Genomic DNA, 144,179 nt, shown 5'->3' on the forward strand with positions numbered 1-144,179 from the left:
GAAGTGAAGAGCTAGGGTCCGTGATTATGATGCCGACCATGTAAAGTTCCCAACTTAGATGGGAATATATCCTTAAAATCTCCGATGTTGGAAGATCCTGACCTAAGTGGCTAAAAAGAAAAAACACGTAACGATATGGGCGGGCCTGACGGGCCAGTTCTATTCAACATTTTGTTTTTACCAGGCCCATTGAAAGCCCTGGATTGGATGCTGGGGATCTTTTAATCTGAAAGCCTCTTGGGTGTCCCCATCGGTTGTGGGACACTTGAGATCAAAGGTCTTAAAAGAATTGAACCATGGCCCTCCGGTTGTACAGAAATGGAGTCAAGGCGCTGTTCATTTGCTGACATTGAGAGCCTCTTCTGAAGGGTGAACAAAATGCGAAGAGGAATTTCATTTTAAAAAAAATGAGGAGAGGAATTAATGGGAATCCCTAACCATAGAAAACGATTAGGTGTGGGTGATGTTCGGGTGATTTTCAGCATTCATCTGCTGGGTCTCATCATCGGTGGGCCCCGCCCCAAACGTCCTTCCATCGGATGCACCTAGCTAGAGACGGACGGTCATGTCTGGGGTTTTGTGGGGCCCATCGTGATGTTTTTTTATCCATGCTGTTGATAGATTATTTTAGGGCATGAGCCCGAAAGGGAGGATGTTTAAGTGGATCACACCAAAAGTAAGCAGTGGGGATTGAAATTGAAAACTTTTTGGGCGCACAAAAGTTTTGGATCAACCCGATATGTGTTTTCCCTTCATCCATGTCTATGTGACCTTATGAACAAGTTGGATGGCAAATAAACATCACGGTGGGGCATAGGAAGTTTTCCACTGTAACAGCTCAATCCCCACTGCTTACTGTGGTGTGGTCCACTTGAGCCTTCAATCTGCTTCCGTTTTAAGTTCATGCTTAAAATGATATGCCAAAATAGATGGACAGTATAGATAAAACATATACATCAAGGTAGGTCCCACAGAGCCCCTGACAGGACCGTCCCTATCCAGGTAGGTTCTAGTTGTGGTAGTACCCAATCCTCGTCCCTTTCCATCAAACCGCCCTAGTGTCTTATAAACGTTTTGGCGAATGGATGGCTAAACAAGCATACAAGTTGCAACATATTTTCTGAAGTCCACAAATTGTTTGATTTGGATAGTCCGATGGTGGGATGTTCTGTAGCATGGACATTCCATCATAGGCTCCATCCTGAAGATTACCCACAATGCACATCAAGCTGATTCATTACCTGGAACACATTTGTATGTTGAATTGGACCATCAACCATCCATTGGTTTCAATGATTCAGTATACTGTACACCTAATGAGCGGACCATCTTAATTCCTCTTCCAGACTCACTTCATGGCGGACCCATCAAGGGCTCAAATGTCAATACATGTAAGATGTTCGGATGTGTCGTAGATAACCATTCCCTGTTCTTTTTTTCTTGTTTCCTTTTTATAAGTATGAATTGTGTAAATATGACAAATTCAAGAATGCCCCTGAAAAAATAGTTACAAATCAAGAAAACCTTTCTGAAGTAGAGCCCTTCTCCTGTCAATAATCTGCCACCCTTTATGTAAAGATGAATTTTCATAGCTCTCTCTCCATATATATAGAGAGCAAGGAGTAACACTTCAAAGATGTACATGTTGCCTATGTGATTTAAGTCTTGCACCAGTAGAAAATACAGAGTCAAGGCAATATCAATGCAGAGGACAAAAGCATCAATAAAATACAGAAGGGCTTTGCTAATATTTTCAGTCTAAGGCAGGCTTTCTTAATTTTCAGTTATTCTCAAAAGCATTCTTGTAATTATTCCAATATAATTTGAAATTATTCAACTCTAAGTTGTACCCCAACTTGATTCTAATCCTATTTTGCATTTGCAAACCATGACATCAGCCATCCACCTAGAAATCAGTGTAGCACATTGTATATTTGGAATTTCCTCATGAGATGGCAGTTGGACTTAGGCCAGTGGGGCCCATTGGTGAGCAATCACTAATGGGTGGGTCCCATAAGTTTAGGCTTCATCCATTATGAGAAAGGGTTCAAATTCAAATTTGAATGAGAGATAGGGAGAAGATCAGATCTTATGGTCTCATCTTATCTCGCATTCTTTTCAATAAAAGGAAGAAACTCTCTCGTAAAATAAATCATTAAAAATGCTGTAGGTATACAGAGATATATAGTGTGTACCGTAATTTAGCCATTTTGGCATGTCCTTTGGACGATCTAATCCATAAATTGTAATCCGGGGCCATCTATACCATAGAATCAGAGGTGTAAATACATCCATTTGCTTTAGTAGTAGATAGGTGGGCCATTGAAGCATTAATCTTCTACTTTGTGAGGATTCCAAAACTCGTGTAGACCGTCAAATCTTAAGGGCTCAGCTTCTGCGCTTCTCAACAATGACTTTATCTATTTGGTAGTCAAATGTAAATGGGATGGAGTTTAAAATTAGAGAACCCCATGCAAGGCACCATAACTTGTGGAGTTGTGGTGGGATTTCACCATATGCACTCACTCACGCATTCACACTATAGTAGTATTTCACTACAATGGGTACTTGAACCCATGACCTCGTGTTGAAACTCTTATGAGTCTACCACTAAGAGTGGGAGAGGTGAAGTAAGGGCTATTTTGGCACCTTGTACTTAGGTCATGTAAATGAAATCAAACCTACTTATTTAGCTCTGTGTATACGAAGGTAAATGGGAATGCATATATTTAAATATAAAATTTTATTGTGTTTTGAAATTTTAACATTTTTATGAGATTATGATGTATTAGGAGTGAAATACTTTTTTAGCTCCCTTTTTTAATGCAACGAAGTTGTATGTGTGAAGTAGGATTCCTAGGCTACCAGGCTACTATACTTGTGATATGTTGATGATACCCTAAAATAATTTAAATTTCAATTGCAATGCCCAATTTATCTCAATGGCTATCTAAATAAACAATTTAAAAGCATTAGTAAGTCTCATTTGTGCTCTTTACATTTGTGGTCACCCAAAACTTAGAAATTTCTCATTTTCTATCAAAGTATATATTTTAGTGAGCTTAAACATTTTGTCAAATATCATAAATATATTGATTTTGAGATATTAAAACTGATTTAATCAATCATATTCAAGATTTGTGAAAATAAAGAACTCCGATGCATTTCAAATACAAGCTTTCAAATGGAAGGTTTGGATTCTAACGTATTATAATTACAAGATGCCAAATATAATTGAAGACTGAGAATCACCTTGATTCTAGTATATTTGAGCGGTTGAATCCAATCCATTCAAGATGCAAGCTCCCAAACGAGTGGAGGATCAGTACCAGCAAAACCGAAGAAAAGATATCGGTTTGATTTTAAAAGGTCGGGCCCAACCTTGCATGCTGCTGATATCCTGTGTTAGTGGCATGTTGACAAGAAACATGTCTAGCGTGGAAGTTGTAGTTCTGTTGCCAGTAGGTGACCAGTTGTTAAAAATAAATAAAAAATAAAAAACCTAGCCCTTTAACCAGTGACCTACAAATGGACAGACAATGGCTGATATTTCAGGAGAAAAGCTCCATTTATTAGATGGTTAGGACAGTCTAATCAGTGGCCCATCTACAGTGGGCCCACAGATGCCTGTTCGGATCATCATACACACGAATGTGATATCCACAAAATGCCATGCCCACCGGGGCAGTGGATCAGCTCCCAGCTGAAGACATTCACACCTTAGTATGGTTCTCAGCCTGACCAGTGGGCCCACGGTCTAGTTATTCAGAACGTTGTCCCGTTGGACTTGGACCCCACCACCGATGTATCATGCCCCAAAAAACTTTTAATCGTCCATGTTTTGTTCACGTCGCTCGTGTGATGACCAAACAAGTCCATTTTCACTGCAAGTCCCACCCGAAGAACGACACAGATCTTGCACACACGTACGTCGTTGGCACACGTGGGACGGTAGGGGTTCGAAAATCCTACTCTCGCGAGTAGCAATCACATTCACATCTCTCTCCCCGTTAGTTAGCCTGCGGCGTGGCGCAGGAACTAGGTCCGCCTCAATCCCCTCCTCGACTGCGCCGGAATCCATCTTTCTCGCGTTTTCTTCTTCACACGGAAACGGTGTATTTCGCTAACTTCCGCCGCTGATTTCCGATCATCCAAAGTCGACTCCATTGACCTTAACTTGCAACATGGAAGAAGCTCGGGCAGAGGCGAAACTAGAACGGTTCCTACAGTGGTTGCAGGTCAGCTATCCTCAACCACAACCGTTTTACGTTGTAGTTGTCTTCTTCATATTTGAATTTTTTTTAAAAAAAATATTCAATTCGATTATTATACAAACAGTTAAAGAAAAAGCTTCTGCATACATACCCCCACCATCCAAATATAATGGGCGGGGATTTCTTCATACGCGTTTCAAGATGGAATTTTGGAAATTCGAATTTCATAAGTGCTGTTAGATTCCCGCTACTCATACATTGGAACTCGAATGCAGGTGAATGGAGTCGAATTACGCAGTTGCGAAATCAGATACTGTGGTCCCACAAAAGGATTCGGTATATTCTCTGCTGACGATAGTGGGGAAGGTAATGGTAGTTCCAATCAATAACGGATGTTTGATCAATTCAGTTAATTTTTGCTCATTTCACCTTAATTTCGATTTTATTTTATTTTTTCCTTCAGGTATTCTTCTAGTTGTTCCTCTCGATCTGGCTATAACTCCGATGAGAGTGTTGCAAGATCCGACCTTAGGACCGAAATGTAGAGCCATGTTCGAAGAAGGTGATGTTGATGATCGGTTTTTAATGATTCTGTTCCTGACAGTGGAGCATGTTCGTAAGGACTCTTCTTGGAAGCCGTATGTGTGCATTTTGTGCTATGGATTTTTTCTTTTCGATTTTAGTGGATTCGGATAGATGATTCTAGGGACAATGAGATTTGAATTTTGTTAGATATTGTTGGGTTGTCCACTTGTAGTTACATCTTTACAAATATAGAGTTCACCATTATATGCTATGCATGATTCTCCATCCTTCTCTTCTTTTTAAAAGTGTATGTTGATGCTAGTTTTGTAGCGAAGACAATGCATTTATTTTAGAGAGGAATGCTAAGCTCAGGTGTGCATCTCCAACCACCCTACCTGTGTCAACGTGGCAAAATGTGTTCTGATGTGGACCACTCCTCGGGTGGGCCTCATGGCAAATTTTCTGTAGCTCAAAAATCAAATTGGTCCACTAATCAAGTGTCATATGCGCTGGTAACGACATACATGCAAAAAGGTTAATCAATGGTCCATTTCTTTGTACATGTTTCTGATGCTAATGGCACCAACTCCTCAAACGCTCCACTGCAAGGGTTGTGAAGCATTACATGAACTGGCTAAGAAAAGGAGAGTTGTAATTGAGTCTGGCCTGGCTGATGAGTGGAGTAGCATTATTTTCCAGCTGGGATCTCATACATGTGTGGCATGTTAACATGCATGAGACAACTGGGCAGAGCATTCATCTTGTTAAGATGTTGTAGGGTCAGCCACGTGATTTTATTTTTATGCACTTATAGCTTAGAAGATGATGCTACGTGTAGTTCTCTTATTTTTCTCACATCTGTATCAATGCTAATTACATTGTAAAAAGAAATCTTGCAGTCATTTTCATTTCATTATTTGTTTGTATGGGTGTTCCTTATTTCAAATTTGTGGTTGGTGTTTTTAGCATATTTATTCATGGACATCGTTGACGTATGCATTTATTTCATTATCTTTTTTTTTTATTCAATTTTGTTTTCTTGATGTACTTACATGAAGTATGGTAGGTACCTCGATATGCTTCCAACCACCTTTGGAAATCCACTTTGGTTCACCGATGATGAACTCTCAGAGCTGAAGGGGACGACATTGCATCGGGCAACTGAATTGCAGGTAAAACTGTCATCATCATCTATGGGAAAGCCCAACATTTCTTGGATTGCAATAACCCGCTTGTTTTGAACTTCCTGTTGTATTTTCTCCTGTCTTAATCCATGATCTCTGTAGATTGCACACCATTATTTGTTTCTCTTTGAATTATAATCTCAGTTGTCATTTTGATACACATCATTTGCATCGTTTATTCAATGTATATGATTGAAAGCAGGTTTCTGTTACAGAAGAAGAATTTACGGGCTTTGTTTGACAACAAGGTGAAGCGACTTCTGGAGGAACTTCTACCTCTTGATGGGGAATCAAAAAGGTATGCAAATTCCATCTTCTACCTTAAATTGATCATTGGGAATAAATGATGTGGTGTTACTTTGACAATGCTTAAGTTTATTCTAGCTACTGGATTACTGTTTGGATTTTCTTTTATTTTGATATTAACCTGCAGCCTATTAATTTTATGAGCTTGACTGAAAGTACAACCTCATTGTATTTCTTAAGTTGCCACAAACCTCCACAGAAAATTGCGTCATCTTTTTCCAGTTTTTATTTATACATGCATTCTCATGATGAAAACTTCTCTAAATGTGCTTCTTGTGTGATTTTCTTTCATTGTATCTTGATCTTTGCGTATTTCTACAACTTGAATTGTGTCTTTCTTTTTCTTGCTTAACAGCACTAGGACTTAAACAGATTTAATCTGGCCTGTCTTTATTTACTTGGCACTACATTGAAGTACTTGGGAACTGTCAATTTTTAGTTGGCCGCGTTTATCCTTTTAAGGTTCTTTTGGTTGGATTAAATACTACTTCGGTTTTTTTTTTTTTTAATGTTGTTGTTGTTGTTGTAGTGACTAGTGAGAAGGTCTCAAATCCAACCAGTTGGCCCACAAGTTATGGTCTATCCAGTGGATAACTTTCCTGTTAAGCGCATGTAACAACCAACCCTTCTAATAGGCTGGCCCCATAACAAGGATCACTTCATGCAAAAATCAGCGCTATCTGCTCATCAGGTGGTCCACACCATAGAAAACAATTTCTACCCATTGATAAATAGCAATATACAAGTGGCCCACCTAATGAGTGGATATGCTGATTTTTACACAAGGTGATCCTCATGGTGGAGCCAACCTATTGGGCTGTTTGGATGTCTCATGCAGTTAAAAGGTTGGAAGTTATCCACTTGTGGACTGTAACTTGTGCTCCAACTGATTGAACTTGTGACCTCTTTTATAATTTATTACATACTAAACATTGTGGTCTGGTTTGTTACTTGTCTAGGGAGGCGAGTTTCGAAGACTTCCTCTGGTATGCATCTCTTCTCAATAAAATAGTTTGATATCTTTCAACCAAACATGCTTTCTAAGCAAAACAGATATCCTACTTTAAGAGGTACTGGCAATTAGTTGCCAAAGGACAAACAGTTTGCAGATTTTGACATGAAGGATGAGAAATTCTTGCTCAAATTTGTTCTGGCGAAATTCCATGACTGTCTTTCAGTGCTGTCCATCCTGTCCATGTCTATGAATGCTAGAAGTTTTTATAAAGGTAGACATTTAGGCTGTGTTTGGATGTTCCGACTCCTGAAAAGTTGAAGGACATGATGATTTTCCCCCAAATCAAAATCCGAAATGCTTCTTGTGGGATCTGAAATGTTTTAGATATTTTTTTTTGGCGCTGGAAGTGGGATCTAATGCATTGTATTCCTGTTCTTTTTGCTGCCTCAAAGCGAAGCAGATAACTACCATCAATTTCACCAAGATATCCATTCCACTTGTGATTTTGCATGCATCCAAATCACCCTCAGTATCAAACAGTGCAATCGTTGTATTTTACTTGAGATTGAATCTAATTTCATTCTACTGTCGCTTTCGCTTCTCCAACATTCCATTTCATGGAAGCCAAATAGCTGGAAGAAGTCACTCAGTGCTTCATGACTTCAGTTTTTAGCTGCATAAACTTATTTCTTTTATCCTTTACCTGTGTCTTTTACAAATAAATTTGATTCCTTAATGTGTCAATGGTGTTATGTCAGGGCAAATTCCATATTTTGGACTCGCGCTTTGAACATTCCTTTTCCACGTACTTATGTATTTCCTCAAGTACCAAGAGTGCAAGAAAATGGTTCTTTCTCCCTTAATAAAGATTTTGGAGCCCCGTTGGCCCAAATTTCTGGTGAAATGTCAAGTCACGGAGAGGATGAAAGAGGTGAGTTCATTACTCTCGACCTGATTATTCTAGTATGGCTTCCATGGAGAAATACAACGACTTTTGAATTATTATACTTTTGTTCTATGATTGATTGTAGAAGGGTATGAAAGATCTAGAGATCAGGTTTTAGGGGACTAATCCATGGTTTCAAGATGAAAATGATTAACTTGATTTTGTTTAGGAAGCCAATTTTGCGGAGGAGAACAAGAAGTCACTGAAAATAAATTGACTTCAACACAACCAGAGACTATTTGGGTGGAGGGTCTTGTTCCTGGCATTGATTTCTGCAACCACGGTATGCCACTTGCCTCTTGTGGTTGGTCTTTTTCTTTACACAGCACTCCAGAAGACGGAATGTTGGTCAGTGAAGGAAATGATACCTAAATAAAAGGCAATATTGTAGATAACTCTGAATAACCCTACTATTTACCATCTCCTAGCTCTAGGTGAAAGTAAGGATTCTACAAACTCAACATCACAATGACTAGTTCAATAAGTGTTTTACCTTAAACTGGAGACTATCTCTTACGCAGATCTAAAGGCCGCAGCAACATGGGAAGTTGATGAAACTGGATCAACCACTGGAGTTCCCTCTTCGATGTACCTTCTATCTGGTAGTGAAGTTTCCATTTATAGATTTTTCATCTTAATAGTATGCAAGTTAAAAAATTCTAGGGTTTTTCTGGTTATACTATCCGTTGTATTTAAAAAGCATAAACGCCATTCAGAAAAATATATGTTGAAAAGGCTTTTTCTGGTGCATTAGTTTCTCCTCTGCTTGGTAAGTGTTTGACTTTCCACGATGAGTGATGCGTATGTTTTGTTTTTTAAAATCATTTTATTGGTTTTCCTGGAGTTAGGTGGACATGAGTGTATTTCCTTCACACAGTCAACCAGCTCTTGAAAATTTTCAGCTTTTGATTTCCAGTTAGCTGAAGTAGTTTTCTTTCTTTTTCATTGTGTGTTTTGTGTAGATAGTGCATGTATGAGTTCATTTTCCATGTTTCATGCATTTTTCTTATCTGAATAATTGTCGTTTTTTATACATTTGAAAGCTGACCAGAATGCCTTACAAATTGAGAAAGAGATATGCATTAGTTATGGGAATAAAGGAAATGAGGTACTTACCTGTGCCTGTTATCCATCTTTATTTTATATATATATATATATATATATACTATTTCTAGTCTACATGAATGGTTCTTGCACTGCTTACTTTTTGCAACCCTTCCTAAATAACTTAATGTATTTTCTTCAACAAACTTTCTTGTTTAAAGTTCTTGCCAGTTTGATCCATAATTTTGTCTTGGATTGGCTTTGACATGGCCTTGACATGAGCATGCTGAGTTGGCTGAAAATTAGGTGGGTTACATAATTGGCACTTCTTGCTAGTTATGTGCAAAAGTTATTAAATATAAACAAATCCAAACGCATTACCACAACATGCTCATAAGAGGTCCAAAATGTCTTTTTAGATAGGTCAAAGTCTCTAGAGTCAATGAGAGACCGATTGCTTCAGTAAATAATATTTTTAGGGTTTTCCCTCACATCTGTTAGGAGCAAGGTATTCCATAACGGTAACGGTGGCTGTAACGACCACTGTCATTACTGTTACGATACAGGTTGTAACAGCCGTTACAATCGTTAAAAAAATAAAAAATAAAAAAAATAAAAAAAAAAACATGTTTTGGCCCCATAAGCCCTCACGCTTAATAGTTACCACTGTTACCATTAAGTAACGGTCGTTACATAACCATTTTTTAATACCTTGGTTCCGAAAGATAGTTTAGTTGTGCATATTATTATATTCAATGTAATTTATAATATATGACTGGCAACATACTAAGTTTAACATAAATTATATTGCTTTAGGTAGGCTACTTTATGCATAATATATTGAATTTGTGTAAATAAAAGAAATTCAAGTACATTTATGGAATGTACAAGGGGTCGTTTGGCACCATGGATTTGGGGGGATTTGAGGGGATTTCAAATCCCCTGGTTGTTTGGCAGCATAAAGTAAATGGGGGTTTCAAATCCACAGTGAGAGCTTGGATTACATCTAAAATCCTTCCAAGAGTTGCATGTGTAACATGTGTGTCACCAGACTATTATTCTATTGGGAACATGGCCCACTAATGATATCCCAAAACAATTAGATTATCAATTGCATCACTATAATTACTTTAATATTATGATCAGCACCGTCCAAACATTGTCCATGTAAATCAGCAGTTAAAAATCTTTGGTTAGTCACCGGGACATGATATTGTGCTTGTGGCCCATCCAAGACTTGGAATTTCATCATTTTCGGGCAAAGCATATATTTCAGCGGGCTTATTACAACCATTGTGTCAAACATTACATACGTCACTAATTAGAGATATTAAAGTTGATTTAGCAATTAAATTCAAACCCCTGTAAATATACCATGCATAGCTACTTTTGGATTAAAGTTGATTCCCAATCTAGGGTGCCAAACACAATAGGAGGATTTCAAATCCAGGGGGTTTCAAATCCAGAGGGTTCCGAATCCACGCTCCCAAACAGGCCCTAATATCTTTATTTGTATGCAATACTGTAACTTATTTTTTGTTATCCATTTAGTTGTAGTCCTCTTTTTGAAGAATCAGGATAAGCTTCTATACTCCTATGCAGTGACTCGGCAACAACCAAAGTTCAACCTAATTTCATCTGATCTTGCATTCCATGAGAGCAAAACATGCTGATGTACATAGTCATTTTGTAAGGAAATGGAAAATTTGGAATCACCCACAGATTACACATATAAGCAAGGTTCTAAGTAATGGTATTGGTGGCATGCCAGATGGGTCCAAAAATGATACGAACGGCTCATATTGAACCGCATAGGACCCATATTGGATGATACTAGACTATATTGGCAGATTTATTTATCTTTTTGGCCGAAAAATTCAAAAGATTGTTAGAAAAATAGGAAAAAAATGTAAAACACCAGAATTTGTCACTTTTTGTGTGTGTTTTTATTATGTATTTAATGGTTTATCAAACTGTTCTTTGATAAGAATGTTGTTTGTTGGCATGACATGCTGAAAGTCAATCAATTATGCCCTGATCAAAGAAATCAAGTACGATTTGGTGGACTATTTCACAGGTCATTAGAATACAAGACAGAAGAAGTTATTTAAAAAATAAAAAGAATAAAAAATTAAATTAAATTAAAAATAAAAAAAAACGAAACAAAGTGATGATTAGCCCCTTTTTTCTGATTTTTCCCTAAACCGGCCCATCTGCTTTGATTCATCAAATCCCACTTATATCTTATGTTTGATTCCAAAATAGCCCTAGATCTAGTCTAAAATAAATTTCTAAGCTTCCTCAAGGGTTGAAACGAAGAAAAAAGTAGAGAGAGAGAGAGAGAGAGAGAGAGAGAGAGAGAGAGAGAGAGAGACGGCATTTATGGCCATATTGGCCCGTATCAGGCCTATCAGCCCCATATTGGACCGTGTCAGCCTGTATGGGCTCATACAGCCTATATCATGTAACGGTGGGGACCAATACAGTTACAATATGGCCAAGATGGCTGTGTCATAACCATTTTAAAACCCATGCATATAAGCGCAGACTCTTTCCACATGCACCTATAAAAGAGATCTAACCATGAATATGGGTTGCCCATGCATCTTATCCAGTTCGGCCTTACATGGGAATTGGGATGTGCCTTTTTTTTTTTCCCCCAGTATTAGCTGACCCGTGATGTTGTGGGGAATGTTGGTGATTGGAATTCCGTTGTAAGGATGTGTATTTTTCTTGGAGACAAGTTGGTCTCATTGAATCCAAAAAGTTAGTCTGCCAAGGGCAGATAAAGCATACTACCTTTTGGTCGTTGTATGGTTCGAACCTGTACTGCAAGATCTAGAAATCCATATTACTAATGCTATGGAAATGCTCTGTGCTATGTAAGGGTGCCTTGGTCGAGACTCCAAAGTTGTATTCTTCATTTGATAAGAAACAACTTTCACAAAAATTCCAATTCCAAATGATTGGCAAAACAATTTCAAGGTGGACCCCGAATAGTTGGGATAAGGCCATGTTGATGATGATGAACAATATGTTGATAATAAATTAAATTACTTGAGGAACAGAGATTGTATAATACTAGGAGAGATCCAAAGCCTTTACCTTTTTGCAAGGGAATTGTGTATCTCATCACCTTCAAATAAGATGTGACTTAAGGGACCTTGAATCCTCAATATGGGTTCAAGATCTTATGAATAATATTTGGCTGCCTCCATGGCCCATAATTTACTTAATGACCCCTGCAATAATGTTTTAGTGAATCTTCTCGAACTAATAGTGACCCGCTGAGTTATTGGGAAAATTGTGAACCCCTCCAAAATTGTCTGGACCTTATCTTCATCCATGTCCTTGTTTCCTTTAGGGCTTTGGGATGCCAATTTATTTTGCGTTTTTCATTTCATTCATAAATATTTCACCCATGCTGTTCAGCCCTGGTTTACCACTCTTCCATTAAAAAGAAAAAAAAGAAGAAGAAGAAGAAGAAGAATTTCTGACTGCCTTTTGGGAGTGAAATCTTTCTTGCCTCTTCCTCTTCTTTCCTTCTTCTCTTTTAATCACTCCTTCCAGTTTCAGTTCACATCTTGCACCATACTGGGTGGTAACATGTTGGTGAGTGGTGTCAATGTGATCCTTTGCCGTGACCAGTTCCAAGAGCCCGAGTAGAAGAGGTAGGTCGGTGCCCATTGGCAGTTGCTCCCAAAACTTTTTCCAACCATCATCATCATGTAAACCCTATCCCAACTAATTGGTGTCAGCTACCGAATCCTGTTTGAACATTCCACCCTATCAAGTACCATATCCTCGGCCAAACCATAGATCATCGAAACTTTTGCCAACCCACATTGCCAGGAGAGAGGCTAAGATGATGATGAATACTTTTGATGGTGCATGATACATTCATCATTAGCAACAAAGACTACTTTCTGAGTAAAGGATCACATTTTTCCAAAGAAATTGTATAAATGTTCTTTTGAATAGTTAGGGCAAGCACAACTCCACAGCTCCTGGTGCCCGTTCAAACTTCTAAACTACTACGGCCTATTTCCTTTGTTGCAGGAGTTACTGTACCTGTACGGATTTGTCATCGACAATAATCCAGATGACTATCTCATGGTAATGCCTCCGGTACTACTAGCTTTCACATTCCTCCATTAGCTATTTTAGCGATTTTAGCCGCAATTGTGAGGAGGCCAGTACAATTTGAGCTTACCTTCCAGAAAATGCTTATTTGGTCCAATTTCATTCCATCCTAAGTTTTGCAGAGTACGATGGCAATTAATATAACTAATCAACATGCAGTTGGATGAAAAATTGGCGATCTGATTAAAATTTGGTACAGGTTCATTATCCAATGGAAGCCTTTCAGAGTGTTCCATTAGCTGATTCCAAAGTGCAGCTTCTAGAAATACAGGTTAGCTTTTTCTCCAAAAATGTTTCCTGGTTTTAGTATTTCAATTTTCAGGGAATATTATGTGTATTGCCTAATGCTTGGTTTTTATGATTCTGATGAGTGAGAAATGGTTGGAATTAGCTTTCTCTCCTCAGAAGTAATTTGTTTTTTGTAATATTAATGGATCTGAATCAATCTTACAGAAGGCTGAAATGAGGTCTCTCTTACCAAGAAGTCTGCTGGATCATGGATTTTTTTCTGGATCCCCTCTGCATGAAGAAGACAGGAATAAGAACTCAAATGGCCTATTTTGCAATTATAGTTGGAGTGGTCAGCGCAAGGCTCCCTCTTATTTGAATAAGTTGGTTTTCCCTGAGGATTTCTTAACAGCCTTGCGTACCATAGCCATGCAAGAGAGCGAGCTTCTTCAGGTTACATCCCTACTGGAAGAGGTATGTTTTTCTTTACAATATGTTTCATTTGAATAGTTGGAATTAATACAGACATGCTTTTAATGAAGATTCTTAGGAATGGGTTTTTAATAGTATTAGTGTTTAAGGTAATTATTAATATTGTGCCACAAGACATTTAGGGTGTCCTATAGCAAACTAGTCCATGTAGGTGGTTCTGTCATTCAGTGGTCCAGACCATCGATCTGATGGGCCCACCTTTGATAGGGGATTTCGCAAAATCTCCCCATTTAGGCATTCCCTTGAATTTGGACCATTGCTGAATTTTTTAACCATCTATTTATATGCCAGTGGACAAAGAATTGGGACTTCTGGAGTTCCACTGGTTTGCAGTAGTTGAAACTCTTAACCATCTTCAAACGTTTGTCAACTGGGTGCTGGGTGAATGATATCACAGTTCCCTTCAGGACGAGAAGTCAAGACTGTTTTGAGGACTGAAAATCCACATTCCAGAGTACATGTGCTAAAATTATATCGAATTAAAGTTCATGCAGTGATGTTAAATACACCAAATTTTCACATTCATATCAGAAGAATCACTAATTGCGTCCAGAAGTGATTTGCCAGCCAGTCGCAAGTCCAGGTAAAGCATGAGGGTTGACATCAGGTGGACAGCCGGTCATGAAATTTTTATCCAAGCAATCTTGATAATTAATATTTGGAGTCTAGTTCATGGTAGGGTGTCCCCCCCAAAGTGATAGTTCACATACCAGATGTAGGGCCTTACGAAGGAATAATTGGTGAAACGAGATTCATAAAACCATCCCAAAGTAAGCTGGGACAAGGCTGTGATGTTGACGATGGTATCAGAAGAACCACTCCATCCTCAACAGTGAGATGGTTGCACAGTAAACAGTCCCAATAAATTTTTCTTTACTTTCCGGTTGAAATTCTGAAGGATGGCAAATGCCTATGCTGTAGATTTTGTCAAGCGCTGAGGGTATTGCCCTGTTTCCTATCTAATCAATCTATAGATCCTGCCATCTTGGACAAATATGCAACTATTAAGGCAGTGAGCAAGTGTATTACAGTGAAGTGAAAAAAGTTAATATCCATTCAGTTCTACATGTGGAATAGAGTAATTGTTGTACAATGAAAATATGATGGTCCTTAGTACCATTTTACAAGCTTTAGAAATTTTCAGATATCTTTTAATTGTTCACCAGTGACATGATTTCAGAAGTTTGTCATACTTTGGCCATCTTTGTAAGGAAGTTTCTATTATCTTTATGTCACAATAAACCATTACTCATGACTCATTCATGCTGTTTCAATTCATGTCTTTCGTTTTCTTTTACATGGAATTCATTAATCTATAATTCTCCCATTTTGTCATTTTTTATGTTTGCAAGCTTGTCGGATCTGGAGAGGAGAGACAACCATCTGATACAGAAGTACGTGCGGCAGTATGGGAGGCCTGTGGGGATTCTGGAGCTCTGCAATTACTCGTTGATCTCCTTTCTGTGAAGTAATCACTTGGCATTATTCTTGTCTAAGATCCTGTTCTCAAAACTTTCTACAATATCAATCCTCTTTAGTTCTCAAGTAGACTGTTCTCATGTAGAATCCCATTGCTTGAATTCCGATGACCAAGGTTAATGGTAATTACCACAAGGAAACCCAATTCGTTGAAGGACAATATAATAAACATAGACGTAGGAGTTATTTTGCAATTTGCATTGGGTATGGTCACAGAAACCTGTTGCTTAATCTTCGTGATATATAAGATGATCTTTCAAAAGCTAAATCTGATGGTTCACAAAATGAAAGCTTCTATTTTCTAAATTACGGTATCTAATGATGACTTTGTTCCTGTTATGGGCTCTAATTTACGCACAGTTTGACTTTTCCTTGCTTTAAAATTTCAAATTTCTGGAAACATATGCCAACTGTAGTTACTTGAAAAATGAAAACTACTGACTTCAAAGATGCAGGCCCAGTTAGCGATTTCACCACCCCCTTTTCTTTTTTGAAAGGCCATTTCACCACCCTTTATTATTATTTATTTTGAAAGGCCATTTCACCACCCTTTATTCGCATGCATTTTAATGGAAACTGAATTGTACATTTTTCAAGGATGATGGAGCTTGAAGAGGGTTCTGGAACAGATGCTTCAGACACTGAACTGCTTGAAAAGGCATTCATATCAGAGAGAGCCGAGGACCTGAGGTATGCCAATCCCCTCAGTTTTCATTCTTGGTGTCCAAGCACACATGTCATGCATGCATCTATCTGTATATACACAAGTGAACGTGCATATGCATATGATGGATGTGTTCATCCGTCTGTAGATGCGCATGCAACACCAAACTCTCAGCCACAGGACCTACTGATTTATGAATGAATGTTCTTCTCTTGGATTGCAGCAAAAATGTGGATCATCACACTCGTGAAAAGGAGCGAATGAGCAGGAACAGGTGGTCTAGTATAGTCTATCGACGAGGACAAAAGCAACTTACTCGCATGTTCTTAAAGGAAGCGGAGCACGCCTTGCAGCTCTGCTTAAGTGAGCAGCAGTGAATCTGTGTTTCAATGTATCTTTTCATGCAAGGAACGTCAGTAGTGAATTTAGAGATGGCATATCTTCTCATCTCATGCAAGTTCTAGAATTAGTAGCTGGTAATTATCGATTTTCTAGAATTGTTATAGCAGCTCTTCTTATTTTTTCTTTTCTTTTCTTTTCTTTCCTTCTTCCTCTTCTTCTTCTTCCTCTTCTTCTTCTTCTTCTTCTTCCTCCTTTTTGGTTAGTGTTGTATTATATGTTTTGCAAGCACAGAAGGTGCATTTCTATTCTGAAATCTAGTAAAAAAATATATAAAATATAAATAGAAATGGAAAAAGATCAAGACAAGCAAATTAAGAAAATTGGGAGCCTTTTTCTTTCCAACTTAAGGAAAAATGACAACAGAAAAAGAAAAAAAGAAGTTAGAATTTAACAAGGCTGACAGGTTGGTCTTGGAAAAGATGTCCTTCAAGGACGGAGCCAGTTGCTCAACGGACTGTTCTTCTTCGTTGCAACCGTGAGCTCACCAATTTGATCATGGCTTATCCACGGAACAACTAAACTTCTTATTACTGGGTTCCACGGGCACTACCAGGTTTTGCAAAACTGGTGGGACCCAGAATCAAACCCTGCATCATGTTGGTCCACAAATTGAAAATGAGTAATGCCATCATTTCTGCCAGTGGGCCATGGTCAGACCTCTTGAGATTATAATGTCACATTTGAATTATATTAAAAGAACTCATTTAATTAGAGAGGGTATATTGGTCATTTTGCCCAGGGAAAAGGAAGCCTACTCTATGGCGAGAAGATAAGGTAATAAAGACATCAAAAACCTTCTCAACCTCAGAAAAAAAAAAAATTCCCATCACAATAATCTGCTGAAGGTTTGCATAATACACATGGGTTTTCCATCCTGATAACTGGGGCCCATTTTAGGTAATCTAGACCACTGATCTGTAGACCCCACCATGGAGGGACCATTACCAAAAAAAAAAATCTCCCTCACTGGAAGACATATTCACTAGTCTTGCGACCCTTTTCAGTTGAGTGTGGATCGTGTTCTTGACCGTCTACTTGTGGGCCACAAATCAAAAGGTGACTATCAGTCTATCGAGGGGACTTTTCAAGCATCACCCATCTACGGTGGGAGACAAAAGATCACTGGTACAGATCAACGACCCATGAACCCCAGTTGCCAGAACTGAATATCCATCTATACTGCAAAGCCTCGGGCCGTGGATCCTATAATTCTCTCTTCCTTGAAAACGAAAACGTTCAAAACCCAAACTCATCCCCTCCATACGTAGGTGCACTCTTACCTCTCAAATGGGGTGTAAGATAAACACCTCTAATTCTCCAATCCTCTTCAAACTCTCCACAAGAACACCCACAACCATCCCCTCTTCTATTCCAGTCCAACCCAAAAGGCCCAAAACACATTCCATAACTTATTCATCATCTTCCAACAAAGGCCCAATCCCACAACGACCCACCACTACTGCAACCACTCAAAACCAACAGCTGAAAACTGTCCTTTACAATGTGAAGTTCCAAACTCTAAGGTCCTGTAAGCTTGGCATCTCCAGATATCCTGACTTTGATTATAATGCCGAAGGAGGAACGGGAACAGCAGCGGGGACAAAGAACACTGCTATTGTATCCGACAAAATCTCCATCTCTTTCGATGCGCAGACTCTCTATATTCCACCATTGACGGATTCAACGACAAGGTTCTTGGGATTGCCATTGCCGCCTTTTCTAAAGATTGACATCCTTCCAGAGCTCTTTCAGGGGACCATCGATGAAGAAACTGGACAGGTAGATTTATACAGTATCATATCCATATCATATTGCATATGTGGGGATGTGGCATTCATTCAAGATCCAGTGTTCATTAGTTGGGCTATAACTATGAATGAACTCTGGACCAAAAATGTATGTTGAATTTGGACCAACCATGGCCGACCTGATGATCAAACAGTCCTGATTTTTGGACCATCTTGGCATTTTCCATGAAAGATGACTTGAATTTTCTTCTTACTTGAATGTTCATCTGGGTATGTATGCATTTTCATGCAGGTTGATTTGGAATTCAGAGCCAAGTTCCTGTTCTCTGTGGGGAGTATCTACAGAGCTCCACCATTGCTTGTTTCGACGGTGTTAACGTCAGAGGAATCGAGGGGAAAGATAAAAGGAGGGAGAGGCGAGAGATTGGATGGTGAAGGGAAGTGCAGGTTGGTTGGAGTGGCGACTGTCGATCCCATCAGTGATCTTCTCATGGATTCATTCCTTGGATTGCCAACAGAATGCCTTGCTGACTTGAATGCAATCATCTCCATCTCTACCTCTACCTGAGCTCTCTCACATCCTATCTTTACCAATGTAAAGAGAAAGGCAATGCCTTTACCTTTCTCGGAGCAGATGAAACTCCCATAGCCATTATATTTCTCATGCAAGCCCCGTATGAGATTTTATAAACTTTTTTCCTTTTTCCTCTATTAAAAGTGTGGAGAAGCACCCACGAATCATTATCATGGGCAGAAAATTACCAAGAGACTGAAACCTACACCCTTTTTTCCCGCTTTCATTAATACCATATTAAAATGTTGTACTGTTATTATATTATCAAATGCATAAGGGGTGTGATCTATCAATAAAATAGTATCTCCCTAAAAACCTTGTAACAATGTCATTTTCTGCTGTACGAGCATTTTTGGACATTTCAGCTGCAGTCTCACTCTTTGGAGAGGATGGTGCTTCAGTCGACTTGATGCTTTTACTGGCTAGATATTCCATGCAATTTCACAAATTAGAAATGGTGCCACTGACTGTAAACCACCATGCAAGATCTGGATCGATCATCTTTCATGCAGTGGACCCTGGTATGGATAGGCTATTTCCCAAAAATCAGAGTCATCGAACATATTGTAATCATCTGATGAATGTGGAGGGTGGATTAGTTCTTTTAACACATCCATTTTCAGTACTTAAAAAGTTGTCCAATCAAACAATTCGGATCATCAAAGCTGGGATGTTTGGAGCCATGATGGGGGGCCTGCCAGATGAACGGTCCAGATCCATGCTCTACTTGTTAGTGATTAAAGCAACACATGCGGTAAAGAGAAGGATCTTCCAACACTATAATTTGCACACTCAGCAGCGGTACATATTTAGCTTTTGTTAAAGGTAGTAGATGGGTAGAGTCCATCTTCAAAAGGGAAACATGCAGAAAATAAATGCCAGCGGGTCCAAATATTGGTACATGGCCAAATGCAGACTTTGTTGATAATCATTGGCACGACCAAGTACAAGCTTTTTTCTTTTTCTGAAAGATCACAAAATTCATTTTTAAAAAAAGTACCAAAGCAACAACAGGAACCCTGATACAACTAAAAGAAACAATCTGGAGGGATATTCATATTAAAAACTCATTCTTTTACGTGAGACAGTCCTTGATCATAAGGAAAACACACTTTTGTCCTGGATGCACCGCTTATTTCTTTCACCCTAAATTGACCACAAATTGATTAAAGGAGAGCCTCCATAGATTATTTTCTTCTTTTCTGAATCCACCACCATGCCAAGCTAGAAAGAGAACTTCAATGCTACCCGGCATTACCCAAGGTGTGTTGTGTTAAGACTCAAATATTGCATAATTTTCGCCATTTATATCTTGGTTTTATGAACATAAATCATCTTAATATTCTATTTTACTCATGTATGTGTTGCAAGGTGAATTTAAAAGCTTGGATTGAAAAAGGTGTTAAAAAGTAAGAATTTGATGCTCAAATTCACCAAGGCAATGGATGGATCTTAGGAGATCAAGATTGAAGAATTCACATGCCAAAGATCCAAGAAAACCAAGCGAGGAATGAAGAGAATCGAAGATTTGAAGTGAAAAATCCTGAAATCGTCCTAAAAAAGTGTATTTTGAAGCTGTGAAGTTTATTTTGGAAAACTGCGCAGCAGGAAGTCTGTTTTAAACGAACTATGCAGCGAGAAGTCTATTTTAGGAAAATACGTATATTTGAGGCGTTTTCTAGGGTTTTCAACTTTGTACGAAGTTTGGAGTTCCCTACTTATAAATAGGGCCTCCTAGGGCATTCTAAAGCATCATTAGAAGCATTCAAGAGCAATATTTAGGGTTTTTTTAAAGAGTTTTTAGTTTTATTAAAGCTTTATAAGTTCTTTCTTTCCTTTTAGATCTTTTTTATTTGCAATTTTTCTTCTTTCTTTCTTGTTGCTTTTTATTTCTGCAATTTAATTATGTTTTTCTAAGTTCCCTCTAGCCCAAGCTAGAAGGGAAGCACATGGGTTTAATATTTCTTTAAATTATGATGATTGATTGTTTTAATGATGAGAATAATGGTGTATGCATATTATCTATTATTTAGGTTTTGTTTTTATCCTCTTGTAAGATCCATATGTTTCCATCATATGAGATTTACATTGATGGATAGGCTTACCCTAGATTAATCAGATTTCCTAGATAGGAGATGTTCTCAACCTGTTATATTTCTTTGATATTCATTATCCTATAGATATTGAATACTTAAAATCACTGACGCTTGAGAATATATGTCAATGGTGCAAATCTATTATTTTCTAATCTTTTATATCATTTATTAAAATATTTAAAGTGTTTTATTTTCCGATTAGGCTGACCATAGTGCTCAGATCCTAGTTGTGTTATCCAAGTCATCATGATTTTGGAACATTAATCTATGTGTGGAACTTTGAAGCTTGGGTGTTTTTTTTTTATTCAATTGAATTACATCCATTCAAAATCCAAAAATCAAATCATCAGTTTAGTTTTTATTACTTAGTTTGTTTTGCATTTGATTTTTTCCTTCTCGCAATTCATCTCCCTGTGGGATCGACCCTGTATTCACAGGATATTACTTATGAACCTCTGCACTTGGAGGCAAGCAGTCAAGTTTTTGGCGCCGTTGCCGGGGAGAGACTGAGATAGATCAGATCTGTGCAAGATAGCCAAGGTAAGTTTTCTTCTAAACCCTCCAGATTTTCCATAGATTTTATTTTATTTTATTTTATTTTATTTTTTTTTTCTTATTTTCTTTTTCTTTGAAAATAAATTCAGTTGGGACTTTCAAGCACTAACTATGACATAAGGTTGCCCTGCTTGGGATTTTATCACCCAAGTGTTATGGTTGTCCTATAGTTGCTGTTTGATCACAAAGATCATCCGCTGAATCTATTTTCCATATTAGCATAGTTTAATTTCTGCATTAGTTTTACTTTTATTTATTTATTTATTTTTTTATTTTGCTTTGTGGATTGAACCCTCATGGTCGGCTCTGCCGCCTGGGTTGTTGATTTATTTTGCTTTGTGGACTGAACCCTCATGGTCGGCTCTGCCGCCTGGGTTGTTGATTTATTTTGCTTTGTGGATTGAACCCTCATGGTCGGCTCTGCCGCCTGGGTTGTTGATTTAAGTTTTTATTTTTATTTTAAGTATCATACTTGCGATTTGAATTAGTGGTATTTGTTGTGTGGTGTGGATGGTTTATGTCCCGTTGGAGTAGGGATCAAAACAATCGACTCTCCTCTGAAGGGGGACTAGTTCCAGGCCTTGATCATTCACTTAGAAGAGGCACTCAATATCACTTGGATTCCATGGCAGACCCAATTGATAATCCAAATCCAAATCTGCCAAATCCAACTATAAATCAAAATAATCCTCCTCTTGAGGATGAAAATGAAGTTCATAGGAATGTGTTAAACCAACCACGGACTTTACGTGAACATTTACACCCTGAGAGATCAACTTTACCATCTTGCATAGTGTTTTCTGCTCACACAGGAAACATTGATTTTAAACCAAGTGTGATTCAATTAATTCCTAAATTTCATGGCTTAGATTCTTAAAGCCCCTACTTGCACCTCAAGGACTTTGAGGAAGTAATTGCAACGTTACAAGTAAACAATGGCAATAGGGATGTACTTAAGCTTAGGTTATTCTCATTTTCTCTAAAGGATCGGGCCAAAGCATGGCTCAACTCTCTAAGACCTAATACCATCACTTCATGGCAAGCCTTAAGTAGAGAGTTTTTGAAAAAGTTCTTTCCCGAGCATAAAACAAATGCACTAAAACAAGAAATCATGTCATTCTCCCAAAAGGGGAATGAACTATTTTTCAAGCTTGAGAGCGCTTCAAAGACCTTCTAATTACTTGTCCACATCAAGGTTATGAACCATGGCACGTGATTGATGCGTTCCGAAAGGGGCTCACCATGGATACCCTTCAGTTCACAGAGATGATGTGTGGTGGAACCTTCCTTGATAAAGATCATAATGAGGCTTGGGATTTTCTAGATATGTTAGCAGAGAATACTCAGACATGGGATGTTTCTGCTAAATCAGACCAAACTAGACCCATTCCTAGAGAGAAAGCGGGAATGTATGTCCTAAGAGAGGAAGACGACCTTAATGCAAAATTCGCTGCATTGGCTAGAAAGGTCGAAGCTTTGGAAATTAGGAAGATTGATATGGTTAAAGCAAACACTTCCTTAGGTAATTTTTGTAGCATTTGTGGTGGTACAGACCATGACACAAAGGATTGTCCAATAATCTCAGTTGTACAAAATATCACGCATGAGCATGATCAAGCAAATGCTATAAATAATTACCAAAGGTCAGTTATGCAACCATTGGGAAACACGTACAATCTAAATTGGCGTAACCATCCTAATCTTAGTTGGAGGAATGGACCACAAATTAATGTGCCCAATGCACCTCAAATGCCTCCACAAAATAACTTATTTGGGGCACATAACAATGCACCATATGTGCCCCCGCCAAAGCGATCATCTGTGGAGGATGCATTGACCACATTCATTAACTCTCAAGCTCAAATGAATCAGTCTCTAATCCAATCAAATCAGGAATTAAAGACAGCTGTGGCTAGGATTGAGACTCAACTAAATGCTAGGGAAAAAGGCACCCTTCCTTCTCAACCTGTGCCAAACCCTCGAAATACACATTTCATTGGAGACTCAAATCCAAGTGAGCTACATCATGAACAAGCTAAGGCCATCATTACCTTGAGAAGTGGAAAAGAGGTCGATAACAAGATAATGCAACCAGTAGAAATACCGGAGGATGAGCCACTGTCTCAAGAAAATGATGAACCGGCTATGGTTCAAGAGCCACAACAGCAAAAGGATAAAGAGACTAAGTCATATGAGCCTCCAGTTCCATTCCCATCTAGACTTCGGAATCCAACTGTCCCCATGAAATATCAAGAGGTGTTGGATGTGCTCCAAAAGGTTACTGTCAATATTCCTCTACTTGATGCCATTAGACAAATTCCATCATATGCTAAATATCTCAAGGATTTGTGCACTGTAAAAAGGAAATTAAATGTGCACAAAAAGGCCTTCCTTACTGAGAAAGTGAGTGCTATAATTCAACAAAGGGTTGTACCCAAATACAAAGACCCGGGAAGTCCCACTATTCCTTGTATTATTGGGAATTTTTAAATTGAACATGCTTTGTTAGATTTGGGTGCAAGTGTCAACTTAGTACCTTATTCGGTTTACAAACAAATGGGGTTAGGCGAGCTTAAACCAACCACGATTACACTCCAACTCGCTGACCGCTCTATTAAGGTACCAAGGGGAATTTTAGAGGACGTGCTAGTCCAAGTGGAGAAATTCTACTTCCCCGTGGATTTTATTGTACTAGACACTGAACCATGTGTAAATGCTAGCGCTCAAGTTCCCATCATTTTAGGCCGCCCATTCCTAGCAACTTCAAATGCAATCATAAATTGCAGGAATGGAATGATGAACTTGTCTTTTGGTAACATGACTCTAGAGCTAAATATTTTCAATCTATGTAAGCAGCCCATTGATAATAATGAGATCCATGAGTTGAATTTCATGGACTGCTTGATAGAAGAAGAGGAATTAGAACCTAGTCTGACTGATGAATTGATTTAAGTCATTGGAGACTTGAAAAATTCTGATTTAGAAAAAGTGTTTGCTGAAATTTCTGATGATAATGAGAGCACTACCACTCAGGACATTGGTATGTGCCAATGGAGACCGCGCACTCAAATCCTATCTATGGAGGACTTGCAACCTCTACCATCACCAACCAATGTTCCAAAGCTTGATTTAAAACCACTGCCAAATGAGCTTAAGTATGTATACTTAGGTGAAAATAAAACTTATCCTGTGGTGATCTCTTCATTTTTAGAGAAGGATCAAGAGATTAAATTGTTGAAAGTTCTAAGGGACCACAAAGGAGCCTTGGGCTGGACCATTTCTGACATTAAGGGTATAAGCCCTTCCATTTGCACCCATCGGATCCACCTCGATGATGACGCCAAACCAATTAGACAACCTCAAAGGCGTCTTAATCCAAACATGATGGAAGTTGTAAAAAATGAGGTGATCAAATTATTGGATGTGGGAATCATCTACCCAATATCCGATAGTGTTTGGGTGAGTCCAACTCAAGTAGTCCCAAAGAAATCTGGAATAACTATTGTGCAGAATTCTAATAATGAACTCATACCAACACGTGTCACCACTGGTTGGCGTGTTTGCATTGACTACAGAAAATTGAACCAAGTCACAAAGAAGGACCATTTCCCTCTACCATTCATTGATCAAGTTTTAGAGAGGGTAGCAGGTCACTCCTTTTATAGTTTTCTTGATGGATATTCTGGATATAACCAAATAGAGATAGCCCTTGAAGACCAAGAGAAAACCACGTTCACTTGTCCATTTGGCACGTTTGCTTTCAAACGGATGCCATTTGGATTGTGTAACGCCCCAGCAACTTTCCAACGGTGTATGTTAAGTATTTTTTCAAATATGGTTGGGAAATTTCTTGAGGTTTTCATGGACGACTTCTCTGTATTTGGGAGTAGTTTTGAGGAATGCCTCAACAATTTATCTCTTGTCTTGTCTAGGTGTGAAGAGAAACACCTTGTCTTAAATTGGGAGAAATGTCATTTCATGGTTCAAAAGGGAATTGTTTTGGGCCATGTTATCTCCAAAAATGGAATCGAGGTAGATCGCTCAAAACTTGACATTATAGCTAATCTACCTATCCCCCGAACTGTTAGAGATATTAGATCACTTATAGGGCATGCTGGTTTTTATAGAAGATTCATCAAGGACTTTAGTGTTATTACTAGACCCTTGACTAATCTTCTTCAAAAGGATGTTCCATTTAAGTGGACAGATGAGTGTGCAAGTGCTTTTAATAAAATTAAATCATCCCTTACCACTGCACCTATCATGCGTCCACCAGATTGGACACTTCCTTTTGAACTAATGTGCGATGCAAGTGATTATGCCATAGGGGCTGTTTTGGGCCAAAGGAAAGATAAACGGCCCTACGTTATTCACTATGCGAGTAGAACTCTAAACTCGGCCCAAGTGAACTACTCAACAATTGAAAAAGAGTTACTTGCAGTAGTTTTTGCTTTGGATAAGTTTAGGTCCTACTTACTGGGATCCAAAGTGGTCATTTTCACGGACCACTCGGCTTTGAAATATTTGTTATCTAAGAAAGATGCAAAGCCGAGACTTTTGAGATGGATCCTCCTACTCCAAGAATTTGAATTAGAGATAAAAGATAAGAAAGGAGTAGAAAACGTAGTGACTGATCACCTTTCTAGATTGGTGTTAGATGATTCCACTGAGGAAATGCATATCCAGGACACTTTCCCTGATGAACAATTATTTGCGATCTCTAAATTACCTTGGTATGCGGATATAGTGAACTATCTTGTAACGGGAAAAATGCCATATCATTGGAAGTTACAAGATAGGAAGCGTTTTGAAACCGAGGTTAGGAACTTCTTGCAGGATGACCCGTATTTATATAAATATGGGGTGATCAAATTTTTAGACGTTGTGTCCCAGGAGGATGAAGTTCGAAGTGTTATTTCTTTTGTCACATGGAAGCATGTGGTGGCCATTTTTCTGCTAAGAAAACCACCGCAAAAATCTGGCAGTGTGGTATTATTGGCCCACCATGTTTAAAGACACCCATGCTTTTTCGTGTTGCTTGTGATAGATGTCAAAGGTTGGGAAGAGTGTCCGCGCAACATGATGCCTTTATCCCCAATTTTACCATTGGAGATTTTTGATTGTTGGGGTATTGATTTTATGGGTCCATTTCCATCTTCTTTTGGATTTCTTTATATATTGGTTGGTGTGGACTATGTTTCAAAGTGGATTGAGGCAGTTCCAAGTAGGACCAATGACAACAAAGTGGTCATACGATTCCTCAAGGAAAATATTTTTGCTAGATTTGGAACTCCAAAGGCCATCATTAGTGATGGCGGGTCTCACTTTTGCAATAGAACATTTGAGGCTTTGATGAAGAAATATGGCATCAAGCATAAAGTGAGCACCCCATACCACCCACAAACGAGTGGGCAAGCTGAGATTTCTAATCAGGAAATCAAACACATTTTAGAGAAAACTATAAGGCCAGATAGGAAGGATTGGTCCCTCAGACTATCCGACGCTTTATGGGCTTATAGGACTGCTTATAAGACCCCGATTGGAATGTCTCCATACAGATTGGTGTATGGGAAGGCTTGCCACTTGCCTGTGGAATTGGAACATAAAGCCTACTGGGCAATAAAAAAATTAAACTTTGATATGGATCAAGCAAGTGGACAAAGGAAATTAGAGTTAAATGAATTAGAGGAGTTGAGGAGAGACTCCTATGAAAATTCTAAAATCTACAAAGAGAGGACCAAAGCTTTTCATGGCAAAAATATCCTGAGGAAGAATTTTGAACATCAGCAAAAGGTCCTATTGTACAATTCCCGTCTCCAGTTCTTTCCGGGAAAGTTAAGATCAAGATGGACAGGCCCCTTCATTGTGAAGAATGTTTATACTCATGGGGCTGTTGAAATTGAGAATCCACGTAATGGCAATGTGTACAAGGTTAATGGTCAGAGATTGAAGCCTTATGTGGAAAACTTTCATTTAGGAGAGGAGTCCGTCCCTCTTCATGAGCCAGAATATTCAGAATGATGCTCCTGGTCTGACGGAGCATTTGTGTAGGATTTGTATCATATTCAATTTTTTAGTGTCACATAGCAGGTGAGTTTTTCATGGCAGGTACTATCCACCATTTCTTTTATTTTTATTGTTCTCTACATTACATTATCATTACATTGGGGACAATGTAGATTTTAGGTTGGGGTGTGTGGATAGTCATCCATGTGTAAGTTTTTTTTTTTGGGGGGGGAGTTTCAGTTTATTTTATTATTATTTTTATTATTTGTATGTTTCCATTAGGTTTAAGTTTTTCTTTTTTAGGTTTATGAGAAAGTTTATGAACAAAAAAATAAAAAAATTTCAACATTTTCAAAATAATATTTTTTATATACAAGAATGTGAACATGATATTTTGCGAATTCCAAAGGCAAATTTAATACCTAATCTAGGTTGATAGTAGTCAAAATTTGACAACTAAAAATTATAAACTTGAGTTCAATTATCTAATCACTAGTTTAAAGTGAGTTGTAATTTGATGTACTGAATTCACAATACACCCTAGCTAACTAAGTGAGGAATATGATATGTGAACTAAAATAACAACTTTTGATTCAAACAAGGTTGAATGAACTAGTACCATTGATATATGTTTAAAAGAGAGAATATTAAAGGAAAAAAAAAAGAAGAGAGTGATGAAAAAAAAGAAATTTTTATTATAGAGCATGAATGCAATGACCATAACAATCGTGTCAGTAATCCGGAGTAAGAATACCTAAGTATCCATTACTGTTACCATTACAAATACGATACCTTAGGTTATGAAGCAAACCCGATGGGAATCTTCATCTAAGGGTGGTCTATAATAATGAGGATATGATGATAAAAGAAGAAATGTCATAAAAAAAATGAGATAACTAGAGATTTCATATTCTTGGGATGATTGAAAGGAGTTAGGATAGGGAACATGCATATTTCTCAAAGTTAGACTAGTGTCACGAAGCACCTAAGGATATTGGGTTATAACTATTCTAAATTTTGATTAGGTCTCTGAACTCAAGGATGTAATGGATTAAAAAATTAAGATTCTAGCTAACTTCATATCTAGGGTAAGTATTGTTTTGTTTTGGAATTCATATGATTAATGGAGGCATAATTGTATAAATTTTATAGTATTAAAACATTTTTCTTATTTTCAATATTTGTGGGTAACATTTCTGGAAACCCTCACGAGACTATAACTCGTCCACTAGGGGAAACCTAGGGGTTTAAAGGCTTGTTGCATATGCTAAATGCAATCGAGATTACTTGCGAAAGTGGTGTAATTAGAATTTTGTTTTCATTTTAATTTTGTTTCTAGAATTATTTTTTTTTCTTATTTTTATTTTTCTTCGCTTATTTTGCTCGGGACTAGCAAAATGCTGGTTGGGGGGTGTGTTAAGACTCAAATATTGCATAATTTTCGCCATTTATATCTTGGTTTTATGAACATAAATCATCTTAATATTCTATTTTACTCATGTATGTGTTGCAAGGTGAATTTAAAAGCTTGGATTGAAAAAGGTGTTAAAAAGTAAGAATTTGATGCTCAAATTCACCAAGGCAATGGATGGATCTTAGGAGATCAAGATTGAAGAATTCACATGCCAAAGATCCAAGAAAACCAAGCGAGGAATGAAGAGAATCGAAGATTTGAAGTGAAAAATCCTGAAATCGTCCTAAAAAAGTGTATTTTGAAGCTGTGAAGTTTATTTTGGAAAACTGCGCAGCAGGAAGTCTGTTTTAAATGAACTATGCAGCGAGAAGTCTATTTTGGGAAAATACGTATATTTGAGGCGTTTTCTAGGGTTTTCAACTTTGTACGAAGTTTGGAGTTCCCTACTTATAAATAGGGCCTCCTAGGGCATTCTAAAGCATCATTAGAAGCATTCAAGAGCAATATTTAGGGTTTTTTTTAAAGAGTTTTTAGTTTTATTAAAGCTTTATAAGTTCTTTTTTTCCTTTTAGATCTTTTTTATTTGCAATTTTTCTTCTTTCTTTCTTGTTGCTTTTTATTTCTGCAATTTAATTATGTTTTTCTAAGTTCCCTCTAGCCCAAGCTAGAAGGGAAGCACATGGGTTTAATATTTCTTTAAATTATGATGATTGATTGTTTTAATGATGAGAATAATGGTGTATGCATATTATCTATTATTTAGGTTTTGTTTTTATCCTCTTGTAAGATCCATATATTTCCATCATATGAGATTTACATTGATGGATAGGCTTACCCTAGATTAATCAGATTTCCTAGATAGGAGATGTTCTCAACCTGTTATATTTCTTTGATATTCATTATCCTATAGATATTGAATACTTAAAATCACTGACGCTTGAGAATATATATCAATGGTGCAAATCTATTATTTTCTAATCTTTTATATCATTTATTAAAATATTTAAAGTGTTTTATTTTCCGATTAGGCTGACCATAGTGCTCAGATCCTAGTTGTGTTATCCAAGTCATCATGATTTTGGAACATTAATCTATGTGTGGAACTTTGAAGCTTGGGTGTTTTTTTTTATTCAATTGAATTACATCCATTCAAAAATCCAAAAATCAAATCATCAGTTTAGTTTTTATTACTTAGTTTGTTTTGCATTTGATTTTTTCCTTCTCGCAATTCATCTCCCTGTGGGATCGACCCTGTATTCACAGGATATTACTTATGAACCTCTGCACTTGGAGGCAAGCAGTCATGTTGAACACACCAAAGTACTCCCAAATGAACTGGGCAAGCAGGCAATGAATAAACAAGTGGTTTACCATTTCCGTGTTACCAAGGCAGAGAGAGCACATGTTGGGAATGCACATCGCCCTCTTCTAAGGCTTGTCAATAGTGAGCACCTGATTCCTACACACCAACCATGCAAAAGGCCTACCTGGGGCGCGCTGTAATTCCAAACAAAAGCCAAAAGCCTTGGGGCACCAATGCCTCAATCTTAGAAGCTAGAAATCTAAAGAAACAACGGACATAAAATTTGCCCTACTCCTCTAGACTCCACACAAAAGTCTTCCACCCATGGAGAAAGGCAAACACTACTAAGCTTCACGAAAGCCCTTTGAAATTCCTCCAACTCATCTTCACCACACAAGAATTTGTGTCGGAGGCAATGCTTACCAACCTAGGGAACTTGGAGAACTTGGATCGGAGGGACCTATCACCTAGCCAAACATATTCCCAAAAGAGCACCCTTTCCCCATTGCGTACTGCGAAGCTTACCCCCTTCTTAAATCCCTCCCCCACCCCTTCTATTGCCTTCCACAAAGGAGAAGCTCTGTAAAAAGATCCCTTCATCCATCATCCCCTCCCCTGGACCAATATTTAGAGGCAATTACCCTTCTCCAAAGGCAATCTTCCTCTGACCCGATTTCCAAAGCCACTTCCCTAATAGAGCACAATTGAATTCCTCTAATCTCCTATTCCCCGCACCCCCTTCCCATATTGGACAACACACTTCATCTCACTTCAGCAAATGGAATTGATGAACCTCTGACAACCCTTGCCATAAGTAAGGCCTCATCTTATCTAGCTGCATTATCATCGCCTTCGGACATTTGAACAGGGACAAAATAAATCGGCATATTTGAGAGAGCTGCTTTAATCAAAGTTAGCCTTCCACCCAAAGACAAGTATCCATTTCACTTCCACTCCTTCGGTAACCCTGTACCAAGATGCTTTGGTGGTTTACCAATGCAACGGGGAAGTGGCAAGCAAATGACCCAACACTACAGCTGAAAACCCCTATCAACCAATTCAGCACCTCCTTGGTGGTCCCAATCCCTAGAATTACACTTTTCGAAACATTTAACACAATTTCCAATACAAGTGCAAATTTTCATAACAAAGGAGTGAAAATTTCCATTACTCTCGATTCATATTACAAGCAGTGCTGCTGCTTCTGGAGGGAGCCCAGAGCATCCCCTCCGGTATATATGGAGAAAATGCTGCCAACTAGTTTGTTTCTAGGCATTGCTCTAAAAACCCAAAGCATTCATTATCGCTACAGCATTTAATTCTCATAACTCAAAAGAATAGCACGTGAAAGTTGATGCCGCTGCATGAGGTTTTCAGGCAGCTGGAGCATATTCTTTGATAGCCACCGCCAGCTTATTCATCTCCTCCTCTGTTTTCGTCCTTAATAAATATGTACGAGCAACAGCAGTAGCATCTTTGCCAGCTTCGTTTCCACCGGCCTATAGCAGTCAGTACAAACAGCCACTGAGACACCACCCTATAATAAAATTAATAATCATAGCATGACAGCATCTGTGTGTGTGTGTGTGTGTGTGTGTGTGTGTGTGTGTGTGTGTGTGTGTTTTGACAGGTGGATAATGGCATCTAGTATAATATTAATACACATAAAATTGAACAAGGCAAGAGTAGTTTTTGTCACTGTTTACACTTAGGACCTGTTTGTTTCACCATTTACAAAGGTAATGTAAAAGAAATGTGCAACGATTACAAATTACTTTACCTGTCTTCTGACAACATCTGCATTTGACTGCCAAATTCTGTTTGGCTTATCCACAGTAAAATTGTAATGATGGCATTTTTTCATTGATGTCAAATCATCACCAAAATACACTAATGTTGCTATTCGGATTCGAGATTTTCCTAGTAATGCTATAAAAGTGTAATGATTACAAATTCATTTACCTATCTCCTAATTACACATTTAACCAATGATCAAAGTATTCTGTATCGGTAACCGTAACAGTCACCACCATTTAGTGTTGTGCCGTAAAGGCCGTTACGTAAAGGTAACAGTGACAACCTTTACATGTTACTGGGTCGTAATGGCCGTAATAGCTGTTATGGAAAAAATGACCCGTAATTGCTGTTAATAGTACGTTACGTCCCCTATAAAGGCCATAATAGCCCCGTAATGGTCTATTGTGGGACAAATACAAGTTTTTTCATACTTTTTAATCAACATTACGGGGCAGATACAAGTTTTTCAGGGGGTTTTTTCAATAAATAAATAAATAAGAGAGTCTGTAACGGCTGTTATGGGGCCATAACAGCCGTTATGCCCCGTATCGTAAAGGTAACGGTGGTGGCCGTTACGGCCTCCGTTACCGTTACAGAACGCCTTGCGACCATTACCAATATGGGTATTGGCCATAATGGCCAATACGGGGGTATAACGAATGTCACGAACCTCATAACGGTTGAAAATTTTCTTTTGCCCGAAAGATTCTGAACAAATATTTAGAAAATATAGAATAATGTAAATATTCCAAATATATATTCATTTTTTGTTTTGAACATGTTTGTGTTAGTGTAACAATCCACTCTTTAGTGAGAGTATTGTATCAAGCCCGTCTAGTGGATTTGTGAATATGATTATGTCTCTAATGTTTACACATCACAATCAAGCATTAGAACTAGAAAAAAAAAAGAAGCATAAACACTAATTTTTCAATTTTTTAAAAAGATGGCCCTCTGAGCTTCTATTCGCTCGAATCACTTCAATCTATGATTTTAATATTAAAAACTATAGTAAAAGTGGTCGAAATTTGTTGTAAAATGACCTAAGATAGTTTTTGGAATGAGAAAAGTTAGAGAGAGAGAGAGGAGAAAATTGGAATTAAATAGAAGAAATTAAAAAAAGTTGTCATTTTTCGACCGTTATGGGGGTAACGACCATTATGCCTCGTAACGGCCGATACAGTCCAAAAAAAAAAAAGAAAAAACCAACCGCCCCGTTTCACCCCCGTATCACGTAACGGTCATGGCCATTACTTATATGTATCAGCCTTTACGGGTGTATCGTAGCGGATACGAAACACCCTGCCGATGATTCCCACATTTGGTTTGGCGGTGGTAAAATCATAAAATAACACATTTTCTTTATATAATGGGAGTATTTGGCAAAACAAACAAGCCCTTAAGCGACTGGATTTTCAAAGTGTGGCAAACATGTACCTAACCCGAATGAAGTAATAGGTAGGCTCTACCTTACGTGGCCAATACCATAAAAATCACACATGGGGAAATCATAACCACTCTGTTAGATGACTTTTGGAGAAGGAAGACATGGCTATGTGCAAGCCAAATAATGTTCTTGTGATCATCCTTTTTTTTAAAACCTGAAAAGAATCCTCCAATTAAATGGTTAGGACTGTCCAAATAGAGAACTTTGGGATATGGCCATCATTGAATGATCAGTTTCAATCCCTTACCAGGTTCTTCGCGTGTACAAAAAGCGAGCCAAGTTAGCAAACAAGGAGTGACAAGTATTCGCTGTTTTCTCACATTCAAATATACATGCTATAATCCTTCAAGTTACCAATTTTTCATAATATACTTTAACAGAAAAGGTGTCAAGATTCAGAAGGCAATTTTGGTAAATAAATCTTGTTAATTGGTATTTGTATAACACCAAAATGGATTTGTCAACCCAAAAGATAAATAAAAAAGAAAACAGAATTGCGAGGGTTGAGCTTTAATGATTGATTACCAAAGTATGGAATATTGTAGTGATAGTGTTCTTTTGTATATTCATTTTGATGCCTGAATATAACAAAGCATTGAGCAACACTTTCCCAACCTGCAGTCAAGTAAAACATCAAAATTTAAAACAGAAATTAAAGATAAAGCCGAAAACTGCAATACATACAAAGAATGAAAAACACTTTGTAGAAACTGACAGCAGGCTAGTGCACCAATATACACACACAGGCACATGCGTCTAAAACACAGAACAGAAAAATAATAATAATAATAATAATAATAATAATTAAAAAAATTGCAAAGATTTATAGACATCTGTTGTATCCAAAGGGTAATAAAACATGGTCCATAGAAACCCAAAGCAGGCTAGTGAAACAATTGTACATACAAGGGCACAGCATGTACAATTAGATTAATATAATCATCTGACTGAAGTTTGTATAATTAGATTAATATAATCATCTGACTTTATTTTGTAAAATTAGACTACTATAATCATCTGACTGAAGTTTGTATAATTAGACTAACATTCATTCCAAACATTAGGAAATGGTGAATTCCGCATATAACTATTTCTAGATAACATGAAAAGAAATATCACCGTGGTCTCACTACTTAAATTATTTGGCATGGATTGAGCGATGCCAGGGAGAATTCAAGATCTTTTCCAAGCTTGGCTAGGAGCTCCAAAGGGTGGGAGGGGAAAGTCCCTTTGGCATTTGTCTCTGTTGGTGAGTCTTTGGTTGAGACAGAAAGGGCATACCATTAGGAATTTCTTCAATAAAATAGATTCATACAAGGTGGTTTTTTGGGATTGTAAGCTGGGCTTGTTATAAGTAATTTAAACTTCAGTGTAAGAAAGCAGGATATAAGCAGGCTACAAAATTCAGGTAAGCAGAAACACAGCAATGGATAATAGAACATTTGAAGCAGGATAATAAATATGTATTTCAAGTTGACAACCATTTACAACAGAAACAATTTAAGAAAGCAAACATACATCATTCCGAATGATGATGGTTGGTTTGGATTCTTTGGTAGCTTTGCTAGCACCTTCTACACATTTAATGGAGAGCTGACCCATACCCATATCTTTCCAAGCCTTGTCTGCAGGATTGTCTGGCTGGATGTATAAAAATAAAAATGCAGATAAATAAATAAATAAAATAGATTGATCTGCTTATGACTGTAACACACTAGGTTAGAAAAGCATATCAACAGAACCCTGATTCATGAAAAATGCACTTAAAAAATGTGAACTGATAAAGCAAAAATTAGAATGATCCTAAAACAATGATTAATTAACCATCAACACCAAGTGTAAAAACATCCAACTCCGAACAACAATGTCAATAGGCATTGTTGAACGAATCCTAGAGGAAAAAAAAAATCTGTGATGAAGGGAGGCTAGGTTACACTGAAATCTCAATTGAGTGCTGCACTCCTTATGTTATTTGATGCTAAGGTCATCTTTGGGAGATGCCTAAAAATGAGTTAATCTCATTTTAGTTAACAACAATCATGTATTAGAAACAACACCAATAGGCGTTATTGAATGAATCCAAAAACTTCTGCAATGGAAGAGAGGCTATGTTACCCTGAAATCTCAAATTAAGTGTTGCAATCCTTTATGTCATTTAATACTATTATGTCTATTGGGTATGTTTTTGAACCTATGCAAAGGATACATAATCCAAAAACTTCCTATAATTTTTTTGCTTTTTAATCAAACACCCTGGAATAGGGAGTAAGGATGCACTGTGGCCATTGTTTAGAGTATTCCCGAGATTATCCATATCTCAGATTGGTGCTACCGATAACATCATGATAGTATTAGAAATTCCAGATATTGGCGATATATTGCCAAGTATCGCCAATATTATCGATTGTGTAAACTCCGGGTGTTGCTTGCATCGCCAATCTATCGATGTCGCCAATATTTTCAACTGTGTAAATTCCAGGGGTCGCTTGTATCACCAACATATCGGGTGATATGTTGATAATATCGCCAATCTATCGCCAAAAATCTGTTTATTAAAAAATTTCCATTTCAATTTTTTTATGGGTGCATGGTTCTATGTGTGTATATGAATATGTGAATGGATGGATCATGGATGTATGTATGCATGAATGGATGGACGGTTGGATATATGTGTGTGTGTATGCACGCATGGATGGATGGACGGATCATGCATGTGTTCGTATGTATGTATGTGCATGCATGGACAGTTCAACCATTTTCCCTATGTTTCCCCAACGTTTCCTTGAGTCAATGATACATGCTTTTAGGCCCCATTAAAGGGAAACTAATTATTTGATTCTAAATATGCAAATGTGTCTTTTTCACTATTATTTGATTCTTAAATATGCAAATATATGTATTTTAGCATCTCTTGAAATATCATTAAAAAATCCCACCATTTTCCCATGTTTCTCTAATGTCTCCTTGAGTCCGCATTACATGCTTTTAGACCCTCATTAAAGAGAAACTTACTATGTATGCGTCTTTTTTGCAATTATTTGATTCCTAAATATGCAAATGTGTATTTTAGATCTCCTAAAGTTTCATTGATAAATTCCACTATTTCCTCGTGATTTCCTCAGTCGGCGATACATTTCCAGGTATCGGTGATACCGATACATGTTTCTGTATCTCCTACATGCAATACACGTAATGATACCGATACTACGAACACTGACTGTGGCACATGTGGGGAGCTTAATATGGTGGCATATGTAGCATTTACAGCACGTACACATTGAGACATTGATGGTGGTATATGTAGCATTTACAGTGCATGTGCACATTGAGACATTGATGGTGGCATACGTAGCATTTACAGTGCATGTGCGCAATGAGACATAGGTGCCACACGTTTGGTGCTTGAAGATTGATGATGGCACATGTGCACAAGTGGAGTGGTTGAACTTGGATTGTCGCACATGGAAATTTTGGCACATTTAAAGCATGTGCACGGAACATGTTCCTCGTGTCCACAAAATTGGGGATGAGTTATTCCACCCTTTTTTTTTTGGCAAAGACAAGCTATCCTTGCTAATGATCATATATTGGGAACATAATGTTCCTATTTTTCTAGATTCATGTACATAAATAGGCTAGACAAACCATGGACAAGTTATCAATTCCGATCTTTGCTTAAATCCAAACAAGCCCTAAATGTCATCCTTAATTAACTTAATGATCAATTCCTACGTAAATCATGCTCCACTAGTGTATATTCTATAAATAATTTGGTCTCGTTTTTTTATTTTAATAAAATATTTTGATATATTCATACAAAAATAAAATAAAATCCACTCCTCACCGAGGGTGATTAATGCAGAGGCATTTTCACACCGGGCTTTAGTGGGGTGGCCCGTGGGATGCAGGGGCACACTCGGGGTGGGCAGCTCGTGTGAGGCGAGTGACTTGTGTGAGGCGGGCCCCACCCATGTGAGGCGGGTGGCTCGTGTGAAGCAGAACCCATGTGAAGTAGGGCTCACGAGGGGGGTTCGGCCGAGGTCCTGACCCATGGGATGTGAGGCCTAGGCTATGAGATAAAGGGATTATTTCGCCAGTTTGAGCTTTTAGAGCAAGTAGTTAATTGACCTGCATCAGCTATGTAATCTCTGACTGAACTAATACGACTATATTCAAATTGAATGCATAACATTTAGAGTGTATGTGATGATCATTTCATCAAACACTCATAAATACTTCAAAATTAGTCTCAATTGTCAGCTGGCTGAAGGGGAATTTCAAAAATATATATATATATATATTAATTTTTAATTTAAATTAATGATTTTTATTTTTCGAAAATTGACAAGGACTTAACAAATCAGTGGATCAACCCTCATACATGCTTGATTTCATGTTTGGAGTGCAACATTGCAAGCAATTTAGGAGAAAATTGGAGAAATTTTAAATTTTCGTCAAATAAGACCACCTACACTCAAATTTCAAAATTAGAGTGTATGTGATGATCATTTCATCAAACACTCATAAATACTTCAAAATTAGTTTCAATTGACAGTTGGTTGAAGCAAATTTTCAAAAAAGACATGGAGAACATGAACCAATGGATATCGAAATCAAAGCTCCGACTCCTTGATTTTTCATACAAAACATAAAGAACCAATGGATTTTTAATCATTTTGACACTGATTTAACATAATTTCAACAAAAAAAAAAAAAAAAAAGATCAAAAATTGAAAATGCTCACCGAATCAAACATGTGGGATTTGTCGGCACTACCTGTGCATTTTGTATCGCATAGTTAGGATACAAGATATATCATGGGATAGATTAGCCGATATCGTCGATATTTAAAACATTATAGAAAACAGCAAGAAAAGAAAAGGAAAAAATTAAAAAAGTTCGAAGGAAACAAATGAAGGCAACATCGAATAATACCATTCAAATCGGGCTACGTTGTGTCATCATGACACAAATTTGATCTATTATGCAATTATTGACAGGAAGTCACATGGAACGAGGAGATGAGGAATCTGGTGTACACCTCGAGTGAAGTTTCCAATTTATTAAAAGTTTAAAACTAATCAAAACAATATATCCAACATAGTGGACCAATGCTTTCTTGAGCATACTTCTCTTATCAATTGTTATGCCATCTTTTCCCAGCTTTGACCCTAAAAAATATGAACCCTTTCAGTGGAACATAACAACCAAAATAAAAAGCAAAGGCTACAAAATTACGTTATACAGTGACAGTGTTTGAAGTATCGATATCGCTACAAGTTTTGTTGGCCGGGGATACGAAAACAACATCGATATCGCTGATAATATCATCGATAACCGAAAATGCAGGAAAGCATTGGAAAAACAAGGAGAAAACGGTGGAATTTTTCAATGAAACTTCAGGAGATGCTAAAATACATGTATTTTCATATTTAGGAATCAAAAAATTCCAAAATAAAAAATAAAAAATGCATGCATAATAAGTCTCTATTTAATGGGGACCTAAAAGCACATGTTGTCTTAAAAATAGTCCAACCATCCCATCCATCCATCCAAACATGAATCGATATTTGCGAATATCGACAACATATGATATTTTGTCGAAAAATCATCGACAACTGGAAAGAAAACAAAAGTTTGTGGTCTTGATATTGCCCATGTTGTGATAACGATATTATCAATATTATTGTCGAAAAATTGAACGCTGCAAACAACCATGCACCCATAAAAAAAATTGAAATGGAAATTGTTTTTAATAAACAAGTTTTTGGCAATATCGATACATTGGCGATATCGATACATTAGCAATACAAGCGACACCTAGAATTTACACAATAAAAAATATTAACAATAAATTGGCAATATTGACACATTGGTGATGCTTAGCAATACATTGCCGATGCCTGGAATTACTGATACTGCAGGTGTTATCAGTATCGCTGCCTGTATTATCGGTGTCGTCGAGCTAGAGAGATGGATAATATCGGGGATACATTGAACAATGTACAATAGTATGCATTAAGAGTCCTTGCAAAACAATTGGGCTATTGGTACAGAACTTTGAAATATAATTTGATAATCTTTAACAAGCTTGTACCTTTACATAAACCTTGCATTTGACTTCATGCACTACGAGGATACCCTGCTCTTCAGTCTTCTTCAAGGAAGGGCTGCTCGGCTGCTCCAATTCATTTTCTAAACATCCATATAAGAAAATTCAATGACTAAATGGACAAAATTGCTGGCCAGACATTACAAGCAATTTCAGATGTATTCATCAAACCAGTTAGCTTGAAGATATTTCTTCATATAATCCTATGGTCATGAACTTGGGAAAAAAATAAAAGGAGATGCATGCCAATAACCTCCATCAATAAACTAGTCAAAATGAATAAAGTAGTCAGCAGTTTTAAATGTAGAAACTTTCCATAGAACCTACTAACAATTCTAGTAATATATGTGAATTGTGTGCATGTGCATATTGTACAAGCCCACCCGAATTTTGCTTCCACTATAGATCAACTTCAGTCGAATGCATATGATCAACATATGCAAATAAATGAATTGTTAGTTTTGATGGTTTCTGAATATAATAAAAGCAAGTAGCAGGTCTAGAATCCCAAGAGCAAACCGAATTCACTGCAATAAGATTTTCTTGAAAAATAGTGGTTCAGTGTCAAGCTTAATGGATCTCAAGGACTTCACGGTGAAAGAAAAAGGAAGGAGAATAGTATTCCTTACCACCATCTGGATCGTCTGTAGGTTCTTGCTTTGTGAAAGTTGAACTTTGACTTCCTGAAGGCGAAATTAGCATGAGTTAGTTGATCGACAAAATGAATGTCCAATGTCGTCCACGCAAGGAAAGGCCATTTTAGGTTTTTAACTGTGTTGACAGATATAAGTAAATATGCATGTAGTATTGAATGCAGCTCTACATTTCCTAAATGTTTCTTTGTTTTTTTTCTTTTATGGTTAAACTTTTTATATTTCAAAATGCCTGTATTAACATGTCAGCGAATTGGATAGCTTCAAGTTGTTACAAAGATACACAACACTCATACGTGTTGAATGCCAAACAGTGCCTATGACCAAGTTAATAGAGTGACACCTACCAGGTAAGATTGATTGTTGACTGCCAGACAGTAGGCCAGAGCTCCATGAATTTGCAAAGCTCAGTGTTGGAAACTTGTGAGGAAACATGCTTTTATCATTAACTTGCAACTTCATCTCATTACTCTGTGCTCCAGCCACCAAAATTTTCTCATCGCTGGGTGCCACATTAGATCCACCGTCTGCTTTTGCTGCATTAGCTTTTAGCCATTCCACTACATCACTGAATTTTTCCTAACACGTTAAGAGTAAATGAATAAAAGATCAACAACTACATGAAAATACCATACCATCACCCACCACCATCATAGCCTGGGTCATCATCATCATCATCATCATCATAAACAAAATTATCACAAGCAACAGAATTGGTGCCACATTTTAGGAACTCAACTACCAAAAATATTCAGGCATGTCACAATTTTTTTGTATAAGCTACTGCAGTAGTCATTTTATGAATGGTTTTTTTACTTTTTGAGAAATTCATTGTATGAATGGTTTTCTTTGAACTTCATCCAAATACAAATACTTCATATCAGAATTGTTCCAATGTCGCACATTGATTTGCATTCAATGTGGTAATGCCGCAACATGAAGACTGTTGCACAGTTTTCTTCATATGCAGTTGTGTCCTTTTATCTTTACTCCATCTGCCACACTGTGCTACATCCTTGTATCTTCTCCTCTACTCCATCCGGCCATCTTTTCATGATAGCCGACATAAGATGGTTATCTGATAATATCAACAGATTTGATCACCAAACATGACCCTATACACACAGCTACAGTCCCATCATATCCTGTAAGTCTATAACAGTACACTGTAATGTATTCTAGCAATACGTCTAACACAACCTCTAGCTTTTTCATTGCTTTGCATTTCTGAGGTTTAACACAATACTTCATGACTCATGAGCTATTGTCATAGGATATGCCCATATCACATCCATTGGATCTGTGCTCAGTTTTTATTTTTTTATTTTTTTTATTTTTTCTGAAAAGTCACAAAATATATTAACAAGGAAAGAGGATACAAGAAAGGTAGACTGCACCGCCGAGGGGGCTACACAGGCTACTAAGAAACTAGGAGAGCGAGATTGTTAATCGTAGAATGATCTGTGCTCATTTTTTGATGACCATCCAAACCATTTATATGATGTCACTCACTGCCGATAGGGGATTGTCCAAAAACATCTCTCATATATGAATATTTCAACCATTTGATTGTTTAAAACTTTTTCCTTCCAATATGAGCATTCTACTCAAAGATTATTTCATGAGTCATTGCTTGAAACTTGAAAGTTTATGATCTTTCCATCTTGAAGATTTTTCAAATAAGCCATTGTCAGCTATGTATCTCGCCCTATCAATGGATTGGATGACAGAACACAATCCCAGATCCAACAGCTTTAGTCCACAGTGTAGCTGCTATGCCAACATCCCCATTTCCGACCTTTGGAAAGAACGCAACTTATAGGAGAGCATGAAAGGAGAGAAATTTGGTTAATAAGGAGTTCTGCATGTGTGGCTACCCAGGATTGCCAGCATTTATCACCCCATGGAATCAATATGCAGAGATGATTTGACATTGTTACCATCCATTTTCTTCCTGGTACAATGAGTAATGCTCCAGTTGGTCACTATTTATTGATGATACTAAACTTTGATTTGGAGTTGATGTAAGCCATCGTTTTTTTTTTTAACATTCCACATCCATCTATAAATATTGATGACCAGAATCAACCATTCAGCAGAAGTTTCTTATAGTGGGTTGTATAGTGTGGCATCCAGGACATGGACAGCCAATCATCTCACCATCTCAAAGTGTGTACCCCATAGGGGCAACACATGCTGTGAATCATGAGTCAAAGTATAGGCAACAAAATGAGCTCACTGGTAATATGACAAACTCCCATGCCAAAGGTAATAGGTATACCCTCGCCATCTTTGTTTGTCGAGTATTATTTGATACTGTGGCAGTGTGATGGTCAATGCATAGGCAGTCCAAGACGAAATACGTGGCACATATTAAGTCAACTTATGTCATCTAAATTGTGGCAGCAATAGTATATAAGTGACCATCTAAAAGATAGAGTTGGCCATCCTAGCCTGTGATTAATGGGCATTTGTTTGTCGAATTGGATCCATTGAGTGTTTTTCATATCTACCGTCCATCAAATGCACACTAGTCAATGATTAAGAAAATCAAATCAGTACAAATATTGGTTTACAAGCCATCTAAAATGGGACCAACGAATTGAACAGTTTAATTAAGCTTATCTTTAAGCCACCGTGCAATTTTTATATCTACCATGACACTTGCAGAATACCAAAGACTTTTCTTCAAGACATCCATCCATCCACTCATCCATCGCATACACACAGGATGATGTGTTTCCCTTCTTATTTTCTCACTTTTAGAAGAAAGTCATGGTACAGGCAGAGAATGGGTCCACCCTCCCATACTTGTCGGATCAGCACGGTAGCCTCTTCCATGACACAATGGGTACCGAACCAAAACAGATTTGGTTTCAGGACCTAGAGTGTTATCCCCGGACCCAATCAGATTCCAGCTTGGTCCTAGAGTGTTACACCCAGACCTAAACCAACTACTTTAGGTGGGTCCAGGTATGGGTACACCAGCCCAACCTGAATCCGACCCATTGACAGCCCTAAGCTCTAAGTGAAAAGCACACTGAGAACCTAGAGCAACTGTGACCTCTACAACAAAGAGGCACACTAATTTTTCAGATACCATAAAATGAGAAGTCACTGAGTTTTTTTCATCACCACTCGGAAATTGACTCAAAACAAGCACAGTGCATGCTTCAAACAGTCTAAGCATTTAACTCAGCCAGTTTACAGACAGCATTTAACTCAGAAGCAATAAACTGTGCATGGCATTTCCAAATTCTTAGTAGGAAATGATTGAGAGACTACCATAATGTGTGATGCATGGGTTAAATAGTCTTGGACACCATCTTGCCAAAGCTCATCTGGGTGATTCTGCAACTGTGATTGCACCCAACTGCACACATGAAACAAACACAAGCCATTACTATTGGAAAGATAGGGCAGTTATTGTGGTAATTTCAAATAAGCAATTCCATAGTCACAAAAGGAGGTTTTGCTATGGATTATATGGATTTGATGAATCCACTGAGAACATAACCTTTTTTTTTTCTTTTTTTCTTTTTTGAAAAATAGAGATCTTAACCAATGCAGAAATGCTTATGAAAATTTAGAATGTAAAGAAAAGGAAGTTGATTCAACAATGTAAAAAATAAAATTAAAAAATAAAAACACCAAAGGAGCATATTTTGTAAGATGGAAATGTTTTTTTGTATAGAAGAAGGTTTTCAGTCACCAAAGCACAAAGGAACAAAGTGGTGTCAGGGGGAAAAAAAAAATCAATGATCACAAACACAAGTTTGTAAAGATATTAAACCAAACAAAAGAGTAGATTCTGTAGAGAAATATCCATATGAGCCGGAGATAAATACCGAAGATTATTGAAATTGTTTTCATGAATAAAAGTCCAGTTCTAGTAAAAATAATGCATCTTGGGTTTCATCGTCGTCGTCGTCATCACAGCCTTGTCCTAATTATGATTCCTCTTTGCCATTTGTTGTTATCTAAGGCCCTATTGTTGACAAGTGAACAAGCCTTTATGTTCCTTATGACAACTTCAATCCACATTCTTCCAGGTCCTCCTTTGATCCTCTTTTCAAGCATTTCAACCCCAATCAATGTTCACGACTTACAGGAGTCGTCTCCAGTTTGCCCTACGCATGACTAAACCATCTCATTCTGCTTCATGTCATGTTATCTCTTACTGGGACAACTTCTAGGCTCCTTTTGATTACTTCATTCTCAATTATATCCTTCCTATTTCTGAGACATCCATCTAAACATGCTCGCCTTTACTAGGGCTGGCAATGGGTACCTGAGTAATTTGAACCAATTTTAACAGGTCCAGGTCCAATTTCTCAAACTCGTTTAGAAATCGATTAGGTTCAGGTCCACCATTTTGGACATGATTAAGAAAGGGGTCTAGTCGGGTTTGGGCTGGGTCCAACATCTTGGACCCAGTTAAAATCGGGTAGGGCCCAGTTAATTTTAATAGTATGTTATATATTGAATATATATTAATTATTCTAGCAACATAATAAGGTTTGCAAAGCGGCATGCATGTGTCAAATTGGCATGCATGCCTGTGATTTAATCCATCCATTTAGGTGGACCAACCATGCAAATGCCCAAGCTGGACCCCAACCAGACCTGTTGACAGCCCTAATCTCTACAGGGCTTATGTTGCCTTCTAACTTCCTAACACTTTGCACCATATAGCATAGCCAATCAAATAGCTGTCCTATAAAAATTTCCCCTGGCCAGAGGCACATCCGCGTGATCCACAGAGCTCTATATCCACTGGAAACATTTTCATTGGTCTCTCCAATCCTTTTGAATAATGGATTCAAGGGAAATTTGCATTTAATATTTTGACGCATATAGAAGGAAATTGAATAGTTCTAAAGCCAGGTTTACACATCTCCATCAAAACAAGATTATCCAATCACTCCATTTCATGAAGACTTAACAGGAGAAGTTCATATACAACAGGCACACACTTGATTCTAGTATTTAATATTTTTCAATTTTGCTTGAGTGAATAGAACCGTATGTGATGTGCTATTGGAAGGGGAAGAAGACAAGAGGGAAGCTCTAATCAAAGAATATAAAAGTCGACTCAAGGAGGAAGAGATAAAATGGAAGCAGTGGTCGACAGCCACTTGGCTAAAGGAGGGGATAATAACACAAAATTCTTCCATGGTTTAGCAAGTGCAAGAGTTAGGCTGACAAAATCCATAGTATGACAGTGGACGAAATCAGGGTGGAGGAAAAGCCAAGATGTGTGAAACAACAGTAAAATTCTACCAAAATCTGCTCCTAGATGAAGGGTTGGAGAGGCCAAGACTGAACAATCTTTCCTTTCGGACTATCTCGGATGAGGAGGCAGCCTCTCTTGAGAGGCCGGTCTTGGAAGACGAAATTAGGCAATGGACAAATTGGGGAGAGATAAGGCTTAGGGAGCAAACAGTTTTCCATTGGCATTCTTCCAAGTCTTATGGGGATTAATAAAAAAAAAACGATGTTGCGGCTTTTATTCGGGAGTTTTTGGAAAGTAGTAGACTCTGGGTGGAGTTCAAAGCGTCATCATTGCATTGATTCCCACGAAGGAGGGTGCAGACAGTTTAAGGGAATTTTTTTTTTAAGGTGAGAAATATATTAACAAAACAAAAGGAGAGGGAGATCCTCTCCAAACAAGAAAAGAAAAACAGCAACAGGAAAAACTAGGAGACTAAAAACAGACAAAAACAACAGCGGGCCCATGCCCAGCAGAGGAAACCACAAAACCCTTAAGGGGTAAAGTGTTATCCACGAGGTTTAGAGTAGTGGGAAAGTTAAATGGGGGGAAAGTGTTATCCACAAGGTTTAGAGTAGCTCTTGGAAAGGTCATATCCAAGGTCCAAGGTGTCTCTGTAGGAGGTAGACAAATATTGGATAGTGCATTGCTTGCCCACGAGTGTATTGATTCCAAGCACAAGGGAGGCACAAGCGGACTCGTATGCAAGCTAGATTTGGAAAATGCGTATGATCATGCCAATTGGAATTACTAAACAACATGCTGGGACGAATTGATATAGAAAGATGGAGAAGATGGATTCAAGTTTGCATCAAATCAACCAAGTTCTTGATCCTTAAAAGGTTTCTTCAAAGCAACTCAAGGCCTCGGGGAGGGGGATCCGCTATAGCCTTTATTGTTCATTGTGGTGGTTGAGGCTCTAAACAGAATGTAGGAGAGAGGGGTTGGGGTTGGGTTGGGGTTGAAGGTGGATGGGAGATCTACGAGTGTATCATCTTCAATTTGCGGATGACACCATCTTGTTCTATGATATGGAGGTGTCCCAAGTGCACAATCTCCGAAAAATCATTTGTTGCTTCGAAGCGGTTTCGGGCCTAAAGGTGCATGCTCATAAATGTGAAATGCTAGCTATAGGTTTACCCAAGGAGGAGGTCAAGAATCTAGCAGGGGCATTTCGATGCAACATTGGGTCATCTCCATCCACATATTTGGGGATGCCGCTATACATAGGGAAACCCACCAGACATGTAAGGGATTGAGTAATTGAGAAGTTTTAAAGAAATTTGTCACCCTGCAAGCGTCAAGACTTGTCCTTGGGAGGTAGGATAACTCTAATTAAAGAAGCTCTTTTGAATCTCCCGGTATATTTCTTATGAAATTCTAAAGAAATAGGAAAGATTGAAGAGGGATTTTTTATGGTAAGGAGTAGAGGAGTAAATTCCATCTCATGAGGTGGGATGATGTGCACAAACTGGGGGGGTTGGAAATTATGAACGAGGTGCTTCTAGGAAAATGGCTTTGGAGGTATGGCTCGAAAGAGGACAACTTGCCAAGGGAAGTAATAGTTAAGAAAATATGGGTTTGAGAAAATGGACTGGTGAACGAAAAAATCACCCTTGCGTATGGCTACAGGGTTGTGGAAGGCGATTGTAGGCATGGAAGGGAGATTTCAAGAGGTGGGGTTTTCAATGAGAGATGAAAGAAGAGTAATATTTTGGGTAGATGTATGGTGCTAGATGATTTCCCAAAGTTGGCTTCGATGTCCCCAAACCTAGAAATACCTATAGCTCAATGCTTTTCATCTCAAGGCCTAAATGGAGTGTGGATGCCTCTATGAACAAGGAACTTGCGAGAGGAGAAGGTGGAGTTCTTAGTCTTATCAAAGTGGCTTTCAGGTGTTGTGCTCTATTTGGAACTGGATGCGATGAAGTGGATTGATGACGAGTTAGGGCGTTTTATTGTGAGGTCCTTCTATAGGAAGCTAAGTGTCTCCCTGTCGAGTGGGGGTAGTACACACATGGCTCTCATTTGGTCCTATGGGGAACCCCTCAAGATAGCAGCTTTTGCTTGGCCAGCAGGTTGGAACAAGATTCTTATTATCGACAACCTCTAAAAGAGGGGCATGGCCATCATTAGTGTTTGCCCACTATGCTGGAAGAGTAATAAGTCAGCAAACCACCTCTTCGTACACTGCATGTTTGGAAAGGGGGTTTGGGTAAGTTCTTGTCATTGTTCGGGTGAATTGGGTGATGTTGAAGTCAAAAGTGGAATTACTTCGGACATGGTGAGCGAGCGGAAGAGGCAAGAATGGAAGGAGAATTTGGAGGATGGTTTTGCTTGCTAGTCTCTTGGAGATATGAAAGGAGAGGAACAATAGGTGTTTCAACAACTTGTCAAGGATATTACGGGGGTGTTCAGCAGGGCAAAAACAGATGTAATTGAATGCGCATCAGTGTCTCCCATGCTAAGCGGTTGCTCTCTAACCCTGTACGTAATTTAGCTATAATAAGAGACTTGTGGATAAATATATAACTAGCACTGTACCATGCAACAGATGTTGCAGTGTGTACATAGTGTACTGAACCTGTACGAATAATATTGGCCATAGAAGAGAAAAAATACCCTGGTTAAGAGAAAAGATACGACAACACATGCCAAAGGAAAATCGACATTAAAAACATACATAGGTGAAATTAAAAGATGACCTTATGTAATGTATAAGAGCAGACAAAAATAATACAGAAAAAGAAAAAGAAAAAAAAAAAAAATTTTAAAAAGCAAGCATTGCACAAAATTCTCCATTTACTAATATTTTTTAGCACGCAGCAATAAAAAAACATGCATGTAACAAAGCTATAACACACCATGGAGACATATGTCATGGTAATAGCAAAGGTACAACCTTGCGAATTGGGCATTGAGAGCTCTCACATGCTGACGAGATGACTCTGCCCTCTGAACATCTAATATGGGTGTAGCCATCTGATGCTGACGAGATGATTCTGCCCTGTGAACATCAAAAGGGGGTGCTGCCATTACTCTTTTACTCCGGAACTGCATCATAATAACAAGAAGGTTTCACGTGGGTTCTAACATCCTATTAGAATTAGAGAAGAGAAAAGGAAAGTGTCCACAATCATGACCAACAGTCCCTTTGGGTAATGGACACTTCTGATAATCATTAGGTACAACGCATATTCGTCAATCAAATTACTAAAAAGGTTCTAGTGGTAGACAATAACATGCAAACAGCAAAATCATACAATTGTGTAGCACATAGCCCAATCCCATATACACTCCGGAGAGAGAAGGAAAAAAAAAAAAAGCATAAACAAAAAGTATGAGCTCAATTTACATTTGAATAAGGCCAGGCTTAAGATATGGTCCAAAAGCTGCTCGGATCGACACGCACACAAAAATGGACTAGAATATTTGGATACCTGCATAAGCAACTCCCCTTTCCTCCACACTCAAAATCTAGATCGACCCTCTGTTTAGAAATCTACAGTTCATAGCTTCTAGGTATTTATAACTAGTATTGTCACACAATTACACTTGTGAGCTCTAACCATCCTTACAGTACCCATTTCTTATGAATTTGGACCTCAGAGGATTCCACATATCCCATCCTTGTCTTAATTGATACTGGTATAGGTACTTGGGTGATATAGTAAAAAATGCAAAAGCTCGTATATGATATCCAAATAGTGCATCTGGACCGAAATAGTTTAATTGTCATAAGGCAAGGCGAGGTTTACAGAATAGGCATTAACTTTCCACACTGGTTGTAATGCAGACAGTTGACAGAACAATGAGTTGAAACCCAATATCTTGCTTACAGATCTGCAGAATTTCAAGAGAGTTTGGTCAACCATTTGAAAGGTCGATCCAGTAGGCAAGCTCTTCTCGACAGTATCAAGGATCTGATGATTATATGACACCAAACAAGGAGATGGACTGCAAGTCAGCAAGCCATGAGCAGACCAACAAAGAGGTGTAGGTAGGGCATGAACTCTCAGATAATCAATTTCCACTCCTCGAGTTGTTTAGGAATCTGAACCACATGCATTTTGCAAATGTTTTATGGAAAGATAGAACACTCATATGGCATGTCTAAACACTTTCTGGCAAGTTCGATTATAAATCCCAACTTCCCACACTCAACAATAAAAGCCGCAGGTAACTGTTTGGTACCACTTTTGATGGAATTGAAATAACTCGCCTAATGGAGTGGAAATAACCAATGTGCAATTTCCACCCTGAGCATTCCTGTTAACGGTCTAAGCTCCAACTTCAAATTCTGTTGCTTTGAACGGAACTTAAAAAGGGGGAAAAAAAAACGCAATTTGAGGGCAGTAGCTACTGCCTCATTACAAATACCAGCAAACATCATTGATTTTTGCCCATTTCCTCTTGAGTCTTGACCGACCCAAACTTTTGTAACTCAGTCCGCCCGTTCATCGGAACACAAACAAAACCGCTGAAACTGAAAGCAAGAACGCTAAAAGATTCATCTTGGCGAATGCTGCGGAAATCAATGGATCGGTTTAATAGTGTTCAGCTACGGCATTATCTGTCTCAATAAAGCTTCAGCTTGAGAGCATAAAAGAACATTCGTTATCTTAATCAATCGAGTTGTTTACCTTCCCAAGAGAAAGATTTTTTTTTTAAAAAAAAAGGAAGCTCTATTTCTTACCTTTATCAAATCATCCAGAACAATTCAAAAAAGAAAATCCATCAGACGCGGACAGCGATGATTTGCAATGCATGCAAAATAAAAAATGGGGGAAAAAGTAGGAAAACGCCTTCCCAAATGGGAAAAATCCTATAAAATGGGAAGAGAAGAGGGGGAAAAGGCTAGGGTTTGAAAACATACATCAGAATCGGTGGAGTCGGGAATGGAGTCTGAGGGTGCGAAGCGTTTCGCCCCCTTCTTCATGATTTTGGAGTGTGGAATGGGTTTGAGAGTTCAAATACTAGGGTTAGTTATTATATATGTTCTTCATGTGTAGAAACAAGCCTCCTGATTTGTTTCTATCCTGCTATGGATGCTCGTGACAGTAGGGATTACCTATTCCCTGAATCCTGCTCTCCCCGCACGAGCCATTATTCCCACACGCGTCACCGCGGACCGTTATTCCGGCAGGGGTGGCTTTGCATCATGCGGTTCCTCTTAGCATGTGGGCACGCGCCATGGGGCATGCATGATTAACGGCCAAGATCTTGCATGCAGCATTTTCTGATATCCTGCTGTCCCCAGTAACCATGTGATACCTGCCAACATGCAAGATCCAACTAAACCAGATGGTGGGCCTTGCCGTAAAGATGAAATGGGTCTAAAATGAGGCTGGTCTGCATGTCTGATGAGCCACACACCTAAAAAGGAAGTGGACGGTTAAATATCGACCATGCACATTCAACGTGGTTGTGCAGCTTACTAGACAAACAAACCAGCGTTGTTTTTGTCCCAAGGAATTTAAATAGTGTGGTCCACCCTATGAGCGGCTTGGATCTGACAAATTGGTGCAAGTGCAATTTGCATTTTTGCAGTTGAAAGTTTGACTCAGGGTCACCGGCATGAGCCGCATACCACCGGGCCCCACACGCCGAGATGATAAAATATAGGGAACCAAGCATGTTCTGGCGCTACCCTCTGCCCACATTACAAAACTTCCGTTGAACCAGTGATTCTAACCATTGATCATGTAAAGCTGAATACGGACCATATGAAAAGAACTTCAATGGCTTACATTCGACTCCATAAAACTCAATTGGGTCAGGATCATCTTGTGTAAGCACTGTACCTAGCGGCCAGATGATGGATGGTCTAGATCATCAGACCACCTCAGCACGTAAGTTCCATGGAGAGACACATGTTGGTGACTTTGACTCAGACAAATGAACTCAGTGGAACGTAAGAGACACGTATTGGTAACCTGACCCGGCCAAATGAACTCACTAGACTGCTCATCAGAAGCAACACAAGACACAGCAGCAAATTCTGAGGAATGATTCCCAATGGATCAAGGTTCTAGGGAAGATGACCACTGTTAGACAAAACCTTTTATCCAGCGGTTTTTATGAAGCAATGCAAACTTAAGTGACCAACTTAGAGTAGCACGTGCGGACTGCGAATTTGAGGATGAAAGTACCCCTCCTTTTCACTGCTGTTACGTTTCCTCTCCCTTCCTTCCCTCACTCCATTTTCGAAAAAACAAGAGACGAAAAATCCTGCACTACTTCGGTTGCTTGGATCGCACCATCCTCTCTCTAGCTGGATCCCACCCTCTCTATTCATGAGCATTATCTCGTGTTTCTGAAAATGGTCCCCCCGCGGAAGAAAGCACGCACCACAGGTATAATGTAGTACATTTACCTAAACGGTGTAAATTTTTTGTGGGCCATTGAACTGCTGGATGAAGCTCGCATCTTGGTTTTCGGTTCATCCATGCAAAAATCATCCTATGAACATGATGGATTACAAATAAAACATCATTGTGGGGGCATTACAAGGTTTCTACGGTGGAACCACTGTTTCCTGTGGTATGATCCACTTGACATTTCGATATGCCACCATTTTGGGCTGAAACCCTTATTTTAGATGGAAAAACGGATGAACGTCGTGGATAGTCCACATACATTCAAGGCGGACCCAACTCTTTTTCTTTTTTTTTTTGTTTTTTTTGGGGTACCAAGACCTCAAGTGTTGAAATGAGGTATCTCACTCAATCTGCCAATTGAGCTATGGATCTGGGTGTGCCCAACTCAGTTAACTCAGTACTATAAGAGCGTACTGAGCAAACTATAAATCCAATTTGCGAGAGGTTTTGGTCCATTTGACCTACTTCTCGGTTCATGATTGGTGAAATCCCCTGAGCAATTCATAAATTTGACAGAGATATCATAAAAATATGATGGGGAACTTTCACGGATTCATGTAATGTAATAGAAAATTTTATGAACCGCTCGGTCAATTTCATTAATTGCTAGGTCAAATTCACCAAAGAGAATTTCATGTAAAGCTCGGTCAATTTCATTAACTGCTTGGTCAAATTCACCAAAGAGCAAATTGTTAGGCTAGTTCAATTACATTTAAAGTTCATTCCAATTCATGTTAGCCTCACCCAATTTCAAGCTTGCCTCGCTCAAATTCATGTTTCCCTTGCTCAATTTCTAGGTTGCCTCGCTGAATTTCTACGTTGCCTTGCTCAATTCCTAGGTTCCCTCGCTTAATTTCTAGGTTGCCTCGCTCAATTTCTAGCTTCTCTCGCTCAATTCAGAAGACTTTTTTTTACTGGATAAATCTTATCTTCTAGAACCCTAGCCGAGGAATGAGGATACTCTCATTTGGCAGCTCAATCCTCGCAGTTATAATTATGTTAATTTTGCCTAAAAATCTCTTCAGGTGATCAAGAGGGCCCCCTTTTTCAATAGATGAGATTAGGATGAAAGGTATTATCTCAACGCTTCTTTTCTATGTCTTGCTCTTAAAAATCGTTGAATCCAAAGCCCTCGGAGAAGAGAGATCTCTCTCCTGATAAAAAATGAGAGAGATCTCTCTTCTATATTATATCTATGAGAAAAGATATAGAGATCTTCTCTCTTCTATCTATTCCTCTATCTATGAGAGGATAGATAGTCTCTCAACAAAAGTCGTTCTCATATTTGTTGATGATTTAACTAGGGGTATATTTTCAAAAAAAAAAAAGAAAGATTCTCTATTTCACAAGCAACTGCGAAAAGCGCAACAAACGGATGAGCAAGTGAAGGCAGTAAGAAAACGGCTGCAGCTTCAAAGCCGATGCAACTTCAAAGCCGTTGCTTGTTGTTAGCGCTCAATCCGTTGGTTGCCTCGCTGAATTTCTACGTTGCCTAGTTGAATTTCTAGGTTCACTCGCTCAATTCATAGGTTCCCTCGCTCAATTCGTAGGTTGCCTCACTGAATTTTTACGATGCCTCGCTCAATTCCTAGGCTCCCTCTCTCAATTTCTAGCTTCCTTCTCTCAATTCCTAGGTTGCCTCGTTCAATCTATAGGTTGCCTCGCTGAATTTCTAAGTTCCCTCGCTCAATTTCTAACTTCCCTCGCTCAATTCCTAGGTTGCCTCGCTCAAATCCTAGGTTTCCTCGCTAAATTTCTAGGTTCCCTCGCTCAATTTCTAGCTTTCCTCGCTCAATTCCTAGGTTGCCTCGTTGAATTTCGACGTTGCCTTGCTCAATTTCTAGGTTGTCTCGCTTAATTTCTAGGTTGTCTCGCTCAATTGATAGGTTGCCTCGCTCAATTTATAGGTTACCTTGCTCAATTTCTAGCTTCCCTCGCTCAATTCCTAGGTGGCCTCACTCAATTCTTACGTTGCCTCGCTCAATTTCTAGGTTCCCTCTCTCAATTTGTAGCTTCCCTCGCTCAAATCCTAGGTTGCCTCGCTGAATTTCTAGGTTCCATCGCTCAATTCTTAGGATTCCTCGCTGAATTTTTACGTTCCCTCGCTCAATTCCTACGTTGCCTCGCTCAATTCGTAGGTTGCCTGCCTCAAATCCTAGGTTGCCTCGCTCAATTTGTAGCTCCCTCGATCAAATCCTAGGTTGGCTTGCTAAATTTCTAGGTTCCCTTGCTCAATTCCTAGGATGGCTAGCTGAATTTCTACGTTCCCTCACTCAATTCCTAGGATGGCTCGCTGAATTTCTACATTCCCTCACTCAATTTTTGGCTTCCCTCACTCAATTTCTGGCTTCCCTCGCTCAATCCTTAGGTTGCCTCGTTGAATTCCTACATTGCCTCACTCAATTCCTACATTACCTCGCTCAATTCCTAGCCTCCCTCGCTCAATTCCTAGGTTGCCTCGCTTAATTTCTAGGTTCCCTCGCTCAATTTTTAGCATCCCTCACTCAATTCCTAGGTTGCCTCGCTCAAATCCTTCGCTGAATTTCTAGGTTCCCTCGCTGAATTTCTTGGTTGTCTCGCTTAATTTCTAGGTTCCCCCCCTCATTCTCCCGTAATTCCTAAGTTTAGTTCTAACTTCAAACGATCATTCTAATAGTTTTTAATGGGGACCTAGATTTTGTTCCTAGGTTTCATGGTTATGCAGGCAATCTCTTAGAGAACTTCAAATATTGAGTCTCTATCTTCTCAAATGTCATAATTCCAAAGTGATTCCAACCAAGTTTGAATGACTATTCTAATGATTTCAAGGGAACCTAGGTTTCATTTCTACGTTCAAACAACTAAATCTGAAATTTCCTAAGGGTCCTAAAGTTCTACGTCTCAAGGTTCACAATTTTCCCTTGTTCTGAAGGAATTCTAGATCGGTTCAAATAGTCATTCTAGTAACTGGAGCAGAATGTGGCTTACATTGAGCACCCGATAAAGCTCATATGTTATGGGTGGATGTTATGCATCATGGTAACCACGTACATACCTTAAATTTTGGCAAGATTGCTCTTTAAATTGTAGATATTATCAAATCATGATATTAAACATCAACACATGTATTTAACATGGATTCTTATAATTCCTTTAAGCTCAAATGACGGCCCACAAACGTGGCATATCAATCTCAAGTATGGTTAAGTAATTTGGAATATTTAAAAGTTCATTCAACATTCAACATATATTCCACATTGTACGATTTATAAGACAAAATAAAATATAATTTGAAGGTTCATGTCATATCTACTAGAAATATACCATATTTAAGCAATCACAAATGTACCATAAGGGGATACAAGGCTAACTTCTCTACACATGGTTAATCCATATAGAATTAGAGTAATCGGAATTTAAGCATTACCTCATATACATTAATATGACCGGTCTGAGGGAAGCTTGTAAAATATCAGTTTTTGAATTCTTGGTCTGAGGGAAGCTTGCAAATCCCTTTGGAGACTTGAATATTACTTGAATTTTTCATATAGGTAGACATTCCAAAGTAATGAATTCCAAGTTCCCAAGCACATTTCTAGAATCTGCTGAATTTTATTCCTGGTTTCTAGACCCAGCCAACAGATTCAATTTCCTAGATTATTTGTTTCCTGGAAATAAATTCTTTAGTAATTTCTATATTCTATGTTGCCCAATGACCCCTAAAACGCAGCTAGCACAATTTGTGATGTACATGAAAAAAGAGGACTATATATAGAAGCTAATAGTTTAATGGTATTTATAGGTGGTCCCCACCATTTAGGTTCCTTGAGGCTTTGAAGGTGGATATTTGGTGCACTTGCAAAATTAATGTCTTGAGTGTGGTGCAGAAGCAGCGATATAATTTGGATTGGCATTTGTTTATATTTTGCTAATTTATTGATTTGTTGTTGCTTCTTATGTGGAAGTCTGGTGATTAAAGATGAGAATTAGCTTAATTGCAGGTTGGGTTTTGTTTAGTTTTCTAACTTGGCCTTAATTCTTGGGTGAAGAGTTGGATTAGTGAGGAGAATTTTGATTACTTGCCAGCATGTAGTCATTGATTTGGCCTTTTTTTGGCTAAATAGTAAAAATGTGGTAGGATGTGTAGCTAAAATGAGGATGTCGAGATGAATGGTTGCAAAGACAAGGAAAGATAGAATTAGAAATGAATGCATTTATGACAACTAATTAGCACCACTACTAGGAAAAAAAAGAAGATGAGGGAAAGTAGACTTTGATGGTTTGGTCAGGTGCAATGGAGATCAGGAACTACGTCGATTAGGAGTAAGTTGGTGAAAGTTGATGGGATCTAAAAGAGCAAGTGAAAGTTGATGGGATCTAATTGAATTTCATGTAAAGCTTGTTCAATTATGTGTTAGGCCAGTTCAATTTCATTTAAAGTTCATTCCAACTCATGTTAGCCTCGCTGAATTTCATGTTAGCCTCGTTGGTTTCAAGTTAGCCTCACTCAATTTCAAGCTTACCTCCATCAAATTCATGTTTCTCTTACTCAATTTTTAGCTTGCCTCGCTCAATTTTCACCTTGCCTCGCTCAATTGCTAGGTTGCCTCACTCAATTGCTAGGTTGCCTCGCTGAATTTCTAGGTCGCCTCGCTGAATTTCTAGGTTGCCTCACTCAATTTCTAGTTTGTCTCGCTCAATTGTTAGGTTGCCTCGCTCAATTTTTATGTCGCCTCGCTCAATTTTCAGCTTGCTTCTCTAAATTTCAAGGTTGCCTCGCTCAATTTCTAGGTCGCCTCGCTTAATTTCTAGGTTACCTCGCTCAATTTCACCTTGCCTTGCTCAATTATCAACTTGCCTCGCTTAATTATCATCTTGCCTCGCTCAATTCCTAGGTTGCCTCACTGAATTTCTACGTTTCCTCACTCAATTTGTAGGTTGCCTCGCTCAATTCTTTGGTTGCATCGCTCAATTCGTAGGTTGCCTTACTCAATTTCTACGTTCCCTCACTCAATTCCTAGGTTCCCTCGCTCAATTCCTAGGTTGCCTCGCTGAATTTCTATGTTACCTCGTTCAATTTGTAGGTTGCCTAGCTCAATTCCTAGGTTCCCTCACTCAATTCCTTAGTTGCCTCGCTCAATTTCTAGGTTCCCTCGATCAATTCCTAGGTTGTCTCGCTCAATTTATAGGTTCCCTCGCTCAATTTTTAGGTTGCCTCGCTCAATTCCTAGGTTGCCTCACTGAATTTCTATGTTGCCTCGCTCAATTCCTAGGTTCCCTTGCTCAATTAGTAGGTTCCCTCGGTCAATTCTTAGGTTGCCTCGCTCAATTCCTAAGTTCCCTCGCTCAATTCCTTGGTTGCCCCGCTGAATTTCTTGTTTGCCCCGCTCAATTTTCAGTTTGCCCCGCTCAATTTCATGTTTGCCCCGTTGAATTTCATGTTTGCCCCACCAATTTCCAGTTTGCCCCACTCAATTTCCAGTTTGCCCCGCTCAATTTCGTGTTTGCCACGCTGAATTTCATGTTTGGAATTTAAGATGCAACTGATTGGGTCCTTCTAACCTTGGATCAATCCTACTTTTTATCTACCCTTCCTAGACCTAACATTTGTTTGATTTTAACCTAATCAAGTACCGAAATGATGTCATAGCTGCAGTTGTAGTTGCAAGTGATAGATGGCATAGGAGAAGTAACCATCTTCAACTCTAAAATAGCCATTTCAACCATATAATCAACAATCAATCATTTTCTAGTTTGCCCCTTTGCTTGGTACAGAGTAAAGAGAATTGACTGAAGTTAGTCTAGCAAACTACACTTTAGCTCAGATAAGATATGACCCAGCTCTTTGCCGAATCTTTTCCCAAACTCTATTATCCATTTTCATCGTTAATATTTTTTTCTAACCAAAATACACAACCAAACTTTCTTGTTCTTGTCTTTGATTTTTTTTTTTTTTGTGAAGAGTAGTTTTATAGATTGATTAAATGATTAATTGGTGCAAAACTTGCCAACTGAATGAAGCAATCTTTTTATGAAACAGATTTTTGTTGAGTTTGATCTTGTTCCACTAGCAAGTGCTTTCCTTGCAAAGGTTCATGTTGCAGACATGCATGATGGCAAAAAAGTTGTTGTAAAGGTAATTTTTGGTGTTCTTCCATTTGCATAGGCAACTAGAGCTTCAAACTCCAAATTGAAAATCTCAATGGCATAAATTTGAAACTTTTCATATTAAAGGTTACATTCTCTATAGTGTCCTAATGCTTTGTTTCTTTTTTTCCTTTTTTCCTTTTTTGTTTTGTTTTGTTTTGTTTTGCTTATTTATTTATTTATCTTTGCATCAGGTGTGAAGAAGAAAGTTGATAAAGTAATGTCTACATTGAAGGAATGGACTCAAATTTCCTATGGTTTCAAAAAGAAAACAAAGGTGTATATCTGAACTGTCGTATTGTTGCCTCTTTGATTTGTTAGAAAGGCACTATAATAGGCATTAGGTGATTCTTTAAAATAAAACTCAATGACACATTTGAGTTGCAAGAATGATTAAATGGAAGCAATAAGAAATATGAATATGTCCAAAAGAAAATACTAAATGGTCCAAACGGTGGACCTAGCTTCTGGATGCTAATATATCTAAAGAGTCACTTTGATCCAAGGATCGGTGTAATATAAACTTCCACTGTCTGAATTGTATGTCCAAACTCAAGTGTGTTCCTAGCAAGTCTTTAAAGGTGTTTTATTCTTGTAATCTTATTCCAGTTCTGATTCAACTGCTCTTATTGATCCAAACTATCCAAATTGTTTTGGTGATTCTTTTTTTATTTTAATCTAGTGTTATTATTATTATTATCATGGGTCATTTGTTTCATGTTTGGGAAAATATAGGGTTAGGTTAGTGAAGGATGCTTTGCTACTAGTTTTGAAAGGGATAGGAGTCCTCTCTTGGGTTGTTATAGTTCACCAACTGGATTGGTAAGTATTTACATGCTTTGTTCGTTTGTTATTAATTTTTGTTTTGTTCCCCATTTATTTTCTTTGTTGGTTTTTTATTTTTCATGGCAATCCATCCACATTTAGCATTTGCATTGAAAGGTGCATCTAAAGTAGGAGTTGGACGGATGTTGTTTGGTTGAGCTATAATTTGTTTATCATGTAGCCATTTGGGTTTGATATATGCATCCGATCGCATACACAATGCTTGGATAATTTGTCTTTCAGATCTTGTGGTCTCATGTAAGAAATGTACAAGAATGAGCCCTTATAATGAATAAATAGGAAGGACTCCTTATAGTTGTGGTGGTTAGTCCTATTGCATCTGAGTGTGCATGCAAAAAGTGTCTCTCGGTCATGTCACTTTCCTACCATCTGTTTGTGCATTTGTTCAAATGAAAACAAGTGAATATCTTGTATCAATGCAAAAACAGGTTCTTTATTTTTCCTGCTCTAGATGCACTTTGAATTAAAGTGAATTATCTTGTATCAACTAGAGATGTGTGGCTACTTTTAATGGTTGATTAAAATAAAAAATTTTATTGGTGTTATCATGTTCTTGTTCATTTTGCAGCTCTTATCTCATAAGATGTGAGAACATTTTGTCATCATCGGATGTAAATGTAGACAATGTTTTATTCCGGAGTGCCAGTTCAACAAAAATATCTATTTCTTTGTTCCTTGACAGGATGGATAAATCTCGCATAGATTTTGACTTCCTAAAACTTGGTGATGCCCTGTTTTGAATGGTAGCTGACACTGGATTTTGTTTTCTGAAAACTACTGTGAATCCTAATTTTTATTGTTTCTTATTTTGTAAATGTAAACCTCTATTAGAGTCATCCCGGAATGGATATCTTGTAGCGATTTCAGAATCAAGTTATTCCTATGTGTCATTGTTCAAGCATTTCATTCCAACATCTATATTTGTATGTATGTGTAGTCAACTTACCATCTGAATATGTGGTCCATGTAATGTTGCAGGTGGTGCATCAATTTTTCTCACATACATTGCTGCTGAAAGGATCATTCCTAGGTAACTTGATTTACACACCCTATGATTTTACCAGCCCATATAAATTAATCAGAACTATCAAAGAAATGATTCTTATTGTTAGGCAATCATCTTAAAGGATTACAAGCATGCATAAGTGCTCAATTAGTTGCTGTAGCAAAGGAGCATGCATGCTGTCTATGGCGAAATCACAGAATTAAAGTGTCTTTTTTCATAATGATTCCGAGAGTATGGCTAGATCATTTGCATACGACTATGAAAGTTTAAGTTATTATTTCCTTATTTGATAAGTTAACACTTTCTTTCTTTCAAATGGGTGTTCAATATGAGTTGGTGGATATGCTTGATCCTAATGTATGATAAATTTTCAGTCCAGAGGAATTGCAAGAGAGACAGGTCAGTTTGGTTTTACCAATATTAGTCATTTTTGTCTTTGCCTTAGGGGTGCTTTATAATGTATGGATTTATACTTATGTTTCGTTCTTTGTAGGCAAAGGCAATGTAGGATCCAAAAATTCAGAACATTCTATCTGACCCCATCTTGTGTGCAATATCAAACTGCAAGTTTTTGCCCACAAAAGATAACCTAAGGAGAAGGGAAATCGACAGAGAAGTGCAAGGTATTATGAGAAGAGGGAGATGGCTATGAAAATGGGAGAAACTCATATTGCTAATGGAATCTAATTTTTAAAAATCCCAAGATCAAGGGAACTCCAAGAGCATGACTATTGAAGATTTGATAAATGAGTGCAGACCACTTGGCAGGGCATGGGAACACGTCACATTTTTATTTTTTATTTTTTATTTAAATTTTTGAGAAAGATTTTCTCTATTGCTACGAATTTTCGGAAGCTAAAGGTACATAGCTACGGATTTAACTCGTAGCCTTTGATAGACCAAATTAGGGCCCCAATTCTTTCTTGCCAACTAAGAAAATGAGACCCTATGGCAGCTAAAACTACGGATTATAACCGTAGCTATATGTACTGTAGCCGAACTTGCGACCAACCCGAAGTAGGACAAGACATTGAAGCCTAAGTCACTATCCCACTAACCAGGTCAACCCCAATTCAATATCCTATCCCACTGTTAGCGTCAGCTGCTAGATCGGCTACGGACGAGGATTTCCTGCAAAAGCCTTTCGCAGGAAGTTCCTGCGCTGGGAACCCAGGTGGGGCCCACTGTGATGTTTGTGAGAAATCCTCCCCGTCTATCCGTTTTTTTAGTGCATTTTAGTATATGAGGCCAAAAATGAGCCCTATCGAATACTCAAATGGGCCAAAAATAGGATAATTGAACGTCCACAGTTGAAATATTCGTGGGCCAATAGAAGTTTTGAATCATGCTAATATTTGTGTTTTCAGTTCATCCCAGTAGGAATGACATTATTAATGGTATGGATGGCATGTAAACATCACTGTCAAACCTAGGGAGGTTTCAACGGTAGGAATTTCCCTAAACATCTTTTCCTTTAGTACGGCCTACTTGAGTCTTGGATTCTGCTCAATTTTGGTCTACTTTCTTAAAATGATCTCACAAAACGGATGTACGGAGAAGATTCCTGAAAAACATCACAGTGGGCCCCACCTGGGTTCCCCACGCAGGAACTTCTAGCAGGAATTCCGCGTCTATTGGCACGGTACGTATGGCTACGGTTATAATCCGTAGCCAGAGAGGGCGCAAATCCGCAGCTATAGCCCGGGTTACATAAAGAGCAGGGGCATTTTCGTCCTCAATTTCGCTGTCCGCACGTGCTAGTCTAAGTTGGTAACTTAAGTTTGTATTCCTTCATAAAAATCGCTGGATAAAAGGTATCGCCTACAGTGGTAAATTTCTCAAGGTTTTAAGACTGGGACAAGTCCTTTGTGACTCGTCTGAGTTACATCAGACTCGATCAACCCCAATCCTTTTTTTTTTACACACACCCACCCACACCACACCACATGACTGCAAGTCAGAACTAAAAATAGGGGGTAACTTGGCCCTAACCTGGCTGCCAAGTCACCCCCAACTCATCTGAATCGTAACTGGACTCTGGACTGAACCAGTTAGTCAAGTCACCAAGTCTTAAAATCCTAACCTTGAGTAGACCCCTGCATTTCAGGTTAGAGTGGAAAATCACAACGGTCCTAATCAAGCAGTGACCAGTTCATGAGGTTGGAACCCACAATCATCAAATCAAGAGATCTAACTGTTCTTCCATCCACTGGGAAATTGAATGTGGCCTAGTCACAGACTCAGAAGAAACACAGTTGCAATACCAAACCATTGTCTGGTGAGAGAAGAACATTAGATTAGTTGAGCTCAATTTTCAAAAGGTTTGCTACCTTTATGTGGCAACATGTGCCAACCTGGCATGCATCACATCCCAACTTAGATCAGGCTTTCTTCTTTGAACCATCGACCCAGCGATTTCTTGTAGATAATGGATGTATACATCCCAATTGGGATGATTACAACGACAAAGTATGGCATGGTACACGTATAAAAATTGATTTCAGTTAGTAAATAAAATACATTGAAATAAACCTTTTTATTTTCTTGGTATATGCTGGCCTGAAAGATTCTGCTGCTCATCCTTCAATGCAATCCAGACACTGGTTCTCACGGCACAACTGCGATTATGAATTGCAACGGAGTATTCCACCATTTCAAGAAGGATACGAAGAAAATATGCAGCTTGAATTCTATATGCCTGCTGATATAATATCCTTTCCGATGTTCAATCAGAGTCTTCTGCTTTCAGATTGTCAAAGCTGAATTTTCATACGAGAAAAATTAGAACAAGGACAGTTTCTAAAGAGACGAACAATGTTAGAACTGGAGGAAATATAGTGTTCAATGGAACATTTGTGCTGCCCAATAAACTGAACATGAGACTCGTTTGAATGATCCAAAATGTTCATATGGTGGCCCCATTGTGGATAAGAGATGCCCAAAAAATCTCCACCATCAGATCATCTTAACCATACAAATGGCGCTAAATACATTCTCTTGGTTTTAATTGTCCATTATCATTGCATGGCTAAGATCATCTGATGGGGGCGATATTAGGGGCATGTGGGGATCCCATGACGGGACCTGCCAGATCAATGCCTTTGGTTACTGAAAGGTGGGCCCTACCTTGACCATTGCTAGGTTGGATGGAAAAGAAAAACACTTTGGTTCTTGTTTTGATCCCATATAATACCTCTTAGAAGCAAGAATGATTTAAATTTGAGGAGTAACATGGTACTCGGGCTGCGCATGATGCTTGATACATAGGCACTAAGACATTGTACACATGGCATATATTAACTCAAATAACACCAACTAGATTGAGCAGCCCACAGTTGCCAAATCAAAATTCCAATATCAGACAGGTTGAACAATCCTACCCTCTGATTCATGGACAACTATTTGTAGAAATAGGACTGTTGAATATTGTTTTATTTCTAACCATTCAATAAATGTCCACCAGTCTGATAGTCAAATAATCAAATAAGCTTACTTTTTGGTTCATGGTAAATCTACACTGGGTACCAGTTGTATGCCACAACTGCAATTTCAAAGTATTTTCTAAGTGCCTGAGTATCATCAATCACTCTTCCAGAGGATCAAAGTTTTTCTCTTTATATCTAAGAAACATTCATGCTAAAATTTTGTAACCACTTAAGTGAGTTCCTGAGAGCCCTGACCTTGCTGGAAGTTATTTAATACTCAAAACCTCAAGTGTTGAGTTGGCAGTTCTTCTGGCCACTTTCCGATAAAACCACAATTCAGAATCATTCAAATGCAAGCCTTTGAGTGCTGACCAATGAAGCATATTGACCCTTCCTAGCCAACAACTCAAAGTGGGTGCCTAGCTCCATGACCCTCCCATCTGAACAAACTGCGATTTGATGCGCATTCTGCACAGTGCTTAATCTATGAGCAATCACCAATGTCGTCCTCCCCTTCATTAGGTGGTTGAGAGCATCTTGAACCAGCCGCTCACTGACTGTGTCTAAAGCACTGGTAGCCTGAATCAGAAAGCATGAAGAGAACCTGAAGTGAGCCAGAGCAAGGGAAGAACATTGAGGAGATATAAAGAAGACATGCGGGAAAGAGAAATTATGATCCTCAATGTGAGAAGATTTATAGTGTCCCCAGGCCTTGAGTTTGTACGTGTGGAGCCCATTGGATCAGTGATCCAGACGCTGATCTTGTTATCCCCATCATGGATGGAACATGCCCCAAAAATCTCCCAGATTGGACAATCATAATCATCCAATCTATAGCATTTTTACACGGAATGTGAAGCTTTGCGGAATTTATTTTCTTAACTGTTGATTTGGAGGACACCAATCAAAGAGTTAAGACTGTCCCCATTGGGTATATTTTTTTGTGGCACATTCCATCCACTGTGGATCAAATCAACAGCGTAGATCAAAGAAAAAAGGGCCCAACATATAAAACTGGGATGTGATAATATTATACACGTTTCGCCAAAAATTCCTAGGGCCCTATCTTCGGCAAGTGAAAAATCCTTCATAAAAAAATCTCACGAGGATCATAAAATCTTCACAAGTAAAACCCATTAACATCTCATCATCATCATCTAAGCCTGCTACCAACTAATTGAGGTTGGCTACACAATCCAATTCTGCCATTCCACTCTTATCTTTTTTTCTTTTTTCATTGGATGTTAATGGATATTAAAACCAATTAACATCAAATGAAAAATCCAAAAAAAAGGATACCCAGTAACTTGAGACACAAGCATACCTCATCAAGGATCAGAAGCGGAGCATTCTTAAGAAGAGCTCTGGCAATCGCAATTCTCTGCAAATTGGAAAAATTGGTGACTCTAGAATTCCACATCCTTTGAATTTTTTTTTTCTTTCCTGTAACGCTATTTTCTTACCTGCCTCTGTCCTCCACTCAGCAGGCTTCCACGCTCACCAACTAGAGTGTCATAACCCTAAATGAAGAAAGCATCTCAGCATGTAGAACAAAAACTGAATGCAAGGGGTCAAATAATCCGAAATGCTCATATTTAAGCAGGAAGATGCACCTGTGGAAGGGAAATTATGAATTCATGAGCATTTGCAGCTTTGGCTGCCTTTATTACATCATCTTTAGAGACGTTCTCATCTGGTAAGCCATATGCTATATTTTCTCCAACGGACATGGAGAAAAGGACAGGTTCCTGCATCAGTGTATTGGAGAAAGGCAACCCGACAAAAATATTGTAAGTTCACTAAGAGAGCCTTTTGCACCACCAATTGGACAGAAACATCACAGAAACAAAATAACAGAAAAATAGGAACATTGTCAAGGCTACTCATGAGAGTTAGATCTCAAATCCCATTTTCTCAACATGCACCAATGTGTGAAATACAGCCAAACATCAATTGAGCCCCACCATCAATGTGATGTGGCATGAAAATCAGGCCAATCCATGTTTTGTTAATTGTATTCTATACTACAGCATGCACTCTGCTGACCCAAGGAGCTACCTGATTTACTATGGAGACAACCTGAGCCCATTCACTCTTATCAAATGTACGAATATCTTCTCCTGCAACTGATATACGACCTCTAGTTGGCTGCAAAATAGAGACACCACTACAACTCATTCCTTTACCGACTATCAAGATGGGCAAAGTATCTGTTGTGGAAGTGAATCAAAACCTCATAGAAGCGTGCTAAGAGCTGTACAATTGTGCTTTTCCCAGCACCACTAGGTCCTACAAGTGCTGTTACCGTTCCGCATTTTAGCATTAAGTTCATACCACTTAAGACTTCTACATCAGGCCTCAGAGGATAAGAGAAGTGCACATCTGCCAATCGAATTTGGGCGAATCAGTAAGTTGGCAAGTCTGAAGAAAATTTACACAAATTCACCTTACAATAAAAACAACTAGCTTGCATCTCCATCCAAATGGTCCAACCAAGCCAAGAAAATAATGTCAGAGTTGCGTGTGTGCTGAGGTGCAGCTCAGAGAATAGTGTGCCATAACGGCCATTATGGGACTGTAAAGGCTATTACGTAAAGGTAACGGTAGCAACCATTACACGTTACGGGGTCATCATGGCCATAATGGCCGTTGTGGAAAAAATGACTGTAAGTCTGTAACTGCCGTTACAGCCCTCGTAACGACCCATTGCACCCCTCGTAAAGGCTGTTACGGAGCAGTTGAGGTTTTTCAGGGTTTTTTTTTTTTTTTTTTTTTTAAAGAAGAAGAAGAAGACCGTAATAGCCGTCTCTAGCAAGGTATACAAAAACAGTTACGTAACCGCCGTTACAAGAAAAAATGTTTGTAACGGTCCCAAAATAGGTTTAAAAAATAAATTTAAAAATAATAATAATAATAAATAAATCGTAGCAGCCGTTACAGGTGCCATAACGACTGTTACAGCCCGTATCATAACAGTAACAGCAGTGGCCGTTACGACCACCATTACCTTTATGGAACACCTTGGTTACTAGGGCTGTAATGCTCATTACAGCCTGTACCATGAAGGTAATGGTGGTGGCCGTTATTTCCACTGTTGCTGTTACGGAATACCTTGGATCAGAGATACCAACAACCAAGTAGCAGATAAATCTTCAAACAGATTTATCTGCAGTGAGATATAGAAAGAAGCTGAAATTCTTCACTAGATATTGATCTTCGATAGTCTATGGAGTGCCTTTCAAGAGAAAATTCCTTATTTTATCATGCAAATTGATTAGCTTGTATCGGAAAGGAATGAGATAAGGAGTTAATCTTAAAGTAAGAATATAAATGAAGAAGTAAAGCTGTATTCTCGAAAATATATGAAGCCATGTCAAAAATACCTTCAAGACAAATGTCGCCAGACCAAGCTACATTACAACCATTGATAGCTGATTTCAACCCTGACACAGAATGCACATTTAGTACTTGATTCATCTCAGCAGACGCATTGTTGTAGAATAATCTGAGACTGTCATCATCCAGTTCTTTTTTATGGAGTTCTCTTTCTAAACCATAAGCAAGTGACTCATCAATTTCTGCCCCAGATAAAACATGATTAATCCGTTCAACAGCAGCAAGGGTCCCACGAAGATCGCCGAGTGAGTTAACAACCCCTTGAACCTGAAATTGCTCACAGTATGATATCCTAAGAATGGAAAGATCCATTTGAAATGCAGATTGAATTGGATGAATAAAAAAATAAATACAACGAAAACATGCAAGATATAACTCACAGCAAATGTCAATGTGAAGGTATATCCAATAAAAGAAGCCATGATCCCAACTGGCATTTCACCCTGCGACCAATATACCTTAAACCTTTAGAATTATGACACGAAAATCCCAACATAAGTAGTTCATGTTGATATAACTACCACAGACACCTTGGACTCTAACAATATAAATTCACTATGGAAAAGAGATGCCAATTCACGCTTTCTGATTCTACAAACAAGTAGACCTTCAATTTGCAATGCAAACCACAATAGTGAAACTTTGATTGATAGACGCCTTGTATTCAATTTAATTATGAAACATAAATGAAGAAACAAGGTGGTTCAATATTGATGATCATGAAAACATACTTAAAGAAGCTAATGATAATATTCAAATTATTGTTAGCTTTCCAGCAATTGCAGCACATGACTACATGTCATACATAACTCAAAATGGCAAATGAATGGGACCGTCTTGGCCAAAAGTTTACAGCAGCATTTACTGTCGTAGAAGGTCATGATATACAGGTGCTTACCGCCTTCACTCTGCTCCCACCAAGACAATAAAGAGCCAACAAACAAACATAGACCATAGCTCTAGTCAGCGTTTCATTTGCAGACTTTAAAGTTCCAAGCTTTGTTCCACTGGTTTGATAAGCAAGAACCTGCCAAACTTCACAGAAGTAGATATGGAGCAGCTCCCAAGGATTTTAGAAGCTAAACAAACAAATTTCTGAGGACCTAAAAACTTACCAGCCTACCAAACATTGACATCTGACGCTTTTCACCACCAAAGGATCTCACCTGTATGCACAAGGTAAGAAAAAGTATCAATCATCAGAGAGTAAGCATGCCATGTCTGTTACTCCCTGTTTGAAAATTTGGATCTTGATGAATCATGCATTTCAATAAATGCATTTCAATAAATTTTAAGTATTGCAGGAGATGTCTCAAAATCCAAAAAAGAAAAGGAAAGCACTCAAGTAAAGCATTTTGAAAACTTACAGTACGAATAGCTGAAAGTGTTTCATTTGCACAATCAGATAGGCGTGCCTGGGAAATCCCATGAGATTTGAAGATGGGTACAGTAGACCGCTTGTATAAAGCTGGTGAGCAAAATATGTAGTTAATTCCATAGACAGCAGGTAGATATGAACAGAAACATCCAGAAACACTGAGCCATAATTTAAAAACTCGAGAACTCAACTCGACTCGATGTCTAGCCAGGTCTGTTTGACTCAAAGACATGGACAAGTCTTTACTTGACTCGATTCAATATTTAATATATTAATTAATATTATTTATAAATATTTTAAACAGTCATATATCGATAATTATAAAAATATTGAAAAAAGATGCAAACACAGAATGCTTGGCTTGTTGGTTACAGATGTTGATCTCCCTGCCAGAGGTCTGGGGTTTGAAACCCACTTTTTACTTTTTATTAAAAAGCTGCCCAAGTGAGTGACTCGCTTCGAATCATGTTGACTCAAGTCGAGTCAAGTTCTCTCAGCAAGTCAAACTGAGTCAAGGCCAAGTCGTGCTGACAACCAAGTTTCATGATGACTTGGCTACAAATCTTGTTGAGTCAAGTTGACTAGGCCATGCTCTGAGTCAAGTCACGAAGTTTTAGAACTATGCAATGAGCTTCTCTTCTTCTTCTTTTTTGAAAGGTAACACTACCCAGGATTGAACCCTGGATCATTCGCACACACTACACTCTGCGAGCTCATCTAATGAGCAGGAGAAACAGTAATATAATACTGATCAAAGGAACACTGTAAACACAACTTTGAGAATTATAGCAACAACGTTAGAAATGAGAAAGACAGGCTAAAGCCAGAAAGATCTAAATATCAAAATATCCATATAAATCACTGAATGAACCCATTAGGATATAGATCACATCGAAGAATATAATGGCTAAATAATGAAGTTTGCTAGATAAATTGATAAGCACTAAAGATATCTACGTCTTCATCAGTCATCTGACATCAACTTCTTGTGATGAAAAAGGCCCCAAGGATTTCCACATTACTGGGGGATAAGCATCAAGATAGTTCAGACATGTTGGTGGCATCTTTATCACCCACAACTTCTACAAATGAGATAGACACAGAGGTTCTCCCTGTAAATATGTTGACATGACAGCTTGATAAGTTCCTCGACTTTGAGGAACTGACTGGTATGGGCAGTGCTCGAAATATTTGTATTGCGTTATGTCTCGCACCCTTGGAATACGGATACGTATCGGTTATCACATGGGATATATCGGTTGTATTGCGTAATGTATCATTGTTGTTGGAAACATGGGGAAACATTGGGAAATTAGTCAAATTTTTCAATGAAACTTCAGTGATTGTTAAAAAAGACAATACACTCTTATAAATCAAAACATTACAAAAACAAGTGCACATAATAGGTTTTCTTTGTATGGGGTCTTACTCTATGCGTTGTCTAACTGAATTGATGCAAGTATATTCAAAGTCTATTCATATAATTTATAAATGTAAGAAGATGTGTGGAAACACAAGCAATACATTCAAAAGAAAATTAAGAATCATTAGATCAGGTTACATACATGTTTGATTTTATGTTTGGACACAAAGATTGCAACCAATTTGCAAGAAATTGAAAAAAATATATATTTTTTTAGGTTTCTGCAACTTAGCCCATCTCCTCCAAATCTCAAAATTGAAGCTGCCAATCTATAATTTTTCATGCAAAACATGAAAAATCATGGATTTGTAACAATTTAACACTGATTTAACATGATTTATAAGAGGGGAAAAATGATCAAAAATAAAAAAATGTTCACCGGATTGAACATGTGGGATATATCCCACTACTTGTGCATTTCGTATCACATACGTGGGATACAAGATATATGGTGGAAGATATCGGCCCATATCGTCGATACTTAAAACATTGGATGTGGGCATGTCAGCCATTTTTAAGTCTGTAGTGGACATGTCTCCAAATGCTCATACATGAGCAGGTATCCCAGACAAGCATAAAATACCAATAACGAGAAGGAACTCAGGAACTCAACACCAAGGAATGACATTCCCAGTAGTTAAGAAAAGAGGCATGCTATGGAAACAGCAATGATGCTACCTTTATTTCAAAGATACACATCTACCATTAGATTTTTTTTAATGACAAACAGATGTGAAGTAAATATTGCAAGTAATCCTTAAGAATTTGTTTGGATCACAATAATTTTTCCCAAAGAAATAAAAATAGATAATTCTCAAGAATTATATGTATAAAAGAAGCTAGCATTCACAACAACACACTTTAGACCAAAATTTTAAAGAGACTGAGACATCTACTTACCAACTAAAAGGGACACAGAAAGCATCAACAGCGCCAGAACTGGAGCAAGCTGAGATGATAGTACAAACAGTATGCATATTGTTCCTACAACCTGCACAACCAAAGAAACAGTCAAATGAACAACAAAAACCCAAAGGCAATAAGATGAAATAACCATGGGCCAATATTTCGAAGAGGCAAAAAGCACAAGATGAGTCTCAAAACCTCTTATAAATTACATAAAAGCAAGTACATAAGGACCAACATAATCACATTACAGTGATTACACCAGTCAATGAAAAAATTAACGAAATTTGTCTACTTTGAAGTGGAAGATATGTCAGTCCCGCAAAAATTGTAAATTATATATTGCACTTGATACACTGTAGGCAACACTAAGGTCACTTTTGGATAGTGTGTAGTAGCTTGCCTCAGAGGTTGCTCTAAGTCCGCGGTCCCTTGAAATGTTTTCACTCACAATATCTTTAAGAGAACCCAAATCAGATGTCAACAAGCCAGTCAGTTCACCAACCTGAAGAAGAACAAATAAAAAACAAAAATAAAAAAAATAAAACTAAGTATTTTACCCAGAAGGAAAAAGAAAAAAACCAATGAGGGTGATATATTACCACAGAAATAAAGTTGCATTGATTGCTAAAGAAGAAGAAAGGAAAAAGGAAATCCATGAATCAGTATCCATGTTCAAAATATTGAGATTGCAAATAAGACAGACGAGTTACTTAGAACTTGAAGCTTGATATAAAAAAGAAACAACTGATGACTAGAATGAGCACCAATTCAAAATAGATTAATTATATACAAGTACACAACAGAACTAGGATGGATTGCATGCCTGTGATTGTGCAGAAAGTAATTTTTGGTTATGCTGCTAAGGAAGACATTTGTGACATGATAACTTCATCATGTTATCTTGCTTTGCTACAATACCTTGATAATTTCAGAAGCAGAGATGAAAGTGAAACATGACTTAGTCAATAGATGACCTTAACAAGAGTTTATGAAGTACACAATGAAAAGAAGGCAGTTTTACACAATCAGAAATATGTGGCACAATTTCAGCCTCAGACTTGCGAGTAGAGAATTGCCAATCAACACAACAACACAACAGGAATGTCACAGTAAATTTGATAAATGGGACTAAGTACTGTCTGATAAATGGGACCAAGTACACAATGCTACTCAAGAAGATCATGCGACGGGAACTCCTGCATATAACTGTTTCACCCAGAATTACAGTTCGACACTACAAATAAAACTTGAAGAAGAAAGGTGAGAAAACAGACATATTACAGCCATACCTTGTATCGGTCAAAAAACTCCACCTGCCAAAAGGAAATAACACTTTCAGATTTCAGAGTAACCAAAAGGATATGTTCATAAAGCATTGAAATAGAACTTCATGAGATTAGTAGTCAATCAGAAATTAAAGTATATCAAGAGTAGATTCAGGAAACAACTCAAAGAACAACATTCTAATAACTCTTCAAGCAGAAAAAAGAGCTAGAAATTTATTTTTAGGAAAAAAAAAATGTTGCTTAAGACTATTCAACAATCAACTTCACAAAGTTACACCTTAAATTACTGCTTTCTTGGCCTTTCTATATACAGTTATTTTGTTGGCTTTCCTCTCTCAAAGAATCATTTTTGCACACTTTGAAGCTTCCATTCTGTCATGCTATCCCAGAGGATTCTCTACTATGTTTGCCTTCAATTCAAAAAAGCGACCTCTGGGTGCATCCTAGCTCCTTCCTAGAAAAAATCTACAATTGTTTTCAGACCATTTGATATATGACTTCATCTGATCATGCGGCTTAGAGCTTCAACTGGTATGGAGATTCGGGCATTACACAATTCATCCTCTCCATGGGGTTTTCCCAAGAAGCCTCACTTTGTCATGACTCACCACAAGTGGATTACTATGGTTGCACCTGCACATCCTTTGTCACTTTATAATTATGCTTTTGTTAAAATTGCTCGCCATTGAGAAGCCTCTTACCAAGCTTTTTCTATGACCCTTATCAGGCACCAACAAAACTGCAAGTACCATATTTAACATTTATCGTTCTCTATTTGCCATACACTTGTTTATTCTGCGTACTTCATTAATTTGTTGTCAAAATGCACCACTATGGCCTGGAAACAAGTTTAAGATTTCAGGGAGCAAACCAAATAAGAACCGAATAAGTTGGTTCAAAGAAGCAAAATCAGGGCAAACGATAAACAGAAGAAAGTACTGTAGCATTTGAAAACAGAGCACCATTCATTTGACTACATTACATAGAAATGCTTAAAAATAATAAAAATTTAAAATTTAAAATTTAAAAAAAAAAAAGGCAACCTCTGTTGTACCTTTTGTATCAGTATCCTTCTGAAAACCTGAGCCCTCAAGGTTGCCATCACCTTCTCCCATACAGAATTCATGTTTATGACAAAAATGACAGTGAAAACTGGCTCCATAGCATATAGAACTCCAACCTGTGTAAGTAGTCTCCGTAAAGGCTCTGGTCTTGCCCCTATGAGTACTTCAAAAAACTTCCCTACAATAATTTGTAGCTTGTAATGAGAGAAAATGTATTATGGTAGGAAGATGTCAAGCTGTAATAGGCCGATAATAGAGAGGAGTTGATATTTTTAACCACTAAGCTAGGGATAAATGGTTAAGGTGTATTAGGTCCTTAAGCAAAAGAAAATAAATGAACAAGTTAAAACCGAATTTTGAAGACTAGTGAGGTCATCTTTACCTGGGCAGGACCTGTGCTAAACTGCTAATAAATAATAACCAAGTCAAAATCATTTTGTGATCTAGTATCGGAAAGAACATGTCCAATGGTGATTTTTATTTCCTTGCCTGGATACGGTGTCGACGTATTTTTGTAGATTTTAAAATCGACAGAATTTTATTTAGGTTCTTTAAAGTGAGAATAAATTGGTTAATACAAACTTCCATACCCTGGGAAGAACAAAACTGGAAGAATTCAAATAGTGAAGCCAAACAAAATATCTGTGCGAAAAAATATCTGAGACAAGGATAAGATGATAACGGAAAAATATACTTGGAATGTAAATGACAAAAGAAAAAAGTAAATCCCACTTGCTAAGTTATTTGTCTACTTCTCATCTCTAAAGAAAGGCAAAAACAATTATTGTAGCTGTTTACATTTTTGGTTAATGTGGGCCAAGAATGCCAAGCATAAGGCGTTTGATGAAGATAATTTAGGAATTAGAGAGACGGAAAAAGGTGTTCACAGACTAGCAAATATGGAAAAGCATAACAATAAACCTCGTTAAATCATTATGAGTGAAGGCTAAGAGATCTGGGTGAAAGATAGTGAGATTAGGGAGAGATGGAGCGGCAACTTTCAGAGGTTGTTGAACGAAAATTCGAACCGAGGTTAAAATAAGGAGCATCAAACCTTGGGGGTTGGGATAGAATGTTTATTTGCATAAATTTTGGGTAAAGGAAAGGTTTCTCTAACAAAGATGCGTAAAGGAAAGGTTGTGGAGACTATATGATATATTAATTGAGGTGTACAAGATATTGGTCTTTCGAATAAACACGAGGTGTACAAGATATTGGTCTTTTGAATAAACACACACACACACACACACACACACACACACACACAGAGAGAGAGTTAAAGATGAGACAAGAAACTAAGATATCAGATAATTACTTTGAATTCATTCTAGAACGATTACTTAGACAATTGATGGAAAATATGGGAGAAAAGTATGAATGTATACATGGTTTTGATAGATATGGAGAAAGAATAAGATAGAATTCATACGAATCTAGCCAGAAGCTCAAGTCAATGAAAAAAAAAATTGGTGGCGTGGAGAAAAGTGACCTTCTAGAGTAATGACGTTGATGTTAACAAAATCCTTTCTCCTATCCAATCTCTAGATGCTAAGAAAGAAGGTGACCTTCTATCTTAAGAAGAGAAGGTCTCAAGATTCATTCTCTATACTAACTACTCGAGCAAAGTCAAGCAAGAAGAGATCAAATGAAGGCAGCGTTCACATGCTCTTTGGCTCGAGGGAGACAAGAATGCCCCACTTCTTCCACCGCATTGCTAGTGCAAGGGCCCAATGCAATAGGATAACCAGTGTTTCCATCGAGGAGAGCAAGGTAATGATTATATTGTTTCCTTTTATAACAACTATTTATCCTTTAAATGTTGGATTTGTCCCAAGCTGGATAACCTAGCCTTCCCTCAAATCTTTGTTGAGGAAACCTTGGCCCTTGAATCCCCTTTTTATGAGGAGGAAATCAAGGTTGTCGTGTTTTGACTCGGCAGAGACAAAGCTCTTAGTCCTCGAGGGTTTTCGGCCCATTAGCCTCTTGGGGGGACTGATGAGAACATCCGAGCACCATACTAGAGGAGGGTTTGAACCAGTCTCCTTATGGCTAGATGAACATTACATGCGGCCCACCTGGCCCAATTCACATTCGTAGCCATGTTGAAGACCCCACGTACATGTTCGTGCATCTTTGAAGACCCCATATTGGGAAGATGCATGTGGGTTGCATATAGGAGCTTGATGGACACATCGGACTGTTGGATCAAGTGGACACGATGATCGAACCGTTGGATCATCATTATTGAACATCTTGATCGTAGACCTCCTTGGGCCACAAAATACTTTAGTTGTTTAGATTGTTTACATGCTTCGTTATTTTTGGTATGCCTTATATTTGTGTTGAGATTAGGGAGTTAAGAACAATTTTTAATTTATTAAGCATATTTATATTGAGAATCTGATTTGAGAGCGTCTTTATGTAAAAGGTCTTTTCTGAGACTATAAAAGAAAAATATGGGTGTGTAAAGCCCTAATGCCATTATTTTGAAAAAATAAAAAAACCTTTGTATTTTCTTTTCTTCATGTGATTTGAAGAATAATCCATGTGATTTGGAGTTGGGTCTGGTGTGATTCTATTCCCCATTCAACGAAGGTGTGAGGCTTCCATCTATCATCTTTCTTTTCTCTTCATTTCTATCCAAAAGAGGTATTTTCCTTAAAAAAAACTTCATCTCTCTTCTTCCATTATCCAAGACCATCCAAATCATCTTTTTCTTCAACTTTTCATCATCCAACTTCAACCCCAACTGAGATCAACCATTGAAGACCCAAAAACCCTAGCCAATGACCCATACATGCGAGCCCCTAGGCTAACCATATGGACAACTGCTCAATCCTTTAATTCCCCTTGCTTCCCCCATTAAAACCCTTTGATTCCCCATCTATAACCCTATCTTAAACCCTAGATCCCCAATTTCCTATTTTCTCCCATTTTCTAAAAACCTTAATTCCAAAATCCCCAATTCTCATGAACCCTAATTTTTCAAATTTCAGATTTTCCCCTTCCTAACCATAATCATAAAACCTACAAATATGTCCCTTGAGTGTGGAACGTGCCTATGCTAAATTGGAAGTTATATCCTTTCATCAAGCCTAGTTTTAATTGATTTATGTAATTTCTTAGCATGCAGGCATGTGATTTAGGTTAAATCAAATTTTATTTCCTATTGTTTATTCTTAATTACTTGGTAGGTTAGCATCTTTTGTTAATTGAATTCATTTATGAACTCTTTCATAATCTTCACGTTGCATGCTAGCATTAAATTATGTGTCCTGCATCAAGGCCCCTACAAAATTCTAGCCAAGGTCCTTGCTTTTAGGCTTTGTGCTATTCTTTCAAGTGTTGTCTCTAAATCCCAGTTAGCTTTCATGGTTAATCGATAAATCCTTGATTGTACCCGTATTGCTAGGTGTGCTATATCGATAACAATGATCGTATCAGTCGTGGTTGTTACCGATACGGGTAATGGCCTCCGTATTGATCATAATTTTTTTTCAAAAAATTCCAGAAAAATCTTAAATATTCCACATGTATTCATTTTTCGTTTTGAGCATGCTTATGATGGCATAACGTCCACTTTTTTGTGAGTGTTGTCACGAGCTGTCTGGTGAATTTATCAACCCGATAGGCTTAAACTAACCCCAAACTGACCCAAATTCATGCAAGATATGGCACTCATCCCACTAATGCACATCCCTACGCATTTAAGATCATTCCAAGAAAAAATTAAAATTAAAGTTCAAATGAATAATGTCGCCGATTTGGGGGACTAGTCCAATGCCCTTAAAGAGACCCAAAATTCATGCAAGCTATGACACTTATGTCATCGCTTGCCCTAATAATGGTGCCTCTTATCTCATCTGACTAATGCACATCCCTAAGCATTTAACATTATTCACTCCAAGTAACTTTAAGGAAAAAAAATTAATTTGAATTCAAATGAATAATGTCACCAATTCGAGGGACCACTAAAATGCTCCCAAATTGACCTTGAATTCATGCAATCTATGAAACTCATCCCACTAATACATATTTCTAAGTATTTGACATCATTTTCCTCAAATAAAAATAAAATAAAATTTTAATAAATAGTGTCACCGATTTGGAGGACCACTCAAGTAGCTAAGTGCCCCCAAATTGGCCCAAAATTCAGCTTCTGGAGCTCTTGATAGGCGTCCACCCTTGCCCAAGTGTTGAAGACTCGCCATTGTGGTCCTTGAATAGTTTGGGCAGATTTTTTATCAGCTCGCTCTTCTCGCTGCTCAGCGGCTCTCCTCTAGGAAGCTGGCGTTATTTTCCTTCCTTCACTTGGTCCTATGGAGCTCCTCCGAAAGTCGTTACTTTCATTTGGCTTCTCCCTATGAAGAAAATTCTCACCGTTGACAACTTACAGAGAAGGGGGATGTCTCTTCCCAACATATGCCTACTTTGCATGGAAAACCCAGAATCGATAAACCATCTATTCATCCACTACCCTTTTGCCCATGGAGTGTAGTACTGCATCTTTGCTCTCTTCCACACCTCTTGGGTTATGCCTTATTCTGCTGAGGATCTCGTCTTTGCGTGGCACGGGGGAGGTGTTGGGAAGGATCTCAAAGCTATATGGCATTTGGTTATTATGGCTACCCTCTTGGCCATCTGGGAATAAAGGAACAACCACTGCTTCTAAAACTCCTCATCTTCTATCTCTCAGGTTGTCTCTTTCATCAAAATGGAGGTTGCAGAGTAGTCGTCTTACCTCCTGATCTCTAATCCTTGTGTTTTACCTCTATGTGGGTTGTAGCAGGCCTTTCAAGTTCTTTATTGGCCTATAACCTGTATTTTATTTTCTTTCTTTAGGTTGTTGCGGGCCTTGTCTGTTTTCTTTCTGCCTTTGGTGTTCTTTAATAAATTATTGTTAATCTTTTAAAAAAAAAAAAAAAATTCATAATAGGATGACATGAAGATACACACACTCATTTTTAGAAACACATATGAGAGTGTTGTTACAAGAGTGAGAGCAGCTTGTGATGAGACTAATGAGTTCCTTGTGGTCCCTTGTTGTATGTCGTTGGAAAACGATGCAGTGATGCTCGACAAAAGTAAAGAGGACACAAATATTAAATGGGAGGTTTGGAGGAAGATTCTACAATCTAAAGGTTTAAAAATTAGCACAACCAATTCACAATATGTGGAATGCAACTTTAATAGGAATATTAACGGAGGCAAGACTTTAATCGATGGTCAGGAGATTCTTGAAAGCAACACATTTGTTAACTGAGCTCTATAATTCAAAAGGATGATGAGATCGATGAGGATGTTTCCAGTGGAGTTAGAGATGGGTGGATAGAGTGGAGATGTGCCTTTTTTAGTGATGATGTTGGGTCATCTCATGCTAACGAAACTTAAGGAAAATTTTTCTTTCTTTCTGTCTTTCGATCGATAAACTTAGTGGAACTTTTATAAGACAACCGTCCAATTGGTTATGATAGATGGGGTAGTGTTGGGTAGGTGGGAATGATGAGTGAATGAGTAGGAATCTGGGAAGGATACAATAAAAATGAGGACACTTGAAGGAACCTAAGAGTGGCCCTAATAAGAGAAAAAATGATGGAGGGCCGATTGAGATGGTTTGATCATGTGCTATGGAAGTTGGAAAAGGCGCCCCTAAGGCGCGGAACTTTGATTGGGGTTTAAGGTCTTAACATGTGGATGACAGGATGAGAGAACGACCTAAAAAGACTTGACTCAAGGTTGTAGATGGAGGATGTGAAGACTTGTGCACTTACAAGCACAGGACCTTAGGAATAATTGGCAAGACATGGTTCGTAAAGCCAGCCCCAAATAGCTCGGACAAGGCTATGAAGACAATGATGATAGCTAGAAAAAACATAACCACCTTTCTTGATGGATATGAAAAATATTTGATTCATTACAACTGATTCTCTAGATTTATTAATTATTTAAATAACTTTAGTTGCTAACAAAAACAATTAAAAGGATGCGAACAGTGTTCATGGCACTGTTTTTACAATTCTCTTGATTTTTGGAATTATTTTGGGTATCTCAATAAGGAATAAGAGATCAAACACTGATTAGTTAATCCACATTGCTCCTGGCCAAACATCAACCGAAAATCTTGTATCGAACAACTGTCACAGAAGTCATTAAAGATATTTAGGTCATGTTTGGACACTTAACTGAATCAAATTGTAATAATTAAATCTGCCAAGTGGAAATGACACTATAGGAATCACCACCGTTTCAGATCCAACTGGTAACGCATGGAATCACAAGTACTGGTTTGGTTATCATTGATTCATTATTTAGCGAAAGTGGTTTGGTTATCTTTGATTCATTATTTAGAGAAAGTGGTACAACCTCAACTTCCAGCATTTCTGTTTACTCGTATTAATGCAATTTAGTTTGGTCAAGCATCAAAACGTACCCTTATAATATCGCGTTCAAACACAGAAATTGATAGCAGAATTCAAATTCAAGAACTGACGCTCTGGTGCCATAGTGATTGAAGCAAGTGAAAACTAGAACTTGATTGACCTTTCACAGTATCCAAAAATGATTTAACAATTCGATTTCCTTTTACTAGAAACTGCATAGTGAAGAAACAGCAGGTCTTCAGAGCTCCAGTAAATTGATGATTTTGTTTAAAAAATGGTAAGAATCAGACCATGTCTGTAGATTGAGAATTTAAATTGTCTGCTCGTCCAGTCTTAAATTTAAAACTCAAGCAGCAAAAACCCCAATTTCAAGATTTTAAGAAGGACTAGAACATAATTCAAAGAATAGTACCTGTAAAGATCGGCATCGAGAGCGTGCAAGTGGTGCAGCCGATCATAGATGCGAGCGCAACTGCAAGCCTCAGCTTGTGCTGAGCCAAGAGACTCCAAATAACCCCCCAGCTTATCAGAGTCGGAGATCCAACAGCAGCCGCAGAATCTGACTCCGCGGCGGTCGGGTCTTTCTCGACGCTGCCGACATTCGGATCGGAAGCAGGAGCGGAGATGTAAGCGGCCCGAATGCCGCGGGGTGTTCGGGTTGTGGAAGAGCGTGGCGGGAAAGAGGGTGAATATAGCGGGAAAGGGGGCGAGTTCTGGCGGGAAAGCGTAAAGGAAGAGAGCGGGAATCTGGACTTTGGGATTCTTCGAGAGAGAAGAGGTTTTGAAGGCTTGAGAAGATTGAGCGATGATGGGAGAGAAAGGAGAGTTGCAGACGCCATGGATGTCTGCTACTGCGGCGGTTGGGTGGTAGTCGTTTTTCGTACATGAAGCTGGGGGATTGCCAACGACCCCCGAACGCGCCCTGCTGAGGTGGACCCGGGAAGGTTTCAACGGTAGGCATTTCCCTCACCTCTTTTTACTTGTCGTGCGGTCCACTTGACTTTTGAATCTGCCTCGTTTTTTTAGCTCAAGACTTAACATGAGCTGGAAAAACGGATGGACGGGGTGGATTTCGCACGAACATCCTGATAGGCCCCACCCACCTGCGGTCGGGGTTGCAAAGTGGATTGCCTTATGAGTAAACGCTGTGGGGCCACCGTGATGTATGTGTCTTATCTACGCGTCCATTTTACCAGCTCATTTTATGGCATGAGCCAGGAATTAAGTATATCCAAAGCTCAAGTGGAACATACCACAAGAAACGGTAGGAATTGAATGCCTACGTTGAAAACTTTTGGGGGGCATAGAAGTTTTAAGATCGAGCTGATATTTGTATTTTACCTTTATCCATGCATGTATGACCTTCTGAACAGGTTGGATGATAAATAAACATCAATGTAGGCCCTGATAAGGCTTCAACGGTGGACATCACTATCTCCATTGTTTATTGTAGTGTGGTCCATATGAGGTTTAGATATGCTTCAAATTTGATATTTTGCACTAAAATTATCTGTAAAAACGGATGGACGGCGTGGATAAGACACATACATCCGAGATGAGCCCCACGGACTTTACTCGTTACGCTGTAGCGTACACGCAATCCGCTTCCATTCGACGTGGAGGAAGGAATGGGAAGCGTTCACGCAATCCGCCTCCATTCGACTGGAAGAAGGAATGGGAAGTGTATAGCCGCGAATGCATATGCCTGTGTACTCGCCCACCTGTCGGTGGGAACCTGTGAGATCCGAGCCGCTCTTTGGTGGGCCGGGAAGTTTAGTGTTACTCGATTAGGCCGGCTGCTCATGTGATGGGCAACGGGTATGTTGATTGTGGTCCGTTTGTTGTTCCTTTTAGCTGTACACATGTTTTGTGTAGGAATGTGTGGCCCACCACATGGGCCGACCAGCCTCTTTTTTTTTCCTTTGTGGAGTCTCATTCTGCTGGAAAGGGCCCACCTGATGAGGGGCTTGGATCTCGGATGCCGACTCGTGGGGTTGACGGTGCGCTAGCCAGGACGCATTTGGTGGGTGGTTTTCATTTTATTTCTCATTTCTGTCCTGATGACAAACGATACTGACATCCTTCGGACGTTAGTGGAACCAGGGAACGAACCCCAGACAAGGGGAGCGGATTAGTTGGGACCTTGGGGGCCACCTTGATGCGTATATTGTGTATTCACGCCGTCCATACTTTCTTCCAGCTTATTTTAGGGCTCTGCTAAAATAAATCAGATCCCAATCTCACGTGTCCCATACCACATAGGAAACAGTGGTGATTGAACGTCTACCATTAAAAACTTCCTAGGGCTCACTTTAATACCACACCGTAATGCTTACTTTCCATCCAACCTGTTGATAAGATCACACGAACATGGATGAAGAGAAAACCTAATATCAGCCTGATTCAAAACTTTTGTAGCTCACAAGCAGTTTTTAATGATAAATGATTACTGTTTCATGTGATATGGTCCAACCGAGATTTGGATTTGCTTCATTTTAAGGCTTATCTCATTGAAATAGGCTGGAAAAGCTGAATTACGGTGTGGATACACAATAAATTCATTAACGTGGGCTCCAAGTTCATGGCCCTCTATGCTGAATCCTTATTCTTGCCCCCGGTGGTAGACTCCCGTGAGTTTCGGGTTCGAGCATCATTGGTGGTGAAAGAGAAATTTCCTACTATACGACCCATTTATGGCCCACCAGCCATTTGAAGCCCATCTCTTTTTAAGCTTCCAAGAATACTCCCCTGTGTACGGCCGACTTTTCAAGGACCAAAATACCCCCGTCATTCATTCCTTCCAGGGGCCGATTGGCTGGGGTGCGAAGACGAGCGCTGACGCTCGTTGACATGGCCCCACAATGATGTATTTATTATATCCACACCGTTCATCCATATTTCGAGATCATCTCAGAGCATTATCGGAAAAAAGAATCATATCCAAAAATCAACTGGACCACACCACAAATAGCAGCGGTAAACTTGATTTTCACTGTTAAAAATTTCATAGGGCCCACATTAACATATATTTTCCATCCAATCTATTCATAAGGTCACAAAGACCTGGATGAAGAGGAAAAAAAAAATCATTTTGATCTAAAACTTCTGTGACCACTGAAAGGATTTCAATGGTAGACATTCAATCCTCCACTGCCTTTTACGGTGTGGTCCATTTGATTGCTAGATCTGTCTTATTTTTTGTCTCAAGCCTTAATACGAGTTCACCAAATAGATGGACGGTTTGGATATAACACATACATCATAATGGGACCCACAAAAAGCAGTGGGGATTACAACAGCAAAAAATAAAAAATAATAATAATAAATTTTTTAAAAAAAAGGAACTTAAGGCTACGGGTTTTCTATGGCTACGGATTATAACCGTAGCCATAGCTGTGAAATTTTATTTATTTTTTATTTTATTTATTTTTTATTTTTATTTTTTTACATGCAGAACTTTATTCTACCTACAATTTTCTCTAATACATATTTATATAAATATATATATAAGCATATAAATTTTTTTCTCTCTTTTTTTCATTTCTTTCTTTATTCATTTAACAAGAATATCTTATAAACCAAAATTAGTTACTTGACGTACCCTATATGATTTTGGGGTAGGAGAAGCTACTTTAGCCAACCAACCTGGTTAATTTTCAAGATTCCATCATGTCGATGGTCGAAAATCCATTTCATTCACTTCGCGGTCAATTTCAATCCGGTCGCGGTCAATTTTGTTCATTTCATTTACTTCACGATCATTTTTATGCATTTCATGGTCATTCCCAGCGATTCCATGTTGATTCATAGTCATTTCCACGCATTTCACGATCAATTCCCTTCACTTCACGGTCATTTCCACGCATTTCACAGTCAATTCACTTCACTTCACGGCCATTTTCAAGCATTTTACGATCAATTCTCTTCACTTCACGGCCATTTCCATGCATTTCACAGTCATGTCTGGCAATTTCGTTTACGTTCATGGTCATTTCGACGCACTTCATGGTCAATTTACTTCATTTTACGACCATTTCCAAGCATTTCATGATCAATTCTCTTCACTTCACGGCCATTTCCATGCATTTCACGGTCATATTCGGCAATTCCGTGTTCATTCACGATCAATTCGACGCACTTCACAGTCAATTCACTTCACTCACGGCCATTTCCAAGTATTTCACGAGCAATTCTCTTCACTTCACAGCCATTTCCATGCATTTCACGGTCATATCCGGCAATTCCGTTTACGTTCACGGTCATTTTGACGTACTTCATAGTCAATTCACTTAACTTCACGGCCATTTCCAAGGATTTCACGGTCAATTCTCTTCACTTCACGACCATTTCCATGCATTTCACGGTCATATCTGGCAATTTTATTTACGTTCACGGTCAATTCCACACACTTCACAGCCAATTCACTTCACTTCACAGCCATTTCCACGCACTTCGCGGTCAATTCACTTAACTTCATTGTCATTTCCATGCATTTCACGGTCATTCCCCGCGATTCCGTGTTCATTCACGGTCAATTCGACGCACTTCACGGTCAATTCACTTCACGTCACGGCCATTTCCACGCACTTCGCGGTCAATTCACTTCACCGTCATTTCCATGCATTTCACAGTCATTCCCGGCGATTCCGTGTTCATTCACGGTCAATTCACTTCACTTCATGGCCATTTCCATGCATTTCGCGGTCAATTCACTTCACTTCATTGTCATTTCCGTGCATTTCACGGTCATTCCCAGCAGTGTTCATTCATGGTCAATTCGACGCACTTCATGGTCAATTCACTTCACTACACGGCCATTTCGACGCACTTCGTGGTCAATTCACTTCACTTCACCGTCATTTCCATGCATTTCACGGTCATTCCCAGCGATTCCGTGTTCATTCACGGTCAATTCGACGCACTTCACGGTCAATTCACTTCACTTCATGGCCATTTCCACACACTTCGCGGTCAATTCACTTAACTTCACTGTCATTTCCATGCATTTCACGATCATTCTCGGTGATTCCGTGTTCATTCATGGTCAATTCGACGCACTTCACGGTCAATTCACTTCACTTCACGGCCATTTCGACGCACTTCGCGGTCAATTCACTTCACTTCACCGTCATTTCCATGCATTTCACGGTCATTCCCGACGATTTCGTGTTCATTCACGGTCAATTCGACGCACTTCACGGTCAATTCACTTCACTTCATGGCCATTTCGACGCACTTCGCGGTCAATTCACTTCACTTCACCATATTTCCATGCATTTCACGGTCATTCCCGGTGATTCCGTGTTCATTCACAGTCAATTCGACGCACTTCACGGTCAATTCACTTCACTTCACGCCCATTTCCACGCACTTCGCGATCAATTCACTTAACTTCACCGTCATTTCCATGCATTTCACGGCCATTTTCGGCGATTTCGTGTTCATTCATGGTCAATTCGACACACTTCACGGTCAATTCACTTCACTTCACGGCCATTTCCATGTACTTTGCGGTCAATTCACTTCACTTAACCGTCATTTTCATGCATTTCACGGTCATTCCCGGCGATTCCGTGTTCATTCACGGTCAATTCAACCCACTTCACGGTCAATTCACTTCACTTCACGGCCATTTCCATGCACTTCGCGGTCAATTCACTTCACTTCACCGTCATTTCCATGCATTTCACGGTCATTCCCGGCAATTCCGTGTTCATTCACGGTCAATTCGACGCACTTCACGGTCAATTCACTTCACTTCACGGCCATTTCCACGCACTTCGCAGTCAATTCACTTATCTTCAATGTCATTTCCATGCATTTCACGGTCATTCCCGACGATTTCGTGTTCATTCACAGTCAATTTAACGCACTTCACGATCAATTCACCTCACTTCACGGCCATTTCGACGCACTTCATAGTCAATTCACTTCACTTCACCGTCATTTCCATGCATTTCATAGTCATTCCCGGTGATTTCGTGTTCATTCACGATCAATTCGACGCACTTCACAGTCAATTCACTTCACTTCACGGCCATTTCCACGCACTTCGCGGTCAATTCACTTCACTTCACCGTCATTTCCATGCATTTCACGGTCATTCCCGGCGATTCCGTGTTCATTCACGGTCAATTCGACGCACTTCACGGTCAATTCACTTCACTTCACGGCCATTTCGACGCACTTCGCAGTCAATTCACTTCACTTCACCGTCATTTCCATGCATTTCACGGTCATTTTGCTTCACTTCACAGTCATTTCCATGCATTTCATGGTCATTTCCAGCGATTCTGTTTAGATTCATGGTCATGTCGATGCACTTCATAGTCAATTCCCTTCACTTCACGGCCATTTCCATGCATTTCACGATCAATTCGCTTCACTTCATGGACATTTCGATTCACTTCACGATCAACACGAAATTAACATGGAATCGCCGGGAATGGACCTGAAATGCATGGAATTGATCGTGAAGTAAATGAAATGAATGAAATTGACTGCGAACAGATTGAAATTGACCGCGAAGTGAATGAAATGGATTTTCGACCATCGACCTAATGGAATCTTAAAAAATAACCAGGTTGGTTGGCTAAAGTAACTTCTCCTACCCCAAAATCATATAGGGTACATCAAGTAACTAATTTTGGTTTAAAAGACATTCTTGTTAAATGAAGAAAGAAAGAAATGAAAAAAAGAGAAAAAATGCATGGAAATGACCGTGAAGTGAAGCAAATTCTTGTTAAATGACCGTGAAATACATGGAAACGACCATGGAGTGAAGCGAATTGACCATGAAATGCGTAGAAATGACCGTGAAGTGAAAGGAATTGACCGTGAAATGCATGGAAATGACTGTGAATCAACAAGAAATTGCCAGGAAAGACCATGAAATGCATGGAAATTATCGTGAAGTGAAGCGAATTGACCGTGAAATGCGTGGAAATGACCGTGAAGTGAAAGGAATTGACCATGAAATGCGTGGAACACGAAATCACCGGGAATGACCATGAAATGCATGGAAATGACCGTGAAGTAACAGGATTTGACCGTGAAATGCGTCGAATTGATGGAAATCAATACGGAATCGCCGAGAATGACCATGAACTGCATGGAAATGACCGTGAAGTGAAGCGAATTGACCATGAAGTGCATAGAAATGACCATGAATCTAAACGGAATCGCCAGAAATGAATCTAAGCTTCAATAAAATAATCTATGCTTCGCTACAGAATGCATTTCATATATTCATACTGTTCATTCATTTGTTTAAATGATTTAAGATCATGTACCCAAAAATAAAGTAGATCCAAAGCTCAATGTGACCCATAATAGAAAACAGTGGATATTGAATGCATACACGAAGGAAAACAGTTGGGGTCGAACGGGTATAACCCGATTGACCCCAACTCGTTGGACAGTTACTCGGTCGACCAGGTTGTGACCTAGTCGACCCCATATGCGTAAAATTCACATAAATGGGGTCGACCAGGTCATAACCCGGTCGACCGGGCAATGTCCAGAGAGTTGGGGTAGACCGGGTCATAACTGGTCGACCCCATCTGTTTCCTTCGTGTAGGCATTCAATATCCACTGTTTTGTATCATGTGGCCCACTTGAGCTTCTTATTTCCATGCCAATTTGGAGACATCATTTTCATCAATAGAGAAAGGGCCAGTTTCATCATCTGGTGGAGGATCTGAAGGGGAGGAGGTGGGCCACCATCTTCCAATTGAGAATCTCTATTTGCATGAAGGGGGAGGAGACAGTAGTGATTTAGAGGGTATATTATTCCATGGGTTGATAGAGAACGGACCGCTATCATCATCTGGACAAGTATTTCACGGTCAATTCCCTTCACTTCACGGTCATTTCCACGCATTTCACGGTCAATTCGCTTCACTTCACGGTCATTTCCATGCATTTCACGGTCATTCCCGGCGATTCCGTGTTGATTCATGGTCATTTCCACGCATTTCACGGTCAATTCCCTTCACTTCACGGTAATTTCCACGCATTTCACGGTCAATTCGCTTCACTTCACGGTCATTTCCATGCATTTCACGGTCATTCCCGGCGATTCCGTGTTGATTCACGGTCAATTCAACGCATTTCACGGTCAATTCCCTTCGCTTCACCGTGAAATGCATTGAATTGACTGTTAAGTGAAGGGAATTGACCGTGAAGTGCATCGAATTGACCGTGAATCAACACGGAATTTGTCAGGAATGAACGTGAAATGCATGGAAATGACAGTGAAGTGAAGCGAATTGACCGTGAAATGCGTAGAAATGATCGTGAAGTGAAGCGAATTGATCGAAATGCATGGAAATGACCATGAAGTGAGATTGCGTGAATGCGCAAATTGACCTGAATCAACAACGGAATCACGAATGACCGTGAAATGCATGGAAATGACCGTGAAGTGAAGCGATGCCATAAAATGCATAGAAATGACCATGAAATGCATGGAAATTGGGGCTGAAAGTCCATTGCGAAGTGCGTGGAAATGGCCGTGAAGTGAAGTGAATTGACCGTGAAGTGCGTCGAATTGACCGTGAATCAACACGGAATCGCCGAGAATGAATGTGAAATGCATGGAAGTGACGGTGAAGTTAAGTGAATTGACAGCGAAGTGCGTGGAAATGGCCGTGAAGTGAAGTGAATTGACCGTGAAGTGTGTCGAATTAACCATGAATGAACATGGAATTGCCGGGAATTACCGTGAAATGCATGGAAATGACGGTGAAGTGAAGTGGATTGACTACGAAGTGTGTGGAAATGGCGGTGAAGTGAAGTGAATTGACCATGAAGTGCGTCGAATTGACCGTGAATCAACACGAAATTGCCGGGAATGACCATGAAATGCATGGAAATGGGCGTGAAGTGAAGTGAATTGACCGCGAAGTGCGTGGAAATGGCCGTGAAGTGAAGTGAATTGACAGTGAAGTGCGTCGAATTGACCGTGAATGAACACAGAATCGCTAAGAATGACTGTGAAATGCATGGAAATGACGGTGAAGTGTAGTGAATTGACCGCGAAGTGCGTGAAAATGGCCGTGAAGTGAAGTGAATTGACCGTGAAGTGAGTCGAATTGACCGGGAATCAACACGGAATCACCAGGAATGACCGTGAAATGCATGGAAATTACGGTGAAGTGAAGTGAATTGACCGCGAAGTGCGTGGAAATGGCGGTGAAGTGAAGTGAATTGACCGTGAAGTGCATCGAATTGACCGTGAATCAACACGAAATCACCAAGAATGACCGTGAAATGCATGGAAATGACGGCGAAGTGAAGTGAAATGACCGTGAAGTGCGTGGAAATGGTTGTGAAGTGAAGTGAATTGACCGTGAAGTGTGTCGAATTGACCATGAATCAACACGGAATCGCCGGAAATGACCGTGAAATGCATGGAAATGACGGTGAAGTGAAGTGAATTAATCACGAAGTGAGTGGAAATGGGCGTGAAGTGAAGTGAATTGATCGTGAAGTGCGTCGAATTGACCGTAAATCAACATGGAATTGCCGGGAATGACAGTGAAATGCATGGAAATGGGCGTGAAGTGAAGTGAATTGACCGTGAAGTGAGTGGAAATGGGCGTGAAGTGAAGTGAATTAACCGTGAAGTGCATCGAATTGACTGTGAATGAACACAGAATCGTCGGGAATGACTGTGAAATGCGTGGAAATGACGGTGAAGTAAAGTGAATTGACCGCGAAGTGCGTGGAAATGGCCGTGAAGTGAAGTGAATTGACCATGAAGTGCGTTGAATTGACCGTGAATCAACACGGAATCACCGGGAATGACTGTGAAATGCATCAAAATGACGGTGAAGTGAAGTGAATTGACCGCGAAGTGCGTGGAAATGGCCGTGAAGTGAAGTGAATTCACCATGAAGTGCGTCGAATTGACCCTGAATCAACACGGAATCACCGGGAATGACTGTGAAATGCATGGAAATGACGGCGAAGGGAAGTGAATTGACCGCGAAGTGCGTGGAAATGGGCGTGAAGTGAAGTGAAGTGAATTGACCGTGAATCAACATAGAATCGCCGAGAATGACCGTGAAATGCATGGAAATGACGGTGAAGTGAAGTGAATTGACCGCGAAGTGCGTTGAAATGGCTGTGAAGTGAAGTGAATTGACCGTGAAGTGCGTCGAATTGACCGTGAACCAACACGGAATTGTCGGGAATGACCATGAAATGCATGAAAATGGGCGTGAAGTGAAGTGAATTGACCGCGAAGTGCGTGAAAATGGGCGTGAAGTGAAGTGAATTGACCGTGAAGTGCGTCAAATTGACCGTGAATGAACACGAAATCGCTGGGAATGACCGTAAAATGCGTGGAAATGACGGTGAAGTGAAGTGAATTGACCGCGAAGTGCGTGGAAATGGCCGTGAAGTGAAGTGAATTGACCGTGAAGTGTGAACACGGAATCAACACGGAATCACTGGAAATGACGGTGAAGTGAAGTGAATTGACCGCGAAGTGTGTGGAAATGGCCATGAAGTGAAGTGAATTGACCATGAAGTGTGTCAAATTGACCGTGAATCAACACGGAATCACTGGGAATGACCATTAAATGCCTGAAAATGACGGTGAAGTTAAGTGCATTGACCTCGAAGTGCATGAAAATGGGCGTGAAGTGAAGTGAATTGACCATGAAGTGGATTTTTAACCATCGACCTGATGGATTCTTGAAAAATTACTATGTTGATTGGCTAAATTAGCTTCTCCTACCCCAAAATCATATATGATACGTTAAGTAACTCATTCTAATTTTAGAGATATGCTTGTTAAATAAATAGATAAAAAAATGAATTAAGAGACAAAAAAATATTTTTATATACTTATATATACATATTTACGTAACTATGTATTTGAGAAAAATGTAAGAAAGAAAAAGCTATCCACGTGAAAATTAAAAATAAAAAAATAAAATAAAATTACAAAGTGGAACAGCGAGTGGGGTCGGTCGACCGGGCCAGTGGGACAGCGAATCAGGTCGACGACCCGGTCGGCCGGATCAAGGCTGGTTTTTTTTTTTTTGTAATCCTATCAATGTTTATGGGTTCCATTATGATGTATGAATTATATCCAAACCGTCCATCTATTTGCCGAACTCATATTAAGGCTTTAGACGAAAAATAAGTCAGATCTAGCTATCAAGGGGACCACACCGTAAAAGGCAGTGGAGAGATGAACGTTTACCATTGAAATCCTTTCATTGGTCACAGAAGTTTTGGATCATTATGAATTTTTTTTTCCTCTTCATCCAGGTTTTTGTGACCTTATGGATAGATTGGATGGAAAATATATGTTATGGTGGGCCCTACAAAATTTTTAACCGTGAAAATCAATTTTTCCACCGGTTGTGGTGAGGTCTAGTTGATCTTTGGGTATGATTAATTTTTTTTGATAATGCTCTGAAATGATCTCAAAATATGGATGAACGTTGTAGATATAATAAATACATAACTATGGGGCCCATGCAACGTTGATATCTTTTGAACCGTTCGTACAACTCGGAGTTGGAGGAGCGTAAGCGCTCGTCTTCGAGCACCAGGCGATCCGCCTCGGGAAGGAAAGCAGGGGCATTTTCTACCTGAGAAATGGGGCCGTACAGCTGGGCAGTATTTTGGAAGGTAAAAAACGAGTGGGCTTAAAAAGGTTGTGGGCCATATGTAGGGTGTGTATGCGCGTCTTAAAAACAAAAACTAAATAAATAAATAAAAGAAATTTACAACTGTACGACCCATGTGTGGCCCATTTACATTTATAAGCCCACTTCATTTTACCCCCGAAGAACCAGCCCTCGATGTATGGACGTCTTGCCAAAAGTCAAAAATGCCCCTGCTTTTTCCTTCGAGCGGATCGGTGGTGCTCGAAGACGAGCGTTGACGCTCCTCAAACTCCGAGCTGTACGAACGGTTCAGAAAGAGATCAAAGCTACATGGCCCCTCAGTTATGTATTTATTATATCCACAACGTTCATCCATATTTCGAGATCATTTCGGAGCATTGTATTAAAAAAAAAAAGGAATCATATCCAAATATTAATTGGACCACACCACAAAGAGCAGGAGGAAATTTGATTTTCACCATTAAAAATTTTGTGGTGCCCATGATAATATTTATTTTCCATCCAATCTATTCATAAGGTCACAAAAACGTGGATGAAGAGGAAAAACAAATTTCATAATGATCCAAAACTTCTGTGACCCCTAAAAGGGTTTCAATGGTAGACATTCAATCCTCCACTGCCTTTTACAGTGTGGTCCACTTGATAGATAGATCTGTCTTATTTTTCGTCTCAAGCCTTAATACGAGTTCGCCAAATAGATGGACGGTTTGGATATAACACATACCTCATAATAGGACCTACAAAAAGTGATGAGGATTACAACAGCAAAAAAATAATAAATAATTAAATAAAAATAAAAAATAAAAAAATCAGAACCTATGGCTAGGGGCTTTCTATGGCTACGGATTATAACCGTAGCCATATTCGCAATTCCTGCTTTTTTGATATGTTCTTTGTATGCATCGAAGGTATCTCGATATGTACTTCGATATGATTGAAAAAGGTCCAGAATTGTCCAGCAAGCTTGCCTAAAAAATTCTGCAATTTTCAATACATATCGAAGAGTATTCGATTTGTAGTGAAGGTATTTTTACCTATAGCTACGGAATATAACCGTAGCCATAACTGTAATCTGGCTACTCAATGCAATATTTTTTTATTTTTTATTTTTTATTTTTTTACATGGAGAACTTTATTCTACCTACAATTTTCTCTAATACATATTTTATATAAATATGTATATATAAGCATAAAAAAAAAACTTCTCTCTTTTTTACATTTATTTATTTATTCATTTAATAAAAATATCTTCTAAACCAAAATTAATTACTTGCCATACCCTATATGATTTTGGGGTAGGAGAAGCTACTTTAGCCAACCAACCTAGTTATTTTTCAAGATTCCATCAGGTCGATGGTCGAAAATCCATTTCATTCACTTTGTGGGCAATTTCAATCAGTTCGCGGTCAATTTCATTCATTTCATTTACTTCGCGATCAATTCCATGCATTTCACGGACAATCCCGGCGATTCCCCTTCACTTCACGATCAATTCCATGCATTTCACAGTCAATTCCCTTCACTTCACGGTCAATTTCATGCATTTCACGGTCAATTCCCTTCATTTCACGGTCAATTCCATGCATTTCACGGTCAATTCCCTTTATTTCACGGTCAATTCCATGCATTTCACGGTCAATTTCCTTCATTTCATGGTCAATTCCATGCATTTTATGGTCAATTCCGGCGATTCCCCTTTACTTCACGGTCAATTCCATGCATTTCACGGTCATTCCATGCATTTCACGATTAATTCCCTTCATTTCACGGTCAATTCCATGCATTTCACGGTCAATTCCGGTGATTCTCCATCACTTCATGGTCAATTCCATGCATTTCGCGGTCAATTCCCTTTACTTTACGGTCAATTCAATGCATTTCACGGTAAATTCCGGCGATTCCCCTTCACTTCACGATTAGTTCCATGCATTTCGCAGTCAATTCCCTGTACTTCACAGTCAATTCAATGCATTTCACGGTCAATTCCAGAACTGACCATGAAATTCATGGAATTGACTATGAAATGAAGGGAATTGACCATGAAATACATTGAATTGACCGTGAAGCAAAGGGAATTGACCGTGAAATGCATGGAATTAACCATGAAGTGAAGGGGAATCGCTTGAATTGACCATGAAATGAAGGGAATTGACCGTGAAGTAAAGCGAATTGACTGTGAAATGCATGGAATTGACCCTGAAGTAAAGGGGAATCACCCGAATTGACCATGAAAGCATGGAATTGACCATGAAACGAAGGGAATTGACCGTGAAATGCACGGAATTGACCGTGAAGTAAAGGGAATCGACCGTGAAATGCAGGGAATTGATCGTGAAGTGAAGGGGAATCACTGGAATTGACCGTGAAATGAAGGGAATTGACCGTGAAATGCATGGAATTGACCGTGAAGTAAAGGGAATTGACTGTGAAATGCATGAAATTGACTGTGAAGTGAATGGGAATCGCGGGGATTGACCGTGAAATGCATGGAATTGACCGTGAAGTAAAGGGGAATTGACCGTGAAATGCATGAAATTGACTGTGAAGTAAAGGGGAATCGCCGGGATTGACCGTGAAATGCATGAAATTGACCGTGAAATGAAGGGAATTGACCGTGAAATGCATTGAATTGATCGTGAAGTAAAGGGAATTGACTGTGAAATGCATGGAATTGACAATGAAGTGAAGACGAATAGCGGGGATTAACCATGAAATGCATGGAATTGACTGTGAAATGAAGGGAATTGACCGTGAAATGCACGGAATTGACCGTGAAGTGAAGGGAATTGACCATGAAATGCATGAAATTGACCGTGAAGTGAAGGGGAATCGCCAGAATTGATTGTGAAATGCATGGAATTGACCGTGAAATGAAGGGAATTGACCGTGAAGTGAAGAGAATTGACCGTGAAGTAAAGCGAATTGACCGTGAAATGCATGAAATTGACCGTGAAGTGAAGGGGAATCGCCGGACTTGACCTTGAAATGCATGGAATTGACCGTGAAATGAAGGGAATTGACCGTGAAGTAAAGGGAATTGACCGTGAAGTAAAAGGGAATCGCTGGAATTAATCGTGAAATGCATGAAATTGACCATGAAATGAAGGGAATTAACCGTGAAATGCACGAAATTGACCATGAAGTAAAGGGAATTGACCGTGAAATGCATGGAATTGACTGTGAAGTGAAGGGGAATCGCAGGGATTGACTGTGAAATGGATGGAATTGATCGTGAAATGAAGGGAATTGACCGTGAAGTAAAGGAAATTGACTATGAAATGTGTTGATGCGAAAATCTGGTTCGTCCTCTTCTTAGACCTTCGTATACCTGCACGGAAAGAGGACAAAGGAGACCCTGGCTTGAGCAGGGGACCCTCCGATGCCAAAGTCAGGCCTGGATTCTGGGTCTAAATGTATTGAGGGGTTTTGAGAAAGAGTTTTTTCCTACCTCACAAGACGACGGAGGTTCCTCTTTTATAGCTGCTGGAGCATTTAATCGTACGAGGATTCTCCTCCTGATATCGTGTGCGGGATCCTCTCCTGGTATCACGGAGACAGGATCGTGCCCATCTCCAGTCTTCATCCGATCCCGTGAGCTTCGGGGTCGGGGATCTTATCCCAAGATATTCGGGATGAGGCTTTATCTTGCGCTGGCCGATCTGATAAGAAGATCGGCCTGATGCATGCCCGGATTGCTGATGTGTCGTCCGAACCGACTTAACTTCTGTCTCGGTTTAGTGAACCATGCCTCGGATCTGACACATCCTTTGGCGACCCGAGGCATTAAGTCCGAGTCTCCGAACTCTGTATCTTTTGTCCCCAACAGTAAGCCCCCTTACTCCGTGTGTTTCATATGACACTTAGGAGTAGCGAGTTTTGAGTCGGTTCATAACTTAGTCCGAGAAAATAAGTAGTCATTTAATGCATTCTGTGTCGCCTTTGACGGGAGACGGTTCAGTTTCTGACATCGCATGCGCCGACAGCCGTCAAATCGCTCGCCCCGCCAATGAGGGTTAGACACGTAGCAAGGGCATTATTGTCGTCAGTCGACGTGCGCCACGTGTCGAGTGGGGGAGTCGATGCAGGCGTCGAATCATTTCCCCATTAATTGCTTCCGCCACATGGCAATCTTATAAATTGGTGGGGGTCCCGCATTTCAAACTTCTACTGCCATTCCCGCTTTGCATTTCCTTTGGAGCTTTTTCGGTCTTTCGTCTTCTTCCTTTCCTCTTTCTTAACTGTCAGCGGCTCTTTTCGCCATTTCTGTTTTCCTTCCTCCCTCCGGTGAGTCTCCCCTTCCTCTTTATTTAGTGATAATGGCGGCTAGAGGTTCTTGAAGTCTCCAGGAGGGAGTTTCCGGAGATGAAGGCGAAGCGCAACGTTTTTGGAATGTTGCGGAATCGCCTTCCTTACTGACAGAGATAGCAGTTGATGCGAACGCTGCTTTTCTTTTTGAGAGGGTCACTAAAGCTCCGGCGGAGCGCCCTGCTTCCGTTGATCCTTCTCGTGGTGGGTCGTCTTTAATAACCCGCCCGGGAAGGCCTAATCTTCCAAGGGGCATGGAGGAAGAAGAGGAGGAGGAAGAGGAAATATTAATTGCCGAGGGAACCTCTGGGCCGGTTCCTGTTGATAAGTCGGCACACGCCGAGTCTGAAGGAGAAGGATCGGGGGATGATCTAAGCGGCCCGGTTCCTTCAGTTTTAACTGAGGCGGATTTAGACAGAATCCGAATCGGGTATCACATCCTCGAATCGGTTATCACTTATCTCCCCCGTCCGAATAACTTACCGGATCATCCTCCTGCTGGGGCGGTCGCGATCTACCAAGTCTCGATGCAATGCGGCTTGCGTCTGCCCCTTCAGGCCATTGTCCGGGGAGTTTTATCTCGTATTCAGATTGCCCCGGGGCAAATAGTTCCGAATGGGTGGAGGAACTTATTCGGGTGTGCGGTGTTGTGGGCTGAGATGGAACAGCCACCGCTAACAGTCGACGAATTTCTCCACTTATACCAAGTGCGCGTGAAGCCGAACTATCCCGGCTTTTATGTCTTCGCTGCAGGCGGAGGCGGTTCCCTGATAATCGACCCTCCCACTTCCAACAAACATTGAGAGAACGTTGGTTTTGGGCTTGCGGTCGCTGGGAGGGCTGAGTCCGGGTCCTGCGAGCTCGTGTTCCTCGGGCGTTCAAGAGAGCAAGTGACTTGGGTCTTCTCTCTTGCCCTTCTTTATTTTTGTAATATTCTGAGTCGGGGCTTGTGTTTTGCAGATATTCCGAAGAAGCGGCAAAAGCTCGGCTCCAGTGACTTGGCTCGGATCAAAGAGTTGAGGACGTTGGATCCGCAGATAGGTCCTAGAGGTGTTCTTACAAATGAGCGCCTTCATCTCGCAGGTCTAGACTCGGCCGTCACAGGTAATTGAAAATGTATCTTCATGTATCTTCTGAATTTTTCCTGACTTACTTCGTTTTTTTTTTTTTTTTAGATTTGCCCGAAGCTCGACCCCATCTCAGGACTGTTCCCGAATCGGCCCCCTCGAAAATGACTGGAGCTCGTCCTCCTCTTAGGGCAGTTTCGAAGTTAAAGGCTCCTCCGCGATCAGTTCTTCTGTCGGAGCTTCGGCCGCCGAAGAGACAAAGAGTGGTGCGGAAGGAGAAGGAGCCTGCGAGTTCTTCTGCCCCTACTGTCGTCGTAATCTCTGACCCGGAAGAAAGGGTGGAAGTGAAGGTGGCCACAGCCTCGGAACCTCAGGCGGCACCCGACTCGGGACACGTTGCGACGGATGTTCCGAGACAGGAGGAAAAGACTAGGGCTGCGTCTTCCAGAGGGGAAGAAGAGACGGGGACTGCATCCTCCAGAGGGGAGGAAACGAACCAAGAAGGGCCGTCCGTCCTGCAGAAGGTGGTGTCGGGGATGGTTCCCTAGGCCTTAGCCCATGGGAGCGAAAGAGAGTTCATCAGTCTCTACAACGCTCCTTCATCGCAAACCATCGGCCACGCAGCAAGGGTGCTTTTTGAACTCGCTCCCTGCTTGGTTAAGGCCAGCAAAGAGTTATCTTCGACTCATCGGCTGCAGACTCTTCTGTCAGAAGCCGAAGGACGACGCGAGGATGCCGAAACTCGGGTCGGCGTTCTGATAGGCGAGGCGGCCCTTGCCCGGAAAGCTACCGAAGACGCAAAAGCAGAGGCGGCTTTCTCCAGGAGAGCCCTTGATGAAGCACAAGTCGAGGTTACTCGGGTATTGGCTCTCCTTTCCAGAGCTGAAGAAGAGAACCGACGAGTTCTCGCAGTCCATGCTTCTTGTGCAGATGATTTGGCTCGGGCTAAGCTTGAGGCGGCGGGGCATATTCAGCAGGCCAACGAGAAGACTCGGGAGGCTGAGAAGGCTAGAGACCAAGCCGTCCAAGCTTTCCTTGAGTCAGCGGAGTTCGAGGATGAGAGGGATCGCTTGTTCCAAAGCGGATTTCTGAAATGTCTCAAAGACATAAAGAAATCTTTTCCTGACCTTGATCTCTCAGAAATCGAGGGTGGAGGAGCCTCGGAATCCGAGAATCCGGACGCCGCTGCTGAAGTCACTGCTGGGGACGAGGCCGGTACATGCGAGAATGCTTCGGGTACCGTTCCTACCGGAGGACAGTAACCAGGGCCCCTTACGTTTTTTTTTTTTAAATCGATGTATTCACATGTTGTACTCGTATGTGGTTGATGAATGAAAGAAAACACTTAGTTTTATTCATTTGACTTGGCTTTAATCTTTCTTAGTTCAGAGTCTTTAAACATTGAGTACCGAGCTAAGGATAGTAAATCTTGAGGTGCTCAGCGTTCCAAGGATGAGGCAATGATTGTTCGTTTAGATCTTCTAGCCGATACGTTCCCGGTCGGATGGTGCCCGAGACGATATAGGGTCCTTCCCAATTGGGTCCCAACGTACCCGATCCAAATTCCTTGGTATTGGAAAATACTTTTCGGAGAACCATATCTCCCATTCGAAACCTCCTGATCTTAACTCGGGTATTGTAGAACCCAGCCACTTGTCGTTGCCGTGCCTCCGTGCGCAGCCGCGCCACTTCCCTTTGTTCGTCCAGAAGGTCGAGCCCGAGTGTAAGGAGTTCTTCATTTTCTTCCGCATTGAACGAAGTGATTCGAGCCGAAGGTAATCCGATTTTAACGGGAGTGACGGCTTCCGAGCCATACGTGAGTGAAAAGGGAGTTTCTCCTGTGGCGGTTCGAACTGTAGTTTGGTAAGCCCAAAGAATTTTCGGGAGCTCTTCGGCCCATGCTCCTTTAGCCCGGTCAAGCTTAGTCCGAAGATGTTGCTTGATAATCTTGTTAACCGTCTCAACTTGTCCGTTAGTTTGAGGATGATGAGGTGAAGAATAGACGTTTCTGATTCCGAGGTTGTCGCACATCTCGCAAAAGCTCCTATTATCAAATTGCCTTCCATTGTCTGTAATAATGGTACGGGGTACTCCGAATCAGCAGATAATATTTTTCCATACAAACTCGGTGATCTTCTGCTCGGTTATTTTAGCTAATGGCTCTACATCGGCCCACTTCGTGAAATAATCCACTGCTACCACAGCAAACTTGGTCTGACCTTTTCCTATAGGGAGTGGACCTATGATGTCGACACCCCACTGTGCGAAGGGCCAGGGACCAGTCATCGGCGTCAGTGCCTCGGGGGCTTGCCTCGGAATTGCCGCGAACCGTTGACATTTGTCGCATTTTTGGACGAGCTTGCGAGCGTCGTGTTGGATAGTGGGCCAGTAATATCCCTGTCGTAGGACCTTGTGGGCGAGAGATCGCCCTCCAGAGTGGTTTCCACAGATTCCTTCATGAATTTCACGTAATACATAGTTCGCCTCACTGGGTTTGAGACACCGCAGCAACGGAGCGTAGTAACCTTTCTTATAGAGGGTTCCGTTGAGTATGGTGTAACGGGAGGCTTGGATCTTAACTCGTCGAGCCTCGGCATGATCTTCAGGCAACTTTCCCTTGTCAAGGTATTGGCGGATTGGATCGATCCAGGATGGTTCCGAGTAGATTGTATTGACGGCTTCGCTAATTGGTTCATTTATACTCGGCTTATCGACGTATTCGACAGGGACGGACCTGGGTATATCGTCTTCATCGGCGGAGGCGAGCTTTGCTAATAAATCGGCTTTGCCGTTTTCTGTATGAGGGATCCGAGTGACACGACAGAGTTAAAATCCATTGATAAGTTCTTTCGCTTTCTTCATGTATGCTCTCAATTGGTCTTTCCGTGTCTGGTATACACCGGTAACTTAATTAACAACCAACTGAGAATCGCTGAAAACACTTAGGTGCGTGACTCCCATGCTAGCGGCGAGTCGGAGGCCGAGTAACAATGCTTCATATTCTGCTGTATTGTTTGACGCTTGGAATCCAAGTCGTAAGGCATACTGTATATAGGTATGATCGGGGGTTTCCAGCACAACCCCAGCCCCACTTGCCTTCGAGTTGGAAGAACCGTCGACAAACAGTTTCCAGGAAATAGGGCACGGTAGGGTCGGGGGAGCGGTTGTTGTTGGAACTGCAACATCCTTTGGCAAATCGTTGACCGGGAGTTCGGTTGGTGGTGTTCCCTCGGCAATAAAATCAGCTACGGCTTGCCCTTTGATTGCTACCTTCGGTCTGTATTGAATGTCAAACTCACTTAGTTCGATAGCCCACTTCGTGAGTCGGCCGGAAGCTTCTGGTTTCTGCAATACCTGGCGAAGCGGAAGATCGGTCATCACGATGATGGTATGAGTATGGAAATACGGCCTGAGTCGGCGAGAGGAAGTTATTAAAGCCAAGGCCACTTTTTCCAAGCTTGGGTATCTCGTTTCTGCTGGCAATAACGCTTTGCTGACGTAATAAACCGGCAGTTGCTTTCCTTCGGATTCTCGTATCAAAGCCGAGCTAACCGCTGCCTCGGATACTGCTAGGTAAAGGAGCAGGGACTCCCCTGATTCGGGTTTTGATAAGAGAGGTGGAGAACCGAGATATGATTTTAATTGTTGGAATGCCGCTTCACATTCTTCCGTCCAACCCATTATTTGTCTTCCTTTCAACTGTTTGAAGAAAGGGAGACATTTATTCGTGGCTCTGGACAGGAACCGGTTAAGTGCTGCTACTCGTCCAGTCAACCTTTGGATGTCCTTAATGGTTTTAGGGGGTTCCATATCAATCAAAGCCTTTATCTTCTCAGGGTTTGCCTCTATTCCTCGCTGACTAACCAAGAAACCGACCCCAAAAGCACATTTACTCGGATTCAGCTTCATCCGAAACTTCCGTAAGATGAGAAACATTTCTTCCAAATCATTCACATGATCTGCCGCGTGTATACTTTTGACGAGCATGTCGTCAATGTATACTTCCATGGTTCGGCCTATAAGCCGAGCAAAGATTTTGTTGACTAATCTTTGATAAGTTGCGCCGGCATTCTTCAGACCAAATGGCATCACTCGGTAACAATAAAGGCCTTTGTCGGTGACAAAGGTAGTTTTTGATTTATCTGTTTGATGCATTACAATTTGATTATACCCTGAATATGCATCCATGAAGCTAAGGAGCTCATGTCCGGCAGTACTATCTACTAACTGGTCTATCCTCTGAAGCGAAAAACTATCCTTCGGGCAGGCTTTATTTAAGTCAGTATAGTCAATACAGAGTCGCCACTTCCCGTTGGATTTCTTTACAAGCACGACATTCGCGACCCATTCTGGATAGTGTATTTCTTCTATGAGATTAACCTGGAGGAGTTTGTTGACTTCTTCTTCAATGATGGCGTATCGTTCAGGGCCGAGCGGTCGTCGCTTCTGTCGGATCGGTCGATATGACGGATCAATGTTGAGTCGGTGAGTCATCGCAGAGGGGTCGATCTCGGACATATCTTCATGACACCAGGCAAATACGTCGGCGTACCTACGGAGCAGGGCTATCAGCTTTTCTTTCAAGGGGGATTGACGAGCCAATTCAAACCGTCTTGGATCCATCTGTTTCGACCAAGGGGACTGAGATAAGATCTTCGACCGGCTGCCCTCGTTCATGACTCTCGCCCCGAGGGTCCAATGATTCGATCGTTGATATGTTGATCAGACTTTTGTCGGCGGTTCCCTTTACAGCTATCATGTAACAACGATTCGCATCTTGCTGGTCTCCTTTGACAATTCCTACTCCCGACTCAGTCGGGAATTTCAGTGAAAGATGGTATGTGGATACCACGGCCTGGAGGAGACTCAATGAAGGTCGGCCGAGTATTGCGTTGTATACTGAGGGTTGATCGACGACCAAGAATTCAACCATCATCGTCGTCTGATGTGGGGCACTACCAGCAGTGAGTGGTAACGAGACAATCCCTTCGGGCAGTACTTGTTCTCCCGAAAAACCGATTAACGGGGTCCGAACTGGGCGTAGCATGGATCGTTCGATCCCCATTTTGTCGAACGCTTGAGTAAACAACACGTCTGTAGATGACCCCGTATCGACAAGTATCCGGAACACTTTTCGGTTAGCGATAGTCAGGGTGACAATCAATGCGTCATCGTGGGGGTGATAGATACCTCAGGCATCTTCCTCTGTGAACGAAATGCAATATCTTTCCCTTTTCTTCTCCTTTGGTGGCCGATCTATAATCATAAGCTCGGACTTAAGCTGACTAAGTTTTCTCGCATGATTCCTTCGAGCATTGTTTGAGTCGCCCCCACCTCGCGGACCGCGAACAATTGTCCGGATTTCTTCCATAGGCTGACTCTCGGTCGGACGTCCCTCAGCTACCCCAGCTTTAACCACATGTTCTTTGAGTCAGCCGTCCTTTTTGAGTCGTTCGATCTCTTCCTTTAGGTGACGGCAATCACTTGTGTTATGCCCATGATCACGGTGATAATGGCAGTATTTATCCTTGTCCCGCCGATTAAGATTACTCCTGAGCTTACTGGGCCAGTTGACAAAGCCTTCGCTTTTGATTTCCATCAATACCTGTTCCTGAGTCTTGTTCAGGGGGGTATATGTGGAAAATCTTCGATCTGGTCGTTTGCCTGACCTTCGCTCATCATGCGCTTGATCATCCTTGCGTTTCCTTCCTCCGGCCGAGTCGGCTTCCTTTTTGGCCGACTCTTTGACCAAAGTTTTAGTTTCACGCAGAATTCGCGTTTCTTCGGCGTTTGCATACTTATCCGACCGTGCCATAAATTCTGCCAGAGTATCGGGCGAAGTTTTGTCTAGAGATGCCAGGAATGGCTTATCTCTAACTCCTTGCATGAGCGCATTGAGAGCCGTTTCTTCTGAATGTTTTCGAACCTGAAGGGATTCGAAATTGAAACGCTTGATATAATCTTTCAATAGCTCTCCTTGCTTTTGAACTATGTTGTTCAGATGTGCAGGGGGCTTCAATTTCTTTTTTCCGCCGATGAAGTTGGTGAGGAAGGCGTCGCTCAGCTCAACGAATGAGCTGATGGACTTTGATTTCAACTGTTTGAACCACAATCGAGCTACATCGGTCAATGTAAGAGAAAAGGCCCGACACATTACTGCATCCGAGGCATCGTGGAGCTCCATATAGGTTCTGAAGCATTCGATATACTCCGTCGGGTCGGTCTTGCCGGTGAAAGGAGTGATTTGAGGTAATCGAAACCTCTCGGGCAACCGAGCCTTCATTACCGAGTCCATAAAGGGGGGACGTCTTTGCTTCGGATGTGGTCGAATACATATTCCGGCCATGCTTCATGTCCGCCATCTCTTTCGCCATTTCTTCTCGCACTTCTCTTTTAAAATTTTGAATATCGGCTTTCCAAGGTTCACTGCTCTCTGCCGTGCCTTCCATGGAAGGGCGGTTGCGCCTTCTTCGCTCTATCTCGTGTCGAAGATCGGTCGGGGGCAGGGAAGCGTTGGCCGACTGCGCTGGAGATGGTTCTGATTCGCCTTGGGGTTGGCTCGGCCGGAGAGACTGCGGCGCGGAAGGTCGAGGATCAACCGCCGCAGTCGGTACGTGCGCTGTCTCCCCCTAGGATGCGGGAGTGGCTGCATGTGCTGCTGATACATTCGTTTCAGCATCTGCTTCATCATATTCATATCAGACCGGATCTCTTGAACCTCCTGGTCCAACCGCCCATCGTCGCGACCCCACTGGTTGTTGCTTGTTCTGGTCGCTCCTCGTTGGCGGTTGTTAGGTGGGTTCTGGGCTGTGGGGACTGCGACTGGACCCGCTGGCCCTGTAACCGCAATCTCTTCTTCTGGGACCGTCCTTCTAGTCATCACCATGAAATTCGATATAGAAATATGAGATGGCTTTTTTGTACGGTTCCCACAGACGGCGCCAAGCTGTTGATGCAAGAATCTGGTTCGTCCTCTCAGACCTTCGTGTGCCTGCACGGAAAGAGGACAAAGGAGACCCTGGCTTGAGCAGGGGACCCTCCGATGCCAAAGTCAGGCCTGGATTCAGGGTCTAAATGTATCGAGGGGTTTAGAGAAGGAATCTTTGCATACCTCACAAGACGATGGATGTTCCTCTTTTATAGCTGCTGGAGCCTTTAATCGTACGAGGATTCTCCTCCCGATATCGTGTGCGGGATCCTCTCCTGGTATCACGGAGATTTGATTCCAATTCAATTTTGGAATCCAGCCGATCCTGATCTTCGGGATCGGGGATCTTTTTACTTGATTTTCGGGATGAGGCTTTATCTTGCGCTAGCCGATCTGATAAGAAGATCGGCCCGATACATGCCCGGATTGCTGATGTGTCGTCCGAACCGACTTAACTTTTGTCTCGGTTTAGTGAACCATGCCTCGGATCGCTGATGTGTCGTCCGAACCGACTTAACTTCTGTCTCGGTTTAGTGAACCATGTCTCGGATCTAAATGCATGGAATTGACCGTGAAGTGAAGGGAAATAGCCGGGATTGACCTTGAAATGCATGGAATTGACTGTGAAATGAAGGGAATTGATCATGAAATGCACGGAATTGACCGTGAAGTGAAGGAAATTGACCGTGAAGTGTATGGAATTGACCGTGAAGTAAAGGGAAGTCGCTGGGATTGACCGTGAAATGCATGGGAATTGATCGCGAAGTAAATGAAATGAATGTAATTGACCGCGAAGTGAATGAAATGGATTTTCGACCATCTACCTGATGGAATCTTGAAAAATAACTAGGTTGGTTGGCTAAAGTAGCTTCTCCTAACCCAAATTCATATAGGGTACGCTTAGGAACTAATTCTGGTTTAGAAAATATTATTGTTAAATTAATAAAGAAATAAATGAAAAAAAGAGAGAAAAAAATTTTATATGCCTATATATACATATTTATATAAATATGTATTAGAGAAAATTGTAGGTAGAATAAAGTTCTCCATGTAAAAAAAATAAAAAATAAAAGAAATTTGCACAAATTGGCACGGATTGTAGTTTTGGCTATGGTTATAATCCGTAGCTATAGGTAAAAATACCTTCGATACATTTCCAATACTCTTCTATATGTATCAAAAATTGCAAGATTTTTGTGGCAAACTCCCTGGACAATTCTAGACCTTTTTCGATCATATCGAAATTCCTTCTATGCATATTGAAAAAGCTTTGGTTGTGGTTAGGGCTACGGTTATAATCCGTAGCCATAGGGAAACCCAGCTTTCTGCAATCACATTTCTGGAAAAGCAGAGGCATTTTCAACCTTTGGCAAGTCATCTGTACGTATGGGGATTATTTTCACGAGGTAAAAAGAAGTGGGCTTAGAAATGTAAATGGGTCGTACAGTTGTAAATTTCTCAAAAAAAAAAAATAAAAAATTTCTACTTATTCATATGTTTGATCAATCCTCGGTATACAATCAAATAATAATAATAATAATATATAAATAAATAAAAATCCTCAGTGTACAATCATTTTTTTCAGCTCATTGTAATGTATCTTACTAAAAATGTGTAAGATTCAAATATTAAGTGGACCGCATTACAAGAAACAATGGAGATTAAATATCTATCATTCAAAAGTTACGGTGGGCCACAAAAGTTTTGGAACAAGTAGATTTTTATGTTTTTTTTTCATCCGGATTTTTAAGCTTTCCCTTCATTTAAATTTGTGTAACCTTATAAATAAGATAGATAGCAAATAAACATCACAAAAGACTTTAGTAAGATTTTAACAATGGTGTTGAATCCCACTATACTTCTAGTGTGGTTACTTGAGCTTTGGATTTTTTATAATCTGGGCTCATACTCTAGAACAAGACAATGTGAATGGTCAGTCTAACTGAAACACATGCATTATAGTAGTCCCTGTCGAGCTTTTTCAATGCCAACCAGCATGGAGCTCGGAATTGGAGAGGTCACTGCCGAATCCGAGCCCCAGTGGGTGCTACTCCGCCGGAAACGGATTCGCTACTCCCCCTGCCACCTGCCAATGGCTGGTGGTCGGTGCTATTTAGGCCCCACCATCATGTATGTGTTTCATCTATGCCGTCCATCTGTTTTTCTAGATCGTTTCATGGTTCGAGAACAAAAATGGGGTATATCCCAATCTCAAGTCGACCACATTACAGGAAACAATGCTGAATGAACGTCGACCATTAAAATGTTTTTGGGGGCCATAAAAGTTTTGGATCAAGCTGATCTTTTTTTCCCCCCTTCATATGCGTCTGTATGACATATTCAACAGATTGGATGTCAAATAAACAGTACAGTGGGCCTTAGGATGATTTTAATGGTGGATATCCAACAGTATTGGTTTCCTGTGGTATGGTCCACCTGAGATTTATATTTCTCTCATTTTTGGGATCAAGCATAAAATGATCTTTTATAATGTATGAACAGAATGGATGAAACACGTACATCATGGTGGGGCCCACAGAGCACCAACCACCAGCTACGGGGATGGTGTCAGGGGGGAGTAGCCAATCCATTCTCTACTCCGCCATCCCCATCTATTACCGGACAGCACGTCTGAGGGGCACTATGATATATGGGTTTTATCCGCCGCGTTTATCCATCTTTAGAGTACAAGCCCAAAAACACAGTCAAATCCAAGGCTTACTAGACTACAAGGTGGGTGTTAAACACCATGATTGAGAATTTTGTAAGAGCTACGAAAGTTTTGAATCAAGCTCGTATTTGTATTCTCCCTCCGTGAGGTACACCCATATCCATTGCTCAAGTGGTAGACTGAGTGAAAGATACCTCGTTTCAACACTCTGGTTTTGGTAGGATTCCCCGGAGGGGGTGGCTAACGGTGAAGGGTGAACTGACCGTGGGTGTACTAACAAGCTAACAAAAAAAATTAATAATAAATAAATAAAACCATAGATGAGGTTGGATGGCAATTAACTATCACGGTGGCCTTGGGAAGGTTTTAGTGTTGGTATCATTATCACCACTTCTTGCAGTGTGGTTCCTGGTTCACTTGAGGCTGCATGTGCCTCATTTTTTTTGGAAAGCCTGCCTGTACAATAATCCATCCCGGCAGGGGATCTGTGGGCCCACCATGATATATGGTTTTATATATGTTGTCCATCTATTTTTTTTTTTTGATCATTTTAAGGTTGTTAGCTCAAATTTAGACACACATCAGGAAACAGTACTTGTAATGATAAACACCGTTGAAACACACAAATATCAGCTTGATACAAAATTTTTGCAGCTCCCAAAGAGAAGCTTTTAATGGTGGTCATTCAATCCCCAGCGTGGCAGCGTGTGATCCCCTTCAACCTTGAGTTTGTCTAATTTCTGGTTTCATACCTTAAAATGACCTGGAAAACAGATGAATGGCATGGATAAAATCCATACATCACGGTGGACCCCACGGAGCCCTGCCTGGATGGATTTTCGTCCAGGCAAGGGTGGGACGCTATCTACTTTCCATTTTTGTGCCTGTACCGATATTGTAGAATGGATGAATGGACCCATACGTAACGCTGCCCCTCAGAGGCCCTCTACGTTACTAGCCAGGGACAGGCGGGAAAGTAACCCATCGGCGTCCCATTGAGCCTTCTCCTTCCTTCCAGCTTAACCAGATGCAGATCATCCAACCGTTCATTTTTATAACCTTGCAGATGTGTACGGCGAGCTGCCTGGTCCCGGGCATCCTAAGGATGATCCATGTCCGGGCGCGGCTTCGGTGGATCCGGGGATCCACGAGGTCGTGGGATCCCTGACCGTGGCCCACCTTGATATATGTGCCTTATATCTATGCCGTCCATCCGCTGTGAAAACTCATTTTAAGGTATAATCCAAAAAATGAAGCAGATTCAATTCTCAAGTGTACCGTAATGCAGGAAACAATCGCAATCAACAATTAAAAATTTCTTGGGGGTCACAATTTTTTGGATCAGGCTGATATTTGTGTGGTCTCTTTGACAAAGTCTTTGTTGGACGGTGGTTCCCATGGAGTTTTTAATAGTAGGGATTCAACCACCACTGTTTTCTACGGGTGTGCTCCCCCTACGATTTAGATATGCTTAATTTTTTGGGATCATGCCCTAAAATAAGCAATCAAAAGGTTGGTATGATGTAAGTCTCATGAACTATAGTACCCTATAATAATATTAAGTTGTATTAAATTAGTTTATATTACTAATTTTGCTTTAAAATTGAAAATGACATGTTTGTAAAGAGTGTGAGATATGATTCAAATTAATTTTATAGGCTTTGAAAAATGAGCCTTGTGTTAAAAAGTGTGAGATAGAATTACTAATTTCATAAATGATGCATTTTTATTCAATTATAGTGCAATTTGAAAGTAAATTTTAAGATTTATTTTCTAATACATACGATCCAAACTTAGTATCAGACAACACGGGATACACCCAATCTAAAGGCAATCCCTTATACTTACATTTATAGTGACCTTTATGATTCCATCCACCTAAATCTCACCTCATTCAGCTGGACAAACAGGTCCATCGACCCAAACCGCGCCCCTTCGCATTCTCCATGTCGCGAGCAGATTCGTTGAGGCCCTGCCCGACGCGGAGATATTTGATTGGTCTAGACCCGTGTGACGCCTGTCGTGTACGTACTCGACGTTACCACCTTCAAGGTCAAACCCCACTAGGTTGTTTGTGTCTACTCGCGCGAGTAGCCATTTGGATGTTTATTCTCTCCGGATGTCCCAATATGACACGTACGAACTGTACATTGGTGTTCATCGTTGTAGCCCTGATTGTTATATCCATGTTCCGAAATCAAGCCGTTAGTGACGAGCACAGATTCACGATGAAAACAAGGACAGTTCGCCAGCCATTTCAACCGTCCATATTCTACATCCGTTCATTCCCACGATGATCACCATTTCAGTCTCATCTATGTACCACAGCATATAAATCTTACAGCTACCTGGTGAACGATCAGGATCTATTACACACCGACCTAATTTGTACGTGTGGAGAGGTGGGATTCGAATACCTACTCTCGCGACGAGTCTCTACTGATCAAAACGTCGACCACGACAAGCATCATCAGTTTTTGTTGTTTTTTTTAGATATTTTTTGTGGATGATATTTCTATCAGATATTTGTTAGAGAATAACTCTGATGATCTCGCAGCTTGCAACCGATGGTATACAGTCACTTATAAATTTCATTCGATCAATCTGAACCGTCCATCAAGACAAGAACACGTTTCATGGGCTACCATAAAAAAATACGCTGATTTCACTATCCAATCCGTCCTTGGTTTGGCCTTATTTTCTGTACCCATCCTTTTTTTTGAAAACCATAAATGGGATGGTTAGGATTGCCTTAAAAAAGTAATTATTCAGAATCATAGACGTCCACGGTGGTCCCTACCAGATAAATGGATCAAATTGTTCACTAGACCTACTTTGTGTTAATGATCTTGACCACCCATATTATATCAAATTGATCAGATGGTGATGCTTGAATCTTATCCCACTAAATGCACGGCGGAGCTAGTGAACAGTCTATATCAACGGATTGATTGTTTGTGTGTCCCAGTGCAACTTGGAGTAATATAACTTCAATGCTTCAAGACCACCGTAGCATTTCTCATCCACGGTGTCGGTGATTCCATAAAAAAATCTCGTGTGCCCTAGCACGAACACCCTCAGCGTGTTTACTCGCGCTTGGCCGGCGAGATTTCTGTGAGCACATGAGAGACGCGGATTGCCTAGCGACGCTGTCTGGTTCTCAGTGAGATCCACCCATAATGTATGTATTTTAAGAACATTTTCGGCATTAATGATCCAAATATCAAGAAAACAGTGGTAATTGAACGCCCACCATTAAACACTTCTCAGGCTAAAGCTGGTATAGTGGTATCTATGTTTTACCTTCGTCCAGTTATGTATGACCTAATCAATAGGTTCGGCTCTGGGCACTAAGAAGTTTTTAATGGTGGCCGTTGAATCACACTATTTTATCGGAGAATGATCTACTTGGTATTTGGATCTAACAAAATTTTGAGTTCATACCCTAAGACGATTTTTAAAAATAGGTGAACAGTGCGAATAAAACACATTTATTATATTGGGCCCACAGAGCACCGTCCAGGAGCCACTGGCTACTGGCAGCGTCGGTATTCAATCCGCATCCGCACGTGAATAGCTGCGGTCTTGGTGGGTGCGGATTAGGTGCAGCCCGGTCTTAGCCTGGACGGTGCGGCCCTTACCATGGGGCTTAACTTTTTGTATTTATTCCATTAGTTTTTTCATATTATTTTACAGTACGATCCCTGTTATAAAACAGATGCAAAAATTTATGTATTTATTCTATATACATTACGTTCATTTATTTTTTCAAATTATTTTACGATATAATTCCTAATATGAAACAGATGCAAATATGAGGTAGACCACATTATAGAAAACAGTGGTGATTGATCATTAAATACTTATTATGGGCCATATAAGCTTTTTATAAATATGATATTTATTTTTCCCTTCATCCACGTAAATATGTGACATTATCAACAGGATGGATGGAAAATAAACATCAAGGAAATATTAGGATGAGCCCTAGGAAGTTTTTAATGGCAGAGCATTCAATAATAACTTTTTACTATAGTGTGGTCGAACTAAGATTTTGATCTATTTCTTTTTTAGGATATGTAGGCACTACATCCTGAGTCAATAAAAAATTTGAACCAATGGATGGTCAACTGAAATTCTAGTCCTAAAGGCCTAAACCTAGGAACCCTGATTATAAACCCTAAACTCAATCTAGTCAACTTATTCAACTCAATTAATCTAATCCTAAATCCTATGACTCTAAAATGCTATAGTTAACTGACCGAGCCAACTCATTAAGTCAACTCATCTAGTCAATCTACTGAGTTCAACTAACCAATCAACTTACATATTTAAGTCTAAAACTAAACTCGAATCAAAGCCTAATCAAAGTATAATGCGTAATAGCAATGTGGTGCCCTTCATAAGAAAGCCTCTGTACGAGTGAGGGAGGTGGTCTGCCGAAGGGAGAGTTCCAAGTGTGGACCAGCATCAACTTGGTGACAGCCGGCCACATGGCACTCCTCTTCATGTCGGCATCTCTCGAGCATGTGGAGTTTCGACACTCTAAGCATGTGAACCGCGCCCGAAGGAAACAATTCAGAATTAACGCACAACATTAATATAATCGTGGGTCAGAGAGAATTTCGAATAGAAAATATAATAAAATCCTAATATTGAACTGTTAGATTAAAATGAATTGATCAGATCGCCCCAAGGGTGAGTCGAATTTCAATTTTTAGTAGAACTCACGTCCCTTAAAAAACTACCCATTTCAAAATTGGAGCCCGCCTTATGAAAAACAATCACGACAGATGAACATTTTCGTTGTCCAAAAATAGAAAAAATGGTTCCAGGGCTAAAAAACTTTAGTTTAATTGATATGGACTCCTGCCACCACCACATTACAGTACAAGGCTATTTGGACTAAAAATCCAAAATAATATTTACATCGTGGCTGTTAAGCGGCTGCGCGGGGTAGGTCCCCACTCGGATATTCAACTGTCTTGAGCTAGGCGATTAGGTCAGCCCTATTCAAATTTCTAGTTTTTTAGGCACAAGCCCGGCCCATTGACACCCCTAATTTGCATATTATACATGGATTTTTTAGTATGACAAGTGAGCCGATGATTAGGTAACCCACGGTTGATGGTGGAAGCTCTAAATATAACACTGATTTAGGGATCCCAAAGATCATATTAAGTCCATTTTCACTTGAATGTGGACCATTTGGACATCTTTTCTCAATCATCTATAGGTTACAATATAAGAAGTTTAAAATGCCTCTATATAGTTTCTTTTCTCAAATGTTTCATTCCACTGCGACTGACAGCAGATCAATGGTCAGGATACAGAAAAGTTGGCCTCACTTGTAGAAATGAAAACTCACCTATACTGTGAAAATATGTGTGCTATGAATCACTCCCATGCTCCCATCAGAGCTAGGCCTGTCAACAACCAGGCTTGGGGCGGGTCTCGATCCGGATTTTGAACTATTTTCGGGCCAGGCCTTTGGGCTGCCCTATGCAAAATTCTAATTCTCAGGCCTAAGACTGGCCCATTGATATCCTTGATTAGACCAGGTCATACTCTAGCCCATGTTCTAAGCTTCCAGCACGTTTTCCCTTTGTTGCTGTTGATGCTAAAATCTGGTTCACCCTTTACTGAGTTCGGAGCACTTAAATCGAGCTCGGTTAGCCTTCACAATAGGAGGACAAATGAGACCTTGACTATAGCAGGGAACCTCCGATGCCAAAGTCAGGATAGGAATCTGAGTCTAAGTAGTGTAGCGTAGGCTTAGGATATCAGATCTTGCGTACTTGTCTATTCAAATGAGTCCCTTATTTATACTTTTTTCCTGAGATGAACATGCCCGTCATTTTTGGCATGATCTTGGTCGTTGAATGAGAATGGTGCGTGCGCTGATGTTGACCGTTACTCGGATATCGTGCGCCGGATGTTGCCCCAGACGTGTGTTACTGGAGTTAATTCCTTAGCGTAATCATCGGACGCTCCTTCGTTCGACACGATCCTTACAATCCGAGCCCGCAATCGGGTCGGCTTTAGTCACTTACTGACAAGGGCTCGGACGCAGTGATCGGACATAACGAATGATGGCCTCTCTCGGGTTTCAGGTCAGTGTCAAAGCTCTACAAAAGAACTTGGAAGCTCAACCTACATTGTTATGACTAGGTCTGTGCGGACGAACTATTATCAGTCCAAGGCTCTGGTTGGCTCATAAGCTTCTGTCACCTATCCTCTGTCACCTATCCTGCTATGACGATCTCATTCGTTGATCGAGTTGGGCTTTCCTTGATTAAGGTCGGAATATACCTGTCTTGACACAACTGCCCAATCAGCCGATCCAAGTCTACCTCTATTGAGTTCAGCTCGGATTTTTCCATAACAATTGCGACTCAGGATCCAGCGTGTATCGCTGCCCATTGGGGGCCACATGCTGAGTGATCTGGTAATCTTAACAAATCCATTTGTGGATTCAATCATATATATATCCACTCTGACAAACTTAGGGTCGTTTGCACCATAGATTTGGGGGGGATTTTAGGGAATTTGAGAGGATTTCAAATCCCTTAGTTGTTTGGCACTATGAAGTAACTAGGGGTGTCAAATCTAGGGGGCTCCAAATCCTCTAAAAGAGGGGGTTTGAAATCGACCATGAAAGCTTGGATTACATCTAATATCCTTTACAAAGTTGCATGTGTATTATGTGTGTCACTAGTCTATTAAACTATTGGGCACATGTCCCACTAATGATATCCTAAAATAATTAGATTATCAATTACATCACTATAATTACTTTAATATGATGACCAGTGCCGTCTAAACATTGTCCTTTTAAATCAATGGTTAAAAATCATTAGTTAGTCACTCGGACATAATCTTATACTTGCGGCCCATCTAAGACTTGGAATTTCATCATTTGTGTGCAAAGTATAAATTTCACCGGCTTATTACAACCATTGTCAAACATTACATACATTCACTAATTAAATATATTAAAATTGATTTATTAATTAAATTCAAACCCCTTTGAATATACCATGCATAACTACTTTTGGATTAAAATTGGGTTCCAATACACATTGCCAAACACATTGCCAGGATTTCAAATCTAAGGGATTTCAAATCCATGGGTTCTGAATCAAGGAGTTCCGAATCTACACTCCCAAATGGGCCCTCGGGATTTTTACATTACCTTTTAACCTATGGACCAAAAACCTCTCTCTTTAAAACTAATTTTCAAAACCCACCTACAGTTTCAACCGTTAGACACTAAACTGCCTGATGTTAGTCTACATGCAAAATTACGCTCGATTTACCGCACATGCAAATGCGCTGGATTCACTGTGCTGCCAACCGTCACCCTGACCATACATGGAGCGCACCTTCACACTTGTGTGAAATCCACTCCATTCATCTGTCTTTCCAGCTCATGGAAGTTTACGATCCCAAAAATGAGGCAGATCTAAACCTCAAACTAGGCGCCACGATGTCCCATGATATTTCAACAGCAGGCATCTTTCTCACTGTTTCCTGTCGTGTGGTCCACTTGAGCTTCGAATCTGCTCTTTTTTGTCCATGCTCTAAAATGAGTTGGTTTAACAGATGGACAGGGTAGATTTGTTACAAACAATATGTGGCATCCGGAATGGTTCAATGGTCAGTTTTCAATCTCCAGTCTTTCTTGTTCGTGTGGCCCACTTAAGCTTTGCATCTGCCATATTTTTGTTCCCATGGGCTAAATTAAGATGAAAAATCTGACAGACGAAATGAATTTATCACAAGCATCATGCTGGGCTCCACCTACGGTCCCGGACTTAAATGTCCAATAAGCCCACTGATAACTTTTAATTGACTTGGTTTCCATCCAACCCTCACTCTAACGGTACGTTGGGCCCACTTTGGTGTTTATGACAAATACAGTCTGTCCATCTTTTTTTATAGCTCTTTTAAGGGCATGGCCCCCAAAAATGAGGCAGATCCAAGGCTCAAAATGGCCCCACAATGGGCCCAATATATTTTAATAGTGGACGTTCTTTCCACTATTTCCTGTCATGTGGTTTATTTGAGCTTTCAATTGACTCATTTTTTACCCAATGCCTTAAAATGAGCTCGAAAAACAGATTGACCAGTGAATTTGTCGTGAATAATCTGTGGCCCTACCAATGTTTCAATGATGGACGTTCAATCTTCAATCTTTTCATGGTCATGTAGCTCACTTGAGATTTGAATCTGCTTCATTTTTGGGCCTTGTTCTAAAATGAGCTAGAAAGTAGATGGACGGGGTATATTTGTCTCAAACAATATGGTGGGCTGCACCTACCATAAGGCAACCCTCTCCCCTGCACTTAAATGACCAACATCTCTTGTGAACATTATTTGTGTGCAACCCTAATCTCTGCTTATATCAGCTCACCTTGATGTTCATGAGAAATCCATCCTGTTCATCTGTTTTGCCAGCTCATTTAAAAGTGTGGCTCCAAAAATAAGGCAGATCACATGCTTAAAGTTAGCACATGATAGCCCAAAATATCTCAATGGTGTGCATACTTTCCCACTGGTTCCTGTTGTGTGGCTCACTTGAGCTTCAAATCTGCTCAAAATTGAGGTAGAGAAATAGATGGATGGAGTGGATTTCTCACAAACAAGCCGTGGACCCACTAACATTTCAATGAATGGCATTCAATCTTCAATCTTTCTTGCTCCTGTTGTCCACTTAAGCATTGAAATATTTTGATTTTTTTGCCATGCTCTAAGAAATAGATAGATTTCTCATCAAACTCTTATGGCCCCATCTTCTAAAATATGAAAAACTGATGCAGTACATGGAGAGTTACATGATGCAGCGTGTGACCTTTGATAAAGTAGGAAATGATATACGTGGTCTACAATCCCAAATGTATGTCTTAGCCACATCATCCATCATTTCGAATCATTGTTTCAGGACATGAGCCCAAAAAATAAAGGATATCCAAATCTCAAGTGGACCACACCATAGGAAAACATTAATGATGATTAAATCCATCATTAAAAACTTCTTAAGGGTCTAGCCTATTTGCTAGCAGACTTGGATGAAAGAAATAACAAATATGAGCTTGATGCAAAACTTACGTGGCTCTAAGAAGCTTTTAACTAGGCTTTCAATCACCACTGTTGCATGTGGTGTTGACCACAAAAGATTTGGACCTGCCTCATTTTGGGATCACACAACTAGGAAAATAGATGGACAACGTTCGTAAAATACATAAATCATATATCACTCTCCAGACTCGCAGTATCGGTATGCAATCCTTGTCGACCTCTCACACAATGACATGGGGATTGCATCCTACCTCCGGGTAGGGCTCTGTGGGGCCTACCGTGGTGTAAGTATTTTATCAACTCCGTTCATCGTTTTTCTTGTATCATTTGAAGAGATAAGTCAAAAAATGAGGCAGGTACAAGTTTTAATTGGATTGAACATCCACCGTTAAAAATTTATTGGGAGCTAGAGAAGTTTCAGATCAAGATAATATTTGTTTCTTCACTTCATCCATGTATACACGACCTTATGAATAGGTTGGATGGTAAAAAATAATCCCGGTCACCCTTGGAAAAGTTTCAACGGTGGGTGTCATTATCACTGCAGCTTCCTTTGGTGTGGTGCATTGGAGCTGTGGACCTGCTTCATTTTTATAATTATACCTTAAAATGATATGAGAAAAGAGATGAATGGCGTGGATAAAACACTTACATCACGGTGGGCCACCCTGTACGGACGGCCGGGGTAGGACGCAATCCGCGTCCCACACAAAGTAATATGTGCAGTCAATCAAGGATAAAATTGTCTTTTCCGCACTTAATGGCTTTACGGTTTTACCTTTGTATCCGTCAGTGCAGCGGTTGTAGGACATTCGTGAAATTGATAAGCAGGTTTTAAGAAATAGTTTAAAAGAAGTAGGTTTCTGGTACATAGCTGAAAGACAGGCGGTTATTTGGAACGAGCCCAAAAACTTGCGCTGACCACCAGATGATTGTGAAAATCATTATTTATAGATGGATTTAGAACAACGAAAAGCAAACTTTCAATGGCCATCATTCAACTATAAAATATAAAAAGTTGGGTTGATAAATGAAACGTGATTACGATCATAGCTTATTTATAATGGTAAAGACAACATGGACAGTCCAGATCAACGGACTATCTCACCCTGTGGGCTCCAGTGGTTAGCGACACACGCTGGAACCTATGTCGCGACAGAGGAGAAAGGAAGTCGCTTCCAGCACTTGCGGGGAGGATATCTTCTCACCATGTCCAGCTTTTACAACAGGAATCTGTCTCTCTCTCTCTCTCCGATTCCAGCGGAGAGTGTTTTTCTTTCAGAGAATTGATAGGAAAAAATCAGGAAACAGGACCTTGGAGATTCTTTCTTGATCCGTAGAGATCTCAGCCATTTCTCTTCTTTCCCTCCAAAAGGGATTTCGTTGTTTCTTCATTTCAGATCAGAAAATGGCGAATTTGGTTGTTTTCTTCTTAGCATTTTCTTGTCTGCTTGGATTTCTTCACGCCAGCGCCGGCGACGCTAATCCTCATTACAAGTAGGTTCCATTCCTTCGCATCTTTTTTGAAGTTTCTGCATATTTCAATCACCAAACCTTTTTTTTTTATAGATTCTTCCACTGTTCGATGGGTAGAATTTGTGAAATTGCTGTAACAAAAGCATCACATGTTTTATCAGCTTCATCTCATAGAATGTGATTTTGAGCTGTGGTTGCGTCCTAGTTGGAATGTTCTTGTTTGGGGTTTGAGAGAGTCATGACCCGCTTCGGGTTCCTTTTTGTGATGAGCGTCCAAGATGCCACTGTTTTCTCCCCAGGATGGGTAGGCTCAATTTACGATGATTTATCGTTCCTGTTGTCAGATTGGTCTCCGCTGAAACAAAAATTGCTAGCAATGACATTCAAGTAATCTGCTTTTGCTTCAGCCGAGCTTCTTCACCCAACTCAGTTTCTTTGGGGACAAACATCAGACACTTGTGCAGCATGCTGTATATCTTGCTTATCAACTCTTTTGCATTCTCGATGAGCTCCTGCACCCTTACCAGCTGAGCGGACCTGACTGCTTTTCTGTTTTCTCCATTTTATGCATCTTTCTTTGTGAACTTGCACCTGCTTGATGGGTTTTCTCTGGGAACTGCACTGACTCTGCTCGTGTTAGAGCACACCTTGCGGTGGGTTGGCTGAACTGGATCCACTAAGAGTTGATGATTGGAGTAAATTTTTTCCCCATCAATCTGATTGCACTGATGTCGAAACATGATCTGGATATGAGATTTCAAGGAATATCCTGGAAAATATTGTTTCTCCTCCTTTGAGTTATTAGGCTATCCACGTCTAGTAGATTATCTATCAGCTTCCAGTCTTAAAATCTTGCTCAATTGGTAAATGTGGGATAGTAGATTCTCTATCAGCTTCCTGTCTTAATCTTGCTCAATTGGTAAAGGTGGGAAGATTCACCCAGAAAGGGCTAAAACACAGCTGGCTCTTCTCCATCCTCAGTCGTCTATTCCATTCCTTTAAGATTGAAGTGCAGGTGTGCCTTGCTGGTACATGCGGAGGCATGTGGCTGCTAGTCTATACACACATGGGATTGCCGAAATAGTGTGAATAATATCCCATGTTCGGTGATGTAGAGGTTTGATCTGATGAGCTATACCATAGACAGCCTATATGCTGAAAATCTCCCACATTGAAAGACAGGAAATACATTTTTTTTTCATTACTGAACTACTTAACCTTCTATTTGTAGCCAACCTTTAAAGAGGCAAGATTCTATTAATTAATATAAGATTAACAGATGCATAAATCTAGATATATTGATAATATTCTACTAACCCGGAAATAAACCCTAGCCAACTTGACCTGGTTTGATCCCAATCTAATTTAGACAGGTATCAGATAGGTGCCCGAGACAGTTAGACTTGACCCAATTAGACCTAATTGCTAAATGTGCCTGTTAGGATTTTCGAAACACAGTGGAATGAAAGTTCTCAAAAAACCCAGATTTTAGATTTTACAAACCTAAGGATCCCTATTTAGATATTTTCAAGTTTATAGTAAAGGAAAAATGCATTTTAAAAACTAAAATGACCTCAAATTTATGCCGCCAATAAACTGCAAACTTGCTAATGTCAATCTTTCAAACTAAAAGGTCTCTTCCATATCTATTTCAGATGAAGGAGAAGTTGAGAGCCAACATATCAGCCCTTGGAGCAGGGCCAAGGGAGACAAAGTTGTCCAATGTGGACTCAACATGTGTGGAACATGTGACGGAGGGAGGGTGGGAGAGATGGTCTCCCCTCGATCTCACTCTCCTTTTTCGTGGTCATGCCTTAATCATGCCCAATATTTGATCTAATCCCTCCACTACCATGGCCATCCACCATTGATCTAATACCCATTTAAATCACTGGTGGACACTCAGATTTTAAACCATCTGAGTATTATCAAGAGCAATCAGAACCTTTTTAACGATTAAAACAAAAATTTAATAGTTGAAAAAGTTTCTAAAACCTTTTGAGTGCTGTATGTCTGGTCCGAAGATCTAAGCCGTCAGATAGTTCCTAGGAAACCATTGGATCTCTTGTTGAACCATGTGAGCAAGGTATTCAAAATCGATTACGTAACGGCCGTTACGTAACGGTAACGGTCATAACTGTTACGCGTTACGGGGTCGAAACGGTCGTTACAGAAAAAGCAAGTCGTAACGGTCTGTAATGAACCTATACATAACGACCCTATAACAGTTTTTTCAAAAAATAAAAAGGGGCCGTAATGGCCAATACGGGGGCTGTAACGACCATTATGGCCCGTATCATAACGGTAATGGTGGTGGCAATTATGGCCACTGTTACCCTTTTGGAACACTTGCATGTGAGCCCCAACCGGACCATGATAAATGCGTCCAATTACAACCACTTTTGTTAACCATAAGATGACTAGCAAGTCAAAACTCATGTAATCAAGACCTTGAACTCCTCACATGCCTTAAGTCTAAGGATTAACCAAATCTAGTACATCCACAAGTCAATCATAATCCGGGCATGATGGGCATCTCGGTCTACAGACTTGAACTGATCTATCAATGCAAATTGTCCAACAAGTCCAATACCAGGAGCTTATTGCCATGACACACTCACACTGTTGTGTGGGGTAAGGCAAGGCATTTGTCATAGAACTTGATGGCAGAGATCTTCCATCATGACTTGTCATCAATCCCCTCATAGAGGATGAACACATAATAACAATAAAAATAACCAAATGGAAGGTATTCGGCGATGGTAACGGTCACCACTATTACTATTATGATATGGTCATGACCTATAAAAAAATAAAAAAATGTATCAGTCCCATAATGGGCCATTATGGGTCAATTTTCTGTTACAGCCATTACCACCCCATAACATGTAACAGTTGCCATCGTTACTGTTACATAATGGCTGTTACGGCAGACCGTTATCATATGTCTATGCTACAACCTGCTAGCTGGTTATGAAACAGTAGGGTACTGAGATCCACAATCCACAACTCCCCCTTGGTCAGTGACCGTTGCGTCCAATCTCAAGTTCACAAGGACAACAAGAGGAATCCCTCTTCTTTAGCCCATATATATATGTTTAATTAATTCCCACATATTAACTATGGCACAACAACCTATCTATCTAGGACCCATGGTCATCATGATCTACAGTCAAGATCATCAATATTGGATACCATTCATGCCATTAATGGATAAGATTTACATTGGTTTTTCAAGGTAAGACTACAATGGGGTTTGCAAAAGTGGGCCTGAACTCAACCTGATTAGACCTATTCCTAAACAGGTCATCACAGTGGCCCAAAATCCAACTCCAATTTTAAATGGGTCCTAGGAAAAGGACCCAAAACCATCTAAATCGGGTTGGCCTGTAGGGTACCTGCAGGTCTGAGTACCTGTTGACAGCCTACTCAAAAGAGGTGAGGAGAAGATGATCTAGTGGGCAGGAGGACAAGCCACATGGGCATCTCCATAAATACTGGGTTCACCTACCCCCATCACCCTCACCAGACAGTCTCATGCGGCTGATGGAATCTGGGCAGTGGCTTGTGGGTTTGGTGCCTTGATTAAGAGGAATAGGCTAGGGCTGGAAAAGGAACAGCTCGTCTTGATGCCAATCTGGGTTGTATTCCTATGGCTCCACTTGCAGTCCTAGTCAACTTGGTAGGAATGAAAGACTCATCTGTCTCCCACTCTATATTGAACAATTTCCTGCAGATAAACCCAAATTGTCTTGGATAGTCTTTGTGGAACTCACAAATTCTAATTCCTTTGCTTTATGGATTTAGTATTAGTACCCATCAGTGACCGAAAGGAAACAATTAAGAACTTTTGTCTTAGCAAGAGGGATGAGCACAAGAGCTTGAACACAGATGGCGATAGATGATGTAATGGACAGATGAATCATGCAAGGAAATGAAGGTGAATACAACAAAGGATTTAGCCAAGGTGTCTACTTATCCTCTATGCAGTACGGTTATGCGGGATAATTTCTGTCTGAATAGAAGCATTGAAGGACGATACAGCTGCCTTGCTCAAGCTGAGGCTTGTACCTATGGGGAAAGCAATGTATTTACGTAGAAAAACCCACAGTTTTGTTGGAACCAAACCATGAGATTGTGACAAACGAAGGCAGGCTGAAGCATTGTGAAACTCTCTCAAGCCTAAGCAATCGGATGTCTTTATATTTGCTGCAGTGGCTCGAACTCTAGATAGAATTATCATTGTCACTTTGGGAAAGTGATCAAACCAATCTCAATAAGTCATGGTGCGAAAGTGGATGCAGTCACTAAGCCTCTGGTCATGGTTAGGATTGCAACCTGGCCCAGCCACCCTGCTTTGGCTCTATTAAAGGCAAGTCTAATGATTATGGGCTAGTTGTGACCTGAATTGTCAGGCCAGATAATTGATTGCGCGTGGGCAAGGTTCATGTACTGCTTAAGGGTCCAACAGGTTGGCCCTGCTTAACCTGACTTTTCTAAACACTATTAGGTATGATACTGTGCCTGAGTCATTAGTTCATGGGCTAGGCCTGGCCGAGCGTAGCCTAGTTGCAAGCATAGCTCAGTTATCTCATGGACATTAGGCAATGAAGAAATTGGTCACAATGAGCTAGTAGTGCAGAATGACCCGGTGCCTTAAATAAAGAAATGATTGAACCAGACAGACAGGACTTGAAATTGATTAGATCCAGTCGCTTGTTGGTTATTGTACGCTTACTTAACCGGATGATGTAGACATTCATGACAATGAGCTTGGAGCTCAGGAAGATGCAGGAATGGAGGATGGTAGGGATTAGGAATGATGCTAACATGGATCTCCCCCTCCATGGTCATCAGTGATGGGAAGTCAGAGCAGTCATCAAATATTCAACTTTGTGTTGCTAATGGTTCAAAAGATGGGGTTCATAGGGTTCAAACTCAAGGCCTGATGTTTTAGTTGTCATATGCATGCTTACATTGCAAAGGCAGATCATTTTAGTCATGTGCCACGGTTATCGAAAATGGAACTTTGTAATCACTGGAACATTCCTAATATGATTGTAATTTTCATGGGATAGTTGTCTTTTCCATATTATTCTGTAAATGAATGTCATTTTTTCCGTGTTATTTGATGTCATTCTTCTTGGGTTGCTTCTTGATATAATGAAAATGATTTTTTCCCCCCTTTCATTCAGTTAACAAGTTGTTAGAAGTACCATTGTTTATTGTGGCAATTACCATTGATTGTTGTGGCAATTTATGTGTAATTGAAAGAACCAATTTTCCTTTCTTTGCATGGCTTTTGTAGTTTTCTTTCCATGATTTTGGGATTTTCAGATTGTCTCAAGTGTATATTTTGTGTTTCTCGCATTCTGTGATGCTTCTCTTGTTGATAAATGTGGTAACATGATTGTATCCATACGTTTGTTATATAACCCGAGTGAACCTAAATTCATTTTTTTTAATCAAACTACAAATACTAGCTAAACTTGTGTTAGATCACAGGAGATGCTATTTTTTATTTTCTGTTTTCTGGTATGACATTTCTTGCAAATGCCAGGACTTGTGTTCAACAATGCGAACGGACTGGATGTGTTGGTGATAGTTGTTTTCATCATTGCAAATCTCCATCCAATGGTGTTCCTGTCGATGGTCCATGGTATATGCAAGAACCCCTTTACCTGCGCTGGAAACAGTGGGACTGCGGGAACAACTGCCGATATCATTGCATGCTGGAAAGAGAGAAAGAAAGAGAAACACTTGGCATTGAGCCTGTGAAGTATCATGGGAAATGGCCCTTCAAACGCATCTTTGGTATCCAGGTTTGTCATTTATAACTTGTGGGAGATTCTGACTAATGTTGAAAAACTTGATGGTCAACTCTGAATTCTGCCACGTCAACTTGTTATGTCAAGGTTCGTGTACCAATTCCAATTGCCTAATTTTATAGAAATCGGTGAGCCAATGATTAAGCTTGGCCGTTTCTTATTTTCTTTAATATATAAAATTAGCACCTTTAGATGGCAAGGATAACTTGGAATTGATCACGTTGAATTTGAGTTTTGGAAATCAGGTTTTAATTACCTAGATATTGTGGTTGAATTATTTTAAATCTAATCAATTACTGTGTTGTAACACTATAGTGATGTTTATTCATGTATGCAGGAGCCTGTTTCTGTGGCACTCTCCGCTTTCAACCTTGCGATGCAATTCCATGGGTGGATGTCCTTCTTTGTCCTTCTTTATTATAAGTTGCCTCTGAGACCTCAGAATAGGAAGACATACTATGAATATACTGGTTTGTGGCATATCTATGGGCTCTTAGCAATGAATTCCTGGTTCTGGAGTGCTGTTTTCCACAGTCGGTAAGCTAATTGATTCATGTGAGCATTAAACTTTTGTCGTATCACCAAGATTGAGTGAATCATATGCCCAAAGATTGCTCATGGCTGAGGAATCAGTCTTTTCTTTTGCTTTTGCTTTTTCTTTAATTCTTTCAAGGTGATGATCTTACTGAAAATTTTCACAGAGATGTCGATTTGACAGAGAAGTTAGATTACTCATCAGCTGTGGCTTTACTCGGCTACACCCTTATTATTACCGTCCTACGAACCTTTAATGTGAGGGATGAGGCTGTAAGAGTTACTGTCGCTGCCCCACTGATAGCATTTGTAACGACGCACATCTTATATCTCAACATCTACAAACTCGACTATGGTGAGCCTTCATCTGTCTTGTTAAAATTCCCATTTGTTAAAGATGCTCAAATTGCAGGCTGAGTTGTCGTATGCTGCATGCAAGCTTGGATTCATGAACTAAGATTTTAGCTGTCTTCAAGTTTGTGAGCTTCACTAGATGCATTTATGTCAGATCAGCTGCTCTTGAACTGGAAACTCTGATTGTTTCTTTCGTGCATTTTTCCACTGTGTTTCTTGTTTTTTGTGAGGTATTCATTTTGATTTTCTACTTGAGCATTTGCTGGTTTTTCTCATTTATAATCAATTTATCTTATGTTTCATAAAGCTAAGCTAATCTGTTTTAAGCTCACTGGTGCTGCAATCTCATGAGAGTTTGGCTAGTCACACATGTATGCGTGTGGAAAATGTGCCTGCATGCCCTTTGATTCACACACATAGGGGTTGACAAACATCCAAATAACGACCCGAATCTCAACTCAGCCAACTACCTACGTGAACCAATCAAAGGGTGCGGCACCTTTCTCCCAAGAGCATGTGGGATTAGCGTCTCTATGCATGAGAGATCATGAAATCCCCTTTTGTGGAATGAGGTGAATTAACATCTCCAAGGATGAGAGAATTCATGGATTAATCCAAAAGCTCAAATGGTTATCTGGTAATCTTATATGGAGTCTGAAATTCAGCTCCAGAGATCACTGTTCCTTCTGATATTTATGAAGCAGTCTTATACTACTAGCCATTTCAGGATTAGCCATACACAGTGGTTTTGGTGTGTAAACTGAATGTGGAGCACATTTGTCCATTTTGTAGTCACCGATAAGGACTAACAGCATGCTGTGAAGTTAGTATAGCTTACAGATGGCTGCGCAAGATCCAGGCCATATTCACCAACTGTGGTGCACCTCGAACATGTGCTGAGACAAAAATCAAGGCACTCCACTCATCAGGTGGGCCACTTCTGCATGAAAAAGTGATGGTCAGAAAAAATAACCAATGACCCATGTTCAAAATATACTTGGCCCCCAACTACTGAACGGCCCTTAACTTAGGGAAGGGATGTTCATGTCGGGCCCATTTGATAAATGGGCTGGATCTCGCACATGTGGCATATTGGCACGTATGCTTAAAAGAAAACCCTCAATTATCTTCGCACATGTTGGTTTTTTTTTTTTTAAATTATTATTTGTATTTGTGTTTGTATTTACATGGTTTGATGCTTCCGAAATTGGCAGGGTTCAACATGAAAGTGTGCGTTATCATGGGCCTTGCACAACTTCTCTTGTGGGCTTTTTGGGCGGCTCTAACCGGCCATCCTTCGCGCTTTAAGCTGTGGGCAGTTGTCTTCGGAGGTGGCCTTGCCATGCTTCTGGAGATCTACGACTTCCCTCCCTACCAAGGATATGTTGATGCCCATGCTCTCTGGCATGCTGCCACTGTTCCCCTCACCTATCTGTGGTGGAGCTTCGTCAAAGATGATGCGGAGTTCCGGACTTCGAACCTCATCAACAAGGTTGAGTAATGGCTTTCATCAACATTGCACTAGCAAACAGTTGATTGTATCATTTTGAGTTCATCCTATAGCCAACACGTCCATCCCTATGTGAATCAAACCATATTATTTTTCTTGATCTTACAATCATATCTCTGAAATGCTTTTAAGGGTTTGAAAGTTCACTTGATGGGAAGGCTGCCTGTTGGATTTTGAATCCTATAGCGAAAATGATCGGATATCATAAGAAAAGATGGGTTTCTAGGTTTCCAGTGTACTTTTGGTAAATGTTGCAAAGCTAAAATTGATCCTATTGTTAAATGTCTTCATCAATTCAAGCTGAGCAACTGATAGGCGACCTCGTGGACGGCTCAGTGGTGAAAAATTGCGGCATTTGGCTATTGTAACCATTAGTATAAAAAACCGAAAATGCTGGACTCGACTCAAGACAGATTTCATTATGACTCAAGAAAAATCTCGATTTCTTCAAGACTCAGAAAAGAAAAGAAAAGAAAGAAAAAAACCTCTGCTCACACCCAAGGCTGGGGAAAAGCTCAACTCAGTTCGAAGAAACTTGGTGAAACTCGACTCGCCAAGACTTGATAATATTTCTATATTTTTATATGCTAAATGCTAAACACTATTGAAGAAGCTCTTCCAAGTTACTCCACTCCACTCAACTGATTTTAGAGTAGAGAGTTTTTGAGATTTTAAACTATGGTTGTAACCATTCAATTCACGGTCCTATCTTGAGTGGTGCCCTCAACATTTTCTCAGATTGTTATGAACTTCCAATCGGCTCCAGCTCATCCAACAGTCCACCGCTCAGGCGGTTTATATCCTTTACAAAAGTGCATGAATCAAGGGTTCGTAAGATTGGTAAACATTTATTAAATGTCAATGATTGCAGTGGACCCCAAAACTTGGAGGGAGATGGTGGGAAGAGAACCATTTTCCCTTTAACCATAAGCTCATCTGCAAAAAACGGACAAAGAAGGAACTGATTTGCCGTCTCTCTGTCCCAACATCCACTAGTAGAAGGTACCGAGGTTTGCGAATCCGTTGTGTACTATATTGGTCACCACCAACATGGTACTGGGCTGTTCTGGGCTGATACAGCCGATCTTTCATGGTCGAAGTGATACATACCGGCTTCTGATGATACATAAAACCATGGAAGGTACATGACATGCATTGCATGTTGTGTAAGTGTAATAAAGTCGGTTACAAGTATGTCTTCTGATTTCTGATGGGAAGGAATCTTGAGAATAAATAGAGTGGAGAAGGTTGCAAGCTTAATGGAAGGGTCGTTTCTGGAACAAGTGGTATAAATATAATGATAGTTAGACTTGCAAAGTGCTGCAAATTAGCAAGGGCCTGTTTGGATGCACACCAAATTTAAGAATTTGGTAAATTGTTAATTGCCAAATTTAAGAATTTTATAATTAATGTGTTTGGGGTAGCCATAATGGACGGACACACTAATTGCCTAGTTAGCAAGAGGGACATTAATTCTGAACTTGGCAAAAAAAAAAAAAAAGGTTAAAATTCCCCAATTTACGAAGTTGGAAAATCAAGGGCCTCTGAAGGTTAAGCTTGAGAATAATTCACATCCTCCATTCAGGCGTTGTTTGGATGCATAATCCTGTCAAATAGCAATTGAGTTTCAAAAGGCTGATGGTAACAGGAAGAATTGAAAGGAACAGACACTCATGTGGGTCCAATGCCCCCTATGCATGAGATTTTTATACCTCTGTATCATTTATCACATGAATGTTAATGGCATGTGTATGTTGGTCACACATCCAAAAGCTACCACCATTGATTGGAGACTGACAAAAAATAGCCTTGATCGCACTATCCTTACCAGAAAACCAAAGATGAGTTATCATTTATTCTAATCTTCCAGTGTCCATTTGCACCATCGACTAGAGGGTCAGGATTGTCCAGACAGTGCAATCTTTTGTTGATGGCCCATTCATTATTGGATCTACTGAATGAGCGGTTCTGATCTCATCGTTGCGTGCTGTGTGTAAGGCAACGATGTGAAGAAACAGTGACTCCCATCTTCCGGAAGCATTTGAGCAGAGCATTGTGTCAATACTCAAAATTTCCTTTCCTAGCTACTGATGGAGGCACTTTGGGAATAAACAGTATAAATAATATAAAGTGGTACATAGGACGTGTAAGGTTGTAAATTACTGTTTATGTTTTCAATTTGTACAAGTAGGGCAGGTGGGTTTCATGATCCAAACCGTTGATATGATGGCCCGTAGAGACAATAGTGTGTGTGAGTGGTCCAGGGTTCAATCCCTCTGGTGGGTTAGGTTGTCGTGTGCATGTGTATGGAAGTCATTCTCCGCCAGAGTACCAGTGAAATGAAAAGAAAGATGGCTGGCTACTGGTCCACCATGATGAATGCGTTTCATCCACGCAGTCCGTCCATTTCTTCATATCATTTTATGGAGTGAGCTCAAAAACGAAGTAAAACCAAATTTCAAGTTGATCCATCGTAAGAAACAATGTTGATTGAATGCCCACCATTGAAAACTTAAGTTGTGGATCAAGCTGATATTTGTTTTCTTTCCTTCATCAAGGTATGCATGAAATAACCAACAGGTTGGATGTCAAATAAATATTACAGTGGGCCCTAGGATGTTTTTAACGGTGGACATTCAATCACTACTGTTTTCATATAATGTGGTACACCTGACATTTAGATCTGCCTAGTTTTTATTCCAATGGAGGGATTTAAATGACAATTGTAGAAAGATAATAGTTTTGTTTTATGAAATTATAAATCCAAACAATTTTAAATGCAAAGAAAGTATAAAGGGTTTGCTCCTAGCATTTTTGTTAGCTTACTTGCCACTTATGTCTCATTTTTTCTTTCCAGGCATTTTCCTACTTTACCTTCTCCATCCAAAAAAGCCATTATCTCAATCTCATGACATGCATCTTTATTTATGATGATGATGATGTCATGGTGGGGCATGATGTTGTGGATGAAACATGTGATGTTGGGGTTGTATTTGTTTTCTTTATGACAGCACAGTGTGTAGGGCTGCAAAAAGGTCAGATGCAATCAAATATTGCAATATATGAATCTTTTGGACATTAGATATGAATACAGATTAATATATTGTCCAACTAACTAAAGAAGTAATATATAAGTCTGGATATTTGGATACTCAAATACTCAAATATTTAATTAAAATCTTTAGAAAACAAGTTAAATGTCTAATAAAATTAATATCTTAGTATAGAAAAAATAATTTCTATAACATAATTAGCATTATCAAAAAAAAGTGAAAAATCCTAAGACATTTAAACAAAACCTTATTGACTTTAGTAAAAAATAAAGTCAATGAACTACAATGGTCACCATATCAACCTCATCATCCATGTTAATGTCAATGAACACTAGAGAATTTAATTATAATGTATTAGTATTAAAAAAACACTATTGGTTGAGTAAATTATGAAAATGACTCGTGTGATTGGATAAGTGGATATCGATACAGATATATATCCATATCTAACTCCATCTTCCTATTCTTTGGGACAATGAATGAATTTTTTTTTTTTTTTCTTGACCTATTAATAGGAGTTTGAGGGTAGACAGAACTTGATGTTTGGAAAGACAAGGCTGTGGTTGTTAATAAGGGAATATTATTTTTATTGAAAAACAGAGCCTCAATCTAATAGGGCGCACTATAATGATAATATATTTATATTCAACTTGCCTAGAAGCCAAGTAATCAACCAACCAGGTAAAAATAATTTGAATTGAATAAAAGTCTTGGGTTAAATACATAAAATAATTGAGTAAATGGACATCCATTGCTAGCTCTAACAGTGTGTAATGATACATAGGTAATGAGAAATTGTACATGCAACCCAAATACAACCGTCCAAGTTGGGAGCCTAGAAGTTACACTAATTGGATTACTCCACGAATGAACTGGTGGGACATTTGTGCTATGGCTGAGATGGATGGTTTGAGTTTAGTATCTTCGCCACGAGTCCGATTTATCTAAAATTAGTTCCGTTTGATTATGAATTAACGCATGCCAAGTGTACAATTTCATAGTTCCGGGTATCAACCATCACATTTTCCAGAGTATCAAATAACTATCCTTAGTTTCGTTCCATCATTAGAGAAAAAATGGGGATTTCTTTTTGTAGGGGGATGTGTTCTTTAATTTGCGTTTGGTTGTAACTCCCACTTTCACTTTTACTAAGGAAACTGAAAAAGAAAAGAGGAGTTTGTTTGGATGTATGATACTTGAGCGAGAATTCTACTAAAAGGAGACCAAGATGGAGAGACTCGTGCCCCACCAAAACTAACCAACATGCGTTTGGGGCATGAGAAGGTCGATGCCCAACCGCATTCTTTCCGTGCTCTTTTCCTAAAGACGGGAAAGATACGCGCAAGACAGCTGTATCGTACACGTGGCACTTGTGTATGCTGGCCAGGACCGTTCATTTCGTGGGCCATAGACTTCTACCTGGATGGTTTGACATGTTCGATCACTGCGATGTCTAACATATAGCCCATCTATATGGTGCCCCATGCGATCGACGGTTCCGATCAACATAAATGTTTGCAGTTTGCAGCATCTAAGATGAGGACGCACCAGGATCTCACGCCCTAACGCGGTATGGCGTGAATGGACGGAGTGGATGTGATGCACCATAGAGGTTTTTGTTGCTGGGCCTTCCACAACAGAAATTCGCATCCAAGCCCTTTTTCACTTTAATCTTTAAAAAAATATACACACGTGCTGATTCTGCTCAGTGTGGGAAATCCAAGCCCTGCATCAAGTGGGCTGCTCATATATGCAAACAGTGGATGGTTTACACAAATTCTGCAACTGTCCACATGATGACAGGACCCATCTAACTAGGGAAGCTAAATCAAACTCACACGTGCTAACAGGAAACATGTGTAAAATCGGGGCCATTCAACAGGCATGTAGCACCATGGATGTGAAAATCATGTTGGCAGTACAATCCCAACTGAAAAGTTCAAGCATTGGATATGATACATCGGTCCCTATCCATCTTTTCTACATTGTAAAACCCTCTATTCTATCCAAACTACACTACTGGTGACACGATTGAGTGATCGACGGCAGACGTTCTAGGTACAAGACCCAAGTGGCTCGTTATTCCATCTCTGTCATTCGATACTCTGGCACAATAGGATGGTTGATACGCAGGCTTAAACGCGTGGCACACATAAGTTAATCTAAAGTGAGATGGTGGGAACAAGTATCACTTGTCATTTACGGCAAACTTTTTAAATGAGACCACAGCGCTGGCTGTTTTTAATCCCAATCGTGCAATGAATGTCTACCAATCCACAAACTAATTAAAATCTAAAGTGGGGTTCACCATTTTAAACATTTAATATAGGTTGCTAATATGCTACGTCATTATTTTTCAGTGCCTGTGTACCAACCATCTCACTCTTCAGAGTATCAAACTTTTATCTTATTTCCTCCTAAGCACATGGGTCCAATCCGTTTCAATCCAAATCATCCCAAATAAAAAAAATAAAATCGGTTGAACAACTAAACCTCTTATTAGCAGAAGCTTTGCACAGTTTCCATACCTAAATCCATATTTTGACGGTGACTCAGCTATAACAACTCTACCTGTATTGTTAGAAAATCATAGTCAATGATGAAACCTCAACTGTACGCGGCTCTTCAGGTTTTTCGATGGCCACAAAGAAAAATATAACTTTTGGACAAAAAGAAACCAAGTGAATTAAACAAATCTTGTTTGTCCGTAGGCTTTAGACCAATCGATCGAATATTGATTAATACAAAAGGGAGATTTTTTGGAGCACGGTCAGGATTCTTCCAATATGGAGTCCTTATGACTTGGTAGACTCAAAAGAGGTTCAACATGAGGTCGTGGGTCCGAGTACTCATTGATGTGAAAATCAGACATTGCCATGAGATGACTAAAATACTTTAGCGATAACCAATCAATGTCTGAACATAAATTCTCATATAAATTATCTTAACCATCCATTTTTACAGATGATTGATCCAATGGTTCGAATGGTCCCGCTAATGTGATTTTTACTATGTAGGCAATTAAATGTGTTGGACATAATGAACGGCCTGGAAAAATCCGTTTGGACTGTTTAAGTGTCCAATGCGAGAATTGAATCATTTCCAGTGAAGGGTTGGGGCAGAGCAAGAACACAATAATGGAACATGAATCAAACCTAATTCTTCTTTCTTTCTTCTTTTTTTTTTTTTTTCATTCTATTCTAATTTCTCTGACAAGAAGGTGAACCCAAAGGCAGTTTTTTGTTATTAAACAAAAAAAACGGAGCATGAGGGAATCACATCAAACCAAGGGCCTCTTTTCTTCTTCTAGAACAAGTACACGATCTCTTGGATTCTTATCTGCAAGGTACTTGCGTGAGTCCTTGGAAAGGGTGGGGTGAGGAAGCCTGGAGGGGGCTCCTGTTTTATAATCAGGCAAGAGCTTCAAGACAATGCCCATGGCTATGAGGATGAGACCTGTTCCATGCTGCTCCGTCAGTGGCTTCGTGAATATCATGTACGAAAGCAGCAGCGTCACCGCCTTTCTCGCTGTTGTCACCTGTTTCATTTTTTAGTTTTCATAAATGGGAGTGTATTACGCAACTTGCCTAAGACAGATCTCTTCACGTTCTTTTTTCATCTTTCTTTAGAGAGAGAGAGAGAGAGAGAGAGAGAGTACCATGGCCGTCGTAGCCGCCCCAAAGAGCGCGATGAGGGAGAGTACCGAGACCTGCCCTACGAAGGTGGCCATAGCTTCGAAAACCAGGACTCCGTAAACGTAAAGATGCTGTCACCATTGAATTATTAATTATCAGAAAGAAATCAAGATCAAATTTTCGCGGGGAGAGGAAAGTCTCCCTCGCTCAACGTGCGCCGGTGACGGTACGGTGCCCCGAATAGTAAATGAGGTCCATGGGCGCCGCACGTGGACACTCTTTCCCAGACACATTTCATCCTCATAAATAGTAGTTACTATTACCATATGGATATCCACAGACCATCCTAATTGTGAGTCCCACCGGGGGTGGAGAATTATTTCCAAATCAAAGATGATCAAGCAACCGCAACCGTCCGATTAATGGCTATCATGTGGATGATCGATAGTAAAACAGATGGTTAATATCATTTCTCAGTGCATATTTTAAATTTTAAACCGCCTACAGTTGGCTAAGTGGTTTGGATGGTCTGGATGGGATCAGGAGTCACTTCCATTTTTTGTCAATGGTTCTGAACTAACAAGGGAGTACAGACAAGTCTTGCTAAAATTTTAATTTTTAAATTTATATAAAATTCGGTCTCGTAACGGAATACGGATGGGATTTTGCCCAGGATACAAAATGAGCAGCTTCCCCGAAAACACTTGAGAGACTACGCGTAGTTGACTATTAGCTGTCGTGGATGGACTTCATGCAGACGAGATCAACACCGTCCATTAGCTGCACCGCCCTGTGCTTGGGACTGGAGCCCGAAAATCAGGAGGATTTAAAACTCGGGTGGCGTACACCATGGGAGACGGTTGAGATATAGGAAGTTCCACCATTCGAATTGTCTACATTGTGTCTGGGCCCACCCTGGTGTGTATTTGCGAACCAATCCACGTATCTGACCCACCACATCATGATGAATGGATTCTCTAAAAAGTGACTTGAATGAGCCACACCAATGTGAACTTACACATGATTTTATACAGTTCCCCGTGGTGTGCCCACCGCTTGGAACGACTTTAGGATCCGTGGTGAAAAATGTGGCAAGGCATCTGATAGAGGGAGTGGATCTGACGTGGTACTCGGTTAATTGTAGGCACGTCTGTCAGGTGGGTCCCACCACTGCTTGGAAACCGCTGACTAAAACCCTCTCCTAATTCCAACGGAAAGCCGCTGAAATTGAAAAACTATTTCTTTTACCAGCAGCGCATGCATAGGTAGTTCCCTTCATCGCCGTGGTTGCTCAACAACCACAGTTCTAGTCAAGGAACCCTGTTACTATCATGCACCTCAGGTCCTCAGTGCAATTTGGAATTTCCTTTCCTTTGCCTAGGGATCTAGCTACAGGCCAGATTAACAATGCATTGACTATATGCTGGGTGTACTTTCACACCAATCTGGACCATTTGATCAGTTGGCCCCATTTTTCCCATGAAGCATGATTGGCACATCAACATGATGTGTGGCCATGAAATGAAATCGGCCAGCCTTCCACGTTCTCCATCAACAGCGGATCAATGATTTTCAGTTTCGTTTGGTGTGCATGCAAGATGGATTGTGGCCAGGTAGTCTAGCCCTTCCACAGACTAATATCTCCCCAACTAAACAGATCTAGCCATTTAATGAGATTGGTATTACAAATGTACACCCGACGGTCCATGTTTAATGGGCTTGGTTAGGCTCACCCAATGGGGGCACTGCTTGGGTCACCGGCCTGTGGAGCTCCACAGGTCTAATTCATTGGTTGATCCAATGCTTCAAGTGGGACACCGTGTATTACTCATGAAATAATAGGTAGGGGGATCTCACCTGAGAGCAGGAATTCCAGGCCGTGAACAGCTCTCCCGTTAAAAGCATGGGTGGAATCAAGAAAGGAAGCCCAACCACAGTCGAGCAAAAGAGCATCTCCATCTGTTAGGAAAGAAATAACAGTTCTGTCATGGGGGGAGCACACTACAGCCCAAGAGATTTAATAAATACCCTCAGAGAGGAGTAACAGATACATGACACATGCCAATAAGCACCATTGAAACAGGGGAAAATGAATGGAGGAAATGCAGAATACCTGTGTGGTTTCAGGATTCATTGTAAATATGGCTTCCTGAAAATTACCCAGAAAAGAATCCATGACCAAAGCACCTGATACCATCACAACTCCAAGAAGACTGAAATTCGGAGATGTATGGGCGTCTGCTAAGGTGAAAAGGATCAGACCCACCACTAGAAGAATGGCGGAAATGTATTCATGGAGTGGATATTTACGTCTGAGACCGGGAATGAAGGCTCCCATTATCATAACCGGCAGCACCTGAATTGTCGGGAAAAACAAAAACTCCAAGTTAGAGAGAACCATGGAGTTCTGCCAGTGCCATTCTACTGGTACAAACAAACACCAACTCAAATAACAACATCCTCAAGAAGCAGTTAGGAATGCCTTTGTAAATAAAAATTCAATGGACAAAATCACTCCAACAACAAATCAATTAGTCTAATCTAAAATCACAGATAACACCTGTGTCATCTAACACCTCCAACTACCATCAGAATCCTGAAGTTCTGACATCCGAAAAAGAATGCTTTAACAGAACTACACCTGTTTATACAATTAAAACCCACCACTTACCATCCGGAGAACATCACAACAACAGCAAGCTTTAAAGCTTAACAGGGTCTGAATTAACACTCCTTGAAAGAAGTCAAGCTCAACGATATTGGATATAACCAGTTTAATTGTAGTGAGAGAAGAAACAAACAAGTCATGACCATAAAACAAAAAAAACAAAAAATAAAAGTAATCAAGTAATTATACGAAGCAAGTGATCACCGAAACAAGAGTATAAGTTAAGCAATGAAAATCAAGGAACAAAGGCCTAAATTACCTAATTTTGAATAGTTGAATGTAGAGGATGTCACATACCTTTGTGGATTTAAACATGAGCTGTGCAGGGTAGTTAAGGAAAGCCAAAGACCCTTTCGTCAGTCCATGAGAACCCATCAGGACGGCAGAGAGCTTCACGTACGTCTTCCACGGATTCACCATCTGCTTTGTTGTGAAGCCTTGGAAATATATGAGAGCCAAATACACAAAACCCTGCACAAATGTGAAGTACCAACCGTAGCTGGAAAAATACAAATACCCAAATTCATAAAAAAGTCCCATCTAAAATGAAAAGGAAAAAGAAACATAATCGACTATAAGAGAAATTGGAGCAATTTGGGCTGTTTAGAAACATGTAAAGAACCTGAATTGCAGACGATTATATACATATTCCTGCAATAACGCGAGTGAGTATCAAAATCAGGGCAATGAAATAAAACCAAAATTGTAGAACTTACATTTGTATATCGAATTTCTTATCAAAGAACACAGAAGATTATTTCAAGGTTTTTCTTTTGTGTGATAGAATTCTCAATGAAAGCCTACCATACAATTTTTCAGAAATGCAATTACTAAACACAAGAGGTATTGAATTTCTAAAAAAAAGAAAAAGAAAGCAGGGCAGCAGGGTTTTAAATATTTGTAAAACCCTAATTTCTCGAGAAGAAGGCAAATGAATTAAACGACAGAAACAGAAAATTGAGAAAAATAAAAATAAAATCATAGTTCTTCACATTTAAGCCCTGAAAAACAATCAATGCAATAAAACCAAAATTGTAGAGCTCACGTTTGTATATCGAATCTTTTTTAATCAACAAAGAGAAGCTTATTTCAAGTTTCCTTATTCTTTTCTTCTTCATCTTCATCTTCTTTTTTACTGCGTGTGTATGGAATGCTCAATGAAAGCCTACCATGCGATGTTTGAAAAATGCAACTCCTAAACCCAAGAGAAGTCGAAATTCTACAAAGAAGAAGAAGAAGAAGAAGAAGCAGCGCAGCAGGGTTTTTAAATCTGTAAAACCCTAATTTCTCTGGAACTAGGCAAATGAATTAAAGAACAGAGAAAAAAAAAAAACATCAAAGAAATTCCCATGTAAGCGCTGAAAAATCATCTCCATAAAAATACCATCGGCAGATATTCTGAAATTTCTATCAGAAAAAAAAGCAGAATTATTGATCTCAAAAATAAAAGAAAAACACAAACAACAGGGAAAACTAAAATTTCACACAGATTAAAGAACTAAAACATGCAAGCTGACATAAATTTCCGGAGGAATTCAGGAACAAATGCATGCAATGAGGAGGAAAAGAAAAAAAGAAGAAGAGGAAGAAGAAGAAGAAGAAGAATAAAGGAAACTGATGAAATAAAAAACGACAACGATCAATAAGCAAATACTCCAAGAGCAAGACAAGAAAACGCAGAAAAGAGAAAGAAAATCATTGCATGCTATTCAGAAAGGGTAGAGAAAGGCAACCAAACCTCGCAAATGCCATTGACAAGATAACCGAAGAAGAATCCAGCAGAGCAGATGAGGAATTGCTGCCATTTGGGCCTGTCCGAGAGAGAAATCCCGAACAGAGACCGAACTTGCTGCTCCTCATTCTTCATCTCCCCAAACGATACGATCCGATACGATCCGATCCGGTATGGATAAGGAGAGATTCTGAAGATTAAGAGAAGAAGAGTTAGGAAGCCAGAGGAATCTGCGGCTGCTGCATGTGGAGGTAGAAAAAAAGGGATGGGTTTGGCACGTTTAAGAAGGAAAGAATCCGAATAGCAGCGGAGAAATTCGCTACGGTTTTCGTTTTCTTTCCATTTATACGAGAGATGGTAAGGGATTTGGGTTTTAGTTGGGTTTTTGTATTGTATCGTTGTTTCTTAGTTTTCGTGATTTTAGCTGTTTCTTTTCTGGTTTGAGAAGAGGGAAGGGGGACAGAATACGAGATAGCATGGTTTTAAATTATCGTGAATTTATCGGCAGGCATCTCTTCTCGAGCTTCTGCATATGATACATGAAGCAGAAGCGACAGAACCCGTCCGGAGCACATTCAAATGTGGTGGGGTCCACGTGGCTGCATGTCCAGATGTTTCGAACCGTCCGTCTGGTAAGCATAATCGTGAATGAGCGATGGCCCAAAATCATGCGGTTTGACATCAGTCCACGTGTTTTCGAGCTGTTTGGCGCGCACCCGTCATTTGTACATGGAATCCAAACCGTGAATCTGGTGCGCATCGTTGTACTTAGCAAGAATCATCTCCATCCAAAACGATGTACAATCACGCCTGAAACCTGTATATTAACTTTTCGTGGCCCACCTAAGTTTTTGGAATGTCTTGATTTTAGGTGTGTTCCTTCATCCTGGTGGGGCACACCTATTCAATGGCCCACCGGTATCATTTATCAGAATGGATCTTGAGTCAATTACTTACATGAGGGACCCCATCTAATGGAAGGGTTTGATGGTACTCAAATTCATGGTGGACCCCACGCAGCTCTAATGCATGTCAATTAGCATGGCCGAATGCATGTGATAATTACCACCTAAGCCAATTTAAGAGCACCGCCTACCACCGTTCTATCCACAGGATGGACGGTGAAGATCATCTAGACATACCCCCATGTGGGTCCCATCCAGTCCAGTGACACGTGATTGATGTCTAGCATGGAGCTTTGTATACAGTATCTTTTCTGTGCGATCAGTACACATGCCCGTTGATTTCGGTTCGCTTGTGCACATGACCGAGCCTATAAATGGTAAATGATTGACACAACGGCATTTTTAGCCATTAGTCATTAATTCATCTTTGGGCTAAAAAAGCCCTGTACCACTAAATGGTACAAGCACTCGGAACGTTATATAGTCTCACTACTTCTGGAGAGATTTCGTCTGGGGCGTCGAATGAGTCTAGGGTTGAAAAGTCTTTAATTAATTGAACGTCCTAATCGTCTAGTACCTGGCTGTAAAACGAACAACCCAACAAGGAACGTGGAAGGGAAGATGAAAAATCATCGTCTATCCATCAATTAAAAGCCGTTCAATCGAGTCGCTAAGTTTTGAGCCCTGCCCATCCAAGTGGGACCTAATGCATGAATACTTAAATTGTTTGTTGAAACTCGTGCCCTCCACACTAGTTTCGATCAATAGAGTAAATTTTGAATTTCAATAATTGTCTTGGACAATTTTAGTTATGTTCATTTGATCAAACATGAAAGTTGGATCGATTAAGATAAATCTTAAATATTATGTTAGCTTTTTGGATATTTTTTTATTATTATATTTGATTGATAGAACATTGTGTCGTCGTTCAATCGAATGATTGAATTAATGGTGTGCGCTATTTCTATGTTAGCACACAATTTTATTTCTAATTTTGGATTCGGGATTATATAAATGGGTGTAACATGGAATTATGGTATCAGGAACTTGTTCTAAAGAAAGCTAGGGATTAGAGAAATGGGATCTAGGATTTTATAGTCTAGGATTTTGACTGTAACTTACTCATCTCTTGTAATTTCGTTTTTATAGTTGTTAACTTGTCGCTTTCTATTGTAGGTTTTTTACATAAATAAACGTGTTCTCTGTCTATGCTTGAATTTTCTATCCATATGCATATTTGATTCATATCTATGTCACGACTGAATGATACTTTCGTGCCTAACAAGTGGTATCAGAGTATACATTGGGAATTAGTTAGAATCTGAAACATGATGATGAAGAGATCGAACGTGAAGTATGAGATAAAGAAGTTCACCGAAAAAAATAACTTTAAACCATAAAAGGTGAAGATGAGAGGCCTTTTAGTTCAGCAAGAGCTATAACACACACTCCTTGGAAAAATGAAGCGTCTAGAATATGTGAATGAAGAGGAATGAGAAGAATTTCATTAGATGATGATTACCTCAATCTAATTATGTTTGACGGATTATATCCGTGATAAGACGACCACCACAGGGTTATGAACGAAGTTGGAGAGTTTGTACATGACAAAATCTCTCTTAAACTGTTTATATCTGAAGATGGTGGAGGGATTGGATCTCGATGAGCACATCAACACTTTTAACAAACTAATTTGCAAACTGACAAATGTAAAATTGAAGATCGATGAAGAAGATAAAGTCCTTATGCTTTTAACGTCCCTTTTGGATTCTTATGAGAATTTGGTGGATACTTTATGCCACGATAGAGATACTTTGGACCTTGACACTGCTATCTCATTGCTTCAGTCGAAGGAATTGAGAAGGAAGAACAGTATGGAATGTACATATATTGTAGCATTGGTAGTTAGGGGAAGAGTGTCTGAGAAATAAAAAGGGAAATCACGATCGATGTCCAAGTCGAAGAGTAAAGGGAAGTTGAAGTGTTGGAATTGTGGTAGACATGTACATATGAACAAGAATTGTCAGAATTCTAAAGCATAAAAGGATGAGAATTCATATACTTTTTAAGGGAGGCTAATTCGGCAAAATCCCATGAAAGTTTTGATGGTTGAGATATATTATTAGTGTCCAAAATGGGTCACTTTTATCAGGAGTAGATTTTGGATACGAGGGCTTCGTACCACATGAACCCTCACCAGAGTTGGTTCACCACGTACAAGGAGTAAGATGGTGACTTGGTTCTTATAAGCAATGATCATGCCTATGCCTGTAAAATGATTGTAATTGAATTCGTTCACATAAAAATGTTTGATTCGGTGGAGCGTACTATGACCAATGTGAGGCACGTTATATATTTAAAGAAAAATCTAATTTATCTGAGTGCTCTTGATGCATTAGGTTATAAGTTCACTGGCCATGATGATGTCCTAAGAGTTTTAAAGGGGGCACTCATGGTAATGAAAGCAAAAATGCATGACAATCTCTATAAGTTGATTGAGAATGCTTGATCGGGTGGAGCTACAATGTCTATAGCGAAGTCCACATCAGCATGTATATGGTATGCATGCGTAAGCCACATGAACAAGCGCAATATGAAGGTACTCTTAGATTATAGTTTAATTCATACTTTTAAAATTTTTGATTTGAATGTATGTGGGCATTGAATATATGGTAAATAGTCAAAATTGTCATTTAAAACAGGAAAACATAGTAGTAAGGGATCGTTGGATTATGTACACTTTGACGTATGGGGGTTATTGCTCATAGTTTATAGAGGATGATCGTCATTCTTTGTAACATTCATCCATGATTTCTTTAAAAATGTACAAGTTTATTTCATGAATAATTAATTTAACATGTTTGTCACTTTTAAGTCTTGAAAGATCATTGTTGAAAAACTGTCAGGACGATAGTTGAAGGTACTGATGATGAAGAATGGTGAAGAATTTGCTTCGAAGGAATTTAATTAGTTTTGAAAGAATGAGAGGATTGTGAGGCAGAACATAATCAGGCACACGCCTGAGTAGAATGGTCACGTATGAATCTGACTCTTTTGAAGGAGGCCTAAAGTATGTTGAGTAATACTGTATTAGGCAAGCACTTATAAGCTGTTATTTGGTGAATTGATCCCAATCTATGGCTATTGATTGTAAGATTCCAGAAGAAGTATGGAGTAGTCAGCGAGTATACTACTTAGGGCTGCATATATTTAATTGTAATATTTACTCTTATGTACCATTTGTTGGGAGAGATAAGCTAAACCAAAAGGTGGAGAAGTCTACCTTTATTGGCTATGATGATGGTGTGAAGGGATATAGGTTGTATGACTGGGCCACATGAAAAATCACAATGAGCTGGAACATTAAGTTTGATGAAGGTTCTTTGTTTCGTAGGATGAACACAAGGAAACAGAGAAATCAACAGTGAATGATGCCAAAATTAACAAGGGTGAGTCCCTTAAAGAAGCTAGTCATATGAAAAGGTATCGGGGCAGGTGGAGCCGCCACCTGACAGGAGAAATCCATCGTAGGATCGCAGGTTACTGTTGATATACAGGGATGACTCAAACGTCATTACAGATGAGGGGGACCGGTTTACTTTTTAGGAAGCTCTTGATAACGTAGAAGCATAAAGGTGAATGACAACAATGAAAGATGAGATTGATTTTTTGTATAAGAATGAGATATGTGAGTTGGTGGAGCTTCTCGCTAGGTGGAAAATAATTGGATGCAAGTGGGTTTATTGGAAGATACTGGATAGACACAAAGCCAGACTTATAAAAAAGGGTTGTGTGCAGAAGGAGGGTGTCAACTTCATAAAGATTTTCGCACATATGGTCAAGCAGATATCTATCAGATTTGTGTTGACGCTGATTGCCTAATACAATCTTGAACTGGAATAGTTGGATATTAAGATTGCTTTCCTACATAGGGAATTGAAAGAACAAATATACATGAAGTAACCAGAAGGGTTCGAAGTACATGAGTCAAATAATAAAGTTTGCAGGTTGAGGATGTTGTTGTACGACTTAAAACAGTTGCCTAGGCTGTGATACATGAGGTTTGATTCTTTCATATTGAGCCAGCAGTTTACTAGAAGTGAATTTAATCACATGTCTATTTTAAAGCACTGAGTGACGATGAATTCATTATCATAGTGTTGTATGTTGATGATATGTTTATCGCTAGCCATAACATGTATGAGATTAACATATTGAAGGCTCAGTTATCAAGGATATTTGAGATGAAAGATATGATGGTTGTAAAAAAAATTATCGGCATTAATATACACAAGAACAAGGAAATGACCGTGCTATGGTCATCTTTGACATAATACATTGAGAAGGCCCTACTCAATTTGAAATGAACAAGGTAAAACCGGTTACCACTCTCAACGCTACTTACTTTCAACTTTCTTCATAACAATGTCCTACTGATACATCTAAATATTACATATTTATTCTCTTAATTACACTATTTTCCATGCATTCAAAGTGCTTAATCGATTACATAACATTTAGTTTATACATGCAAAGTAATCTGGGAAACAAAGATGAAATAATGCATATGAAGAAAGATTAAACCTTTACAGATTAATCAATAGAAGACTTGTAGATTTGGAGGTCATTAATAAAGAATTCACATGGCAAATATCTGAGAAACTAAGTATAAAAGGTGGAGAAAAGATTGAGAATCACACAATGCAAATTACAGAATAAACAAATTGTTAGGTCTCACTTAAGATTGTTTCGGACCGACCGAATGTGCATAGAACAGTCCAGCAACAATTGGTGATTTTCGGAGATAATTCGGCTCGATAGTCGGTTCGACCGAATCCAGGTTCGGTGCGACCTAAGGAAGACAAAAATTTCAAATGTGAATCAAGGAAATTTGGCTGCAATTGATAAATAATTCGGTGCGACTGAAGGCTTCGTTCGGTGCTACTAAAGGTCCCAGTCGGTTGCAGCCGAAGCGTAACCAAAGTGCGTAAATTGAAGTTGGTTCCAAGTTAGTGCAAACTTTTTCTATTTAATGAGGTGTTTTAAGATTTCTTAGATATGAATTAGGTTAAAAGGTGTAAAGCAAGAAGTTGTGGAGCCTTTAAGGAGTCATTCTCTAATCATTCGGTTCTACTTATTTTTTATGTTTTTCACTTTGAGTTTTAGTTCAATCATGTCTTTAATTGGATAATTTAATAACTAAGGTTAAAGGATGAACCTTTTAATAAATATTTAATGTTTAATTCATTTCTTTAATGAAAATTAAAGTTTTTATGTTGATTTGTGATTGAATTCTTATATCGGAAAATGAATCAATCTGTAAAGTTATTTGATATATTGCTGCCTTTAAGTACATTAGATGTTTTCAATTCCATGTGATGTGATTACTTAAATCTTCATGAGAAATCAAACATATCATAATTCTAATATATGTCAGATGTTTTTGATTGATATTAACATATCATCTTCCGACTAGATCAGATTGGAATCCAGTTCTAGTTGAGTTATCAACTCAAGAAGATGAAATGAATTCAAACTCTATTGAATGGAAAATCCTAGATCATTCATTATTTTTACAACTCTATTCCACTGGATTAAAAATCTAGACCAACTATTCTGCTTAGATTAAAATTTTAGTATATTCTTACTAAATTTTCTATGGTTTCGATTTCGGTCTTACCGAGTTATTACTACATCGCAATTCTATGCTTGGGATTGTCAACCATTGAGTTTGATCACCTCCAACAGATGAAGAAAAATAGCATTTCCCGTGTGCCCTACTCAAGCGCAGTTGGCAGTCTGATGTAGGCCATGGTCTGTACTAGATTAGACATTTAACATACAGTAGGTGTTGTGAGTAGATATACGTCAAACTCTAGTAAGCAACACTGTGAGATTATGAAATGACTACTCTCTTACATATGGGATATGGTTGACTAAATTTTGATGTTCAGTAAGCCTGATGACAAATTAATTTACTATGTGCACACCGATTATGCTGGAAATATGGATAATAAAAGATAAACTTCCAGATACTCGTTTGTATTAATGGATATAGTGGTTGGATGTTGAATCTTCAGTTTGTGGTTGTTCTTTCCATAACAGAAATTGAGTATCTGGAAGCAGTTTGGTTGATGGGTATGATGAGTGAGTTGGGGCTTCAGCAAAAAGCTGTGCTTATGAATTATAATAGCAAGAGTGTTATCAATTTGGTAAAGAATTTGGTATACCATTCTCATACTAAACTTATTGATGTTCGTAATAATTTTATCCAATATATACTTGAGAAAGATAATGTTATTCTTAAGAAGATTCATACTGGGCTAAATTCGGCCGACATGCTTATAAATGTGGTTCTTATAGAGAAGTTCAATTTTTGCTCAACTTCGCTAGACTTGGCAATGACAAAATAAAGATGAAGTATGCATAAGAAGAGATGATGAAGACAATTAAAGATGGAATAAACAACTTAGAACTGAGGTGCATGGAAATTAAAATCACACTGTAAATTGATGAAAATTGATAACTTCAGTATGGTGAAAAAAATAAAGGAGTTTAATCCTTGGACTCTAACCTCATAAATCGATCAAATTTCAAATTTCAACAATTTAAGTCTTCCGGCAATTTCAATGGCCCACACCATGGAATGGAAGAGAGGCTTTTCACGCGTCGAGTTTGAGTGATATATTCTGCCTGCTCATACGCCCAGATCCATAGTTCAAGTGGTAGACACATTGAAAGATACCTCGTTTCAACACTGAGGTCCCGACATCAATTCCCTAGTGGGGGTGGCTAACAGTGAAGTGTGATATGAAAGTCGGTGTATTAACAAGCTAACAAAAAAATAAAAAATAAAAAAATTCTGCTTGCTCCTCATCCCATGGGGAGGCATTATTTTCTGCACACGTTAGTCAAGATCTGAACCGTACAAGAAATAAAGTTTGTAGTGAATAAGGCAAAAACTCCAATCCCAACAGATAATTGGTTGGGTGTGAATGGAAACGAATTGGCTACTCCCCCGACACCATCCAATAGCTGGTGGTCGGTGCTTTGTGGGCCCCACCATGCTGTGTTTCATCCATGCCGTAAATATATTTTTAAAGATAATTTTAAGGTATGAGACCAAAGATGAGTTATATCTCAATCTCAAGTGGACTACATCACACGAAACAGTTTTAAATGAGTATGGAACATTAAAAACAGTTTGGGGGCCATAAAAGTTTTGGATCAAGATTATTTTTGTTTTTTCCCTTCATCTGGGACTGAATGACCTAATCAATAGATTGGATGCCAAATGAACAGTACAGTAGGCTTCAGGAGGATTTTAATGGTGGATATCCAATAACTATTGTTTTCATGTGGTGTGGTTCACCTGAGATTTATATCTCTCTCATTTTTGGATTAAGCACTAAAATGATCTTTAAAACTGGATGAAAGGAATGGATGAAACACATACATCATGGTGGGGCCCACAGAGCACGGACCACGGTGTGAATGGACACTAAGCGAGAAATCAGATGAAATGATCGTTAATCAGATGATTAGAATCTGTCATATAAAGGCAAATCTTTATCCACCGTACGATCATATTGAACGGTAATGA

The 144,179-nt window shown here is 39.7% G+C and overlaps 6 protein-coding genes across 10 annotated transcripts; 3 read left to right on the forward strand and 3 right to left on the reverse strand.

Moving 5' to 3' along the window:
- The first annotated feature begins 3,923 nt into the window (after nt 1-3,923).
- On the forward strand, nt 3,924-16,710 carry LOC131232535 (uncharacterized). 2 transcript variants are annotated; one of them, XM_058228839.1, is made up of 16 exons: nt 3,924-4,238; nt 4,490-4,580; nt 4,678-4,852; nt 5,806-5,911; nt 6,139-6,221; nt 7,189-7,215; nt 7,943-8,115; nt 8,300-8,413; nt 8,652-8,732; nt 9,174-9,238; nt 13,234-13,290; nt 13,517-13,588; nt 13,771-14,019; nt 15,390-15,505; nt 16,114-16,206; nt 16,404-16,710. In XM_058228839.1, the coding sequence occupies exons 1-16, from the start codon at nt 4,185-4,187 to the stop codon at nt 16,555-16,557; spliced, it is 1,710 nt and encodes a 569-aa protein (XP_058084822.1). In that variant the 5' UTR covers nt 3,924-4,184; the 3' UTR covers nt 16,558-16,710. The 2 variants fall into 2 exon arrangements, with proteins under 2 accessions (XP_058084822.1, XP_058084823.1); XM_058228840.1 differs by lacking the exons at nt 3,924-4,238; nt 4,490-4,580 and having other exon boundaries at nt 4,714-4,852; nt 5,798-5,911.
- A 757-nt stretch (nt 16,711-17,467) lies between these two features.
- LOC131232536 (uncharacterized) lies at nt 17,468-19,274 on the forward strand. Its single transcript, XM_058228841.1, has 2 exons — nt 17,468-18,361; nt 18,623-19,274. The coding sequence occupies exons 1-2, from the start codon at nt 17,870-17,872 to the stop codon at nt 18,896-18,898; spliced, it is 768 nt and encodes a 255-aa protein (XP_058084824.1). The 5' UTR covers nt 17,468-17,869; the 3' UTR covers nt 18,899-19,274.
- A 12,123-nt stretch (nt 19,275-31,397) lies between these two features.
- LOC131232670 (uncharacterized) lies at nt 31,398-50,621 on the reverse strand. 3 transcript variants are annotated; one of them, XM_058229067.1, is made up of 9 exons: nt 50,436-50,612; nt 48,462-48,613; nt 43,573-43,660; nt 40,635-40,866; nt 40,264-40,317; nt 39,620-39,717; nt 35,041-35,163; nt 34,048-34,137; nt 31,398-31,777 (listed from the first exon to the last, which is right to left on the reverse strand). In XM_058229067.1, exons 1-9 carry the CDS (start codon nt 50,496-50,498, stop codon nt 31,652-31,654), a joined length of 1,026 nt encoding a protein of 341 aa, XP_058085050.1. In that variant the 5' UTR covers nt 50,499-50,612; the 3' UTR covers nt 31,398-31,651. The 3 variants fall into 3 exon arrangements, with proteins under 3 accessions (XP_058085050.1, XP_058085052.1, XP_058085051.1); XM_058229069.1 differs by having other exon boundaries at nt 48,462-48,566; nt 50,436-50,590; XM_058229068.1 differs by lacking the exon at nt 34,048-34,137 and having other exon boundaries at nt 50,436-50,621.
- An 11,683-nt stretch (nt 50,622-62,304) lies between these two features.
- LOC131232609 (ABC transporter B family member 28) lies at nt 62,305-80,070 on the reverse strand. Of its 2 annotated transcripts, XM_058228960.1 has the most exons (17): nt 79,591-80,067; nt 72,789-72,976; nt 71,738-71,761; nt 70,849-70,950; nt 70,440-70,530; nt 68,106-68,206; nt 67,854-67,904; nt 67,637-67,765; nt 67,119-67,181; nt 66,726-67,005; nt 65,576-65,724; nt 65,401-65,490; nt 64,956-65,090; nt 64,806-64,862; nt 64,667-64,723; nt 63,598-63,921; nt 62,305-62,676 (listed from the first exon to the last, which is right to left on the reverse strand). In XM_058228960.1, the coding sequence occupies exons 1-16, from the start codon at nt 80,015-80,017 to the stop codon at nt 63,685-63,687; spliced, it is 2,181 nt and encodes a 726-aa protein (XP_058084943.1). In that variant the 5' UTR covers nt 80,018-80,067; the 3' UTR covers nt 62,305-62,676; nt 63,598-63,684. The 2 variants fall into 2 exon arrangements, with proteins under 2 accessions (XP_058084943.1, XP_058084944.1); XM_058228961.1 differs by lacking the exon at nt 64,667-64,723 and having other exon boundaries at nt 79,591-80,070.
- A 36,050-nt stretch (nt 80,071-116,120) lies between these two features.
- On the forward strand, nt 116,121-124,812 carry LOC131232750 (uncharacterized). The gene is made up of 5 exons (XM_058229222.1): nt 116,121-116,378; nt 121,918-122,179; nt 122,523-122,722; nt 122,887-123,074; nt 124,288-124,812. The coding sequence occupies exons 1-5, from the start codon at nt 116,290-116,292 to the stop codon at nt 124,572-124,574; spliced, it is 1,026 nt and encodes a 341-aa protein (XP_058085205.1). The 5' UTR covers nt 116,121-116,289; the 3' UTR covers nt 124,575-124,812.
- Nucleotides 124,813-130,857: 6,045 nt separating this feature from the next.
- LOC131233373 (UDP-galactose/UDP-glucose transporter 4) lies at nt 130,858-136,121 on the reverse strand. The gene is made up of 7 exons (XM_058230061.1): nt 135,678-136,121; nt 134,562-134,590; nt 134,237-134,438; nt 133,385-133,627; nt 133,129-133,230; nt 131,295-131,402; nt 130,858-131,174 (listed from the first exon to the last, which is right to left on the reverse strand). The coding sequence occupies exons 1-7, from the start codon at nt 135,804-135,806 to the stop codon at nt 130,917-130,919; spliced, it is 1,071 nt and encodes a 356-aa protein (XP_058086044.1). The 5' UTR covers nt 135,807-136,121; the 3' UTR covers nt 130,858-130,916.
- Between the last annotated feature and the right edge of the window lie 8,058 nt (nt 136,122-144,179).

This window comes from Magnolia sinica, chromosome 18 (assembly GCF_029962835.1).
Source record: "Magnolia sinica isolate HGM2019 chromosome 18, MsV1, whole genome shotgun sequence".
NCBI lineage: Eukaryota > Viridiplantae > Streptophyta > Magnoliopsida > Magnoliales > Magnoliaceae > Magnolia > Magnolia sinica.

Excerpts from the sequence above, each read along its gene's own strand:
- LOC131232535 (XM_058228839.1), top strand. The coding sequence starts at position 4,185 with ATGGAAGAAGCTCGGGCAGAGGCGAAACTAGAACGGTTCCTACAGTGG. Across the intron at positions 4,239-4,489 it reads GGTTCCTACAGTGGTTGCAG|GTGAATGGAGTCGAATTACG; the intron begins GTCAGCTATCCT and ends ACTCGAATGCAG. Across the intron at positions 13,291-13,516 it reads ATCCAGATGACTATCTCATG|GTTCATTATCCAATGGAAGC; the intron begins GTAATGCCTCCG and ends AATTTGGTACAG.
- LOC131232536 (XM_058228841.1), top strand. The coding sequence starts at position 17,870 with ATGGGGTGTAAGATAAACACCTCTAATTCTCCAATCCTCTTCAAACTC. Across the intron at positions 18,362-18,622 it reads TCGATGAAGAAACTGGACAG|GTTGATTTGGAATTCAGAGC; the intron begins GTAGATTTATAC and ends ATTTTCATGCAG.
- LOC131232670 (XM_058229067.1), bottom strand. The coding sequence starts at position 50,498 with ATGAAGAAGGGGGCGAAACGCTTCGCACCCTCAGACTCCATTCCCGAC. Across the intron at positions 40,867-43,572 it reads CCCATGCATCACACATTATG|GAAAAATTCAGTGATGTAGT; the intron begins GTAGTCTCTCAA and ends TTAACGTGTTAG. Across the intron at positions 39,718-40,263 it reads TACAGACGATCCAGATGGTG|AAAATGAATTGGAGCAGCCG; the intron begins GTAAGGAATACT and ends ATGGATGTTTAG.
- LOC131232609 (XM_058228960.1), bottom strand. The coding sequence starts at position 80,017 with ATGGCGTCTGCAACTCTCCTTTCTCTCCCATCATCGCTCAATCTTCTC. Across the intron at positions 70,531-70,848 it reads GACTTAGAGCAACCTCTGAG|GTTGTAGGAACAATATGCAT; the intron begins GCAAGCTACTAC and ends TTGGTTGTGCAG. Across the intron at positions 65,491-65,575 it reads TCTTAGCACGCTTCTATGAG|CCAACTAGAGGTCGTATATC; the intron begins GTTTTGATTCAC and ends TCTATTTTGCAG.
- LOC131232750 (XM_058229222.1), top strand. The coding sequence starts at position 116,290 with ATGGCGAATTTGGTTGTTTTCTTCTTAGCATTTTCTTGTCTGCTTGGA. Across the intron at positions 122,180-122,522 it reads AACGCATCTTTGGTATCCAG|GAGCCTGTTTCTGTGGCACT; the intron begins GTTTGTCATTTA and ends TCATGTATGCAG. Across the intron at positions 122,723-122,886 it reads AGTGCTGTTTTCCACAGTCG|AGATGTCGATTTGACAGAGA; the intron begins GTAAGCTAATTG and ends AAATTTTCACAG.
- LOC131233373 (XM_058230061.1), bottom strand. The coding sequence starts at position 135,806 with ATGAAGAATGAGGAGCAGCAAGTTCGGTCTCTGTTCGGGATTTCTCTC. Across the intron at positions 134,439-134,561 it reads TATAATCGTCTGCAATTCAG|CTACGGTTGGTACTTCACAT; the intron begins GTTCTTTACATG and ends GTATTTTTCCAG. Across the intron at positions 131,403-133,128 it reads CCTGGAATTCCTGCTCTCAG|CATCTTTACGTTTACGGAGT; the intron begins GTGAGATCCCCC and ends CAATGGTGACAG.